Source organism: Pseudophryne corroboree, chromosome 11 (assembly GCF_028390025.1).
Source record: "Pseudophryne corroboree isolate aPseCor3 chromosome 11, aPseCor3.hap2, whole genome shotgun sequence".
Lineage (NCBI taxonomy): Eukaryota > Metazoa > Chordata > Amphibia > Anura > Myobatrachidae > Pseudophryne > Pseudophryne corroboree.
Window position 1 is genome coordinate 291,084,381 of NC_086454.1, and position 121,393 is coordinate 291,205,773.

General features: G+C 46.4%; 1 protein-coding gene across 3 annotated transcripts; it reads right to left on the reverse strand.

The window, feature by feature from the left end:
* Positions 1–9,037: 9,037 nt before the first annotated feature.
* Positions 9,038–97,926, reverse strand: TERF2 (telomeric repeat binding factor 2). 3 transcript variants are annotated; one of them, XM_063945447.1, is made up of 10 exons: positions 97,701–97,926; positions 94,371–94,466; positions 66,791–66,921; positions 42,813–42,899; positions 40,899–41,045; positions 21,551–21,729; positions 19,089–19,538; positions 17,737–17,822; positions 17,311–17,375; positions 9,038–9,880 (listed from the first exon to the last, which is right to left on the reverse strand). In XM_063945447.1, exons 1-10 carry the CDS (start codon positions 97,846–97,848, stop codon positions 9,722–9,724), a joined length of 1,548 nt encoding a protein of 515 aa, XP_063801517.1. In that variant the 5' UTR covers positions 97,849–97,926; the 3' UTR covers positions 9,038–9,721. The 3 variants fall into 3 exon arrangements, with proteins under 3 accessions (XP_063801517.1, XP_063801518.1, XP_063801519.1); XM_063945448.1 differs by lacking the exon at positions 97,701–97,926 and adding an exon at positions 96,104–97,672; XM_063945449.1 differs by lacking the exon at positions 19,089–19,538.
* Positions 97,927–121,393: the final 23,467 nt, after the last annotated feature.

Here is a 121,393-nt window from a genome sequence, read left to right on the forward strand (position 1 = left end):
ATCTCAGGGATTCGTTTTGGGATGGTAACTAAAGTTTAAAGCAGACATTGGGGCACTTTTAAAATTTTCATTTTTAACCAAAATCGATGGGTCCGTGGCTTAGGGAATTTCTCATGCCACAAAACCGTTGAAGCTCCTGTTCAAAAATCATGCTCCGAAATCAGCTGTTTTTATCTCAGGGATTCATTTTGGGATGGTAACTAAAGTTTAAAGCAGAAATTGAGGCACTTTCAAAATTTTCATTTTTAACCAAAATCAATGGGTCCGTGGCTTAGGGAATTTCTCATATGCCACAAAACCGTTGAAGCTCCTGTTCAAAATCATGCTCCGAAATCAACTTTTTTAATCTCAGGGATTCATTTTGGGATGGTAACTAAAGTTTAAAACAGAAATAGTGGCACTTTTAAAAATTTCATTTTTGACCAAAATCGATGGGTACGGGGCTTAGGGAATTTCTCATATGCCACAAAACCGTTGAAGCTCCTGTTCAAAAATCATGCTCCGAAATCAGCTGTTTTCATCTCGGATTCATTTTGGGATGGTAACTAAAGTTAAATGCAGACATTGGGGCACTTTTAAAATTTTCATTTTTGACTATTATCGATGGGTCCGGGGCTTAGGGAATTTCTCATATGCCCCAAAACCGTTAAAGCTCCTGTTAAAAAATCATGCTCAGAAATCAACTTTTTTCATCTCAGGGATTCATTTTGGGATGGTAACTAAAGTTTAAAGCAGAAATAAGGGCACTTTTAAAATTTTCATTTTTGACCAAAATCGATGGGTCCGGGGCTTAGGGAATTTCTCATATGCCCCAAAACCGTTAAAGCTCCTGTTAAAAAATCATGCTCCGAAATCAACTTTTTTCATCTCAGGGATTCATTTTGGGATGGTAACTAAAGTTTAAAGCAGAAATATGGGCACTTTTAAAATTTTCATTTTTGACCAAAATCGATGGGTCCGGGGCTTAGGGAATTTCTCATATGCCACAAAACCGTTGAAGCTCCTGTTCAAAAATCATGCTCCGAAATCAACTTTTTTCATCTGAGGGATTCATTTTGGGATGGTAACTAAAGTTTAAAGCAGAAATAGGGGCACTTTTAAAATTTTAATTTTTGACCAAAATCGATGGGTCCGGGGCTTAGGGAATTTCTCATATGCCACAAAACTGTTGAAGCTCCTGTTCAAAAATCGTGCTCCGAAATCAACTTTTTTCATCTCAGGGATTCATTTTGGGATGGTAACTAAAGTTTAAAGCAGAAATAGGGGCACTTTTAAAATTTTCATTTTTGACCAAAATCAATGGGTCCGGGGCTTAGGGAATTTCTCATATGCCACAAAACCGTTGAAGCTCCTGTTCAAAAATCATGCTCGGAAATAAACTTTTTTCATCTCAGGGATTCATTTTGGGATAGTAACTAAAGTTAAAACCGAAATAGTGGCACTTTAAAAATTTTCATTTTTAACCAAAATCGATGGGTCCGTGGCTTAGGGAATTTCTCATGCCACAAAACCGTTGAAGCTCCTGTTCAAAAATCATGCTCCGAAATCAGCTGTTTTCATCTCGGATTCATTTTGGGATGGTAACTAAAGTTAAATGCAGACATTGGGGCACTTTTAAAATTTTCATTTTTGACCAAAACCGATCGGTCCGGGGCTTAGGGAATTTCTCATATGCCACAAAACCGTTGAAGCTCCTGTTCAAAAATCATGCTCCGAAATCAACTTTTTTCATCTCAGGGATTCATTTTGGGATGGTAACTAAAGTTTAAAGCAGAAATAGGGGCACTTTTAAAATTTTCATTTTTGACCAAAATCGATGGGTCCGGGGCTTAGGGAATTTCTCATATGCCCCAAAACCGTTGAAGCTTCTGTTCAAAAATCATGCTCCGAAATCAACTTTTTTCATCTCAGGGATTCATTTTGGGATGGTAACTAAAGTTTAAAGCAGAAATAGGGGCACTTTTAAAATTTTAATTTTTGACCAAAATCGATGGGTCCGGGGCTTAGGGAATTTCTCATATGCCACAAAACCGTTGAAGCTCCTGTTCAAAAATCATGCTCAGAAATCAACTTTTTTTATCTCAGGGATTCATTTTGGGATGGTAACTAAAGTTTAAAGCAGAAATAGGGGCACTTTTAAAATTTTCATTTTTGACCAAAATCGATGGGTCTGGGGCTCAGGGAATTTCTCATATGCCACAAAACCGTTGAAGCTCCTGTTCAAAAATCATGCTCGGAAATAAACTTTTTTCATCTCAGGGATTCATTTTGGGATGGTAACTAAAGTTAAAACAGAAATAGTGGCACTTTAAAAATTTTCATTTTTAACCAAAATCGATGGGTCCGTGGCTTAGGGAATTTCTCATGCCACAAAACCGTTGAAGCTCTTGTTCAAAAATCATGCTCCGAAATCAGCTGTTTTCATCTCGGATTCATTTTGGGATGGTAACTAAAGTTAAATGCAGACATTGGGGCACTTTTAAAATTTTCATTTTTGACCAAAACCGATCGGTCCGGGGCTTAGGGAATTTCTCATATGCCACAAAACCGTTGAAGCTCCTGTTCAAAAATCATGCTCCGAAATCAACTTTTTTCATCTCAGGGATTCATTTTGGGATGGTAACTAAAGTTTAAAGCAGAAATAAGGGTACTTTTAAAATTTTCATTTTTGACCAAAATCGATTGGTCCGGGGCTTAGGGAATTTCTCATATACCCCAAAACCGTTGAAGCTCCTGTTCAAAAATCATGCTCCGAAATAAACTTTTTTCATCTCAGGGATTCATTTTGGGATGGTAACTAAAGTTAAAACAGAAATAGTGGCACTTTAAAAATTTTCATTTTTAACCAAAATCGATGGGTCCGTGGCTTAGGGAATTTCTCATGCCACAAAACCGTTGAAGCTCCTGTTCAAAAATCATGCTCCGAAATCAACTTTTTTCATCTCAGGAATTCATTTTGGGATGGTAACTAAAGTTTAAAGTAGAAATAGGGGCACTTTTAAAATTTTCATTTTTAACCAAAATTGATGGGTCCGTGGCTTAGGGAATTTCTCATGCCACAAAACCGTTGAAGCTCCTGTTCAAAAATCATGCTCCGAAATCAGCTGTTTTCATCTCGGATTCATTTTGGGATGGTAACTAAAGTTAAATGCAGACATTGGGGCACTTTTAAAATTTTCATTTTTGACCAAAATCAATGGGTTCGGGGCTTAGGGAATTTCTCATATGCCACAAAACCGTTGAAGCTCCTGTTCAAAAATCATGCTCCGAAATCAACTTTTTTCATCTCAGGGATTCGTTTTGGGATGGTAACTAAAGTTTAAAGCAGACATTGGGGCACTTTTAAAATTTTCATTTTTAACCAAAATCGATGGGTCCGTGGCTTAGGGAATTTCTCATGCCACAAAACCGTTGAAGCTCCTGTTCAAAAATCATGCTCCGAAATCAGCTGTTTTCATCTCGGATTCATTTTGGGATGGTAACTAAAGTTAAATGCAGACATTGGGGCACTTTTAAAATTTTCATTTTTGACCAAAATCAATGGGTCCGGGGCTTAGGGAATTTCTCATATGCCACAAAACCGTTGAAGCTCCTGTTCAAAATCATGCTCGGAAATCAACTTTTTTCATCTCAGGGATTCATTTTGGGATGGTAACTAAAGTTTAAAACAGAAATAGTGGCACTTTTAAAAATTTCATTTTTGACCAAAATCGATGGGTACGGGGCTTAGGGAATTTCTCATATGCCACAAAACCGTTGAAGCTCCTGTTCAAAAATCATGCTCCGAAATCAGCTGTTTTCATCTCGGATTCATTTTGGGATGGTAACTAAAGTTAAATGCAGACATTGGGGCACTTTTAAAATTTTCATTTTTGACTATTATCGATGGGTCCGGGGCTTAGGGAATTTCTCATATGCCCCAAAACCGTTAAAGCTCCTGTTAAAAAATCATGCTCAGAAATCAACTTTTTTCATCTCAGGGATTCATTTTGGGATGGTAACTAAAGTTTAAAGCAGAAATAGGGGCACTTTTAAAATTTTCATTTTTGACCAAAATCGATGGGTCCGGGGCTCAGGGAATTTCTCATATGCCCCAAAACCGTTGAAGCTCCTGTTCAAAAATCATGCTCCGAAATCAACTTTTTTCATCTCAGGGATTCGTTTTCGGATGGTAACTAAAGTTTAAAGCAGAAATAAGGGTACTTTTAAAATTTTCATTTTTGACCAAAATCGATGGGTCCGGGGCTTAGGGAATTTCTCATATGCCCCAAAATCGTTGAAGTTCCTGTTCAAAAATCGTGCTCTGAAATCAACTTTTTTCATCTCAGGGATTCATTTTGGGATGGTAACTAAAGTTTAAAGCAGAAATAGGGGCACTTTTAAAATTTTCATTTTAGACCAAAATCGATGGGTCCTGGGCTTAGGGAATTTCTCATATGCCACAAAACCGTTGAAGCTCCTGTTCAAAATCATGCTCCGAAATCAACTTTTTTCATCTCAGGGATTCATTTTGGGATGGTAACTAAAGTTAAAAAAGAAATAGTGGCACTTTAAACATTTTCATTTTTAACCAAAATCGATGGGTCCGTGGCTTAGGGAATTTCTCATGCCACAAAACCGTTGAAGCTCCTGTTCAAAAATCATGCTCCAAAATCAACCTTTTTCATCTCAGGGATTCATTTTGGGATGGTAACTAAAGTTAAAAAAGAAATAGTGGCACTTTAAACATTTTCATTTTTGACCAAAATCGATGGGTCCGGCCGGGGCTTAGGGAATTTCTCATATGCCCCAAAACCGTTGAAGCTCCTGTTCAAAAATCGTGCTCCGAAATCAACCTTTTTCATCTCAGGGATTCATTTTGGGATGGTAACTAAAGTTTAAAGCAGAAATTGAGGCACTTTCAAAATTTTCATTTTTAACCAAAAATCAATGGGTCCGTGGCTTAGGGAATTTCTCATGCCACAAAACCGTTGAAGCTCCTGTTCAAAAATCATGCTCCAAAATCAGCTGTTTTCATCTCAGGGATTCATTTTGGGATGGGAACTAAAGTTTAAAGCAGAAATTGAGGCACTTTCAAAATTTTCATTTTTAACCAAAATCAATGGGTCCGTGGCTTAGGGAATTTCTCATGCCACAAAACCGTTGAAGCTCCTGTTCAAAAATCATGCTCCGAAATCAGCTGTTTTCATCTCGGATTCATTTTGGGATGGTAACTAAAGTTAAATGCAGACATTGGGGCACTTTTAAAATTTTCATTTTTGACCAAAATCGATGGGTCCGGGGCTTAGGGAATTTCTCATATGCCACAAAACCGTTGAAGCTCCTGTTCAAAAATCATGCTCCGAAATCAACCTTTTTCCTCTCAGGGATTCATTTTGGGATGGTAACTAAAGTTTAAAGCAGAAATAGGGGCACTTTTAAAATTTTCATTTTAGACCAAAATCGATGGGTCCGGGGCTTAGGGAATTTCTCATATGCCCCAAAACCGTTGAAGCTCCTGTTCAAAAATCATGCTCCGAAATCAATTTTTTTCATCTCAGGGATTCATTTTGGGATGGTAACTAAAGTTAAAACAGAAATAGTGGCACTTTAAAAATTTTCATTTTTAACCAAAATCGATGGGTCCGTGGCTTAGGGAATTTCTCATGCCACAAAACCGTTGAAGCTCCTGTTCAAAAATCATGCTCCGAAATCAACTTTTTTCATCTCAGGGATTCATTTTGGGATGGTAACTAAAGTTTAAAGCAGACATTGGGGCACTTTTAAAATTTTCATTTTTAACCAAAATCGATGGGTCCGTGGCTTAGGGAATTTCTCATGCCACAAAACCGTTGAAGCTCCTGTTCAAAAATCATGCTCCGAAATCAGCTGTTTTCATCTCAGATTCATTTTGGGATGGTAACTAAAGTTAAATGCAGACATTGGGGCACTTTTAAAATTTTCATTTTTGACTATTATCGATGGGTCCGGGGCTTATGGAATTTCTCATGTGCCACAAAACCGTTGAAGCTCCTGTTCAAAATCATGCTCCGAAATCAACTTTTGTCATCTCATATATATATACATTCCTTTACTTCATACTTAATAATTTTTTGGGTGCAAAAACAAGTGGGTTCAATTAGCATTATCAACCTAAGGCAGATGAGTTATGTCATTTTTTTGTTTAAATTTAACCTTAAAGTATATATAAAAGGATATCAAAGAAAAATAATAGGAATTTGTATATCTGTAGGAGTATTTTAATGTTTAATTATAATTCGCTCGTTAAAACCGAAAAAAATTATCATTAGGTATAAATTTTGCCCGCCAGGGGAGTATTTTCATTTGTATATTTCTTTGTATATGTGCAAACTTCTAATTACACATAGGGGAATATTCAGTTAGCTGCGATAACCTGTTTTTTTGCGCAAACAAATTCAATTTTACTGCAAATTGTAAGAGACCCCTATTCAATTAGCCGCAATAATTTGTCTATAAGTTTACTGTACATTTCACTTCATTTACTCCGGGCAGTGCAAAGTTGGGGAAAAGCTCTATTTTACGGTAAAAATGCCAGGATTTGGTTCAGAATGCCCTGGGACAGCTACACGTTCACAGCAAGAAATTTCACACAAATCCTGTTTTCACAAATTTTTTAATTCGCACCTATTCAATTCCAAAATCCTAAAAACAGAATTATTACCGTGAAAAGGGTAGGTAAAAATGGGGAAATCAGCCTATACCCCCAAAAATGGCAAACTAACACAGAATAACAGTATAGTGGTGTATTAGAGGTCATATTAAATAGATCTGGGGTACTTAAATTGAGCCAAAGGGCTTTTACAGTATACGCATTTTAAAAAAAAAAAATAGAAAAGCCGTTTTTTCCCCAGCAAAATAAGTGCTCTCATTAAATTTAGGGTACATAGAAATGGGTATAAACATATTTGGCTCATTTTAGGAAACAAAAAAAAAAGAAAAAAAGTGGAAAAAGACTGACTACTCCCACCTGCAAGCCAAAAAACATTTGTCCCACTCATAAACCACCCCAATATACATGTCCCATTCCTTGAATCCCGAATTCGGTCACTTTGCATTCCCCTTCCCCCTGTTATTTTTTGTGATCCTGCCGTATCTATAACAACTATTTTACTGCTGATTTTTCTAAGTCTCCCGCATTGGGTTAAGATAAATACTGTGTTATTAGGATAAGAACATGTGCTTTAAAAAAAAAAAGTAAAAAATAAAAGCCACTACACTACGTTACAAATGCAGAACATTTTATATATGAGAAACACAGGAAACAACCACCACTGTGACATGCGCTAAGGACTGTAGCTATGGCAACACATGAATAGTGATGTATTGTTACCGTAGTAAAATTATATAACCTTGTTAAAAGAGTATACAGTATCCAATTGGATGCAAAAATGTACACACTGTAATGAAGAAAAATATATGGCTTTTATTGGCTAACTACTCTTGAAATAAACAAAATATTTTATGCCAACTGTCGTACCCTTACTAGAATGTATCCATTCAGAAACCCAAAAAACATAATTTTAGTAATTTACCGCATCAAACCGTTCAGAATTTAAACAAAAAACCGTGGAGTCCTCTGAAGAGCCCAGCTTGGTAAGGTATGTTGACGAGGTAGGCTTGGTATATTAAAGGTTAATGGTAGTTTTCATTTTTAATGAGAGAATTATAATTAAACGTTAAAATACTCATACAGGCACTCAAGATCCCATTATTTTTCTTATTACATAGCCTTTTAAAGTATACTTTAAGGTTCAATTTAATAAAAAAAGGCACAAAATAACTCAATAATAATTATTAAGTATGAAGTAAAGGAAAGTATAATGAACTCTCGGAGTCAGGCAAGATTGATAACACATTTTTTACTGGAATCTCCATATTTTGATTGGCAATGGGTCAAAATTAAAAAGTGATACATGGTTTAGGCACTGAGATGAGAATTTTTTTTCAGATACACCTCAGAATAAACAGCATCAGGAGCGGCATTTCCTAGCAATTTTTCAAAACTTTGACCCCCTATATCTCAAAACTGTGAGGTCTAGAGAAGAAAAGATTGGCATGGGTTAATAGCTACATGGTAATATCAAGTGTACAAAGTATCATGAAAATCTGGGTCTGTGGGTATTATGCCTGGGTGAACTGACATGTAATGACCCTGAGGGATTTCGTGCATGCACTGTATATTATATATCTAAAGTCACCTCTATTCATGCCCCCTTGCACTTTAACTGAAAAATCCCATCACTAATGTTCCTAAATCCTCAAATTCATCTGCAGCAAATACTCAAATAGCTAAGGATTTAATGAAACCCTGGACCTAATTCAGATCTGATCGCAGCAGCAAATTTGTTAGCTAATGAGCATGTGCACTGCAGGTGGGGCAGATATAACATTTGCAGAGAGAGCTAGATTTGGGTGGGTTACTTTGTTTCTGTGCAGGGTAAATACTGGCTGCTTTATTTTTACACTGCAATTTAGATTTCAGTTTAAACACACCCCACCCAAATCTAACTCTCTCTGCACATGTTACATCTGCCCCCCCTGCAGTGCATATGGTTTTGCCCATTAGCTAACAAATTTGCTGCTGCGATCTGATCTGAATTAGGCCCATAGTGTAGTCTTTCTGCAAGGTCTGGAAACACCCGGCACTTATATCACAACTCCTCTGTGTACCTGGCTCTTCAGATTTTTTTTTTATTATTAAATTGTTACTTTTTCACCTCCTTGGGATCAGATTCTTGCGCTGGATGGACAGTCCCTCCCATTCCCTTTTCCCCCCATGACATATGTCACCCTTACCTTCCTTTGCCTCCCTTGTTGTCGTGTAACACTCCAACACAATAAAATAAACTAAAACACTGCAGTTATGTGACACTTCTCCAACTCTGGTTCTTCTCTTCCTACATGATGTAACGCAAGTCTTTTTTGTTTTATGTTTGCCAACTTTGTTCATTAGCCTCTGTTATACTATCTGCATTCAAAATTAAAGCACCAATACAAGCACATTCCAAAACAGTGATTTCTGAACAATAAACAAAGTTTATTGGAGAATGCAGAACCATTTCAGCATTTTCTATAAAATGTACATAACTATAATGTTTTGATTAACAGTCATCATGTACACGCAAATAAACAAAAAAAGCTTGATGTATCTATACATTACATATATATTCCTCCTGCCTCTGGATAATAACTTTCAATAGTTTCCCCATAGGACCCAGTACAGTTTTGGCAGTTGCACAGGGGACTGCTCCAAGGCACAAGGTCACATGCCAGTGTGCTGAAAGCTAAAGAGCTGCCTTTAAAAGTGACCTCCCTGGCCATAGATCCAAGGTGAATTGCTGGAACACTAGTAGACAACATTTCAGATGTGGCGCTCAAGGACAGTGCTTGGAAAAACTGGCTTACTGTATTGAACAGTACTCCCGGACAGGGCACAAAATAATCCAGGACGCCAAGAACAGATCATTGGACGTGTTACCAACATCCGACTCCCAGAGCTGGTTACGTGTGGAATAAAAATACTTTGACACTCCATTGGGTGTTGGCCATGTGAGATGTAGAGGATACAGATGTTATACAGAAGAATATTAACGTGTGTCCATCGCATAGTCCCCTAGAGGAGGTGTGACAAGTCCCATAAAAGGTGCGAATGGCAGCCATAGCACTAGACAAGCACGTCTATTGGGCTTAGGTAGACTCGTCAAACCAGGGAAAGCTTTTTCATAGTCCTCCACCTGTCCTTTATCATGACGGATGTACGGTTTCGAAAAGCATAATTACGAAGAATTTTGGACCAGTTGCCTTCACCATATTTCTTAACACCACACCTAATCCATTCTGTTTCTTCAACTGTCCATTTCTGAAAGTAAAAACAGCAATTGCCACCTTAACCATATTTATTTTTTTACAAGCAGAGGTAATGCAAATACTTTACAATCCCAGGAAATGCTGTTTAAAACCGCACTAAAGTAAAAAAATGGAAATATATATATATAAAACTTTTCAAGGCCAGCACTCCAATACAAACATTGCTTACCCCGGTGCAAGTCTAAGATCCACGGCAAGATCCCACTATATACTCCACGACGACGGCACACAGGGGCTAAATAATTGTCCACTCCAAAAGCAGTTTTGCCAACGTTTCAAAGTTTATACTTTTTCGTCAGGGCTACTAGCGTCTACTCCGTCGTTGTGGAGTATATATATATATATATATATATATATACACATACATACACACACACACACACACACACATACATACAGAGGAAAAACCACAGCACTCACCGCATCAGAAGCAGGGCACAGCTATGCACTTACCACTCACAGGGTGGGGTGCATGTAACACTGCACTCTCCACCACAGAAGCGGGGTACACAGCTGTACTTACCACTCACAGGGCGGGGTGCATAGCTGTGCCCCGCTTCTGGTGCGGTGAGTGCTGTGGTTTTTCCTCTGTATGTATATGAAGGGGTTAATCTATGGTTAGCTCTTATTAACCGTGGCCACTAGCTTTCTCATGCACCGCTGTGTGGACTTTATTATCCTGAACCTGTCTCAGCTGTTTTTTAGCAATCATCTTTGAGCCAGTGCAATAGGTGACTAGTGTGCCTTTAAAAGCCATAAAGTCTGTGGCAGGTACACATTACATCTAGCAGGCAGATGATGCAGCAGTGTGGTAGTCAGGTTTTAAGACTCTGTGATAGTGTAGGACCTGCATGAAGGTGGGGTACCTTGAAAATCGGTATGCGGGCTTCCGTGCATTGGCCAATCCACCAACTAAACCCCCATCATTTATTTATTGAATTGTTGAGGATAAGTGAGTTTACTTTGGTGAGTGCTGGGTTCTCTGTTTGTATATATATATATATATATATATATATATATATATATATATTGTGACAAGAACACTGGGATAGTGTTTGAGGGCAGGTATATTTGTCCCAGGTTCTTGTCTTACATGTTTTAGAAAATGTTAACTTCTAGGAAAAATGCTTTTTGTTTTGTCTGAACCTTTTCAGTTTGCTGTAAAAGCTGGGTAAAGGCTCTGAGAGAGAGATAAGGCGAGTTCTAGACATTGGGCCCAGTTCGGGTCTTTGGCCTCACAGAGGGCTAATCAGGGTTTCAGCTGTGTAAGAGTGTTATAGTGCTTCTAACCTGATTAGTATGGGCAGACTGCCTGGGAAGGCTGCAGGATCTGTGTGTGAGAGACACGCTTTCTGATGCAAGTGAGCTGTACAGTATGTACTGAAGAACTCTGTTTTGTTTAGTGACAGTTAGGAATATCTTATGTTTAGTTAGTGCCGGACAGGCAAGGTATTTTTATTTTGGGGTTTGTTTTATTTTCTGTTTCATTAAAACTGGCCGGGGTCAGTTGTACCAGAAACTGGACTTGTGTTGTTCCTCAGCTGCTGCATGCTGCCATATTCCCCAGGAAAAGGCGCCTTGCACCCCTACAGTGTTACAACTTGGTGGAGAATGCGAGCACACCGTTCTGCGCATAAGTGAAAGCAGCAGCTTGGTGAGGCCTGCAGAAAACGGTGGTTTATGCAGATACAGCCCAGTGTGAAGTTACTGAGACTCACCCCTGAGGGTTTGATATATGTCCTGGGTGAAAGCAGCTGCAAAGCCGCCTGAAAAATCTGTCGACATGGAGGATCTGCTTAAAGCCTTGCTGCAAGCTACAGCGGCTCAGCAGGAGGCCAACCGACAGCAGCAGGTGGCAATGGAGGAAAATTGGAGACTACAGCAGGAGGCCAACAGACAGCAGCAGGTGGCAATGGAGGAAAATATAAGACAGCAGCAGGTGGCAATGGAGGAAAATAAGAGACAACAGCAGGCAGTTGTTGATGAACTTTACAGGCAACAGCGTCAGGATAGAGAGGCCTTAGCAGAAGTGGTGCAGAGACTTGCAGCTCGGGTTGGAGATGTGGCCGTCAGTGCTCCAACCAGCTCTAGTTCTATACGGGCCAGTCACTTCCTGCAGAAAATGACAGAGGCTGATGATGTGGAGGCCTATCTGACCACGTTTGAAAGGACTGCCGAGCGTGAGAACTGGCCGAAAGCACAGTGGGCCAGTCTGCTGGCACCTTTCCTGTCAGGTGAGCCCCAAAAAGCTTACTTTGATTTAAGCCCTGCTGAGGCTCGGGACTATGATAAACTAAAGACTGAGATCCTGACCCGCCTGGGAGTCACGCTGTCAGTACGAGCACAACGGGTGCACCGTTGGCTGTACGCCATGGAGAAGCCTCCGCGCTCCCAGATGCACGACCTTATTCAGCTAACAAAAAAATGGCTACAGCCAGAGACATTAACTGGTCCCCAGATGGTGGAAAGAGTCGTCATGGACCGCTACTTGAGATCTTTGCCCATGGTCCTGCGCAAGTGGGTGAGCCATGGAAACCCGGGTACTGCTGACCAATTAGTGGACATGGTAGAGAGGTATTTGGCAGCAGAGGAACTACTGATGACCACCCAGCAACCCATAGATCCTCGACAGCGCCCTTCAGTAAAGACTGGTAAGACTGTTCCGTGGGAAAACGTTGCTGGGCGGTTAAGAGAACGCAAGGCTGGAGAGACTGTAAACACTGGCCCTGGAAACAGGCCAATGGGGCTAGAACGGTCTATGCTGCCCAAATGGGTTGATAATCGTGTGGTTAAATGTTTTAGGTGTGGTATGCCAGGTCATGTTATTGCCAATTGCCCAGTCACGCAAGAACCCATGCAATGTGATGCTGCCTTTGAATGTCGCAGAATGTCTTTCTTTGCTAGGTTAGCCTGTACTGTGGTACCTTCACCTGAGCTGGAAAAACAAATGTGCGATGTGTTCTTAGAGGGTAACCGGGTAGAGGCCTTGCTAGATTCAGGAAGTTTAGTTACCCTTGTGAAAGCTGGGTTAGTGAACCCCTTAAAGGTCCAGCAAATACCTATTGGGGTAACTTGCATACATGGGGATACCCAACATTATGCCACTGCTGAGGTGAATATAGAAACTTGTTGTGGGTCAGCAATGGTTAAAGTGGGACTGGTCCCTACCTTGGTGCATGAGGCCATAATAGGGAGGGATTTTCCTCATTTTTGGAAACTGTGGGAATCACGGTTATCAACAGATGTGAGAAGTAAAAACCCAGTTGATAATACCGGTGATTTTATGGATGTACGTGGGTCTTCGGAACTTTCTGTCCCTTTGCCTTTTGCTAGTTTGGCTGGGGAAGTGACAGATGGGGAGTCCAGTGAGGACCCTCTTGCCGGGAACAGAGACATAGTAGTTAGAACTGAAAGCGTGCCTGACCTGGAGGTAAAGAAGGATCTGTTTGCGTCTGAACAGTTAAAGGATCCTACCTTAATAAAGGCTAGAGAGAATGTTAAGATTGTTAATGGGGAACCTGTGGTACCAGGTGACAGGGTTACGTATCCCCACATGGCCATCTGTAATGAGCTCTTGTACCACATTGTCAAAAGGGGTGAGGATGTGGTGGAACAGCTGGTAGTTCCCCAGCCTTATCGGAGAACGGTACTAGATTTAGCTCATAGTCACGTTACCGCAGGACATTTAGGGGCAGAAAAAACCACTGAAAGAGTTTTACAAAGGTTCTTTTGGCCAGGGGTTTATAAAGAAGTGTCTGAATATTGTTCTTCCTGTCCTGAATGCCAGTATCATGCCCCTAGACCCCATTTCAGGAGCCCACTAGTTCCCATGCCTATTATAGAGGTCCCGTTTGACAGAATAGCCATGGATCTCGTGGGGCCCTTGTTAAAGTCTGCTCGGGGCCATCAGTATATCCTGGTAATTATGGACTATGCCACTCGATATCCTGAGGCTGTCCCATTACGCACTATCACAACCAAGGCGATAGCTAGGGAGCTGGTGCAGGTATTTAGTAGAGTGGGAATACCAAAAGAAATTTTGACTGACCAAGGTACTCCATTTATGTCAAGGATCATGAAAGAATTGTGCAAGTTATTTAAGGTCACTCACCTCAGGACGTCCATCTACCATCCCCAAACTGACGGGTTGGTGGAAAGGTTTAATAAAACATTAAAAAGTATGTTAAAAAAGGTTGTTGAGAGAGATGGGAAAAACTGGGATTGTTTGTTGCCCTACTTGTTAATGGCCATCAGAGAAGTCCCTCAGTCCTCTACGGGGTTTTCTCCATTTGATTTGTTGTATGGTAGACACCCCAGAGGGCTGTTGGATATTGCCAAAGAGACGTGGGAAGGACAGCCCACTCCTTATAGAAGCGTTATTGAGCATGTAACACAAATGCAGGATAGGATTGCAGCCGTGGTACCTGTTGTCAGAGAGCACATGGAACAGGCCCAAAGTGCTCAACAGAGGGTCTATAACCGGAGTGCCAAGATACGGGAATTTGCTCCTGGAGATAGAGTTCTTGTTTTGGTACCCACTGTGGAAAGCAAATTCCTAGCTAAATGGCAGGGTCCATTTGAGATTAGGGAAAAAGTGAATGAGGTTAATTACAAAGTATACCAGCCGGGAAAGAGAAAACCCGAACAGATCTACCATGTTAACTTAATCAAACCCTGGAAAGATAGGTTGTCTCTGTCAGCGGAGCCTTGCCCTTCGGTGTCTTCACCCCGGTTGCTTCCCGCAGTGAAGGTGTCAGAGACATTATCAGCTGATCAGAACAATCAGGTTAAAGAATTTCTCATCCAAAATAGGGAGGTATTTTCAGAGCTGCCTGGCCGAACGACCATAATAAAACATGACATTGTCACAGAACCAGGGGTCAGGGTTCATTTAAAGCCATATAGGATTCCTGAAGCTCAGCGAGAAGCTATTTCTAAGGAAGTTAAAACCATGTTAGAACTTGGAGTCATAGAGGAGTCTAACAGTGAGTGGTCCAGTCCCATAGTGCTCATCCCGAAGCCCGACGGTAGCATACGCTTCTGTAATGACTTTCGTAAGTTAAATGAGGTGTCCAAGTTTGACGCATACCCCATGCCCCGTGTGGATGAGCTTGTAGAAAGGCTGGGAGCAGCCAGGTTTCTCACCACATTGGACCTGACCAAAGGTTACTGGCAAATACCTTTATCTGATAGCGCCAAAGAAAAAACAGCCTTTTCGGTTCCGGAGGGGCTGTACCAGTATAAGATGTTACCCTTTGGGTTGCATGGGGCTCCAGCAACCTTTCAACGGGCGATGGATAAAATTTTGAGGCCCCATAGAAAATATGCAGCTGCCTATTTGGATGATGTGGTAATTCACAGTACAGACTGGGGGTCCCATTTGGTTAAAGTACAAGCAGTAATGGACTCAATCAGAGAGGCAGGGTTAACTGCTAACCCAAAGAAGTGCTGCCTCGCAATGGAGGAGGTCAAATACTTGGGCTTCACCATAGGCAGAGGTCTGATTAGGCCCCAATTGAATAAAGTTGATGCTATTCAAAACTGGCCTCGTCCAGTGAATAAAAAACAGGTAAGGGCTTTTTTGGGAATTACTGGGTACTATAGACGGTTTATTCCTAATTTTGCGACCACAGCGGTGCCGTTGTCAGACCTTACCAAAGGGAAGCAGTCAAATGTGGTGAAATGGAACCCTGATGCAGAAAAGGCGTTCCAAGCGTTAAAAGTGGCTGTGTGTTCACAACCGGTGTTGATAACACCAGATTTTTCAAAAGAATTTGTGGTACAGACAGATGCCTCAGAGGTAGGGATAGGTGCTGTGCTGTCCCAAACCAGAGATGGGGACGAACACCCTATCATTTATTTGAGTAGGAAACTCAATGAGCATGAAAAAAGGTATGCCATTGTGGAAAAGGAGGCTTTGGCCATTAAGTGGGCACTAGATACCTTGAGATATTACCTCTTGGGCAGACAATTCAGACTAGTGACAGACCATGCCCCTTTAAAATGGATGTATGTAAATAGAGGCAAGAATGCTCGTGTAACTAGATGGTTTCTAGCGTTGCAGGACTTTAAGTTTACTGTCGAACATAGACCGGGAACACAATTGGCCAACGCAGATGCATTGTCTCGCATCTTCTGTTTGGGGGCTACAAGTGTTCCGGCCCCTAGGTCGAAACAGGGGAGGGGGATATGTGACAAGAACACTGGGATAGTGTTTGAGGGCAGGTATATTTGTCCCAGGTTCTTGTCTTACATGTTTTAGAAAATGTTAACTTCTAGGAAAAATGCTTTTTGTTTTGTCTGAACCTTTTCAGTTTGCTGTAAAAGCTGGGTAAAGGCTCTGAGAGAGAGATAAGGCGAGTTCTAGACATTGGGCCCAGTTCGGGTCTTTGGCCTCACAGAGGGCTAATCAGGGTTTCAGCTGTGTAAGAGTGTTATAGTGCTTCTAACCTGATTAGTATGGGCAGACTGCCTGGGAAGGCTGCAGGATCTGTGTGTGAGAGACACGCTTTCTGATGCATGTGAGCTGTACAGTATGTACTGAAGAACTCTGTGTTTTGTTTAGTGACAGTTAGGAATATCTTATGTTTAGTTAGTGCCGGACAGGCAAGGTATTTTTATTTTGGGGTTTGTTTTATTTTCTGTTTCATTAAAACTGGCCGGGGTCAGTTGTACCAGAAACTGGACTTGTGTTGTTCCTCAGCTGCTGCATGCTGCCATATTCCCCAGGAAAAGGCGCCTTGCACCCCTACAGTGTTACAATATATATATATATATATATATATATAGATATAGGGACCATTTAGAAAACTATTAGTACTTTTATACTTCTTCATGAGGGGATTGCAGATTATAGGTTTATCGGCATGAACCGAACAAAGAGTAGTGTGAATAAAGCGGTTTCCATGACAACAATGAGGGTAAGTCAGGTCCGGTCACTGCTCCGTTCTGTGCCACATAGTACAACTTTGCGAATGCACAGGACCAGGATGCAGGGACAGCATCAGACTGTCCATGATTGACAGACTGATGCAGTTTGGGGGCGGCGACGGATTCAGTTTTTGAAAAGGGGAGCATCTCGCCGCCATTTATGGGAAGGAAATAGGCCAAGGATCTACGTCGTTGCAGAGATTTCCTGTGCTCCGCAACGGGTGGCTTGCGCATGCCATGGGTGCTACAAGCCACCCAATGGTGAGTGGTTGATATGATGCTGCATCCTAGGATGCAGTTTGGCTCACTACTGCAGCAGGAAGTGTCTGCTTGTAACAGACGCCTCCTGCTGCATTTGTATACAGAGCTATTGCTGCAGCAGCAGTGATAGCAACTCCAACCACAACTGAATCAGGCTCAATATGTGGCAGGGGTAGACCACAGGAACTAATAATAATAATAATAATAATAATAATAATATAGCTGTCTCACCTGTTTCCTTACAACAGGGCTGGATGTGTTGTTGGTCGCTTTCGAAGCTCCTCTTTCTACAGAAACTATTCAGAAACAAAAAGGTTTCACTCATTGGTGAGAAATGAAAACAAAGTGAGAACTTTTACTTATACATAGATAAATTCACTGCTGTCTCTACTTTTCTCAGTGAATGATTACTGACAGCACCTTCAATGTAAACCTAGGACACCATTTTCACAATACCCTATATTGGGTATAGAGTGTGACCCTGTGCGGACAAACACCTCCATTATCTCCCTGTGCTTGACCATGAGAGCCCACCAAGGTGTATGTATGCCCATTCCTCTAATTCTTTCAATTACAGGATACATAACATTGTTAACAGGCAATTTATGATTGGCCATTAACACAGGGAGGCATGCAGATGGACGTGGCTGAACTTACTCTCTGGCCGGAAAAGGGCATCCTCATCGCTCCAGGTGTCTTGCTCTGAAACATTCGACGATTTGTTTACTATGCAATCTTTGGAACTGTGGAGAAAACACATACACTATGTTTTATGGCATAGCGGAAGTTTCATTCCAGCATTTTACTAATAGAAAAGTTAAAACACCTGCAGCACACTATGGGCCTGATGCAGAGTTGTACGACACCGCACAGTTACAAGGAAGTGGTTGTGCAATACCGTAAAACTAATATGCTAATGCAGCAGGAGACGTCTGGTGTAAATAGATGCCTCCTGCCTGCTTCTGTGAGCCGCTGGTGTGTCTCAAGACGCACCCATCGTATCATTCTGCATGACGCTTAAAAAGGTGCTTTGCTATTTTAAAAATGAAAATAAATATGCCTTCTATGTGGGATTGCTTCAAAACGGTAAATGTGTCACAAGGGTGACAATGACAACTAAAGTGCAATTCAGGAGCCCCTCCTCATAGTAGAGCCGTGAGCCAGTTTATGCCTAGGAATAATTGCAGGGATGATCAGAGGTGATGAATGACAAAGCTAGTGCCTAAACCAGGGGTGGGGAACCTCCGGCCCTCCAGCTGTTGTTGAACTACACATACCAGCATGCCTTGCTACAGTTTTGCTATTTGGTCATGCTAAAACTGTTGCTGGGCATGCTGGGATGTGTAGTTCAACAACAGCTGGAGGGCCAAAGGTTCCCCATGCCTGGCCTAAACATTCACACAATGAAAATAGTCAGTACATTTACCAGGCTCTAGAAGTGCTAACCACGGCTATGCAAGGCCACAAAATGCATTCAATGATACATAAACATAGCAGGCTAAGGTAAAGGCCGCCGGTAGAACGAAATTTTTTGACGCGTCTGAAGAGACGCAAAAAAAAATACACGATAAATAGGGGATTAACAGGTGCTGGACCCTGTTAACAGAAATCTGTTGACTTTATGGATTTTGTGTGTCAACTTTTTAGTAAGTCAACAAGTTTTAAAAAGGGGTTCGGGTGAAAGAGAGGCTGGAATTTAATAGCCTTAGACAATAAAGCCCGAGGCTACCGCCCTTTTTCACCCCTCCCCACCACTAACCTAAAGAAGATAAATATCCCCCCCCCCCACCCACACAAAATACATTACACAATATACTCCATCAATGTGTACTCATGTCCCAACTCACAACTAAGCTGCAACTTTATTAATTCTCCGCTAAAATTCTTAACTACAGTATTAGAGGTAAACATGGGGCAGATCGCCAATTCTCCTCAATATAAGCAACAAATGTGCCCTTTTCCCTAGATCTTATTACTCTAGATTGGAAGAGGGGAGTTTAATTGCTTACATCAGCCTCCTCTTAGGTGTCACGGGTGAGCTGAACAATCTCCGAGCAGATGAACTGGCATGGTTTTGCGGTGTCCGATTAAGCAGACTTGCACTCTCCTCTTCGCTGTCACTTTCCTGCTGACTGTCCTGTTCCATCACCAGCTGGTGCAGAGTCACTGAACATCTCCGTTTTCCAATCACATTTGAGTTCAAGGAACCCTCTTTAGGAGGAGAAGAATGGGGCTTGGTCACATCTGACTCCAAGGAACCCTCCTTAGGGGAGGAAGAATGGGGCTCGTTACCGTTAGGAATTTTGGTAGAGGGTGTTTGGAAAGGGGTGGTTTGTCTACACAAATCTGTCTCACATAGTGTTTGGAATTTGACATCTGGATTCTCATCTTGATAGAGTAATGTGAATTTAGATCTTAGAGAAGAGAGGCTATAGGCTGGGCCACAGTCTGTTTGTGACCTGGAGGGAGGAGAAGGACACACAGCTCAGAATTGTTTGTTGCAAAGATCACAAATACAGTATCTAGATGAGAGGACAACTACATCTCAAAGCAAATTTGCCATGCTGGTCAACACTATGGGGGTAATTCAAAGTTGATCGCAGCAGGAAATTTTTTAGCAGTTGGGCAAAACCATGTGCACTGCAGGAGGGGCAGATATAACATGTGCAGAGAGAGTTAGATTTGGGTGGGGTGTGTTCAAACTGAAATCTAAATTGCAGTGTAAAAATAAAGCAGTCAGTATTTACCCTGCACAGAAACAAAAATAACCCACCCAAATCTAACGCTCTCTGCAAATGTTATATCTGCCCCCCCTGCAGTGCACATGGTTTTGCCCAATTGCTAACAAAATTGCTGCTGCGATCAACTCAGAATTACCCCCTATATGAGGAATTCAATTAGCTGCAGGGAGGGCAAGTTGCTGTTGCAACTGAGTGGAAAAATTGGCAACAGCACCGGACATTACCTCCCTCGCAGTCTGATCTCGCATTTTTTATTCTTTTATGCAGCCCTATGGGGATGCGAAAAAAAAGTGGCATGACAGGACTGATGGCTAATTGAATTCCCTCCTATAAATCAAGGCAACAGGTGTACAAGTAAACCCACTAATGACTTTCTTCTCCGTACAGATACAGACATCAGCATCTGCATAACCACCTATATCATCCTGACGTAGGCCTGCTGTATTTAGGACCATTGAATGAGTTTGGTGGCCCTGCCTAACCTGGTTTCTGCACCTCTGGAGCCTGATTCATTATACAGTGAAAATGAATGATGAAGTGTTTGTTAAAACCCCAGCTTTGTCTCACCTCATTTCTAATCACTACTTCACGGCAGACCATTATTCTTCTGCTTATAGTTGTAGAGTATAAGCAGTAGGGATCGCCCAAAAGGATAAGTAACTGCCTCTGAAAACTTTGTGATAACTGGAAATAACTTGGAGACCATGACCCCATGTACCTATTACAAATGTTACAAGAGGTCAGTACCCGTATAAAAAGGCTAGGCACCGCAGGTTACATCTACAGCAAGAGATCTGTTCACAGAGACCCTAGTGCTAAATAGCATTAATTCAGTTATCACTGTTCATGGATTATAGATGGGATAGTACTGTATATATCTACTGTACTGAGAAGTCACATATGTGTCCATGTGTAATGGCATGAGTCTGCAATCCAAATGCATTTATAGCAGGCATAGATCTGTAACAACTTATCATATCCATTAAAGTCTACGGCAGTGCTTCTCAAATCTAGTCCTCAGGACACGTTTTCCATATCTCCTTGCTGGTGCACTGGTGTATTCATTACAGATTACACATTTAACGGAAAAATCCACTGGTCACGCTATTTATTTAACTTTTGATTCTGTGAGGAAACCTGGAAAACATGCACTTTTAGTGTCCTGAGGACTGGTCTAAGGAATGGGAGCATTTCATACATAGAGATAAGAAGCCTGTATAGTGTGGATGGTGATTCCATGCAGAAGATAAGGTGAGATATTAAAAGTGATACAATGGTAAAAAGATAATAGTTGTTTTTTTTCTAGTGCGGATTAGAAAATGAAAACACACACATAGGCGGGATGTAATGCCACCCGAGTTCAGCGGCCTTGCAGGATGCTGTCCGAACTCAGGCTTTTTTTAAAGGGGCAATCACTTACAAGGCATGGTTTTGCCTTGTAAGTGATTGCTCCTTTAAAAAAACTTCCAAGTTCATCCTGCATCCCACACGGCCGCCGAACTCAGGCGACATTACATCCCACCAATGACTGGATACTAGCGTGATAGCTTCTTCCATTACTGCAAACTTGGTGCCAGCTTTCACAAATATCTTCTAGTTGCTCCAATTTTGTTTTATAGCGGTATTCACAACAGTCTTATATTACAGTCCTATATGATTCCAAATCGATTATAACGTAAACATAGTATAAAGTAAATGCTGGTACAACCAATCACATGAGATGTACTCACACAACTCCCTTTGGTGTATTAGTTGAATCTTTGTGATGGGACTTTGGGGTTTTGAGTTTTGATGTACTCGGGGACTCATTCTGAACTTGCTCATTTTCCATTCTCTGCTTGGGTTGTAATTTTGGGGTCTGGGGCCCCTTGGACTCCGCATTTAAGTCAGCATGACCCTTCTGGGCAACCTAAAAACAATACTAGGTTAATAAAAAGCCATTTGGATATAGTGATGGGCGCTGCCACAGAAACCTTAGACGGATTTCTCTTGAGCGAAAAGCGGTCAGCTAAAATTAATTTAAAAAACGTAAAAAAAAAAAAACAAACACACACACCACAAGCAGAAGTATAAACTACTTAAGTTTCATTTAAATGCTCTAGTTCTCCACAGAAGTACTCAGAGTGCATTACTGTGTGGTAACTTAATGAAGTTTTTGTTTTTTGAAAAAACAAATTAATGTTTAAAGAATTAAAACGCCATCTTTGAGACCCAAGTTCTGATTAGATTTATTTCCACTCAATGTTATCTAAAATTGGATTTTAATTACCTACCGGTAAAGCCTTTTCTCGTAGTCCGTAGAGGATACTGGGGTTCCATTTAGTGCCATGGGGTATAGACGGGTACACTAGGAGCCATGGGCACTTTAAGAATTTGATAGTGTGGGCTGGCTCCTCCCTCTATACCTCTCCTACCAGACTCAGTCTAGGAAACTGTGGCCGAGGAGACAGACATACTTTGTGAGGAGAGAAAGATATAGTGGTGAGATTCCGAACCATCACACACAAACAGAGGAAAGCTATGCTAATCCAACTTTAAACAGGAACAGCAACAGCTGAACCAATACTTATCCAAGTAACAGTGCAGGAAGAACGAAGCACCGGGCGGGCGTCCAGTAACCTCTACGAACTACAAGAACAGGATTTATTGGTAGATAATTAAAATCCTATTTTCTCTCGCGTCCTAGAGGATACTGGGGTTCCATTTAGTACCATGGGGATGTACCAAAGCTCCCAAACTGGGTGTGAGAGTGCGGAGGTTCCTGCAGAACTGACTGACCAAACTGAAGGTCCTCAGGGGCCAAAGTATCGAACTTGTAGAACTTCGCAAACGTGTTCAAACCAGACCAAGTCGCCACTCGGCAAAGCTGTAAAGCCGAGACACCCCGGGCAGCTGCCCAGAAAGGATCCACCGACCTAGTAGAGTGGGCCTGTACAGATTTTGGAACCGGCAAACCTGCCGTGGAATAAGCATGCTGGATAGTGAGCCTGATCCAGCGTGCAATTGTCTGCTTTGGAGCAGGACACACAATTTTATTGGTATCATAGAGAATGAACAGCGAGTCAGATTTTCTGCGATGAGCTGTCCTCTTTATATATACCTTCAAAGCCCTCACAACATCCAAAGACTCTGAAGCAGCAGAAGTGTCGGTGATAACCGACACCACAATAGGTTGGTTGATATGAAACGCAAACACCACTTTCGGAAGAAATTGCTGACGAGTTCTGAGTTCAGCTCTGTCCTCATGGAAAATTAAATAGGGACTTCTGCGAGACAAAGCCCCCAGCTCTGACACACATCTTGCTGAAGCCAAGGCCAACAGTGTGACAGTCTTCCATAAAAGATATTTTACGTCCACCTCCTGTAAAGGTTCAAACCAGTCCGACTGGAGGAACTGCAGCACCAAATTGAGATCCCAAGGTGCCGTGGGAGGCACAAAGGAGGTTGGATGCGCAGAACACCTTACAAAAACGTCTGGACCTCAGGGAGAGAAGACCATTGTTTTTGAAAGAAAATGGACAAAGCCAAAATATGGACTTTTACGGAGTACAGACGTAGGCCCACATCCACACCTGCCTGCAGAAAAAGCAGGAAACGTCCCTGGTGAAATTCCGCCGAAGAATAAGTTCTGCTCTCACACCAAGAGACGTATTTCTTCCAAATACGGTGGTAACGTTTTGACGTTACCCCCTTCCAGGCTTGGATCAGTCGGGATAACTTTGTTAGGGATCCCTCTACTGGCTAGAATCAGCCGTTCAACTTCCATGCAGTAAACGTAGACGTTTCCTTGACAAAGACGCCAGGAGCGTCGAAACGCGTCGACGGTGGTGATAAACAGGACATAGCACATCAGCCTTGTCAGCACATTTCTGGTCTAACATCACCAGGAGGGTGAGATTATCCCGGGATTCCACTCTCCAAGAATTGGTGACTATGTATACAATCTGACCGTTTGAAGCTGATTAGAAAAAGATGACAACGTTCCTGCATTTTTTTTATTTTTTCTGTTTTATTGTTAAAATAAATGTCAATATTTTTAATTATTAGGCATTCGGATGCATACTTATACAGTGTAATCCAATAAAGACATCAGAGGAGATTAAAAGGGAAAAGATACCTTTATGCGCTTTCACCAAGTTAGCTTACAAGTAAGCTTCATGTAAGCATGTATTGGTGGTACACGTGGTGTCTTTCCTGTTGCTTGAAGGGGAGCAACAATTGGTGGAAGAAAATTGGATTTTAATACCTACCGATAAATCCTTTTCTCTTAGTCCGTAGAGGATGCTGGGGACTCCAAAAGGACCATGGGGTATAGACGGGATCCGCAGGAGACATGGGCACTTTAAGACTTTAAATGGGTGTGAACTGGCTCCTCCCTCTATGCCCCTCCTCCAGACCTCAGTTATAGGAACTGTGCCCAGGGAGAAGGACATTTAGAGGAAAAGGATTTTTGTTATCCAAGGGTGAGACACATACCAGCTCACACCACAACACACCGTACAACATAGCATTTAACTAAGCCAGTTAACAGCATGAACCAAAAAATCAGCAACAGGCTGATTGAAACCAAAACACAACCTTTGTGTAACAAAAGCAATAACTATGAACAAGTACTGCAGATACAGTACGCACTGGGACGGGCGCCCAGCATCCTCTACGGACTAAGAGAAATCCTATTTTCTCCTTCGTCCTAGAGGATGTTGGGGACTCCAAAAGGACCATGGGGTTTATACCAAAGCTTCAGACCGGGCGGGAGAGTGCGGATGACTCTGCAGCACCGAATGAGCAAACATGAGGTACTCATCAGCCAGGGTATCAAACTTGTAGAATTTAGCAAAAAAGTGTTTGAACCCGACCAAGTAGCTGTTCGGCAAAGTTGCAGCGCCGAGACTCCCCGGGCAGCCGCCCAAGATGATCCCACCTTCCTGGTAGAATGGGCCTTCACTGATTTCGGTAACGGCAATCCAGCCATAGAATGAGCATGCCAAATCACACTACAGATCCAGCGTGCAATAGTCTGCTTAGAAGCAGGAGCCCCAATCTTGTTGGAAGCGTACAGGACAAACAGAGCCTCCATTTTCCTAATACGAGCCGTTCTGGCAACATAATTTTTCAAAGCTCTGCCCACATCGAGAGACTTTGAATCAGCCAAGGCTTCAGTAGCCACAGGTACCACAATAGGTTGGTTCAGGTGAAACGAAGAAACCACCTTTGGTAAAAATTGTTGACGAGTTCTCAACTCCGCTCTATCCTCGTGGAAAATTAAATAGGGGCTTTTGTGAGACAAAGCCGCCAACTCCGACACCCGCCTTGCGGACGCCAAGGCCAATTGCATGACCACTTTCCAAGTGAGAAATTTCAACTAAACCGTTTGTAAAGGTTCAAACCAATGTGACATAAGGAACTGTAACACCACGTTAAGGTCCCATGGTGCCACTGGGGGCATATATGGAGGTTGGATGTGCAGCACGCCTTTCACAAAAGTCTGTATTTCTGGAAGCGAGGCCAATTCCTTTTGAAAGAAAATGGATAAGGCCGAAATCTGCACTTTAATGGAGCCTCACTTCAGGCCCGCATCCACACCTGCTTGTAAAAAATGGAGAAATCTACCCAGCTGAAATTCTTCCGTAGGAGCCTTCTTGGATTCACACCAAGGCACATATTTTCTCCAAATACGGTGGTAATGCTTTGCCGTTACCTCCTTCCTAGCTTTCAGTAGAGTAGGGATGACCTCACCGGGAATACCCTTATGCGCTAGGATTGTGCGTTCAACCGCCACGCCGTCAAACGCAACCGCTGTAAGTCTTGGAACACCCACGGCCTCTGCTGTAACAGATCCTCTCTTAGAGGAAGAGGCCAGGGATTTTCTATGAGTAATTCCTGAAGATCCGGATACCAGGCCCTTCGTGGCCAATCTGGAACAACGAGTATCACCTAAACCCTTGTTCTTCTTATGATCCGTATCACCTTTGGGATGAGTGGAAGAGGGGGGAACACATAGACCGACTGATACACCCACGGTGTCACCAGGGCGTCCACTGCTACTGCTTGAGGGTCCCTCGACCTGGAACAATATGTCTGAAGTTTCTTGTTGAGGCGAGACGACATGTCTATTTGAGGAATTCCCCAACGACTTGTCACTTCTGCAAAGACCTCTTGATGAAGACCCCACTCTCCTGGATGGAGATCGTGTCTGCTGAGGAAGTTGCTTCCCAGTTGTCCACGCCTGGAATGAAGACTGCAGACAGAGCGCTTGCCTGTTTTTCTGCCCAGCGAAGTACTTTTGTGGCCTCCACCATCGCCGCTCTGCTCTTTGTTCCGCCCTGGCGGTTTATGTGCGCCACCACTGTTATGTTGTCCGACTGAATCAGGACGGGCAGGCCGTGAAGATGTTCTGCTTGTAGAAGGCCGTTGTAGATGACCCTTAATTCCAGAATGTTTATGTGCAGACAAGCCTCATGGCTTGCCCATTTTCCCTGGAAATTTTGTCCCTGTGTGACTGCTCCCCAACTTCGGAGACTTGCAGCCGTGGTTACTAGGATCCAATCTTGGATCTCGAACCTGCGTCCCTCTAGAAGGTGAGAACTTTGGAGCCACCACAGGAGAGAAATCCTGGCCCTGGGAGACAGGCTTATCTTCCGGTGCATGTGTAGGTGAGACCCGGACCACTTGTCCAACAGGTCCCACTGAAAAACCCTGGCATGGAACCTGCCAAACGGGATGGCCTCGTAGGCCGCCACCATCTTTCCCAGCACCCGAGTGCATTGATGAATCGACACCCTTGCTGGTTTCAGAATCCCCTTGACCATGTTCTGTATTTCCAGAGCTTTTTCCACCTGGACAAAAATTCTCTGCAGTTCCGTGTCCAGAATCATGCCCAAGAACGATAGCCGTGTTGTCGGAATCAACTGTGACTTTGGCAAATTTAGGAGCCAACCATGTTGCTGCAGAACTGTCAGGGAGAGCGCAACGTTTTTTAGTAACTGCTCCTTTGATCTCGCCTTTATCAGGAGATCGTCCAAGTACGGGATAATTGTGACACCCTGCTTGCGCAGGAGCACCATCATTTCCGCCATTACTTTGGTGAAAATCCTCGGGGCCGTGGAAAGACCAAACGGCAACGTCTGAAATTGGTAATGACAATCCTGAACTGCAAACCTCAGGAAAGCCTGATGTGGAGGATATATGGGGACATGTAGGTAAGCATCCTTTATGTCGACTGACACCATAAAATCCCCCCCTTCCAGACTGGAAATCACTGCTCGGAGAGATTCCATCTTGAATTTGAATCTTTTCAAATATAGATTGAGGGATTTTAAATTCAGAATCGGTCTGACCAAGCCATCCGGCTTCGGGACCACGAACAGGCTTGAACAAAACCCTTCTCCCCGATGTGACGGGGGTACCGTGACAATGACTTGCTGTTGACACAGCTTTTGTATTGCAGCGCACACCACTTCCCTTTCCGGAAGAGAAGCTGGCAAGGCCGATTTGAAAAATCGGTGGGGGGGCACGTCTTGAAACTCCAGTTTGTATCCTTGGGCCACAATTTCCAGCACCCAAGGATCCAGGCCTGAGTGAGCCCAGACCCGACTGAAGAGTTGAAGACGCCGGTGCGGACTCCCGCAGCGGAGCCCCAGCGTCATGCGGTGGACTTGGCAGAAGCCGGGGAGGACTTCTGCTCCTGGGAGCTTGCCACAGCCAGTGATCTTTTTCCCCTTCCCTTACCTCTAGTAGCAAGGAAGGAGGACCCTCGTCCTTTTTTGAATTTACTAGACCGAAAGGACTGCATCTGATACTGAGGCGTTTTCTTTTGCTGTGGAGGGACAAAAGGTAGAAAAGACGACTTACCCGCGGCAGCTGTAGATACCAGGTCCACGAGGCCCTCACCAAACAAAACACCACCTTTATATGGCAGCGCCTCCCATACCCCTCTTAGAGTCAGCATCAGCATTCCATTGATGAGTCCATAATGCTCTCCTAGCCGAGATTGCCATGGCATTGGCCCTTGATCCCAATAGGCCAATATCTCTCGCAGCCTCCCTTAGATAGACTGCAGCGTCCCTGATATGACCCAGGATCAAAAGAACGCTATCCCTATCCAGGGTGTCCAAGTCAGATGATAAGTTATCTGCCCACTTCTCAATTGCACTACTCACCCATGCTGATGCCACTGCAGGTCTGAGCAGTGTACCCGTAGTGACATAAATAGATTTCAAAGTAGTTTCCTGCTTACGATCCGCAGGATCTATTAGGGCCGCCGTGTCAGGGGACGGAAGCGCCACCTTCTTGGAGAGCCGTGCTAGAGCCTTGTCCACGTTGGGGGTCGACTCCCACTTTTTCCTATCCTTAGAGAGAAACGGATATGCCATAATAATTCTCTTGGGAATCAGCAACTTTTTGTCAGGAACTTCCCAAGCCTTTTCAAAAAGAGTGTTCAGTTCATGAGAGGGAGGAAACGTTACCGGAGATTTCTTTCCTTTAAACATACAGACCCTTGTCTCAGGAACAGCAGGGTCTTCCGTGATATGTAACACTTCTTTTATTGCCACAATCATGTACTGAATGCTCTTAGCCAGTTTAGGACTCAACCTGGCATCACCATAGTCGACACTGGAATCCGAATCCGTGTCGGTATCAGTGTCTGCTATTTGGGTGAACGGCTGTTTTTGTGACCCTGAGGGAGTCAGCGTTTGGGATAAAGCATCTTCCATGGATTGTCTCCATGTTTGGTTCTGAGCCTCAGATTTATCCAATCTCTTATTTAATGGGGACAGACCCACAATAAGGTCTATTAGAGAGACACAGAGGGAGTTTGCCAGCTCACACCCAGCGCCTATGCCAGTCTGAAAGCACATATTATATATATATATATATATATATATATATATATATATATATATAACCATGTAAAGAAGGCGGCACTCAGAGACTTGAAGGTGCAAAAAAAACTCTTTAGTAAACAAGCTGCAGAATTACATCAACGTTTCGGGGCACGTAGCCCCTTCATCAGGATAACCCCCATTGCAAACAAACCAACATTTATAGGTGCACTCACCCCTCAAGACTGTCCCCCACTGGTTGCCGCTACCGCCGTGTCCCGGGCCCGTCTCCACGAGCAGGGCACTTCCGCCGGAAGTGACGTTGCGGGTCCAGACCACGTTGCCGCGGCAACCCTAAACAACAAACCACACATATAGAGGAACGGACCTGCAGGGCACCAAGCATGGTACACTGAAACTGAGCTATGCTAAATATCTCTTATGTGGAAAAATAGATAAAGTGCAAAGTGCAAACACAAAGAGTTATGGGAAATATTTAAAAACTCATATAACATGGCAAAACTGCTGACAGTGGAAAAACACCACCATAGGTGAATAATTAATGAATCGCCATGACACATCCTCCATTAAATAATGCATCAAAGTACACAACATAAAGTGATAAAAACAACACACCACTTCATAATACTGTAGTGTTAAAATAACCTTCATCAAAAAACTCAAACCGGTGCAATTGGACCCATTAAGGACATACTGTTATATATAAAAAAAATATAATAACCTAGCTCATTTTAAGCAATTCCATACGTGAACCTTATTACAGGCCACTCCCTCATCAAACATCATACCCAGCAGCATTACTTAACATATCATCAAATTTAAAATACATAAATATATGTGGACACATAACATATACATAAACATGTAGTAAAACAGAATACATGTAAACTCCACACAGTTGTAAGCAGCATCCTAAAGGTTAACACCCACAAGTATTCATGGACCCTTTATCAATGATAGTCCTTAACCACTGACCATGCGACAACCTAACTTGGATTGGCACCCCTCTATCACACAGATCAGGACCCTTTATTAAACCACACCATCAAGCTAGCTCAGAGAGAATTCTTTACAAAAAATTACTCAGGCCCAAAGATTAATTAAGACCTCTAGGTCTAATGGTGTCGAGTCTAAAAATACATCGGGTCTCCAACTGGAGCAATTTGCTCTGTTGCCCCCCCTGATGGATTCGGGCACATGGTCAATAATGCGATACATACACATACATACACTATACATACATACATACATACATACATAATACATACATAATGACCCGACCTGGCAGCGCTTTTAATGGTAATAATCAACACCAATTTTGGTGTGCCCCCCCCCCCCGTTTAGCACCCTGTTATATGTCATCGAAGTGTAGGAGGTCAGGACCAGCGTCTCATGCAGCTCACTGTGGAGATAAAATGGCGCTGATTAGAGCTGGGTGGACCAAGCCCCGCCACCGTAACGGCGCGCTTATGTCCCACAATTTTTTTATACTGGCGGGGGTTAGTATACAGTGCCTATGCACTGTATGTACGGTTGCCAGGCTGATTTGAAGTCTTATTGCTGCCCAGGGCGCCCCCCCCTGTGCCCTGCACCCAAGTAATGCCGTTGGTGTGTGGGAGCAACGGCGCGCAGCGCGACCGCTGCGCAGTACCTCCGAGACTGATGTCTTCTGCCGCCTTCACTGAAGTCTTCTTTGCTTCGGTTACTCACCCGGCTTCTCTCTTCTGGCTCTGTGAGGGGAACGGCGGCGCGGCTCCGGGAACGAGCAGCTAGGCTATACCAAGTGATCAGACCCTCTGGAGCTAATAGTGTCCAGTAGCCTAAGAAGCAGAGCCTTTAACTCACAGAAGTAGGTCTGCTTCTCTCCCCTCAGTCCCACGAAGCAGGGAGCCTGTTGCCAGCAGTGCACCCTGAAAATAATAAACTTAACAGAAAGTCTTTTCTAGAGAAACTCTGTAGAGCTCCCCTAGTGTGTGTCCAGTCTCTCTGGGCACAGAATCTAACTGAGGTCTGGAGGAGAGGCATAGAGGGAGGAGCCAGTTCACACCCATTTAAAGTGCCCATGTCTCCTGTGGATCTAGTCTATTCCCCATGGTCCTTTTGGAGTCCCCAGGATCCTCTAGGACGAAGGAGAAAAACCTATTGGAGACGGGTCCACGTTCATTTCCTGCTTTATACACCAAGTGGCTATATCTCTGGACATTTGTTATCAGAAATACTACACTATATTATTCTTTATTGTTGTGTTTATTTTTCATATGTCTGGAGCAATATGATGATCGATGGATGGTGGATATATGGCATAATAAGAATAACAGTGTGCTAAGTATTTTTGTGTTGTTATGTTTCTAAGCGCAAATACATATGGTAGCTTTTTTTCCAAGGACCTGTTGCAGAAGATCCACGCAAAGAGGTAGAGGCCACGGATCTTCGAGGAGCATCTCCAGGAGGTCCGCGTACCAGGCCCTTCTTGGCCAGTCCGGATCAATGAGTATTGCTTGAACCTTTTCCCTTTTTAGAATTCTTGGGATCAGAGGAAGTGGAGGAAACACGTACACCATCTGATAGATCCATGGAGTCGTCAGAGCGTCCACCGCCACTGCCTGTGGGTCTCTCGACCCAGAACAATACAGCTTGAGCTTCTTGCTGAGACGAGAGGCCATCATGTCGATGTGTGGATTATCCCCACCGACGTGTCAAGCAACTGAACACCTCCGATGAAGGCCCCACTCCCCCGGGTGCAGGTCGTGTCTGCTGAGGAAGTCTGCATCCCAAGTTGTCTACTCCCAGAATGAAGACCCCCGACAACGCCACAGCGGTTTTTTCTGCCCAGGGGAGAATTCTTGACACCTCTGACATTGCTGCTCCACTTTTCATTACGACCTGTTGATTTATGTACGTCACTGCCGTCACTTTGTCCAACTGGACCTGAATGGCCCGATCGTGAAGAAGATAAGAGGCCTGCAGAAAGGCGTTGTATATGGCCCCGAGTTCCAGAATGTTGATTGGAAGGATGACTTCCTGATTTGACCATCTTCCTTGAAACTGCACCCCCTGAGTGACAGCTCCCCAACCTCTGAGGCTTGCGTCTGTGGTTAACAGGATCCAGTCCTGAATTCCGAACCTCCGAACCTCGATGAGGTGAGAAATCTGTAACCGCCACAGAAGGGAGATCCTGGCTTTTGGCGACAGACAGATCCTCCGGTGCATGTGAAAATGCAATCCGAACCATTTGTTCAACAGATCGAACTGGAAGGGTCTTGCGTGAAACCTTCCGTATTGAAGTGCCTCGTAAGAGGCCACCATTTTCCCCAGAGGGTGGATGCATAGCTGCACCGATATCCGGGTTGGCTTCAGGACATCCCGAACCATCGACTGGATTACCAATGCCTTTTCCAACGGAAGGAATACTTTCTGCGACTCCGTGTCCAGTATCATTCCCAGGAATCATTCCCCGTGTTGGCTCTAGGTGAGATTTCAGAAGGTTCCCAATCCACCCGTGATTCTTAAGAAGTTTGGTTGAGAGGCCAATGCTGTCCAGCAACCTCTCCCTGGACGACGCCTTTATCAGAAGATCGTCCAGGTGCGGACCTATGTTCACTCCCTGCTTCCGGAGTATAAACATCATCTCTGCCATCACTTTGGTGAACACCCTCAGTGCATTGGAGACCAAATGGCAGGGCCTGGAACTGGTAGCGACAGTCCTGTAGTGCAACCCGTAGATAAGCCTGATGAGGCGGCCAGATCGGAATGTGAAGGTACGCATCCTTGATATCCAGAAACACTAGGAATTCCCCTTCCTCCAGACCACAGCTCTCAGAGACTCCATCTTGAACTTGAACACTCTTAAGAACGGGTTCAAGGACTTGAGGTTCAGAACTGGTCGTACCGAACCGTCCGGTTTTGGTACTACAAACAAGTTGGAATAGTACCCCTTGTTGTGCAGATGAGGTGGAACTGGAACAATGACCTGAGTCTGTACCAGTTTTTGGATGGCCTGCTGTAAAGTTATACTTGCCTCTTGTGAAGCTGGTAAGCCTGATTTGAAGAATCTGTGAGGTGGGTCTCTTGGAACTCTAGTCTGTAGCCCTGGGAAATAAGATGTATGACCCAGGGATCCCGGCAGATGTGACTGAAGAATTTTAGTCGGGCTCCCACCTGACAGTCCTCCAGGCATCGCGGTCCACCATCATGCTGAGCTCTGTTCCTGAGCACCTGCAGTTGCTGGTTTACGTGGTTTACCTCTTGCGCCTCTAGAGGCACCTCTGGATTTACCCTTGGCTGTCCGAAAGGACTGTAAATTTGAAGCTTACCCACAGTAGCTTTGGAGATCCATTTGTCTAGATCATCTCCAAACAAGGCCTCTCTCCTGTGAATGGTAGGCCTTCCACGCCTTTCCTGGAGTCCGCATCAGCAGTCCACTGGCGTAGCCACAAGCCCCTGCGTGCCGACACTGCCACAGCGGTGGTGCGTGCATTAAGCAAACCAATCTCTTTTACGGCTTCCACCATAAAGTTCGCAGAGTCCTGTATATGCTGCAGGAGTAAAACAAATTCCCCCTAGACAAAGGAATCTAACCCCTCAGTTAGGTTACCTGACCATTTAGTAATGGCTTTTGTTATCCATGCACATGCAATAGTGGGTCTCTGGGCCACCCCAGCAGCTGTATACAATGATTTGAGTGTAGTCTCAATTTTACGATCAGCTGTATCTTTTAGGGAGGCTGCACCAGGGACAGGCAATACAATTTTTCGTGACAGTCTAGAGACTGATGCCTCCACTATCAGGGGATTTTCCCATTTTTTCCTATCCTCCAGAGGAAAGGGAAAAGACGAGAGCAACCTTTTAGGGATTTGAAATTTCTTATCAGGATTAACCCACGGTTCTTCAAACAGGGTATCCAATTCCTTTGATGCAGGAAAAGTGACTGAGGACTTCTTTTTTACATTAAAATAAGATAGCTCACACTCCTCTGACACCTTATCAGGAATTTGCAGAACATCTCCGATAGCCTCTATAAGAGCCTCTATCCCTGTGACAGAGTAGCATAACCCCCCTCCAAATCAAACTCACCCTCCTCCATGCCTCACCCGTCTGAGTCAGACTGCAGGATATGGGCCAGAGATCGTTTTTGCGGACAAATGGGAGGGGATTGAGACGCTGGTTTGGGGACGGAGTCTCTATTCATAAAAACTCATCCACAGTCTGTCTTAAGTATTGCGTCTCTTTCTCATTGCGGGATAGTTTTGTAGAAATATTTGAGATCATTCCCTTAATGGAATTAACAAACTCCGGTTCAGCCTCACTATTCTGGGAAGGTGCACTGCACTGAGAACCCAGCAGTGAGCTCCCTGGTGAAGAGTAACACTCCGCTGTACAAGAACCACACTCTTTGCCTGACATAATGTAAATGTGACAGCGCGCGCGCACAAACACACACACACACACACACACACACACACACACAAGAAAAGGTTAAGCACAATTAACCCACAAAGAGCCCTTCAAGGAGACAGTTATTTGGAGCCAGCCCCCACCCCACCCTTAACGCTAATGCCAAGCTTAGCCGGGTTGCAGACTAAGTACCCCGATAGGGAACTTAGTACACTAATAAATCGCTCCCCCCCTGCTATGACCCCCTGGTACCGCTGAGGTAATATGGAGTCTCACCGGAGGAGCTACGCCTCCCTGTTAGTCTGCGTCTGTGTCCACTGCAGAGGGAAAATGGCAGTGGTGAACTGCTTGATCCGCTCATAGTGAAGGCCCCGTCCCTTCAAAAGCGCGCAATCTGCCCCCTTTTTTTTTATACTGGCTAAGGTAATCTGGTGCTTAAAATGGAGAGAAAATAGGATTTTAATTACCTACCAGTAAATCCGTAGTCCGTAGAGGATGCTGGGGTCCACATTAGTACCATGGGGTATAGACAGGTCCACTAGGAGCCACTGGCACTTTAATAGTTTGAGAGTGTGGGCTGGCTACTCCCTCTATGCCCCTCCTACCAGACTCAGTCTAGAAACTGTGCCCGAGGAGACGGACAACTTTGAGAGAAGGATATTACACAGATAGCGGCGAGAGTCACACCAGCTCACACATACAAGGCAAACCAAGCTAACCAGCTTGAAAAATCAGCAACGGCTGAACAATATTACTTAACCAAGTAACAAAACAGTACTTAACCAAGAACTAAGCAGTACTGCACTAAGTAACCACTGCAGGATCATGAAGAGCTGGGCGGGCGCCCAGCATCCTCTACGGACTACGAGAAAAGGATTTACCGGTAGGTAACTAAAATCCTATTTTCTCTTACGTCCTAGAGGATGCTGGGGTGCACATTAGTACCATGGGGATGTACCAAAGCTCCCAGAACGGGAGGGAGAGCGCGGAGGCTCCTGCAGAACTGATTGGCCTCTGAGGACCTGAAGTTTGGTCAAAGTATCGAACTTGTAGATCTTTGCAAATGTGTTCGACCCAGACCAAGTAGCCGCTCGGCAAAGTTGTAAAGCGGAGACACCCCTGGCTGCCGCCCAGGAAGAACCCACCTTACGAGTAGAGTGGGCCTTAACAGACGTAGGACACTGCAAGCCTGCCGTAGAATACGCATGCTGGATAGTGAACCTGATCCAGCAAGAGATAGTCTGCTTAGAAGCAGGACACCAAAGTTTCTTGGTATTACACAGGACAAACAGAGAGTCCGATTTCTTGTGACGAGCAGTTCTCTTCACATTTTCAGAGCCTTTACAACATCCAAGGACTTTGATGAAATTGAGGAGTCAGTAGCCACTGGCACCACAATAGGTTGGTTGATATGAAATGCCGACACAACCTTCGGAAGGAACTGCTGATGTGTCCGGAGCTCAGCTCTATCTTCATGGAAGATCAAGTAGGGGCTCTTACAAGACAAAGCCCCCAACTCCGACACACGTCTAGCAGAAGCTAAGGCCAACAAAGTGACCGCCTTCCACGTGAGAAACTTGACCTCAACCTCCGGTAGAGGTTCGAACCAAATCGGATTGGAGGAACTGTAACACCACGTTAAGATCCCAGGGCGCCGTAGGCGGCACAAAGGGAGGCTGGATGTGCAGAACCCCTTTCAAGAAAGTCTGAACCTCAGGGAGGGAAGCAAATTGTTTCTGGAAGAAATAGATAGGGCCGAAATCTGGACCTTTACGGATCCCAACCTCAGGCCCATATCCACACCTGCTTGCAGGAAGAGGAGAAACCATCCCAGTTGAAACACCACCGTAGGAAACTTCTTGGACTCACACCAAGATACATATTTTTTCAAAATTCGATGGTAATGTTTAGACGTAACTCCTTTCCTAGCCTGTTTCAGGGTAGGAATAACCTTGTTAGGAATGCCCTTCCGAGCTAATATCTGGCGTTCAACCTCCATGCCGTCAAACGTAGCCGCGGTAAGTCTTGATAAGCAAACGGCTGCAGCAGGTCCTCCCGAAGAGGAAGAGGCCTCGGCTCTTCCAGCCGTAGATCCAGGAGATCCGCATACCAAGCCCTTCTTGGCCAGTCTGGAGCAATGGAGGATTGCCTGAACTCTTGTTCTCCTTATGAGTTTTAGAACTCTTGGAATGAGTGGAAGTGGAGGAAACACGTACACCGAATGGAACACCCACGGAGTCACTAGGACGTCCACCGCTATGGCTTGTGGGTCCCTTGACCTGGAACAATACCTCCAAAGCTTGTTGTTGAGACTATAGGCCATCATGTCTATTTGAGGTACACCCCAAAGATCTGTTACCGCCGTGAACACCTCCGGATGGAGTCCCTACTCTCCTGGATGGAGATCGTGTCTGCTGAGGAAGTCCGCTTCCCAGTTGTCTACTCCCGGAATGAAGATTGCTGACAGCACCAACGCGTGTTTTTCTGCCCAGAGGATGATTCTTGTTGCCTTTGACATTGAAGCTCTGCTCTTCGTTCCGCCCTGTCGGTTTATGTAGGCCACCGTCGTTGCATTGTCCGACTGCACTTGAATGGCTCGATCTCGCAGAAGATGGGCCGCTTGGAGAAGAACGTTGTAGATGGCTCTTAGTTCCAGAATGTTTATTGGAAGGTTGGATTCCAGGCTTGACCACCTTCCTTGGAAGGTTTCCCCCTGATTGACTGCGCCACAGCCCCGGAGACTTGCATCCATGGTTAGAAGGATCCAGTCCTAAATCCCGAACCTGCGGCCCTCCAGAAGGTGAGGTAGTTGCAGCCACCACAGGAGTGAAATCCTGGCTTTCGGCGACAGACGTATTCTCTGGTGCATGTGTAGATGAGATCCCGAACACTTGTCCAGGAGATCCACTTGGAAGGACAGAGCATGAAACCTTCCGTACTGTAGAGCCTCGTAAGAGGCCACCATCTTCCCCAGAAGGCGAATGCACTGATGAACCGATACCCGGGCTGGCTTCAGGACGTCCCGAACCATCGTTTGATTCACCAACACTTTCTCCTCTGGCAGAAATACCCTCTGCACTTCAGTGTGGAGGATCATTCCCAGAAAAGAAACTTCTTGGCGGCTCCAAACATGATTTTGGAAGATTCAGGATCCAACCGTGTTACCCGAGCAGATGAGTTGTGAGAACAATGGACTGCAACGTCTCCCTGGACGATGCCTTTATCAGCAGATTGTCCAGATATGGGATTATGTTCACCCGCTGTCTGCAGAGGAGATCCATCATCTCTGCCATCACCTTGGTGAACACCCTCGGTGCTGTGGAGAGGCCGAATGGCAGTGCCTGAAATTGATAGTGACTGTCTAACAGTGCAAATCTGAGATAAGCCTGGAGCGGCAGCCAAATCGGAATGTGGAGGTACGCATCCTTGATATCCAAAACTCTCGCTCCTCCAGAACGAAAATCACTGCTCTGGGAGACTCCATTTTGAATTTGAACACCTTCAGGTACGGGTTCAACGATTTCAAGTCCAAAATTGGTCTGACCAAACCATCCGGTTTCGGTACCACGAAAAGGTTTGAATAATAACCCTTGTTTTGCATATGAGGTGGAACTAGGACAATGACCTGTGACTTTTTCAATTTTAAGATGGCTTCCTGTAGGATAGCCCTGTCTGTCAGCAAAGCTGGCAAGCCTAATTTGAAGAATCGGTGAGGCGGGAGTTCTTGAAACTCCAGTCTGTACCCCTAGAACACAATATCCTGTACCCGGGGATCCAGGCCGGACGACACCAAGACGTGTCTGAAACGTCCGAGTCTCGCACCCACCAGCCCGTCCTCCAGGCTTTGCGGACCACCGTCATGCTGAGGAATTTGAGGAACCAGAAGCAGGTCTCTGGTCCTGGGAGCCTGCGGGTGCAGGCATTTTGGATTTTGCACGACCACCTCTAAAGAAAGTGGTAGGAGGCTTGGACTTTTTTACCTTAGCGGTCCGGAAGGACTGCGGCACAGCTGAAGAAAATGGTTTCTTCGTAGAAGGTGTAGCAGAGGGAAGGAAAGATGACTTACCCACGGTTGCCATGGAAATCCACGCATCCAACACTTCCCCAAATAGAGCCTAACCTGTGTAGGGTAGGTTCTCCACACTTCTCCTGGATTCCGCGTCTGCAGACCATTGGCGTAGCCAGAGTCCCCTGCGGGCTGAGACAGACATGGAAGATATCCGTGCAGTCAGCATACCCAGGTCCTTCATGGATTCCACCATGAACCCCGCAGAATCCTGTATATTACGTAAAAACAGTTCAATGTCACTTCTATCCAATGTATCTAAGCCTTCTAATAACGTGCCTGACCACTTTACTATAGCTTTTGAGATCCATGCACAGGCAATAGTAGGCCTTAACGCCACCCCTGAAGCAGTGTATATGGATTTGAGCGTAGTGTCAATCTTACAATCAGCCGGTTATTTTAACGCGGTAGATCCAGGTACAGGTAAAGTCATCTGGAGACAGATGCTTCAACTATGGCTGGGTTTTCCCATCTTTTTCGATCCTCCTCAGGGAAGGGAAAAGCAATCAGAACCCTCTTGGGGATCTGGAAATTTTTCTCCAGGTTTTCTCAGGATTTTGCAAATATAGCTTTTAATTCTTTAGACGCAGGGAATGTTAGCGAGGCTTTCTTAAGGTCAGTGAAGTAAGCCTCCTCAACCTGCTCAGGTGGCGTGTTATTAATGTTTAACACATCTCTAATGGCCTCAATCATGAGCTGCACGCCCTTAGGAAGGGATGCCGCCCCCCCTCATCAAATCCCCATCACTGTCTGCAGTATTAGAATCGGTATCCATGTCATCTTGCATAATTTGGGCAAAAGCACGTTCGTGTGGGAACATGCTAGGGGATTTTGCAGGAATAGAAACAGAGCATGACCAAACTGCCATAGACTTCTTCAACACCTGAGTTTCAGTCTCAGTATTAGCTACCCTAGTAGAGATCTGAGAGATCATTCCTTTGATAGAAGTTAACCACTCAGGCTCAACAATAGGGATCTGAGACAAAGCATTACAATCCTGTGTACATGGAATGGATCCCTCCTGAGAGGAAACATCTTCTGCAGCATATGACACAGACTCCCTAAACATGGCTATGGGAGATATTAACACACACACACACACACAGGGAAATGTCAGACAGTTCCCCCCCAAGTATGCCACAGAAAGACACAGAGATTGGAGACAACCCACACACAGCGCTTTCTGAGGTAGAACTAATAAAACTACCAGCACTATCTGTGTGACTTAATAGACTACACAGACTTTACACAGCCTCTCCCCCCTTCTACAACCCCCTGGTACCGCACAGGATAGCTGGAGTTGCTTGGAGGGACAGCTCTCCCTGTCAGTGTCTGTTGTACAGGAACTGCAGGCAGGAAAATGGCGCTGAACGCTGCTGGGTCCGCTCTGAGGAGAAACTCCGCCCCCCGAATATGGCGCTGCTTCCCGCTCTTCATTTTATTATACTGGCCTGAGGATGTCTGCTGGCAGTGATCCGGGGACCCTGACAGGCTTGCTGGCCAGTGTAGGGTATAAGCGCTGACTCAGGGCGCCCCTCACAGCACCGCACTATGTACCGCTGAGCCACGGAGCGCAGTTAGTACTGCACTCCCTACCCTGTTGCCCCCCTCTTCACAACGGCTCCCCGCTTGCCAGGGGGGGCGGTGACTCACTCTCCACCAAAGTCTTCTGGCTCTGTAAGGGGGTGGCGGCATGCTGCGGGAGTGAGCGGTTGCCTGAAGCGGCTAACGATCAGCACCCTCAGGAGCTCAGTGTCCTGTCAGTGGAGATAGTGGCTCAGACCCCTCAGGGCGGACACTACTCCCCCCCCCCCCCCCCCCCTTAGTCCCACAAAGCAGGGAGGCTGATGCCAACAGCCTCCCTGTGCCTAAACTAACTTTTAGGAAAAATAAAACTAAAGATGCTCTAGGAGCTCCCCTAGCTGTGACCGTCTCCTCCGGGCACATTTTCTAAACTGCGTCTGCTAGGAGGGGCATAGAGGGAGGAGCCAGCCCACACTCTCAAACTCTTAAAGTGCCAGTGGGTCCTAGTGGACCCAGCTATACCCCATGGTACTAATGTGGACCCCAGCATCCTCTAGGACGTAAGAGAAAACCGTTTTAAGGCTGTTTTTGGCAGTGTGAGTACTGTGTACAGTGCACTGAGATGCAGCTGTGTACTGTGTCTGGAGACACATTCCGCCCCGGTTAGAAGCCGTACGTCTCAGTGCCTTCATGCCGCCATAATGGCCGGCGGCCCGCTTGCCGGGACGCCGGCTTAGTACTTACCACTCTTCATTCTTATGGCTCTGTTAGGGGTGGCGGCGTGCTGTGGGAATGTACGCTAGCCGTGGTGGGGCTTGCGAATAGTTCCCTCAGGAGCTCAGTGTCCTATCAGCGGAGAACGGGACCATTAACCCTTCAAGAGGTTGGGCCGTTCTGCCATAAGAGTGACCGGCTTCTCCGGGCACATTTTCTAAAATGAGTCTGATAGGAGGGGCATAGAGGGAGGAGCCAGACCACACTATCAAATTTTTAAAGTGCCCATGGCCCCTAGTGGACCCGTCTATACCCCATGGTACTAAATGGAACCCCAGTATCCTCTAAGACATAAGAGAAATAGATTTTATATATACCCCTTTAAAAGAAGAGGGTTGGGCATCATCTGAACCATTTCTACTGAATGCATCACTGGTATTTTAGACAGGTCTTCTGAACTATAATATCTCCTGGGATTTTCAACATGGTAACAGCTGATGTGACTACTAAATGCAGCTCCAGCCAGCACATACTTACAGTCAGCAGGAAGGACGGAGTGTTGTTAATCTGCTTCTCAAACATCTCATACATCTTCTGCTTGATAGCAGACAAGGAAAAATTTGCAACCAACGGATGGTTAAGGCTCTTCGACTGGATTATGCGTAGAAGATCTTTCCGCAGCTCCTGAAAAAAGTCCCACATCAATTACAAACAACCAGTACAGGTAGCTCATTTATTACCAGCTGCAGCCAATCAGGGCGCTTTTAAAAAGGAATAAAACAAAAACAAAAAAAGCTTTGAGGTCAGTGTAGGTAGCCTTATGAAACATAATGGGAAGAATTTGATTTGTACATATAGTGGCTGCAGTTGTGGGCTGCCACAGACACATGTGTACTAAACAATGCTAATACGTGCATCCATTCAACTATTGTGGAGGGGTCACGCGTGTGCATACGGAAACACGTGCTGACCATTGATGTTACGCCAACTGCCATCATTATTAGACTGCATTTGCATCAGCACCACGCTGGGTACAGGAGATCCATCTGAAACAGGATTCGTTTGCTGTACGCACAACTCAGAATCGCATGGAGATTTTATTTTATTTATAATTCTTTATTTTAGTGAGCTCAGAGAAACAGACAATTTAAAAAAAAAAATGAAAGTACAGGAAGTAACGCAGGTGAGCCATTTTTCAAAGGTAGAATAAATACAACCATAAACTCTGTACATCAATCAAATAAGGGAGATCACATAGGAAAAGGGGATGAAGGAAGGAATACAAGGGTAGCAGGACTACAGAGAATGGAGCGGTAACAAGAAGAAGAATATATGGTGGACAGAAAATCCCAGAGAGAAAAGGGATGCCACGTGTGGTAAAGGAAAGGTAAAGATAAGTAGCAGGAAAATGAAGTCAGACAAGAGAAAGTAAAAGCAAGTGCAGCAAATCACCCCATCGCACATGGATCAGACAGGGATGGCGAACGAAGAAAACTAGGGTGAGCGAGCTCCTTCATAAGAAAGCTATGGGGCCCATACTTTAGTAAACGGGTGGCCTCTGTCATGGAGATAGTAGATGATACTTTCCATTAATGCTATGTGTTAAATTTGTGATTTTAGGACAGAAAGATGGCGGGGGTTATTCCTGTTACGGGCTATGAGTAGGCTTACCATACTATCCCTTTAAACTGGGACACTCATGAATTACACAGGTTCTGTGGCTGCTGACTTCAAGCCTGCATTTCACTTGGTTTTAATCAACCACAGAAACTGTGTAATTCATGAGTGTACCAGTTTAAAAGAGACAGTATGGTAAGCCTAGCTATGAAGCTTTAAGCAGCAACTAGAACGTGGGACAGCAGTTTGATGGAAGGGGTACACTGAGGAGAAAGAGCCACGGATCTCACATGAAGTTTTGGATAGACTCCCACAAGTCAGGGTCGTTACATGTGACCGCATTGTCACCGACCAATTACCTCTCCGAAATGCCCTATTTTACAGAAAGGCTGACCTGACCAAGTTGAGGACAGACCTAGGCAAGGATGTGTAGACTCATACCTGCGCAAGAGCTGTATGAAAACACTCGCCATTTGCGGCCATTAAGGGACCGGTGTGAATCAGCCCAATTATATAATAAACTATGTTTGGAAGTGCATGCACACAATGTACCTGCTATTGTCACAATGATTCACCACAAGCCCAAAGATACTTTGTTTTTAATTATATACTCTATTGTATCTTGAGTTCACTGCAAAACATTCTACTGCCCTTAGGACAGTTCTCTAGATCATCTGTAATGAGCCAAGCGACCTAAAAAGAACTAAGCATCACCTCAGTTCTGGATATTGTTATTAACGTTTACAGGTTTCCAAGTCTGGCTTAAACAGATAATTACACCGTAAATTGAGCCGCAAGGAGCAGGGTGGTCAGAATTTAAGTCTTGTAACTCACCTTTGTCACACTGTGATTAGGAATGTACTTTTTCAGGATCTTGCTGGCTTTTCCAAATTGCTGCTTTTTTATACAAGCGACCACTGCCTGAAATAAACATGGCATTGTGCTGTTGAGAAACCTACAAAATGCAGCACAGCTACAACTATAAATTGTGCTATGATCATATTGGAAGCTCTCAGGCAGGCAAAACAGGAGAGGGGCCATTGTACCGAACCTTGCGCTCAGCAGGTGACCCACTCACAGTAACTGGCTGAGGATATTTAAAGAATATACACATTCTTGTAGGTATCTGTTCACATCTGTTGATGTCAGCATGATGGTTTAAAAAAATAAAAATAAAATCACTGTCATATGGTGTCTACTATATATTACGTTTTTGCAGTTATAAATCTGTATCCCTGTCTATCTTTTCAGCATTATTGCTAAATGCTTTAGGTAATACACTGAGCGTCTTATTGGCAGCAATAAAACAACTTAGTGGCAAAACTACTTAGCTGGACTGTACTGATCAGTTTGATGAGCCGTATTTGTACAACTGCCTGCCAAGGAGAGTGAATCTGTCTACTAAGTGATTATTCTCTTGCTAAGTTCAGTTATACTTCATCTGTGAGTCTGTACAGGTGTAAAACCAATTTCTTTGCGGATAAAGTTGGAGCCCGGTGTCTCTAGAACAGACTGAGTGGTGTCGTACTACAGCTGCGATGCGAATAAGAAGTAAAATGTAAAGAAAAAGTCAATATGCTAGAACACTGTGCGACTGGGCATCTTCCGACATACTAAGGCTAAGGGTTATATTTACTAAAGATCAATGAAAATAGATCTCTCTCGATGTTGTGTTTTCAGGGCTATAACACACCTTTACTAATAGATGATTTGTTATATACATTTTTAAATGTTAGTAAATGTGGGTTATAGTGGGTTATATGGAAACACAATATTAAGATCGATTTGGAATCGGTAAGTCGACCTTTAGTAAATATACCACTTTGAGTATCAAGACACATCTGTATGTAAATTAGCTGTTGATGTGACCTGTCCTATTGGCTGAAGATTACTGTAATACAGGTATGTTTCTGCACCAAAGAAAACTGCACAAAGAAATAGCAACAATTATTAGAAACCAACGTACTGTAGTTCAAAATTTGCTGTATTGCCTAATTGACAACTGGTTGGCGGTGCACCTAGGCTTCAGTAGAACACTACTGGTTAGTCGAATTTACAGAAGACAAGAAAGATTGCCACCCCTAATGCCCAATTTTACTTGTTCTAAACTAATGCATTTCATATCCTTTGTTGAGCTTTGATGGTGCCTGTGGAAGTGACTGGCGACCGAAGTGAGTTTAAGCATTTTGCCCATAACTGTGGTTACATTGCGAATATTGCCAGCACGTTCAAACGGGCTCTCAAAACGAGAATTCTTGAGAATTCTCAGGGGAGAAGAGATCCCGGTACACAGCAGTCAAGAAGCGACCAAGCCTGCTAGACTGGCGAAATGCGTTTTCCGACGGTACCCTGCAGCAGGATCAAGCAGCGCCCTCTGAACCAGCTCCTAGCAGCGCTTCTCTTCACCCGTCTGGCCAGCCGCCCACACCCTTTGTGGACTACAGCACCTGCTTCAGGAGTGGTATCTGTCAAAGTCGAAAAATATTGTAATGCATATACCATGTACTAACCCCATACACATGCCCGCTGCGCGTGCACTTATTCCGCCGTGCGTGCACATATCCGCAATTTGCGTAGGATCGTTCCTGCGTTCATGCGCGTGGTATGGGTATTTACGGCGGAGTTTGTGAGCGCATACAGGGTTATCAGAACATTACATATTTAACCCAAATAGTGCACATTGTACACATAGCCCCCTGCACCACATCAGAAAGAAATAGCTGTTTAAAATGGTAACAGAACAAAGGGATTCACCTTTACAGGATAGGAGGGGACAGAACAAGGTTACAAGGTGGTGTTTGGTAACCAGCTGTAGGGTATTTTAAGGGAAACATTCTGGTGTTGGTTTGAGGAAGATTGCATGTTCCTGAGGATAGTTAGATGCAGAAGCAGAATATAGGTTTAAACTGTATTTACTGTATATTATGTATGCGGGGGGAATCCAGAGGAGACCACCCACAAGAGCAGTTGAGAAAGACATAGCCCACCTTTTCAAATCAACCTATGACCTCTCCTGTAAGGTAAAGATACATCTCTGTGTCCAATAGACAAAGGGATTACAGTGACCATTGTATTGTATATGGAAGTAGTGTATAAAAAAGCCTGTTGCTGCCTGGCTGGTCACAAGACTCTGAACGCTTTCTACCTGATAAGCGGAGGACCGTCCGGGTTGCGCAAGCGAACATTCTCACGTATGTACATTGACTGTAGCGATTATTCTGTTGTAAGTTTATCTTGTTAGCCTGTAGTGTATAATTTGTACTGTTTTACCTTTTGAAATAATCCACGGTGGCCTTAGAACCCTGTGGTTTCAACTACAAACCGGTGTTGTGTCCTCACTTTCCTGCAAGGGTTTAAAGCGTATTTAACTGTATAAGGTTTATAAGTATTGATAAGGTGTACGCACTGCGGGTACTTTATACCATCAGCGCTACTTAAGGTTTAAGGTGTAACATCATTGCAGAGCTTTGCTGCATAAGGTTTAAAGTGTAATCATATCATTGCATTGTATAACTCTATAAGGTTTTAAGGTGTATTAATTGGGTGCGAACGCACTGCGTGTACTTTGTACCCGCAGTGCGGTGTTTGTACGCTAAGTGCGTACACGGTACGGGACTCTGCGCAAATAGCGTACGAAGTACGTAGCGTGAGCTAGCGACCGCAGCAGCTCCATGGTAAAGGGGTGTTTAAAGGTATAGCTTTGTGTTGAAAGGTAATATTGACATTATCATATCGTAGCACACTTATCCTCCTTGTATCAATGTATTGATCTCTTGGATTTTTAGAGTGATACAACCGCAATTACCTTTGTATTTTTGAAGCAGCAAATAATTAATTATGTTCATGAGCACCCATTTACCTTCTATTACAATATTTAGGTGATTTTTCTTTACTGTGCTTAATAATATTGAGACTGCATATTATTTCAAACAATAAACACAGCACAGCAGTGCGGAATTTCTTATTTGCTACCTAACCCATATCTCTTATATAGCTAACATAAGGCTGAGTAGACCCACTGCCCGAATGCCGTTGGTTCCTAACAAAGTTTAGTACTAGGTAATTTCAGGACTCTACCTGTTAATTTCTAACCTATTATTCTTATACCAGAACAGCATTAGTCACTCAATTTCTGATTTTCCATACTTTCTACATTCTAGGACTCTCATTGGTGATTCAGTTAGCCCCTGTTGCAGTTTTCCAACTGACAGGTTTCTCACTGTCTAAAGGGCCCCATACACTAGGACGATAATGCCAGATTTCATCCAATTTCGGGCATTCAGTCCGATATATCGGATGAAAATCTGGCATTTTGGAGATGTTTTCGATCTGATCCGCGTTCCTGTGAGCATTGGATCGGATCCTCCAGATTGAATGTGCTGCACATTCAATCATGTCCGACCCCGCAGGCATGGCTGGGATCGCCCAAAATACATTGTATGCTGTCCTTTTGCATACAATGTATCTTGGGCGATCCTGCCCCCCGGGAGACTGCCGAGGTGATCGCCTGTGACACGTCAGACGGACATGTCACGTAAGTGTATGGGGCCCTTTATGCCAACAGCAGATCTATCTTTTTACTATACCCTCTCTCTCTTCCAATAGAACTCCTACCTATATTTTCCATATTCATGAACTCTCATCAACGATTCCGGTAGAGATGCATTCTAATTTACTACCAAACCACACTTAAATTGCGCAATCTAATCCGATCTTGGAAGCGATAAAGTGTTGGGCCGGATCAGTACCTGGAAGGGGACCCCCAGAGAATATCTGGTGTAGTAGGTTTTTTGGTAAATAACAATCCAGTCTAACGTTGACAGCAGATTCATACATTTGCTTCTATTCCTACTTGACATCTATGTCACACCACTAGGAATCGTCTCTGGAAATTACCCTACCCAGACAGATGAACATCAGATGAATATTATAGGTAGACAGGAAAAACTGAACAAGATATTATTTCTCAGTATTGTTCCAGATGGCAGGGTGCAAGAATGTATTTACCAGAGGGCGCTGTCATCCAGCCCCTATTTTTGGGCTACCAATTGTATCCTGTTGCATTTTTGGCAATTGGCCTCAGTTACTCCAATCCCAGATAAGGATTTTTTTTTATTTTTTTGTACTATTTTGTAAATTTAGTGACCAGTGTGCACATTATTGTGTGTACAGTGTACAGTAGAGATCACTATCTATTTTAACATAAATTTCATTAAAAGTTAAGTCTTAAACTTTAGCCAGATTTACTCTAAAAAGGAGTGCGCCAGAAAAGGGTCTCTTTCTTGTCTTCTGTAAATTTGACGATTGTCTGAGGTGCTAATCCCATATGATCATTTAGAGACAATCAGGATTTAAGTCTACACACTCACTAAATCTTCATAGGCTGTTTCTTGGTAAAACAGTAAGCATGATGCGGCCTGTAAGTATAAATGGTCACACTTAATATTGATCAATACTGACTGCGGCTACTTTCATCCTAGTAAGTAAAAATAAGTATTTCTTACTCACCGTAAAATCCCTTTCTCAGAGTCCATCTGGGGGAAGCTGCGCATTTACTTGTGGGTTAGAGTGTGTGGAGTTTGGCACAGAATCTATTAAAAACTAACTCTTCACCCCTCTCTAACCCCTCCCACACACACTCTCCACAGACCTCACCTCAGTTAACGTTTAACAAACCCGAGAGAGAACAGAACAAAAAGGGAGGGATCGCAGCGTCCCCCAGATGGACTCGGAGAAAGATTTTACGGTGAGTAAGAAAGAAATACTTATTTCTCCATCATCCATCTGGGGGACGCTGAGCACTTCTCCCAAAGCAAGCTATCCCACAAGTAACAAGAGGAGGGAGGTGCAGACGGTAAAGCAGTCTTCAAAAATTTGCCGTCCAACAGAGGCAGTCTCCAAACCAAAGGTATGGAAACTGTAAAATTTGGTGCAGGTACGCACGGACGACCAGGTCGCCGCTCTGCACAGCTGCTCTACAGAAGCACCCCCACAAAACAGCCCAAGAGGCACCAACAGCCCTAATCAACGTTGTTCACACCAAGCAATGTAAATACGACAGACCCTATGGTAAATTCGGGATGTGACTGGCATCAAAGCCTGATGCATAGTTGCCACAACCGAACGAGACAAACCCTTAGCTCCTAAAATGCGGGTTTCAAAAACCAAGCCATAAAAGGCAGACAAGGTAAATCGTGGTGGCAACAGGGTCCTTGAAGAAGAAGGTCTGGGCGCAGTGGTAGCCGGTAGGGCTCCTCTTTCACCATACTGCGAAAAAAAGTGTAAGACTGTCAGTGAGGCCGATCCGGCGCAATCAGAATTACTGGAAGGCCTTCTCACGAATCCTTTGGAGTATCCGAGGAATGAGAAGAAACGGCGTAAAACGCATATCCTAGACGAAACCTCTAAGGTGGTGTCATGGCATCTACTAGAACTGCTTGAGGAACCTGGGATCGTGACCCGTACCGAGGTAGTTTTCTGTTTAGATGAGACGCCATGAGGTTGATGTCTGGATTCCCCCACTGAGACACGAGTGTGAGAAACACTTCTTGATGAAGTTCCCACTATCCCGGATGAAGTGTGTCGGGTCAGGAAATCCACTTCCCAGTTGACCACCCATGGGATGTGAACTACGGAGATGGCCAGAATCCAAGTTTCTGCCCACTGAAGGATATGAGACACTTCCTTCATGGCTCTCCAACTCAGTGTTCCACCCTGTTTGTTGATACATGCCACTGCGGTGGTGTTGTCCAACTGAATGCGAACAGGATGGCCCTGAACAAGGAGCTGCATCTGAACCAGTGCATATCAGATTACTCGTAATTTGAGGATATTTAGCTGAAGAGACGACTCTCGACTGCTCCAGAGACCATGGAAATGATGAGATTGGAACACCGCTCCCCAACCCGTGAGTCTGGCATCCGTGGTAACCACCATCCAGGACCAAATTGTGAAGGGAGCACCCCTGGATAGATTGGGGCTGTGAAGTCACCAAAGAAGGGACTGTCGGGCCTGGATTGACAGACGAAGGATTTGTACCTCCAAAATCGGTTCCGCTCTTGACCAACATCTGAGAATCTGAGCCTGAAGAGGACAAGCGTTGAATCTGGCGTATGGGTCTGCCTCAAATGCCGACACCATCTTGCCTAATACCTGCATGCATCCGAGGTCTGAGACCAGAGGTAACTGTAACACGGGTCGTATCCTGCATTGGAGATCCTGAACCTTGTCTCGGGGTAGGTAAACCCTTTATGTTTCGGTATTGAACTGGAGACCCAGGAAAATCATTCTCTAAGAAAGGAGAAGAGACAATTTGGGAAGATTCACGATCCATCCACAGGAATGAAGAGTATCTACCGTGAGTTGTAAGTGCTTTTGAAGAAGCAACCGAGACGGAGCCATCAGTAACAGGTCATCCAAGTATGGAGTGGTATTTACTCCTTGACATCTCAGACTCAAAACCATGTAAGCCATGATGTGAACACTCAGAGCGCCATGGAGAGGCAGAATGGAAGAGCCCGAAATTGGAAATGCCAAGGACCTACTGCAAACCGCAGCAGGTGTTGGTGACCTTTCCAAATAGGAACATGGAGGTATGCATCCTTTATGTCGATAGATGCTAAGAAATCCCCCTGTTACATGGATGTATGATTGAGCGAATTTATTCCATTTTGAACTTCTCCACTCAAAAGGTATGGATTTAAACACTTTAGATTGAGGATTGGACGAAACGAACCGTCCGGTTTGGTTACGAGAAAAAGACTGGAGTAAAACCCCTGTCCCTCTTGGTGTCTGGGAACTGGGATAACTACCCCATTTCCCAAAAGCGAGGAAATGGACTGAAGTAGGGCCTGTCACCTGGAAGAATCGGAAGGAAGGGACATTACAAAGAACCGGTTGGGTGGATGTTCCTCCAGATCCAGAATATAACCCCAGTCACCCAGCGATCTGTATTCAACTGAAAACAAATGTTCTTGAATTGAAGTATCCGGGCCCCAACCACCAGTGATCCCTCTGCGAGCCCTGAACAGTCATGCGGTAGGCTTATCGGTAGGTTTGGCGGCAGGTCTACAGGTTCCCGGAGTTCCTCTACCTCGGGAGTTTCCTCTAAGTGGAAATTGTGAGAAGCTCCGAAAGGACTAAAAACGTCCTCTGCCCTGGGTACGAAAGATCGAAACAGAGTTGGTTTCAATTTTTGAGTGGCAACTGGAAGAAATGGACTCTTGCCCACTGTTGTAGTTGAAATAATCTTGGTTAGTTCCGTACCAAATAAAAATTCCCCCTCAAAGAGAACTGCTGTCAAGGTATGTTTGGAGACAGCGTCAGCATTCCAAATGTGAAGCCAAAGGGTTCTCCTTGCTGTAACTGCAAGCGCAGAGACACGCGATTGCAAGGAGGCAGAATCTAGTAAGGCCTCCTCAACATATGAGAGTGCTTCTGAGATCTGTTCTGCTAGTTGAATTGCTTCTGATGGGTCATTAGACTGCATACCGGACAGCACCCCTGCTAACCAGTCATCAACTGTCTTAAGGACCCAAGCACTGGCTTGTATAGGTCTAAGTGAAATTTCTGAAAAAGTAAATATGGATTTAAGAACCGCTTTGGTTTTTCTATACGTAGCATCCTTCAAAGAAACCGACTGTACAGACAGAATGACCATTGCCTTGCCAAATGTGTAACTGAGGCATCTACCCTAGGAGGGTTTTCCCAAGACTTTTGCGTCATCTTCAGCAAACGGATATAAATATCTTAACTTTTTAGGAGCCTGAAATCTAGAATCCAGTTTAAGCCAGGCCTCCTTTAAAATATCCCCAAAATGTGAGTATGAAGGAAATAGAGCGACCCGTTTTTTCTGTCATTTAAAGAATGAGGTCGAACTCTGTGCCACCGTTGCATCCTGAAGGTTAAGTGTCTGGTGTATGGCGTTAATTAATAGTCTGACCCCTGAGCCTGTAGCGGACTCGTCTTCTTCCCAAACAGACGTATCCTCCCATTCATTATCCACTTCACATTCCTCTTAAGAAATATCAGTGGAAACCTCTTACTCACCTGGGAACATAATAGCGAATGGTGACTGCAACCGCTTAGCAAGTTTAGGACCGGTAGAAGTAACAATTTTATTCAAAGACTGAGCCAAGTCTGAGAGACATCTGCCCATGTTTCTGGCCAGGGCGGCTCTTCTGACTACCCTGAGACAGATCCTTATTGGGATTGAAGTAAGTCAGCTATGGCATCTGCCATGTTTCTGGCCCACAGAGGTACAACTGATCTGTGGATCCCCCAGGCTGCTCCGTAGGGGGCGTCCTGGAGCATACTGCACAGAGGGTACCTGGATCCATGCTACCTTTGGGAAGTTTTGCACCACATTGTGAGCAAGCAAAATAAACAGCTGAGCCTGTTTTCCCTTTAGCAGCTTTGTCTGGTTTACTTGCCATAGTGTAAACAAGGTCTATAAACCGCAATACAGATAAACAAGCCTGTCTCTGTAAATAGATATATCTCTCTCTCTCTATAATATATATATATATATATATATATATATATATATATATCCACAAATGGAGTCGCAACACACTTCCAGGTCAATAGGTAGGTGCCAGGTCAGATAAATAGCATAGCATTTGTCCATACACTAGGAAGCCCAGCTCAGGATAAACCAGCACACTGTTTGAACAGATGAATATCTTTCTGTGTTTTAATAAAGTGCAAAAGTTCAAATGTAAACATGCAAACATGCAGCACAGGTGGTTTAGCAGCAAGGTAACATATGCAATGATATACTCAACATCCCAACAGCTGTTTCGTCTGCCTTCATCAGGGGAATAATAGATTCAGCATATTTGTAAAGTCACTGCTCATCCTGCAGTGTAAAGTGCCAAGTGCCCAAACACTGCAGTTTACATGCAGCCTATTTAAACCCAGTGTCTAAATTACCTCATGTACACCTGCTGCCGCCGGCCCCACGTGTGGATCAGTCCGACACCATCCGGACGCGCCGTCATGAGCCGCGCTCCGATGATGACGTCAGAGGCCTGGCGTGCCCTCACCTCTCTGCATTCAAGATGCAGAGAAGTGTCTCACATCCATTCCCCCCGGAAGGAACAAGCCTGCCGAGTCCTACCCTGGATGAAACCGCCCCATCGGCACGTCAAATGACGTCCAAGGGGCGGCGTCAGTGTCCAGTTAGGCTGGTTGTCACCGGCAACCCGTGACACCCAGCCCATCACCCTGAGGCCGGGCATAAGGTAGTGCATGGGAACAGTAATTCTAATCAATAACATATACTTATCTATAGCTGCAACATCCCAGTTAGTGAATTATGTGCCCACATTTTAGTGCATATACCATATATCGTTAATTCTTAGTTATGTCACATAGGTAAATATGCCCCATTGATATCAATTCACCAATATGGAATGTGCAGCAAAAAACAATTAATATCAAAAATAAACATTAAAAAATAATAATAATACATCCCTGTCAGATGATGAATCTAGACGCAATCCAGAGGTCTAGACCCACGTGTATCGTACTCAGACCAAAAAGAACAAAAACAAAAATATATGAAGCGTTATCACAAGAATGGGGTAAAAGAGAAATCTTCATTTAATCCTGTCGGAGTCAACGTGTCAAGTCGACGAATCCATCGGCATTCCTGCTGTAACAACAGTTTATGTCTGTCTCCACCTAATTTTAGTGGCGGCACATGATCAATTGGCATGAACAATAGGTCTTTGATATTATGTCCATGTAGGACAAAGTGTTTGTCAACCGGTGGTTTAGCGCCATCCATTTTGATGAAAGCTTTCTTGATGGACGAACGATGTAAAGCAATGCGTTCTTTTAGCATCCTCATCGTCTTGCCTACATAAAGCTTGTTGCAGGGGCAGACAATCATATAAGTAACGTATCGTGTTTCACATGTCATACGATGACGTAGATGATAGATCTTTTTTGTCATAGGTTGAGAAAAGCTGCTCCCTGTGCGCATATGTTTGCAGTTGACACAAGTGTGGGTCGTGTGTCTGATGATTGTCTGCCCCTGCAACAAGCTTTATGTAGGCAAGACGATGAGGATGCTAAAAGAACGCATTGCTTTACATCGTTCGTCCATCAAGAAAGCTTTCATCAAAATAGATGGCGCTACACCACCGGTTGCCAAACACTTTGTCCTACATGGACATAATATCAAAGACCTATTGTTCATGCCAATTGATCATGTGCCGCCACTAAAATTAGGTGGAGACAGACAAACTGTTGTTACAGCAGGAATGCCGATGGATTCGTCGACTTGACACGTTGACTCCGACAGGATTAAATGAAGATTTCTCTTTTACCCCATTCTTGTGATGACGCTTTATATATTTTTGTTTTTGTTCTTTTTGGTCTGAGTACGATACACGTGGGTCTAGACCTCTGGATTGCGTCTAGATTCATCATCTGACAGGGATGTATTATTATTATTTTTTAATGTTTATTTTTGATATTAATTGTTTTTTGCTGCACATTCCATATTGGTGAATTGATATCAATGGGGCATATTTACCTATGTGACATAACTAAGAATTAACGATATATGGTATATGCACTAAAATGTGGGCACATAATTCACTAAATGGGATGTTGCAGCTATAGATAAGTATATGTTATTGATTAGAATTACTGTTCCCATGCACTACCTTATGCCCGGCCTCAGGGTGATGGGCTGGGTGTCACGGGTTGCCGGTGACAACCAGCCTAACTGGACACTGACGCCGCCCCTTGGACGTCATTTGACGTGCCGATGGGGCGGTTTCATCCAGGGTAGGACTCGGCAGGCTTGTTCCTTCCGGGGGGAATGGATGTGTGACACTTCTCTGCATCTTGAATGCAGAGAGGTGAGGGCACGCCAGGCCTCTGACGTCATCATCGGAGCGCGGCTCATGACGGCGCGTCCGGATGGCGTCGGACTGATCCACACGTGGGGCCGGCGGCAGCAGGTGTACATGAGGTAATTTAGACACTGGGTTTAAATAGGCTGCATGTAAACTGCAGTGTTTGGGCACTTGGCACTTTACACTGCAGGATGAGCAGTGACTTTACAAATATGCTGAATCTATTATTCCCCTGATGAAGGCAGACGAAACAGCTGTTGGGATGTTGAGTATATCATTGCATATGTTACCTTGCTGCTAAACCACCTGTGCTGCATGTTTACATTTGAACTTTTGCACTTTATTAAAACACAGAAAGATATTCATCTGTTCAAACAGTGTGCTGGTTTATCCTGAGCTGGGCTTCCTAGTGTATGGACAAATTATATATATATATATATATATATATATATATATATATATTATATATATATATATATATATATATATATATATATATATATATATATATATATATATATATATATATATAATAAGAATTTACTTACCGATAATTCTATTTCTCGTAGTCCGTAGTGGATGCTGGGGACTCCGTCAGGACCATGGGGATAGCGGCTCCGCAGGAGTCAGGGCACAAAAGTAAAAGCTTTAGGATCAGGTGGTGTGCACTGGCTCCTCCCCCTATGACCCTCCTCCAAGCCTCAGTTAGGATACTGTGCCCGGACGAGCGTACACAATAAGGAAGGATTTTGAATCCCGGGTAAGACTCATACCAGCCACACCAATCACACTGTACAACCTGTGATCTGAACCCAGTTAACAGCATGATAACAGCGGAGCCTCTGAAAAGATGGCTCACAACAATAATAACCCGATTTTTGTAACAATAACTATGTACAAATATTGCAGACAATCCGCACTTGGGATGGGCGCCCAGCATCCACTACGGACTACGAGAAATAGAATTATCGGTAAGTAAATTCTTATTTTCTCTAACGTCCTAAGTGGATGCTGGGGACTCCGTCAGGACCATGGGGATTATACCAAAGCTCCCAAACGGGCGGGAGAGTGCGGATGACTCTGCAGCACCGAATGAGAGAACTCCAGGTCCTCCTCAGTCAGGGTGTGCCCCTGACCAAGTATCAGCTCGGCAAAGTTGTAAAGCCGAGACCCCTCGGGCAGCCGCCCAAGATGAGCCCACCTTCCTTGTGGAATGGGCATTTACATATTTTGGCTGTGGCAGGCCTGCCACAGAATGTGCAAGCTGAATTGTACTACACATCCAACTAGCAATCGTCTGCTTAGAAGCAAGAGCACCCAGTTTGTTGGGTGCATACAGGATAACAGCAAGTCAGTTTTCCTGACTCCAGCCGTCCTGGAAACTATATTTTCAGGGCCCTGACAACATCTAGCAACTTGGAGTCCTCCAAGTCCCTAGTAGCCGCAGGTACCACAATAAGCTGGTTCAGGTGAAACACTGACACCACCTTAGGGAGAAACTGGGGATGAGTCCGCAGCTCTGCCCTGTCCGAATGGACAATCAGATATGGGCTTTTTTTGAGACAAACGCCGCCAATTCTGACACTCGCCTGGCCGAGGCCAGGGCCAACAGCATGGTCACTTTCCCTGTGAGATATTTCAAATCCACAGATTTGAGCGGTTTAAACCAATGTGATTTTAGGAATCCCAGAACTACGTTGAGATCCCACAGTGCCACTGGAGGCACAAAAGGGGGTTGTATATGCAGTACTCCCTTGACAAACTTCTGGACTTCAGGAACTGAAGCCAATTCTTTCTGGAAGAAAATCGACAGGGCCGAAATTTGAACCTTAATGGACCCCAATTTGAGGCCCATAGACACTCCTGTTTGCAGGAAATGCAGGAAACGACCGAGTTGAAATTTCTTCATGGGGCCTTCCTGGCCTCACACCACGCAACATATTTTCGCCACATGTGGTGATAATGTTGTGCGGTCACCTCCTTCCTGGCTTTGACCAGGGTAGGAATGACCTCTTCCGGAATGCCTTTTTCCCTTAGGATCCGGCGTTCAACCGCCATGCCGTCAAACGCAGCCGCGCTAAGTCTTGGAACAGACATGGTACTTGCTGAAGCAAGTCCCTTCTTAGCGGCAGAGGCCATGAGTCCTCTGTGAGCATCTCTTGAAGTTCCGGGTACCAAGTCCTTCTTGGCCAATCCGGAGCCACGAGTATAGTTCTTACTCCTCTACGTCTTATAATTCTCAATACCTTGGGTATGAGAAGCAGAGGAGGGAACACATACACCGACTGGTACACCCACGGTGTTACCAGAAACGTCCACAGCTATTGCCCGAGGGTCTTTTGACCTGGCGCAATACTTGTCCAGTTTTTTGTTCAGGCGGGACGCCATCATGTCCACCTTTGGTCTTTTCCAACGGTTCACAATCATGTGGAAGACTTCCCGATGAAGTCCCCACTCTCCCGGGTGGAGGTTGTGCCTGCTGAGGAAGTCTGCTTCCCAGTTGTCCACTCCCGGAATGAACACTGTTGACAGTGCTATCACATGATTTTCCGCCCAGCGAAAAATCCTTGCAGTTTCTGCCATTGCCCTCCTGCTTCTTGTGCCACCCTGTCTGTTTACGTGGGCGACTGCCGTGATGTTGTCCCACTGGATCAATACCGGCTGACCTTGAAGCAGAGGTCTTGCTAAGCTTAGAGCATTGTAAATTGCCCTTAGCTCCAGTATATTTATGTGGAGAAAAATCTCCAGACTTGATCACACTCCCTGGAAATTTTTTCCCTGTGTGACTGCTCCCCAGCCTCTCAGGCTGGCCTCCGTGGTCACCAGCATCCAATCCTGAATGCCGAATCTGCGGCCCTCTAGAAGATGAGCACTCTGTAACCACCACAGGAGAGACACCCTTGTCCTTGGAGATAGGGTTATCCGCTGATGCATCTGAAAATGCGATCCGGACCATTTGTCCAGCAGATCCCACTGAAAAGTTCTTGCGTGGAATCTGCCGAATGGAATCGCTTCGTAATAAGCCACCATTTTTCCCAGGACTCTTGTGCAATGATGCACTGACACTTCCTGGTTTTAGGAGGTTCCTGACTAGCTCGGATAACTCCCTGGCTTTCTCCTCCGGGAGAAACACCTTTTTCTGGACTGTGTCCAGAACCATCCCTAGGAACAGCAGACGTGTCGTCGGAAACGGCTGTGATTTTGGATATTTAGAATCCACCCGTGCTGTCGTAGAACTACTTGAGATAGTGCTACTCCGACTTCCAACTGTTCTCTGGACCTTGCCCTTATCAGGAGATCGTCCAAGTAAGGGATAATTAAGACGCCTTTTCTTTGAAGAAGAATCATCATTTTGGCCATTACTTTGGTAAAGACCCGGGGTGCCGTGGACAATCCAAACGGCAGCGTCTGAAACTGATAGTGACAGTTCCGTACCACGAACCTGAGGTACCCTTGGTGAGAAGGGCAATTTGGGACATGGAGGTAAGCATCCTTGATGTCCAGGGACACCATATAGTCCCCTTCTTCCTGGTTCGCTATCACTGCTCTGAGTGACTCCATCTTGATTTGAACCTTTGTATGTAAGTGTTCAAAGATTTCCCATTTAGAATAGGTCTCACCGAGCCGTCTGGCTTCAGTACCACAATATAGTGTGGAATAATACCCCTTTCCTTGTTGTAGGAGGTGTACTTTGATTATCACCTGCTGGGAATACAGCTTGTGAATTGTTTCCAATACTGCCTCCCTGTCGGAGGAAGACGTTGGTAAAGCAGACATCAGGAGCCTGCGAGGGGGAGACGTCTCGAATTTCCAGTCTGTACCCCTGGGATACTACTTGTAGGATCCAGGGGTCCACTTGCGAGTGAGCCCACTACGCGCTGAAACTCTTGAGACGACCCCCCACCGCACTTGAGTTCGCTTGTACGGCCCCAGCGTCATGCTGAGGACTTGGCAGAAGCTGTGGATGGCTTCTGTTCCTGGGAATGGGCTGCCTGCTGCAGTCTTCTTCCCTTTCCTCTATCCCTGGGCAGATATGACTGGCCTTTTGCCCGCTTGCCCTTATGGGGACGAAAGGACTGAGGCTGAAAAGACGGTGTCTTTTTCTGCTGAGATGTGATTTTGGGTAAAAAAGGTGGATTTTCCAGCTGTTGCCGAGGCCACCAGGTCCGATGGACCGACCCCAAATAACTCCTCCCCTTTATACGGCAATACTTCCATGTGCCGTTTGGAATCTGCATCACCTGACCACTGTCGTGTCCATAAACATCTTCTGGCAGATATGGACATCGCACTTACTCTTGATGCCAGAGTGCAAATATCCCTCTGTGCATCTCGCATATATAGAAATGCATCCTTTAAATGCTCTATAGTCAATAAAATACTGTCCCTGTCAAGGGTATCAATATTTTCAGTCAGGGAATCCGACCAAGCCACCCCAGCGCTGCACATCCAGGCTGAGGCGATCGCTGGTCGCAGTATAACACCAGTATGTGTGTATATACCTTTTTAGGATATTTTCCAGCCTCTCAGCTGGCTCCTTGAGGGCGGCCCTATCTGGAGACGGTACCGCCACTTGTTTTGATAAGCGTGTGAGCGCCTTATCCACCCTAAAGGGTGTTTCCCAACGCGCCCTAACTTCTGGCGGGAAAGGGTATACCGCCAATAATTTTCTATCGGGGGAAACCCACGCATCATCACACACTTCATTTAATTTATCTGATTCAGGAAAAACTACAGGTAGTTTTTTCACACCCCACATAATACCCTTCTTGTGGTACTTGTAGTATCAGAAATATGTAACACCTCCTTCATTGCCCTTAACATGTAACGTGTGGCCCTAAAGGAAAATACGTTTGTTTCTTCACCGTCGACACTGGAGTCAGTGTCCGTGTCTGTGTCTGTGTCGACCGACTGAGGTAAATGTTTACAGCCCCTGACGGTGTTTGAGACGCCTGGACAGGTACTGATTTGTTTGCCGGCCGTCTCATGTCGTCAACCGACCTTGCAGCGTGTTGACATTATCACGTAATTCCTTAAATAAGCCATCCATTCCGGTGTCGACTCCCTAGAGAGTGACATCACCATTTCAGGCAATTGCTCCGCCTCCTCACCAACATCGTCCTCATACATGTCGACACACACGTACCGACACACAGCACACACACAGGGAATGCTCTGATAGAGGACAGGACCCCACTAGCCCTTTGGGGAGACAGAGGGAGAGTTTGCCAGCACACACCAAAAACGCTATAATTATACAGGGACAACCTTTATATAAGTGTTTTTCCCTTATAGCATTTTAAATAAGAATTTACTTACCGATAATTCTATTTCTCGGAGTCCGTAGTGGATGCTGGGGTTCCTGAAAGGACCATGGGGAACAGCGGCTCCGCAGGAGACAGGGCACAAAAAAGTAAAGCTTTACTAGGTCAGGTGGTGTGCACTGGCCCCTCCCCCTATGACCCTCCTCCAGACTCCAGTTAGGTACTGTGCCCGGACGAGCATACACAATAAGGGAGGCATTTTGAATCCCGGGTAAGACTCATACCAGCCACACCAATCACACCGTACAACTTGTGATCTAAACCCAGTTAACAGTATGACAACAGAAAGGGCCTCTTAAAGATGGCTCCTTAACAATAACCCGAATTAGTTAACAATAACTATGTACAAGTATTGCAGATAATCCGCACTTGGGATGGGCGCCCAGCATCCACTACGGACTCCGAGAAATAGAATTATCGGTAAGTAAATTCTTATTTTCTCTATCGTCCTAAGTGGATGCTGGGGTTCCTGAAAGGACCATGGGGATTATACCAAAGCTCCCAAACGGGCGGGAGAGTGCGGATGACTCTGCAGCACCGAATGAGAGAACTCCAGGTCCTCCTTTGCCAGGGTATCAAATTTGTAAAATTTTACAAACGTGTTCTCCCCCGACCACGTAGCTGCTCGGCAGAGTTGTAATGCCGAGACCCCTCGGGCAGCCGCCCAAGATGAGCCCACCTTCCTTGTGGAGTGGGCTTTTACAGTTTTAGGCTGTGGCAGGCCTGCCACAGAATGTGCAAGTTGAATTGTGTTACAAATCCAACGAGCAATCGACTGCTTAGAAGCAGGTGCGCCCAACTTGTTGGGTGCATACAATATAAACAGCGAGTCAGATTTTCTGACTCCAGCCGTCCTTGCAATGTATATTTTTAAGGCTCTGACAACGTCCAACACTTTGGAGTCCTCCAAGTCGCTAGTGGCCGCAGGCACCACAATAGGTTGGTTCAGATGAAATGCTGATACCACTTTAGGGAGAAAATGCGGACGAGTCCGCAGTTCTGCCCTATCCGAATGGAAGATTAGATAAGGACTTTTATAAGATAAAGCCGCCAATTCAGATACTCTCCTGGCAGAGGCCAGGGCTAGTAACATAGTCACTTTCAATGTGAGATATTTCAAATCCACCTTTTTCAATGGTTCAAACCAATGGGATTTGAGGAAATCTAAAACTACATTTAGATCCCACGGTGCCACCGGAGGCACCACAGGAGGCTGTATATGCAGTACTCCCTTGACAAAAGTCTGGACCTCAGGGACAGAGGCCAATTCTTTTTGGAAGAATATTGACAGGGCCGAAATTTGAACCTTAATGGATCCCAATTTGAGACCCATAGATAATCCTGATTGCAGGAAATGTAGGAAACGACCCAGTTGGAATTCCTCCGTCGGAACCTCCGATCCTCGCACCACGCTACATATTTTCGCCAAATGCGGTGATAATGTTTCACGGTGACTTCCTTCCGTGCCTTAATCAAGGTAGGAATGACTTCTTCTGGAATGCCTTTCCCTTTTAGGATCTGGCGTTCAACCGCCATGCCGTCAAACGCAGCCGCGGTAAGTCTTGAAAAAGACAGGGACCCTGCTGTAGCAGGTCCCTTCTCAGAGGTAGAGGCCACGGTTCGTCCGTGAGCATCTCTTGAAGTTCCGGATACCAAGTCCTTCTCGGCCAATCCGGAACCACTAGTATTGTTCTTACTCTTCTTTGCCGTATGATCTTCAATACCTTTGGTATGAGCGGCAGAGGAGGAAACACATACACTGACTGGTACACCCAAGGAGTTACCAGTGCGTCCACAGCTATTGCCTGTGGATCTCTTGACCTGGCGCAATATTTGTCCAGTTTCTTGTTGAGGCGAGACGCCATCATGTCTACAATTGGTCTTTCCCAACGGTCTATTAACATGTTGAAGACTTCTGGATGTAGACCCCACTCTCCCGGATGAAGATCGTGTCTGCTGAGGAAGTCTGCTTCCCAGTTGTCCACGCCCGGGATGAACACTGCTGACAGTGCTATCACGTGATTCTCCGCCCAGCGAAGAATCTTGGCAGCTTCTGCCATTGCACTCCTGCTTCTTGTGCCGCCCTGCCTGTTTACATGGGCGACCGCCGTGATGTTGTCCGACTGAATCAACACCGGCTTTCCTTGCAGGAGAAGTTCCGCCTGGCTTAGAGCATTGTAGATTGCTCTTAGTACCAGAATGTTTATGTGAAGAGACTTTTCCAGGCTCGACCACACTCCCTGGAAGTTTCTTCCTTGTGTGACTGCTCCCCAGCCTCTCAGGCTGGCGTCCGTGGTCACCAGGATCCAATCCTGAATGCCGAATCTGCGGCCTTCTAATAGGTGAGCCTTCTGCAACCACCACAGAAGTGACACCCTTGTCTTTGGTGACAGGGTTATTCGCAGGTGCATCTGCAGATGCGACCCTGACCATTTGTCCAACAGATCCCTTTGGAATATTCTTGCATGGAATCTGCCGAATGGAATTGCTTCGTAAGAAGCCACCATTTTTCCCAGGACTCTTGTGCATTGATGTACTGACACTTTTCCTGGTTTTAGGAGGTTCCTGACCAGATCGGATAACTCCTTGGCTTTTTCCTCTGGAAGGAAAACCTTTTTCTGAACCGTGTCCAGAATCATTCCTAGGAACAGCAGACGAGTTGTCGGGATTAAATGGGATTTTGGAATATTCAGAATCCACCCGTGTTGTCTTAGCACCTCTTGAGATAGTGCTAAAGCTGTCTCCAGCTGTTCTCTGGACCTTGCCCTTATTAGGAGATCGTCCAAGTATGGGATAACTAATACGCCTTTTCTTCGAAGAAGAATCATCATCTCGGCCATTACCTTGGTAAAGACCCGAGGCGCCGTGGACAATCCGAACGGCAGCGTCTGAAACTGATAGTGACAGTTTTGAACAATGAACCTGAGGTACCCCTGGTGTGCGGGGTAAATCGGAACGTGTAGATACGCATCCTTGATGTCCAAGGATACCATAAAGTCCCCTTCTTCCAGGTTCGCTATCACTGCTCTGAGTGACTCCATCTTGAACTTGAACTTTTTTATGTAGAGGTTCAAGGACTTCAGATTTAGAATAGGCCTTACCGAGCCATCCGGCTTCGGTACCACAAATAGAGTGGAATAATACCCCTTTCCTTGTTGTAATAGGGGTACTTTGACTATCACCTGCTGAGCGTACAGCTTGTGAATGGCTTCCAACACCCTCTCCCTTTCGGAAGAGACGGTTGGTAAGGCAGACTTCAGGAAACGATGAGGAGGATCCGTCTCTAATTCCAACCTGTACCCCTGAGATATTATCTGCAGGATCCAGGGGTCTACCTGCGAGTGAGCCCACTGCGCGCTGTAATTTTTGAGACGGCCCCCCACTGTCCCCGAGTCCGCTTGAGAGGCCCCAGCGTCATGCTGAGGTTTTTGCAGGAGCCGGGGAGGGCTTCTGTTCCTGGGAAGGAGCTGCCTGTTGGTGTCTCTTCCCTCTTCCTCTGCCTCGTGGCAGGTACGACAAGCCCTTTGCTCTCTTATTTTTGTAGGAGCGAAAAGGCTGCGGTTGAAAGGTCGGTGCCTTTCTCTGTTGGGGAGTGACTTGAGGTAAAAAAGTGGATTTCCCGGCAGTAGCCGTGGCCACCAAGTCTGATAGACCAACTCCAAATAACTCCTCCCCTTTATACGGCAAAACCTCCATGTGACGTTTTGAATCCGCATCGCCTGTCCACTGTCGTGTCCATAAGGCTCTTCTGGCTGAAATGGACATAGCACTCACCCGAGATGCCAGTGTGCAAATATCCCTCTGTGCATCACGCATATAGATAAATGCATCCTTTATTTGTTCTAACGACAGTAAAACATTGTCCCTATCTAGGGTATCAATATTTTCAATCAGGGATTCTGACCAAACTACTCCAGCACTGCACATCCAGGCAGTTGCTATAGCTGGTCGTAGTATAACACCTGCATGTGTGTATATATTCTTTTGAATAACTTCCATCTTTCTATCTGATGGATCCTTAAGTGCGGCCGTCTCAGGAGAGGGTAACGCCACTTGTTTGGATAAGCGTGTGAGCGCCTTGTCCACCTTAGGGGGTGTTTCCCAGCGCGCCCTAACCTCTGGCGGGAAAGGGTATAATGCCAATAACTTTTTTGAAATTATCAACTTTTTATCAGGAGCAACCCACGCTTCATCACACACGTCATTTAATTCTTCTGATTCAGGAAAAACTGTTTGTAGTTTTTTCACACCATACATAATACCCTGTTTTACGGTATCTGTAGTATCAGCTAAATGTAACGTCTCCTTCATTGCCAAAATCATATAACGTGTGGCCCTACTGGAAAATACGTTTGAATTTCTACCGTCGTCACTGGAATCAGTGCCCGTGTCTGGGTCTGTGTCGACCGACTGAGGCAAAGGGCGTTTTACAGCCCCTGACGGTGTTTGAGGCGCCTGGACAGGCATTAATTGATTGTCCGGCCGCCTCATGTCCTCAACTGACTGTTTAAGGGAAGATAAACCATCACGTAATTCCACAAATAAAGGCATCCATTCTGGTGTCGACCCCCTGGGGGGTGACATCTGCATATTTGGCAATTGCTCCGCCTCCACACCAATATCGTCCTCATACATGTCGACACCACGTACCGACACACACCGCAAACTCACAGGGAATGCTCTAATGAAGACAGGACCCACTAGCCCTTTTGGGGAGACAGAGGGAGAGTCTGCCAGCACACACCACAAAGCGCTATATATACAAGGGATATCCTTATATTAAGTGCTCCCTTATAGCTGCTTTAATATATATATATATATAGCCATTAATGTGCCCCCCCTCTCTGTTTTACCCTGTTTCTGTAGTGCAGTGCAGGGGAGAGACCTGGGAGCCGTTCTGACCAGCGGAGCTGTGACAGAAAATGGCGCCGTGTGCTGAGGAGATAGGCCCCGCCCCTTTTTCGGCGGGTTCTTCTCCCGCTATTTTTCCAGTCAGGCAGGGGTTAAATATCTCCATATAGCCCCTATGGGCTATATGTGAGGTATTTTTAGCCTTGTATAAGGTTTATATTTGCCTCTCAGAGCGCCCCCCCCCAGCGCTCTGCACCCTCAGTGACTGCCCAGTGAAGTGTGCTGAGAGGAAAATGGCGCACAGCTGCAGTGCTGTGCGCTACCTTATGAAGACTGAGGAGTCTTCAGCCGCCGGTTTCCGGACCTCTTCACGCTTCAGCATCTGCAAGGGGGTCGGCGGCGCGGCTCCGGGACCGGACTCCACGGCTGGGCCTGTGTTCGATCCCTCTGGAGCTAATGGTGTCCAGTAGCCAAGCAGCAAATCCACTCTGCATGCAGGTGAGTTTACTACTTTCCCCCTAAGTCCCACGTTGCAGTGATCCTGTTGCCAGCAGGACTCACTGTAAAGAAAAAAACCTAAACTAAACTTTCTCTAAGCAGCTCTTTAGGAGAGCCACCTAGATTGCACCCTTCTCGTTCGGGCACAAAATCTAACTGGAGTCTGGAGGAGGGTCATAGGGGGAGGGGCCAGTGCACACCACCTGACCTAGTAAAGCTTTACTTTTTTGTGCCCTGTCTCCTGCGGAGCCGCTGTTCCCCATGGTCCTTTCAGGAACCCCAGCATCCACTTAGGACGATAGAGAAATATATATATACATATCGCCAAATAAGTGCCCCCCCTCTCTGTTTTAACCCTGTTTCTGTAGTGCAGTGCAGAGGAGAGCCTGGGAGCCTTCCCACCAGCATTTCTGTGAGGGAAAATGGCGCTGTGTGCTGAGGAGAATAGGCCCCGCCCCCTTTTCGGCGGGCTTCTTCTCCCGTTTTTCTGAGACCTGGCAGGGGTTAAATACATCCATATAGCCCCCAGGGGCTATATGTGATGTATTTTTAGCCAGAATAAGGTACTATCATTGCTGCCCAGGGCGCCCCCCCCCCAGCGCCCTGCACCCTCAGTGACCGCTGCTATGAAGTGTGCTGACAACAATGGCGCACAGCTGCAGTGCTGTGCGCTACCTTATGAAGACTGAAGAGTCTTCTGCCGCCGTTTCTGGACCTCTTCACTTTTCGGCATCTGCAAGGGGGTCGGCGGCGCGGCTCCGGGACGAACCCCAGGGTGAGACCTGTGTTCCGACTCCCTCTGGAGCTAATGGTGTCCAGTAGCCTAAGAAGCCAATCCATCCTGCACGCAGGTGAGTTCACTTCTCTCCCCTAAGTCCCTCGTAGCAGTGAGCCTGTTGCCAGCAGGACTCACTGAAAATAAAAAACCTAACAAACTTTTACTCTAAGCAGCTCTTTAGGAGAGCCACCTAGATTGCACCCTTCTCGGCCGGGCACAAAAATCTAACGGAGGCTTGGAGGAGGGTCATAGGGGGAGGAGCCAGTGCACACCACCTGATCCTAAAGCTTTTACTTTTGTGCCCTGTCTCCTGCGGAGCCGCTATCCCCATGGTCCTGACGGAGTCCCCAGCATCCACTTAGGACGTTAGAGAAATATATATATATATATATATATATATATATATATATATATATATATATATATATATATATATCTTAGTCAAAGCAATTATATGGATGTGAACTCCGCCTGTATAGTGAACAGGGTGAGTGTCAATAACAGTTGTGAATCTTAATTACAGCGGTGCAATAAAAAGGCTGACGCAGATATTCTGATCTAGCCTCCCACTGTGTAAGAAGTATCTGAACCCGGCCTGTATACTTATCAGGGTGAGTCAGAACCCAAACTGCTCCTTTGTTCCTCAGCTAGCTGCGCAGCATCCTCCAGTAGCGCTGGAAGCAGAGGGAAGATGGTGCTTGTTCTACAAATCTGTCCCCTGGGTGGAACGAGCGCTGCTGCTGTCCCTGTAAGAGCAGGAAGCAGGAGACCGCCCCGCCTGAACTTCCCCTTCAGTGGAGGAGCGGTCGCGGCAGCCATCCCCTTCAGTAGCAGGCCCGCCCCTGCAAAACACCGAGCAGCCGCGATGCCATTACCGGCGGCTCCTGATGAGCGAGTCACAATGCACCCGCTCACCCTGCAGCCGCCAGCCTACTGAGGAACCAGATATAAAAAAGTAGAATAAAAAAAAATCCTGCATAAAGAAAAAAAGTTAAAATAGAGAAAGACAGTCCAATACTGCAGTGCAGCTTGTGACTGTTTTACCTGTTATAATGCCCCCTCGGTGGTGTGTCCGGTGAGATAGAAAGCCCCAGCTGTCCAAGACATTCCAGGGGCGATTTGAGTGAGAAACAGGCGCCCAGCCGCCTCTAAAATACCTAACCCCACTCAGACTAAGCATAGATTAAAACCAGTCAGGAAACTAAAACCCAACTAAAATCTAAGAGAAAAGAAAACTGTGCCTGTCCTCCAAGGCACAAAAACCTAAACTGAGGTAATGTATGTAGAGAGACAGTGTATGGGAGGGGTTAGAGGGGGGGTAGAGTTAGTTTTTAATAGATTCTGTGCCAAACTCCACGCCAATACACTATAACCCACAAGTAAGTGCGCAGCTTTCCCCAGACGGATGATGGAGGAAAGGACATTTACGGCTTTCACCTAGACAATGTAAAGAGACGTTTGGGTGTCTGACATGCAGCAAGAACTTACCGCCTCTTTCAGCATTTGTTTGTTGGCTTTTATCACCTCTTTATCCAATGACATCTCACTATTTATCAAGTCAAGGATTCCAACAGCAGATTCAAGAGGAGTTTCACTATTTTCCTCATCAAACGTGCAATCTAAAGTCAAAATAATAATATTAATCGCTGGAGTGACATATTGCATACTGGGAATAGCACTTATCAGAAGCACAGAACAGGGACACAGCTGAAAGGCAAATTTCACACTTTTCTGATTTAGGACAGGTATCATGCTAACCATACCCTTCCAAGTTCTTATACTGTCTTCTCCATAGTACATTACCAATGGCACTCTATAAAAATGAAAGTGAAAAGAGTATTCCATACAGGAGAAGTACAAAAGATAGCTCATGCCAATTTAGGTATCAGGAGAGGAATAAAATGGACATTTAAGATTAAACTCCACTTTTATTTCTGTTCACAATTTTTAATACCATACTGGTAAATTAGCTCATCACAATACCTCTACATCATCATGTGACAGAGTGCAGCCCTTAATAAATTCCTTTCTAGCCAATTATGGCCAAATTATTATGAACACCGAGCGATTTTATGTAAAACGCTATTCCGCAGTTAATGCTGATGTAGGAGGTCACATTTTTCAAGTACACAATGCAGGTATGCTGAGAATATGGAGACAACAGCACTAAAGAATGGATCCTTCTTGCATGGTCAAAACAATCCAGGCCGGCGGAAGCAACCTAATGGAGATGCAGTTTATTACACTTGGGTTAATATTCCCCAAGAAAGATACCTATAGGGGCTAATTCAGACTTGATCGCTGCTGGTGTGTGTTTTCGCAAAGCGGGCGATCAGGTCTGAACTGCGTCATGCACAGGTGCTGCAGTGTGCCGGCGCATACTAGAGATGCGATCGGAATCTCAGCCTAGCGATCACCTCTGCCTGATTGACAGACAGAGGCGTTCGCTGGGCAGGAGGGGGCGGGCTGTTGGACCGCCGTTTTGGGGGCGCGGTCCAGGCAACACAGGCGTGCCCGGACCATGCTGGCGGCGGCAGCTGCGTGACGTCACATACAGCCGCTGAGACCCAGAGAGCGACGGGTAGCTCCCTGCCAGCGTGCAGGATCTGCGCTGCTAGGGAGCTACTCTTCAGGTACAAAAGCATCGCCGCCGTGCAATGCTTTTGTACCTGTGCGGATGGGGCAGAGCCAGACATGCGGGGCGAACTAGCCCTGTGCTGTGCCCCGCAAATTTAGCCCATCTATGATCAAGTCTGAATTATCCCCAGTTAGTAGATTCTGGGGTAGCTGTATTATATTCCGTTACTAGGTATAGTGGTATCTGCAGACATTATATGCTGCAAATACCGCATCCCTGTATGCAAGATGCCCACAATTTTGCTGTCATTATCGGTGCTTTATCTTTGAGATAGCGCACCGATGTGTGGGGCAAAGTATGAACGGTCAGTGGAACTGACCCAACACCTGCAGCTATCATTGTCCCATTCACAGCCACTGTAGTGACTGCGGCAGCTGACAGCTCTGGGCTACACAGGAGATCTCGCACGTGCCCAGTGAACCAGCTGAGAGGAGAGAAACAGCACAACACCAGGCTGATGGACTGTGGTGCTCTAGCAGGGATCACCGGAAGGAGGACTCCGAGAAACTAAATGTTAATACATCTCGTCGGTACAGCTTCCTGCTTCGCCTCGGTAAAGGGGAGATGCAGGAAGCACCATAGCGGCACGATATGTGCGCCAAAATACGTTTCCACCCCTATGCCTAGAAGAATTCAAGCTGTATTAATGGCAATGTATCGTTTCAAACATCTGAAAATAATAATCTGTTAGTGAGCATCATCTATGTTCTACAATCTGAAAATTTGTTGCAAAAAGAATTTGTTGCAAAAAGTGATTGCACTGCGCAGTACTCTAGAAGACAGCTTTATAAAAAATGAATTGGCATAAATTAAATGAAATACCAACATAGCACATAATATTAAAGCAAACTTGACATGTATGAGAGACTTTAACGATTATGGTAGTGTGTAGTAGGGAAGTCCTTAACAATACCTAACAAAACCATTCTGATATTAAAAGACAATCAACACTGCTGCGGAAAAAAGAAAAGAAAAAAAAACACAAGAGAGCAATAAGGAGATTTACAGTATAGTAGACTTACCATTGTTAAATCTTTCTGCGAGGTACACTGGGTCCCACAGGGAATACATCGGGGTGTAGAGATGGATCTTGATCCAGGCACCAACAGGTTAAAGCTTTAGCTGTCCCAGGATGCATTGCACCGCCTCCTCTATAACACCGCCTCCAGGCACTGTGAGCTCAGTTTCATTAACCAGTCCAATGCATGAGCAGGTAAAAGAGAAGGCAGATGTTAGTCACATAGAACCACATTCTCACAACAGGAGAAGGGACCAGTGGCTAATGCCATACAAACCCATAGAAGCCAAGTGCGTCAAGGTGGGTGCCCTGTGGAACCAAGCGTACCTCGCAGAAAGAGATTTAACAATGGTAAGTCTACCATAATTCTCTTTTCTGCAGCATGGTACACGGTGTTCCACAGGGATTACATCGGGGATGTCCTAAAGCAGTTCCTCAAGGGAGGGGACGCACCTTAGCGGGTATGAGAACCCGGCATCCAAAAGGAAGCATCCTGGGAAGCGGAAGTATCAAAGGCATAAAACCTAATGAACGCGTTCACCAAGGACCACGTAGCCGCCTTGCACAATTGTTCTGGAGACGCGACACGGCGGGCCGCCCATGATGGTCCAACAGACCGAGTAGAATGGGCTTTAATAGCAGCAGAAGCTGGAAGACCAGCCTGCACATAAGCTTTCTCAATCACCATTCTAATCCATCTGGCCAAGGTTTGCTTATTCGCAGGCCAGCCACGTTTGTGGAAACCAAACAGTGCAAAAAGGGTATCTGACCTCCTAATAGAGGCAGTTGTCTCCACATATATGCGGAGAGCCCGTACCACATACAAACACCGTTCTTTGGAGGACAATTCAGAAGAGATGAAGGCCGGAACCACAATCTCTTGATTAAGGTGAAAAGATGACACCACCTTAAGCAAATAACCAGGGCGAGTTCGCAGAACTGCTCGGTCATGATGAAATATCAGAAAGGGTGGACGACGGGACAAAGCGCCTAGGTCCGTCACCCTTCTGGCAGAGGCAATAGCCAGTAAGAACAGGACCTTAGCCGTAAGTCATTTAAGGTCAACTGACTCAAGAGGTTCAAATGGAGACTCTTGCAGGGCATTCAGGACAACAGACAAATCCCATGGAGCCACAGGAGGGACATAGGGAGGTCGAATCCACAATACGCCCTGAGTGAATACATGAACGTCATGTATAGGTGCAATTTTTCTCTGAAACCACACTGACAAGGCAGATATATGAACCTTGAGGGAGGCCAGACGAAGGCCTAAGTCCAGGCCTTGTTGCAGGAAAGCCAGGATTTTTGATGTCTTGAATCTGTGAACATCATAGTTCTTATCAGCACACCAAGTGAAATAAGAATTACAGACTCTGTAATAGATCCGGGCAGATGCCGGTTTTGCGGCCCTTCAACATAGTTTGGATGACCACCTCAGAAAATCCTTTTGCCCTTAGGAGTCCTGTCCTGCTTTCCCATGAGGCCGAAAGAAACGAAAAGTGGTACCTTTTGCCCTCTGTGCAGAGGGAGTAGGATTTTGGAGAAATGCAGTTTTAGCAACCGCTAAATCAGACACAATTTTATTTTGGTCTTCCCCAAACAAGAGGTCTCCCTTAAAAAGGAGGCTGCAAAGGTGGGTTACAGCACCCCTTAGGGAGTAAATAGATTTCAGGCATCCCTCCACGCGTTTACTGTCGCCTCACTAAAGGAACCGACAGATAGTGACGGGTGACATGGGAATCCACCGGCGGTGGGTTTTGCCACTTGTTACATAACTCTGCAGGGAGAGGGTATCGAGCCAAGGCCCATTTAGGCAAGGGGAATTTCTTCCCTGGCTCAGACCAGGGTTCACAGCGTATGTCCACTAAATTGTCAGAATGTGGTAATAGAGTTTTAGCTACCTTCTGACGTTTAAACTTGTCAGGTTTCTTAGACACCGTAGTGGAATCCTCATTATCATCAGAGATTTGGAGGATCTGTCTAATAGCAACCATCAAGTCAGGGACATCAACGTGTAAAGAAGATTCCTCATCAGAAGCATCTGATTCAGTGTCAGACAGGACAGTTAGTTCCCCATCCTCATCAGATGAAACTTCTGAGAGATGCGTGGATTGTGAGGAGGTAGCAGCCCACTTAGATAACCCAGGGACACGAGTGTGACCAATAGCAGATTTACGTCTATCCAAAGATTGGTTTAATTGCTGCAACTGATTAGACAAATTATCCACCCAAGGTGGATTAACCATAGGGACAATTTGTGGCTGTAGTGGCACAGGTGATCGCGTAGTAGGCGTAAGACAGTCCACCAGAGTACCCAACAGGGTTGAGAACTTAGCCCAAGGTGGCTCCTGGTTGCAGCGGACTGACTGGGAGAGGTATGGCACACATTACACAAACTATCATACAACACTTACCCCCTCAAGTAAATCCTTGGTGCATCCCCGGATTTACTGCCCTTTTTGTTAAACATTTCAGTAAATGCAACAATAGAGCGTACGAGTACGATAAAGCCAGACAGAGTACAATACCTGCGAATAAATCCGGTATTAGGAGACTGAGTACATAGTATAATACGTATAAATCGGTAAATACTGTGACGCACTATATAATTGACCCTGACGCACCAAGTCAAGTCCCCTAGGGTACAGAATATAGTGATAGATATATCTGGGAAACACTGAAGTGAAATCCACACAACAGATACAGGCACACACAGTCACAGTGACCTTGCAGATAATTATTAGTTATGGTAATAAATCTGCACTGGACAGTATATCAATAATAAATATTATATATATATATATATATCTCAATAATAAATATTATATATATCAATAATAAAAATATATATATATATATATATATATATATATATACAGCAAGGGAGAAGCGGCGGCACTCAGAGACTTTCACTTTCACGGAAAATAAAGCAAAGGGTGCATTTATTAGGTCAACGTTTCGGGGGACAGACCCCCTTCTTCAGGACACTGCAAACTTTGCTTTATTTTCCGTGAAAGTGAAAGTCTCTGAGTGCCGCCGCTTCTCCCTTGCTGTACATATTGGGGTTGCCATACCCCTAGGAGGGCACCGGAGCATTATCCCGCTGGGGACAACGGAGTGCCGGGCTGCTTCCATGTTCTATATATATATATATATATATATATATATATATATATATATATATATATATATAAAATTTATTTTTACAAACAACGCGGTCCTAGACCAGCAGTATGTATCAGAATACTTGTACAATATATTCTGTAACAGGTACACTTGTTCTTAACTAAAGCTGTCTGTATAAAGACATGTGAAATAGTCAAGTGTTTGTAAAGTCACAGCGCTGTAGACAGACGGCTTTACAAGGGATACCTTGCCCTGCAGGCCAGAAGACCAGCCGCAACTATACCTAAGATGGCGCCCAGCGTCTCAGTCAGGGAGTGAGGGAGAGTGGAAAGCAGCTGCAGGGCGGGAAAATCTGATCAGAGATGGCACACTGGGCCGGGGGAGGGGCTACAGGTCAAGTGTCGGCTCCCCTATGCTGGTCCTCACCGCCTGGTATTACGGAGTCTTATTAAACTGGGTGTTAGTACACTCGACCTGTACTCCTATGCGCTGGTAGACAGTGGGGTCCCTGTGCACAACAGTGTCCACGCCAGCGTCGCAGTCGGTCTCCCTAGACTGCGAACAGAACACAATTTAGTAGCAGGTCCTGCATGGGGGACCCTCTTACCTCCTTCACGTAGCAGACACGTGAACCAGGAGAGCATCTGCGACCGCGTGCCTAGAGCCGGAGCGTCTCCGTCGCAAGTACCCGGGAACTGAGCCGCGGGAGTATGCAACGCCGCTAGGGAGGTAATGGAGCCCCGCAGTGCTGAATGTCACACTGACATAACAGTGCTGCGGCCCTTGAAGTCTTCTTAAAAAGCTTTTTTTCAAGGCTGCCCAGCACAGCCCCCCTGTTGACTAGCCGCCTGCTCTGCAGGCACCAACTCGAAACTGAGCTCACAGTGCCTGGGTGCAGGGTTATAGAGGAGGCCACAATGCATCCTGGGATAGCTAAAGCTTTAACCTGTTGATGCCTGGTTCAAGATCCATCTCTACACCCTGATGTATTCCCAGTGGAACACAGTGTATCATGCTGCAGAAAGGGTTTTGATTTTGTATTTTTCTTTTTGCAGTTACTGTTAACAGCTGGTGCATTGTGTTTAAAGACCCAGTTAGGAAGTGAGCATATGACCATTGGGGGGTGGGGGCACACAGAATGTCAACTCTCGCCTCTAATACCCCTTTCACATCGCAATGCCGGGTCGAACCCGGGAATTGGAAATGGGTCCTTCTCGGGTGCGTCCTGGCATTCGATCCTTACACACTGGCTTCCCAACCCACCAATACACCATCGGGGGCGGAGATCGTGGCGGCTTCGGGGGCAGGTGCAGAGGCAGCGCTGGGAGGCAAGATCATCTCCACGCCGCCTCTGCCTATACTGTGAACGGGTCCCATCGACCCAGCCAGCCGTTTACACTGCACCTGACCCGGGCATAACCCTTCTTTATTTCCGGGTTGAATTACTGGGTCAGATGACCCAGGAATTTGGCAGTGACCCTTCTTACACCGCAGAGCGATCTGCATCGATGCAGCAATATACTGGGTCGATACCGGATTATCTGTACTGTGCGAAAATAGGATTTTTATAACCTACCGGTAAATTATTTTCTCGTAGTCCGTAGAGGATGCTAGGGTCCATTTTAGTACCATGGGGTATAGACTGTTCCGGAGGAGCCTTCGCCACTTTAAGACTTTTTAACAGTGTGAACTGGCTCCTCCCTCTACGCCCCTCCTCCAGACCTGCTAGGGTCTCCTGCTCTGTGCTGCCACGTCGTCATGGCAACCGGGAGACAAGTGCTAGCGGAGTAACCTGAGCGTAGCTGATACTCCGGTTCGGGTCTTTTGCTGTGCAGTGGTTACAGGCTCTGTGCACGGCAGGGGATCCGGTGCTGGTTTTTGTACTCACAGTCTGTGAGGTCTGAGTGGGGCGTGGACAGCACCTGCTATATAAACCCTCTTCTCAGGTTAGGCAGATGCTGCTGAATCTTTGTTGGTTAGTCAGTTCCTGAAAGCTAGCTAGTACTGTATAAACTTTGTATTTGTTTGTTGCTTACTGCAAATAGGCCTTGGGAATTGGTATTACACTCTGCCAATCCAGACCTAGCAGTAAGACTGGAGTCATTCGTTTAACCTGCTGGGGTTCTTTTGCTACTCTGTGAACCTAGCAAGTTTGCGGCTGTATTCTCAGACTTGCCTGCCAAAATCCTTTCTCACTGTGCAAGGTGTTCAGGTGTCAGTTTACTGGCAGTAAGCTGAACCAGTGCAATGCAAGTGAGGACTAGGATTGTGGAGACTCTCCTTGTGTCTATTATTCCATCTCTGACCAAGGAGTTAACTGCCACACCCGTTGGTAACCCTTTAGAGTTTTGCTGTTGCCCATAGCAACAGCATTTCGGGTTCTCTACGTATTAAATCACTACATCTCGCTTCTTTCCATCTGAGCATTCCTAATACTAGGGAGACACCCAGTTTCTTAGCCTTTGGGCTTCTCTGTTCACTTTGTGTTTATTTTGTTACCCTATCACCTTCTGTGTATGTAATGTCATATTCCCCAGTCTGTCTGTGAGTTCATTTGTTTTGCATCCCTCACCGTTCAGACACCAGTACATTCCTGCTGGCACTGGTGTGCATAACATATTCAGCAGCCAAATACTCCTGTTGAAATTTTGTGGGAATATGGAGCATACCCCTCAAAATACTTTGCAACAGGTGGTCGATCAGGTGCAGGTCCTGACTCGACAATTTAATGATTTGTCCATTAAAATGCACACCTCGCAGGCCGATGGCGGAGCTCCCGCAGCAGCAGTACCTTCAGGGGTTAAGGAGCCGAAAGTAAATCTCCCGGATCGTTTTTCTGGAGATCGCTCGCAGTTCTTTTGTTTCAAGGAGAGCTGCAAGCTATATTTCCAGCTTAGGCCTCAGTCTTCTGGGTCGGAGATTCAGCGGGTGGGCATAGTGATTTCCAGGTCTGGGCATATGGGTTGCAGCCTGACTGTCCGTCGCTTAAAAGTGTTGATGCTTTTTTTACGGCACTGGGCATGTTGTATGATGACCCTGACAAGACGGCCTCAGCCGAGGCTCAGATTTCGATCCTTAAGCAAGGGCGAAGGCCAGTTGAGGTTTATTGTACGGAGTTTCGGAGGTTGGCCCATGATACCCAGTGGAATGACCCAGCCCTGAGACACCAGTACCGAAGAGGTCTTTCTAACCAGTTAAAAGATCAACTGGTACAATATCCCTTGCCTGATAGCTTGGTTCAGCTCATGCAGTTATCCATTTGGGTGGATAGACGGCTGAGAGAGCGCAGGCTTGAAAGGGAGACCGAGGTTTCCTTCTTTCCCAAGGGAACCTCAGACTCTGAGGAATTTTCCGAGGAGCCTATGCAGATTGGGGCTACCCGCCTCTCCTCGCGTGAGAAGACGCGGAGGAGACAGCAGGGGTTATGTTTGTACTGTGGGAATAAAGGTCATGTGGTAGTATCATGCCCAGAAAAGCCGGAAAACTTCAGGGCCTGAGGGTGATGGGAAATATCCTGTCAGGCCAGAAGTCAGAATTTCCCAAGAAGACTTTTATCATTCCGGTGACCTTGAAGATCCTCGGTCAAACTGTCAAGACTGAGGCCTTTGTGGACAGTGGGGCCGACGGGGTTTTTATGGACCGCCAATTCGCCCTGAAACACTCTGTTCCCTTAGTACCCTTGGCATCGGAAATTGAGATTTGTGGGTTAAACGGGGAACCATTATCCCAAGGTAAAATTACCTCTTGCACTAGCCAGATTTCTTTGTTTATTGGAGCCACACACTCTGAAAAATTGTCCTTTTATGTGACTGTCTGTACTTTTGCCCCATTGGTGTTGGGGTTACCCTGGTTAAGGGCCCACAATCCTCAATTTGACTGGGTCTCTGGGGAGATTCTTAGTTGGGGTAGTGATTGTTTCAGGAGTTGCTTGAGCCTTCCAGTCAGGCTTTCGCAGCTAAGTTTGCCAGGATTGCCAGGATGTTATGCAGATTTTGCGGACGTGTTCTCCAAAAGAGTTGCAGAGGTACTACCTCCCCATCGCCCCTATGACTGTGCCATTGATTTGTTGCCGAATGCTAAGCTTCCCAAGAGCAGGTTGTACTCCCTGTCACGTCCTGAGACTCAGGCTATGGCAGAGTACATTCAGGAGAACTTGGCTAAGGGATTTATCAGACCTTCACAGTCTCCAGTTGGGTTGGGGTTCTTCTTCGTGGGTAAAAAGGACGGTTCGTTGCGACCCTGCATCGACTTCAGGGAATTGAACCGTATCACGATTAAAAACTCATACCCACTGCCTCTCATTTCGGTCTTGTTTGACCAGCTTCGTACTGCCACCATTTTTTCTAAGATTGACCTACGCGGTGCGTACAATCTAATCCGAATAAGAGAGGGGGATGAATGGAAGACTGCCTTTAATACCCACTCAGGGCATTATGAATATTTGGTGATGCCTTTTGGGCTCTGTAATGCCCCGGCAGTCTTCCAGGACTTCATGAACGATGTGCTCAGGGAATATTTGGATAGATTCTTAGTTGTATACTTAGATGACATCCTAATCTTCTCCCATTCCCTGGAGGAACATCGGAAGCATGTACGCTTAGTCCTCCAGAAACTCAGAGACCACCGGCTTGGGGCGAAGCTGGAGAAGTGCGAATTTGAAGTTCAGCAAATCGCATTTCTAGGATATATTATCTCCCCAGAAGGTTTCCAAATGGAGGGTTCCAAGGTACAGGCAGTCCTGGATTGGGTGCAGCCCAGTAGTTTGAAGGCGCTTCAGCATTTTCTGAGCTTTGCAAATTTTTATAGACGATTTATCGCTGGATTTTCGTCTATAGTGGCGCCCTTGGTGGCACTCACTAAGAAAGGGGCGGATGTTGCTCACTGGTCTTGTGAGGCCAAAGCGGCTTTTGCCCGTCTCAAAAGGGCATTTGTCTCGGCCAAGGTGCTGCGACGCCCAGATCCAGAGCGTCCTTTTGTGGTGGAGGTGGATGCCTCTGAGATGGGTATTGGGGCAGTGCTCTCTCAGATGGGGGTGTCTGATAATCGCCTTCATCCCTGTGCTTACTTTTCCCGTAAATTTTCGCCTGCCGAGATGAATTATGACGTGGGTAACCGGGAATTGTTGGCTATTAAGGATGCACTCGAGGAGTGGAGACACTGGCTTGAGGGGGCTAAGTTTGTGGTCTCAATTCTCACCGACCATAAGAATTTGGCATATTTAGAGTCAGCGAAGCGCCTCAATGCCAGGCAGGCACGATGGGCTTTGTTTTTTGCTCGCTTTAATTTTTTGATAACATATCGCCCTGGGTCAAAAAAATCAAGGCTGATGCGCTCTCACGGAGTTTTGCTCCAATCCAGGAGACCACCGAGGAGCCATTGCCCATTGTGTCCCAATCATGTATTAAAGTGGGCATTACCCAGGACCTCTTGTCATTAGTCCTTAGAGCACAGGAGCAGGCTCCTCCAGACCTTCCGGTAGGTCTTTTGTTTGTGCCTCCTAGGTTAAGACAGCGAGTGTTCCTGGAATTCCATGCCAAGAAGTCGGCAGGTCACCCGGGTATTGCCAGAACTCGGGAGTTGCTATCTAGGGCGGTGTGGTGGCCCTCGGTGGCTAGGGATGTGGATCAGTGGGTTCGGGCATGTGACATCTGTGCCCGAAATAAGACTCCTAGAGGGGTTCCTGTTGGCCCATTACATCCACTCTCTATTCCATCTAAGCCATGGACCCACATTTCAATGGATTTTGTGGTGGACTTGCCCAAATCCTCGGGGATGACAGCCATCTGGGTTGTCGTTGACAGGTTTTCGAAGATGGCGCACTTCGTTCCATTGGTTGGGCTGCCATCGGCCAGACGCCTGTCTGAATTATTTATGCTGCATGTTGTGCGCCTCCACGGGTTGCCACTTGATGTGGTCTCTGACCGCGGATCCCAGTTTGTGGCCAAATTCTGGAGGGCATTTTGTTCCGATCTCCAGATTTCTGTCAGCTTGTCGTCAGGCTACCATCCGCAGTCTAATGGGCAGACTGAAAGGGTGAACCAGTCCTTGGAGCAGTTCCTCAGGTGTTATGTCTCCAAGTGTCAGACTGACTGGGTTGCTCATCTGTCCATGGCGGAGTTTGCCTATAACAACGCGGCTCACTCTGCTACAGGGATCTCTCCCTTCCTTTGTGTGTATGGGCATCATCCTAAGGCCAATTCTTTTGACCCCCTGGACTCCACGCCTGGTGGTTCCTCTGTGGTTTCGGTCCTTAGAGGTATTTGGAGGAAAGTGAAGAAAGCCCTTGTGTCTGTGTCATTAGTGACCAAAAGGGTTTTTGATAAGCGGAAAAGACCCTGCAGCTTCAAATTTGGAGACTTCGTCTGGTTGTCTACCAAGAATTTGAAGTTGAGACAGCCATCTCATAAGTTAGACCCCCGGTTCATCGGTCCTTATAAGATCACTAGGGTTATCAATCCGGTGGCATTTCAGTTAGATCTACCCCGTTCTTTGGGTATCAATAAAACATTTCATTGTTCCCTTTTAAAACGGGCGATTAGTAATCCTTCCAGTGGAAGACCTTCCCCTCTTCTGATACGTGGCCAGAGGGAGTTTGTTGTTGAAAGGATTTTTGACTCCAAGATGGTTCGGGGTCGGCTGTCATTTTTGGTGCACTGGAAGGGGTATGGCCCGGAGGAGCGGTCGTGGGTGCGCAGTTGTGATCTTCATGCCCCCAGACTGTTACGCTCTTTCTTCTCGCAGTTCCCCGATAAACCCGTGGTAGGGGTTCTTTGACCCCTCGTCAGAGGGGGGGTACTGTTAGGGTCTCCTGCTCTGTGCTGCCACGTCGTCATGGCAACCGGGAGACAAGTGCTAGCGGAGTAACCTGAGCGTAGCTGATACTCCGGTTCGGGTCTTTTGCTGTGCAGTGGTTACAGGCTCTGTGCACGGCAGGGGATCCGATGCTGGTTTTTGTGCTCACAGTCTGTGAGGTCTGAGTGGGGCGTGGACAGCACCTGCTATATAAACCCTCTTCTCAGGTTAGGCAGATGCTGCTGAATCTTTGTTGATTAGTCAGTTCCTGAAAGCTAGCTAGTACTGTATAAACTTTGTATTTGTTTGTTGCTTACTGCAAATAGGCCTTGGGAATTGGTATTACACTCTGCCAATCCAGACCTAGCAGTAAGACTGGAGTCAGTCGTTTAACCTGCTGGGGTTCTTTTGCTACCCTGTGAACCTAGCAAGTTTGCGGCTGTATTCTCAGACTTGCCTGCCAAAATCCTCTCTCACTGTGCAAGGTGTTCAGGTGTCAGTTTAGTGGCAGTAAGCTGAACCAGTGCACTGCAAATGAGGACTAGGATTGTGGAGACTCTCCTTGTGTCTATTATTCCATCTCTGACCAAGGAGTTTACTGCCACACCCGTTGGTAACCCTTTAGGGTTTTGCTGTTGCCCTTAGCAACAGCATTTCGGGTTCTCTACGTATTAAATCACTACATCTCGCTTCTTTCCATCTGAGCATTCCTAATACTAGGGAGACACCCAGTTTCTTAGCCTTTGGGCTTCTCTGTTCACTTTGTGTTTATTTTGTTACCCTATCACCTTCTGTGTATGTAATGTCATATTCCCCAGTCTGTCTGTGAGTTCATTTGTTTTGCATCCCTCACCGTTCAGACACCAGTACATTCCTGCTGGCACTGGTGTGCATAACAAGACCTCAGTATAGGAACTGTGCCCGAGGAGAGACAACTTCGAGAGAAGAATTTACATTAAACTAGTGGAGAGATTCACACCAGCTCACACCATACCAAAAACATGTCGCCTAACATGGCCTTTAACATAACCCATGCTAACGTGCATGCATAACGCCACAGCAACTGCTGTGAACATCTTAACACATGAGAACCTGTGTAAAAAAGACAAAACGTAATTTGCGCACAGCATCCTCTACGGACTACGAGAAAAGGATTTACAGGTAGGTTATAAAAATCCTATTTTCTCTTACGTCCTAGAGGATGCTGGGGTCCATTTTAGTACCATGGGGATGTACCAAAGCTCCCAGTACTGGCAGGAAAGTGGTGATGTTTCTGCAGAACTGACTGACCAAATTGAAGGTCGTCAACAGCCACGGTGTCAAACTTGACCAAGTAGCAGCTCGGCAGAATTGCAATGCCGACCCTGGGCAGACACCCAGGACGAACCCACTTTCCTGGTAGAGTGGGCTTTTACGTAACTTGGTAACGGCAATCCTGCCGTGGAATGAGCGTGCTGAATGGTACCTCTGATCCAGCGCGCAATAGACTGCTTAGAAACTGGACCCCAATCTTGTTGGGGTCATAGAGGACAAACAAGGATTCTGTTTTCCTTACCCGAGCCATTCTTGCAACTTAAGTCCTCAACGCACTGACGACATCCAAGGACTTTGAAACGGCTGAGGTGTCAGAAGCCACTGGCACCACCACAGGTTGGTTGATATGGAAATTAGACACAACCTTCGGAAGAAAATGCTGACGCATCCGCAGTTCAGCTCTATCTTCATAAAAAATCAAATAGGGGCTCTGTCACACAAGAGACCTTAATTCACCTTAATTCACCCTGAAGCCGAGGCCAACAGCATGACCACTTTCCAAGTGAGAAACGTCCACTCCTCCTCTTGCAGAGGCTCAAACCAGTCCGATTTAAGGAACTGCAACACCACATTAAGATCCCATGGCGCCGCAGGAGGCACAGAGGGAGGTTGGATGCGCAGAACCCCCTTCAAACGTCTGGACCTCAGGAAGGGAAGCAAACTGTTTCTGAAAGAAAATGGACAAGGCCGATATCTGGACCTTGATAGACCCTAAGCTCAAGCCAGCATCCACACCCGCCTGTAGAAATAGAAGAAGACGTCCTAATGGAAACTCCACCGCAGGAGAATTCTTGGCTTCACACCAAGATACATATTTTCTCCAAATATGATGGTAATGTTTGGACGTTACCCCTTTCCTGGCCAGAATAAGTGTGGGAATGACTTCATTGGGAATACACTTACGGGCTAGGATCTGGCGCTCAACAGCCATGCCATCAAACGTAGCTGCGGTAAGTCTTGATAAACTAACGGCCCCTGCTGAAGCAGGTCCTCGCAAAGAGGAAGAGGCCAAGGATCTTCCAGCAGCAACTCCTGATGATCTGGATACCAAGCCCTCCTTGGCCAGTCTGGAGCAATGAGAATTGCTCGAACCCTTGTTCTTCTGATGATCTTGAGAACTTTCGGTATGAGAGGAAGTGGAGGGAAGACATACACCGACTGAAAACACCCACTGGGTCACCAGTGCATCTACAGCTATTGCTTGTGGGTCTCTCAATCTGGAACAATATTTCTGAAGCTTCTTGTTGACACGTGATGCCATCATATCTACTTGAGGAACGCCCCAACGACTTGCTACCTCTGCAAAGACCTCTGGGTGGGGGCCCCATTCTCCTGGATGGAGATAGTGTCTGCTGAGGAAGTCTGCTTCCCAGTCGTCCACTCCTGGAATGAAAATTGCCGACAGAGTTTTTGCATGTCTTTCTGCCCAGAGGAGAATTTTTGTCACCGCTCTGCTTTCTGTTCCGCCCTGACGGTTTATGTAAGCTACTGTCGTTACATTGTCTGACTGGATCTGTATGGGATGACCTTGAAGAAGGTGTGCCGCTTGATGAAGGCTGTTGTACACAGCTCTCAATTCCAAAATGTTTATGTGAAGGAGTACTTCTTGACTTGACCATCTTCCTTGGAAGCTTTCCCCTTGCGTGACTGCTCACCAACCTTGGAGGCTTGCATCTGGGGTCACCAGGATCCATTTCTGAATCCCGAACCTGCATCTTTCCAGGATGTGAGAACTTTGAAGCCACCACAAGAGTGAAATTCTGGCTTTTGTTGACAGGATTATCCTCCGGTGCATGTGTAGGTGCGATCGCTACCACTTGTCCAGTAGGTCCCATTGGAAGACCCTGGCGAGGAATCGGCCAAATTGTAGAGCCTCGTAGGCCGCTACCATCTTCCCCAGCAGGCGGATGCACTGATGAATCGATACGCATGCTGGTTTCAAAACTTGTTGGACCATTCTCTGGATCTCCAGAGCCTTTTCCACCGGTAGGAATACTTTGTGCTTCCGTGTCCGATATCATTCCCAGAAATGATAACCTCATTGTGGGTTCCAATTGTGATTTTGGAAGGTTTATGATCCAACCGTGCTGTTGAAGCACAGTCAGGAAAAGTGCAATGTTCTGCACTAATTTCTCCCTGGATCTCGCTTTTATGAGGAGATCGTCCAAGTATGGGATGACTGACTCCTATCTTGCGAAGAAGAACCCTCATCTCCGCCATCACCTTGGTGAATATTCTCGGAGCCGTGGAAAGCCTGAAAGGCAATGTTTGGAACTGGTAGTGGCAGTCCTGCACCGCAAACCTCAGGTATGCCTGATGCGGAGGGTAGATGGGAACATGTAAATAAGCATCTTTGATGTCCATTGGCACCAGAAATTCCTTTTCCTCCAAGCTGGAGATCACCGCTCTCAGGGATTCTATCTTGAATTTGAACCTTTTCAAAGAGAGGTTCAGAGTCTTTAGGTTTAAAATCGATCTGACCGAGCCATCCGGTTTCGGCACTACAAACAGGCTTGAATAAAACCCTTTTTCCTGTTTTGAGACAGGAACTAAGGAAATTACGTTGTCTTGACATCATTTCTGTATTGCGTTTAGCACCTTTGTTCTGTCCTGAACAAAAGTTGGTAAGGCTGATTTGAAAAATCGGCATGGGGGAAGGTCTTGAAATTCCAATTTGTACCCTTCGGATACTATCTGCAATACCCAAGGATCCAGATCTGAGTGAACCCAGACCTGGCTGAAAAACAGTAGACGTACCCCCACCCGATCGTACTCCCGCAGGGGAGCCCCAGCGTCATGCTGAGATTTTAGCAGAAGTAGCTGTTGACTTCTGCTCCTGTGAGCCTGATGGGTGTTGTAGATATTTTTACCTCTTCCTCGCCCTCTTCCTGCGAAAAAGGGGGTACCCTTTGTCTTTTTGGACTTGTTGGGCCGAAAGGACTGCATCGTATGAGAATGATATCCTTCCCTAGGTGGAGCAGCTGCGGAAGGCAGAAATGCTGACTTGCCTGATGTAGTTGTTGAAATCATGGCATCCAGCTGGTCTCCAAAGAGGGCTTCTCCATTGTAAGGGAGCGCCTCAAGATTCTTTTTTTATTCCGCATCAGCATTCCATTGGCGGATCCACAGCACCCTGCGGGTTGAAATTGCCATAGAGGAGCATCTTAAACTCAGCAACCCAATATCCTTCATAGCTTCAACTAAGTAACCTGCAGCATCTTCGATATGGCCGAGAGTTAGGACTATTTCATCCCTGTCAACTGTGTCTATGTTAACAAGCAAGTTTTCAGACCATTTTTCCACAGCGTTACCCACCCACTCACAAGCAATGGTGGGCCTGAGCACCGTTCCATTAGCTGTATATATGGATTTCAGGGTTGTTTCTAATTTACGGTCAGCTGGATCTTTTAAAGAGGCTGAACCAGGGGCAGGCAAAACAATTTTCTTAGACAGCCGAGAAACTGAGGTGTCTATCATTGGGGGGAGTCTCCCATTTCTGCCCGTCTTCCTCAGGGAAAGGGTAGGCTACACGTATCCTTCTGGGAAGGGTAAATTTCTTCTCAGGGTTAGCCCAGGATTCTTCAAAGAACGCATTCAAATCCTTTGAAGGAGGAAAAGTCACTTGTTTTTTTATTTCATTTAAATAATCCTTTTCCTCTGGGACCAGTGTTGTTTCAGGAAACTCCAACACTTCCTTTATAGCAACTGTCGAAGTCGAAAAATATTGCAGTACACACGTCACGTACAAACTACACACAGATGGCCTCCGTTCGCGTACTTGTTCTGCCGTGCATGCGCATATTCGCAATTTGCGTATGGTCGCTCCCGCGGTCCTGCGTATTAGCGCGTGGTATGAGTAATTACGGTGGTTTGTAATCGCATGGAAAAGCCATAAAAACATATTACACATTTAATCCAAATTGTGCACAATGTACACATAGTCTCCCTGCACCACACCAGCGAGTTACACTTGTTTAAATGGTATAAGAACAAAGGGATTCACCTTTAAAGGATAGGAGGGGACAGAACTAGGTTATAAGGTGGTGTTTGGTATTCAGCTGTAGGGTATTTTAAGAGCAATATTCCGGTGTTGGTTTGCAGAAGATCGCATGCTCCTGAGAATAGTTATGCGTAGGAACAGAAAATAAATATTAACTGTATTTACTGTACACTTGATATGCTGCAGGAACCCAGAGGAGAACATCTGCAACTGCACCTGGAACAGATATCACCCACCTATTCAAACTGACAGATGACCTCTCCTGTACTGTAAATGACCTTCCCTGTGTCCAACTGACAAAGAGATTACAGTTTCCATTGTGTTAGGTTTTGGACAAATGTATAAATAGCCAGCTGCAGGCCAGGTCACTCTCACTCTGAGGACCGGACCGGGAAGCGCAGGCGAAACCAAACGTATGTACCATTGACTGTAGCGTTTTTCTCTAATTGTATTGTAATATTGTTGTAACCCCCTGCTAGTAAAGATAACCGTTGTGGGTTGGACCTCAACATAGTTTTTGAATTACAATAGGTGTCGTGTCCCATTTCCTTGCTAAGGTTTAAAGTGTATTTACAGCCACTCGGGCTGCTGCATTGTGCTAACAGCGTGTAGGCCTGTGTACGCAAACTGTGTAGTCACTATGCCCTTTCGGCGTACGTACGCAGAGTGCGTACACGGTACGAATATGTGTACGTAAGGTGTGTAACCAATATAAGGGTAAAAGGTTAAATACAGCGGCCGCAGCGGCTCGATTTTAAAGTGTATTAAGTGTGTTTAAAGTATTGCTTTTAGTCCTGTAAGTAAATCAACATTTACACAACTATCATACATTGTATGCTTTTGGCTAATTTGGGGTCTACCCCTCTCAAATCCCCAGTGTCGACGTCAGAGTCGGAATCTGTGTCCCCTTGCATTATCTGGGTCAGAGACCATTTCTGGGAACTGGATGGGACCCGAGTGGATGATATGGAGGGGTCAGTAAAACAGTGCATCCTCTACAGACTGCCTCCAATATTTAATCTGTTGCTCAGACTCAGAATTTCTTTGCAAGCATTGACTTATTATTTTGCAACATTCTCACCCACTCCGGCTCCTTCTGAGAGGGAAGGGCCACCACATTACCCTCTTGTGCATCTAAAATGGGTTCTTCTTTGGAAGAACCCTCCCCAATGTCTGACATGTTACACACTTGTGTACACACACACACACACACACACACACCCCTTTCACACAGGGGATCTATTGGGGACAGACCCACACTAAAGTCTGTCGTCAGAGAGACACAGAGGGATTTGCCAGTCCACACACTGCGCCTTATTGTGAATTGTGGAAATATTACCCACTTACAGCGCATATACCAATAGTAGGCCCACAGACCTAATTATAATGAACACCCTCTGCCCCCTCTATAACACCCTGTACTTGTATCAGCGTTGTCATGAGAAGAAACAGCGTTCAGGAGCTTCACACTGGAGTTTCTGCAGGAGAAAATGGCACCCAGTGAGTGTTCTGGCAAGTCTGAAGAGAAGCCCCGCCCTTCAGCCTCAGCAATGTAACATTTATACTGGATGGGGATGGCACATCAGCGGCTGTACATGTACATATATGTACCCTTTTTGCCAGTGAGAGTAATGTTTTAAAACATGCCTTCAGAGCGCGCGCGCAAATCACGCACTCCCCCCCCCCCCCCCCCCACCCCCACGCTGTCTGCACTCTTGTGCAGAGAAACATGGCGCACAACGTCCCACCGCTGCGCGTGTACCTGAATTCCGCCAATGATGACCGGAGGATCCCCTCTCTGCAGGACTCCGGTAATATACTCACCAGCCTTCTGACATCTGGCTCTGTTAGGGGGTGGCGGCAGTGCTGTGGAAGTGAGCAGCAGCCAGGCTTGGGCTGTGTTCAGTACCCTTCAGGAGCTAATGGTGTACTGTCAGCGGAAGCAGAACCATTAACTAATTGAGAAGTTGGTTCCTACTTCCCCCCCTAAGTCACATGAAGCAGGAAAGCTGTTGCCAGCAGCTTCCCTGTAAAAATAAGATTTTAAACCTACCGGTAAATCTTTTTCTCCTAGTCCGTAGAGGATGCTGGGGACTCCGTAAGGACCATGGGGTATAGACTGGCTCCGCAGGAGACATGGGCACTCTAAGACTTTAGATGGGTGTGAACTGGCTCCTCCCTCTATGCCCCTCCTCCAGACCTCAGTTATAGAACTGTGCCCAGAGGAGACGGACAGTACGAGGAAAGGATTTTTGTTAATCTAAGGGCGAGATACAAACCGGCCCACACCATACACACCGTACAACATGGTATATCTAAACCAGTTAACAGCATGAACAAAACAGTATCAGCTAGAGACTGATCTCAACTGTAACATAACCCTTATGTAAGCAGCAACTATATACAAGCCTTACAGTATTTGTACGCACTAGGACGGGCGCGCAGCATCCTCTACGGACTAGGAGAAAAAGATTTACCGGTAGGTTTAAAATCTTATTTTCTCTTACGTCCTAGAGGATGCTGGGGACTCCGTAAGGACCATAGGGATTATACCAAAGCTCCAGAACGGGCGGGAGAGTGCGGATGACTCTGCAGCACCGATTGAGCAAACATGAGGTCCTCATCAGCCAGGGTATCAAAGTTGTAGAATTTTGCAAAAGTGTTTGAACCCGACCAAGTATCAGCTCGGCAAAGCTGCAATGTCGAGACGCCCTCGGGCAGCCGCCCAAGAAGAGCCCATCTTCCTAGTGAAATGGGCATTCACCAAATTTGGGAACGGCAATCCAGCCGTAGAATGAGCCTGCTGAATAGTGTTACAGATCCAGCGAGCAATAGACTGCTTAGAAGCAGAAGCGCCAACCTTGTTGGCTGCATACAGGACAAACAGTGCCTCTGTTTTCCTAACCCGAGACGTCCTGGCTACATACATTTTTAAGGCCCTGACTACATCAAGGGGCTTGGAATCCTCCAAGTCACCCGTAGCCACAGGCACCACAACAGGTTGGTTCATATGAAACGACTAAACCACTTTAGGCAGAAATTGAGAACGAGTCCACAACTCTGCTCGATCCACATGGAAAATTAGATAGGGGCTCTTGTGAGACAAAGCCGCCAATTCGGACACCCGCCTCGCAGATGCCAAGGCCAACAAAATGACCACCTTCCAAGTGAGAAATTTTAATTCAACTGTTTGAAGAGGTTCAAACCAGTGTGATTTAAGGAACTGTAACACCACGTTAAGGTCCCACAGTGCCACAGGGGCACAAAAGGAGGTTGGATGTGCAGCACTCCTTTTACAAAAGTCTGGACTTCTGGGAGAGAAGCCAATTCCTTCTGAAAGAACATAGATAAGGTCGAAATCTGATCCTTAATGGAGCCTAACTTCAGGCCCATATCCACTCCTTTCTGTAGAAAATGGAGAAAACGACCCAACTGAAAATCTTCCGTAGGAGAATTCTTGGCTTCACACAAAGACACATATTTCCTCCAGATACGGTGATAATGCTTCGCCGTTACCTTCTTCCTAGCTTTGATTAGAGTAGGGATGACTTCTTCCGGAATACCTTTCCTAGTTAGGATTTGGTGTTCAACCGCCATGCCGTCAAACGTAACCGAGGTAAGTCTTGGAACACACATGTGGCCCCTGTTGTAACAGGTCCTCCCTGGGAGGAAGAGGCCACGGATCTTCTGTGATCATTTCCTGAAGATCTGAATACCAGGCCCTTCGAGGCCAATCTGGAACAATGAGTATTGTCTGCACTCTTGTTTGTCTTATGATTCTCAATATTTTTGAGATAAGTGGAAGTGGAGGGGACACATAAACCGACTGAAACATCCACGGTGTCACCAGGGCGTCCAACACCACTGTCTGAGGGTCCCTCGACCTGGAACAATACGTCCAAAGCTTTCTGTTGAGGCGTGACGACATCATGTCTATTTGAGGAAGTCCCCAACGACTTGTTACCTCTGCAAAGAGCACTTGATGAAGTCCCCACTCTCCTGGATGGAGATCGTGTCTGCTGAGGAAGTCTGCGTCCCAGTTGTCTACCCCCGGAATGAAGACCGCTGACAGAGCGCTTACATGATTTTCCACCCAGCAAAGAATCCTGGTGACTTCCGCCATTGCTGCTCTGTTCTTTGTCCCGTCCTGGCGGTTTACATGCGCCACGGCTGTGACGTTGTCTGACTGAATCATAACGGGTAGGTTGCGAAAAAGCTTCTCCTCCTGTTGCCGGCCGTTGTATATGGCCCTTAATTCCAGTACAGTGATGTGTAGACAAGCCTCCTGGCTTGACCATATTCCCTGAAAAAAATTTCTTGTGTGACTGCTCCCCATCCTCGGAGGCTCGCATCCGTGGTCACAAGAACCCAATCTTGAATGTCGAAGCTGCGACCCTCTAGAAGGTGAGCATTCTGGAGCCACCACAGGAGAGAGCCCCTTGCCCTGGGGGACAGGCTTATCTTCCGATGCATTTGTAGATGAGACCCTGACCACTTGTCCAGAAGGTCCCACTGAAAAGTTCTTGCATGGAACCTGCCAAACGGAATGGCCTTGTAGGCCGCCACCATCTTTTCCAATACTCGAGTGCATTGATAAACTGACACTCCTTTTGGTTTCAGTAGGTCCTTGACCATGTTCTGGAGTTCCTGGGCCTTTTCCATTGGGAGAAAAACCCTCTTTTTTTCCGTGTCCAGAACCATGCTCAAAACTGCGACTTTGGTAGATTTAGAATCCAGCCGTATTGTTGTAGTACTCTCAGGGAGAGACACGCTTTTTAGTAACTGATCACTTGACTTTGCCTTTATCAGGAGATCGTCCAAGTATGGGATAATTATGGCCCCCTGCTTGCGCAGGAGCAACATCATTTCTGCCATTACCTTGGTGAAAATTCTCGGGGCCGTGGAAAGTCCAAACGGCAACGTCTGAAACTGGTAATGACAAACCTGTACAGCGAATCTCAGGTACACCTGATGAGGCGGATATATGGGGACATGAAGGTATGTATCCTTTATGTCTAGTGACACCATAAAATCCCCCCCTTTCCAGGCTGGAGATCACTGCCCGGAGAGATTTCATCTTGAATTTGAACCTTTTCAATTACAGCTTTAGGGATTTTAGATTCAGAATTGGTCTGACCGAGCCATCCGGCTTCGGGACCACGAACAGGGTTGAATAAAACCCTTTCCCCTGTTGCACTAGGGAAACCTTGATAATCACCTGCTGTTGACACAGCTTTTGTATGGCAGCTGAAACTGCTTCCCTCTCTGGGGGAGAAGCTGGTAAGGGCGATTTGAAAAATCGGTGTGGAGGCACGTCTTTGAACTCCAGATTGTAGCCTTGGGATACAATTTCGACCACCCAAGGATCCAAATCCGACTAAACCCAGACTTGGCTGAAGAGTCAAAGACGTGCCCCCACCGGTGCGGACTCCCGCAGCGGAGCCCCAGCGTCATGCGGTGGATTGTGTAGAGGACTGGGAGGATTTTTGTTCCTGGGAACTAGCCGTTGCTGGTGTTCTTTTCCCTCTACCTTTACCTCTGTCGAGGAAGGAGGAGCCACGACCCTTTCTGAACTTATGCGACCGAAAGGACTGCCTCTGGTATTGAGGTGTTTTCTTTTGCTGTGGGGAAACGCAAGGCAAAAAAGAAGACTTACCCGCGGTAGCTGTGGAAACCAGGTCTGCGAGGCCCTCCCCAAATAAAACCTCACCTTTGTAAGGCAAAGCCTCCATATGTCTCTTTGAATCAGCATCACCTGTCCATTGATGGGTCCACAGTGACCTTCTAGCAGAAACTGCCATGGCATGGGCTCTTGAACCCAACAGCCCAATATCTCTCGCAGCTTCTCTCATATATAACGCTGCATCCTTGATGTGACCTAAGGTCAACAAAATATTATCTTTATCTAGGGTGTTAATGTCAGATGACAAGTTATCTGCCCACGCTGCAATTGCGCTACCCACCCATGCTGACTCTACTGCAGGTCTGAGCAGGGCTCCCGTAGTCGAATAAATTGATTTTAAGGTAGTGCCACCTTTTTGGACAAGCGCGTCAAGGCCCCGTCCACCGTGGGCGAGGATTCCCACCTTAACCTGTCCTTTGGGGGGAAAGGATACGCCATAATAATACTCTTGGGAACCTGCAGCCTCTTGTCTGGAGTTTCCCAAGCCTTTTCAAATAAAGCGTTCAGCACATGAGATGGGGAAAACGTTACCTCAGGTTTCTTTTCCGTAAACATGCAGACCCTCGTGTCAGGGACAGAGGGGTCCTCTGTGATATGCAAAACATCTTTTATTGCAATAATCATATATTGAATACTCTTGTCCACTCTTGGGTGTAACCTTGCATCATCATAGTCGACACTGGAGTCAGAATCTGTGTCGGTATCAGTGTCTGCTACCTGGGAAAAGGGACGTTTATGGGACCCTGAAGGGTCTTGTGACACAATCAAAGCCATGGATTGACTCCCTGCTTTGTCCTTGGACTCTGCTTTGTCCAATCTCTTATGTAACAAAGTCACATTAGCATTTAACACATTCCACATGTCCACCCAATCAGGTGTCGGCTGTGCAGACGGAGACACCACCACCATCTGCTCTGCATCCTCCCTAGACGAGCCTTCCGCTTCAGACATGTCGACACACACGTACTGACAACCCCACACACACTGGGATATACGAGTATGGGGACAGACCCACAATAAGGCCCTTTGGAGAGACAGAGAGAGAGTATGCCAGCACACACCCAGCGCCACTAGATACTGAAATGAAGTCCCAGCCTGTATAGCGCTTTTATACACAAATTAGCACCAAATAAATGTGCCCCCCCCCCTCGTTTTTTCCCCCCTGTTACTTGTACAGCAGGGGAGAGTCCGGGAGCAGCTTCTCTGTGGAGAAAATGGCGCTGGTTAGTGCTGGAGGATCAAGCACCGCCCCCTCGACGGCGGGCTTCGGTCCCGCTATTTTTCTTTATACTGGCAATGGGAATTTTCATATACTGCCTCCGCAGTATCTATTTATGTGCTAGGCTTATGCGAGGTAAAAATCGCTGCCCAGGGCACGCCCCCCCCTGCGCCCTGCACCCTTGCTGTGCCTGTGTGTGATGTGGGAGCAATGGCGTGCAGCGCAAACGCTGCGCGGAACCTCATGAAGAACCAAAGTCTTCTTGCTTCTTATACTTACCCACCTTCTATCTTCCGACTCTGTGAGGAGGACGGCGGCGCGACTCTGGGACGAACAGCAAGGACGACACCTGTGTTCTGACCCTCTGGAGCTAATGGTGTCCAGTAGCCTAAGAAGCAGAGCCCATCAAGTCCAGGAAAGTGGGTCTGCTTCTCTCCCCTCAGTCCCACGAAGCAGGGAGCCTGTTGCCAGCAGTGCTCCCTGAAAATAAAAAAACCTAACAAAAGTATTTTCAGAGAAACTCAGTAGAGCTCCCCTGTAGTGCATCCAGTCTCCTCTGGGCACAGGATCTGAGGTCTGGAGGAGGGGTATAGAGGGAGGAGCCAGTTCACACCCATCTAAAGTCTTAGAGTGCCCATGTCTCCTGCGGAGCCCGTCTATACCCCATGGTCCTTACGGAGTCCCCAGCATCCTCTAGGACGTAAGAAGAAAAAAAAACCTAAGAAAGTCTTTTTCCAGCAAAGCTCTGTAGAGCTCCAATAGTGTGCATCCAGTCTCCTGGGCACATTTTCTAAACTGAGGTCTGGAGGAGGGACATAGAGGGAGGAGCCAGTTCACACTGTTAAAAAAGTCTTAAAGTGCCGAAGGCTCCTGCAGAACCGTCTATACCCCATGGTACTAAAATGGACATTGAGACACGAGCTTGTACACCATGACAAAGGCCGATACTAGCATTAACATACATCCTCAACCACAGCAAAAGATGCTAAAGCTGGCACAGCAGCGCACGATTCAGAATCACAGAGTTATATAAGGGACTATACGTCAGATACAATGCAGCTTTATAGTAGCAATAACTTTCTGTAAACTGCTGTGCTACACAAAACTCCAATTGTTAGAAACTTTTGCGCTATATTATAAATTTATATGATATGGCTGACGAAAATAACAGACTCCTATTGAATTAAAAATATTTAATAATATATGAATAATCACAAATCATAAAACAAGACCGGTCTTAGTAGTTTAAACATCTAAGATGACGACAAGTATATATACTTTCCAATAAAAGGAGGTGGACTTAAGCATATTCTGTGCACAGAGGTGTAAAAACTAGCTCTATAGCTAAATGACTTGATTTACAAAGTCAAAAAAATAGATCAAGTGTAGCTGCTGGTAGAACCCGTATAATAGATGTTTCCAATAGACAGTCACTTTGTATCAAAGTTCCTTTGAATGTAATAATCCAACATAGGTAAGTAAAATGAATGAGAGCCGTTTTCAACCGGAATCTTACGTGAGGTGTGAGCAAGTAGTATCAGCAGGAGTACATCCCGACGTCCACCACACTGGCTTCTAGCTGCGGGGAAAACGGCACCTGCACTGGCGCCTGCTACAACCTGTCCTGCTCGGTCTGAATGCTCCACAGGTCTCCACCTCTACGTGCCGTTTGCGGGCACCGGTGAGCGGCTCCTCTCCACTCAAGAATAAACAACCAGGGAAGCCCCTGTGGGAGGAGCGAAACGCGTCAGAAGCTGAACTGTTGGACCCCAGCTGGAGTTAGACCCGTAGTACATACCGGCCGCAGCATTCATCTGCTGGTTGTTTATTCTTGAGTGGAGAGGAGCCGCTCACCGGTGCCCGCAAACGGCACGTAGAGGTGGAGACCTGTGGAGCATTCAGACCGAGCAGGACAGGTTGTAGCAGGCGCCAGTGCAGGTGCCGTTTTCCCCGCAGCTAGAAGCCAGTGTGGTGGACGTCGGGATGTACTCCTGCTGATACTACTTGCTCACACCTCACGTAAGATTCCGGTTGAAAACGGCTCTCATTCATTTTACTTACCTATGTTGGATTATTACATTCAAAGGAACTTTGATACAAAGTGACTGTCTATTGGAAACATCTATTATACGGGTTCTACCAGCAGCTACACTTGATCTATTTTTTTGACTTTGTAAATCAAGTCATTTAGCTATAGAGCTAGTTTTTACACCTCTGTGCACAGAATATGCTTAAGTCCACCTCCTTTTATTGGAAAGTATATATACTTGTCGTCATCTTAGATGTTTAAACTACTAAGACCGGTCTTGTTTTATGATTTGTGATTATTCATATATTATTAAATATTTTTAATTCAATAGGAGTCTGTTATTTTCGTCAGCCATATCATATAAATTTATAATATAGCGCAAAAGTTTCTAACAATTGGAGTTTTGTGGTTAATTGCACTTGGGTGGCCCAGTGCAATTTGATTGACCTGCTAACCCCAGGTCATTAACTCTTTGCAGCTGATTGTTATTATATCCAAAAGGGTTTTTTATAGCATTTGATATTAGCGCCTGACAAAAAAAGTTTTTTTCTGCTGTGCTACACAATACACTTATATTTGCAGCAATTGAATTTTCAGTCTATGCCTAAGGGGTCTATTTACTAATGCTTGTAGAGAGATAAAATGGAGAGAGAAAAGTACCAGCTAATCAATCTCTGTCATTTTTCAACACAGCCTGTAACATGGCAGTTAGAAGCTGATTGGCTGCTACTTTTGGGTCTATTTACTTAAGGGCTCTACACACTGGCCGATATGAACAATCTTGTAATCTTGAAATTGTTCATATCTTTCAGTGTGTAGGCACCAACGATGAACAATGTGCACCCCAGCGGTCGTTCGTCGTTGGTGCCGGGTCATTTACACCTGCAAGCCAATATGGACAATATCGTCCATATTAGAATGCAGGGCTATCGGGCCGGGTGACGTCAGGGAGTGAAGAATCCTCAATCCCCCTTTCTCTCACACCCCCCCCCAACCCCACCCCACCGGCCGTATCAGGCCGTAGGGCACCTCAGCGGCAAATCGGCCAGTGTGGATGGAGATAAAGTCCCAGCCAATCAGCTCCTTACTGTGATGTCATAGGCTGTGTTTGAAATATAACCGTTAGTAGCTGGTTAGTTGGGACTTTATCTCCATCCACAGCTTAGTAAATAGACCCCAGAATCTTTAACCAACGCTTAGTACATAGACCCCCCAATTCTTTTCCTGAATGTCTTGACTCTTTACTCACCAGTATCCTCTCCCTCTTCAATGCGAGACAGACACTGCATAACACGCAGAATATCAGTGTTCTTTTCCATACACACAAAAGGACGCTGGATTAAAACTACAAAAGATTTAAAAAAAAAAAAAAAAGAAGTAGAATTAGAAGGATGGAAGGAGAATATTTCTGCAATCGTGCCACAGTCCCTCTTGGCGCGACAGGTCCTGCGAGACACTGCTAGCGTCGGGCGTCTTTTTTGCAGAAATGCATCTTAGTCTCCACGCAATGCGACTGTGCTGATTAATGTGACATGACACTTGTGTGCTACAAGAAAGCAGTCGCAGCTTTTTTTTTTCCAAAACAAATTTTGTTGTGCTCCGTAGACAGACTCAAGGCCCATACACACTTGACGATGCACATATCGTTAACGACCGTCGTTAACGACTTCCCTTGAACTTCCCTTGAACAGCTGAGCAAACGACATGAGCATACACACTACCAACGACCAAAGACCATTAATCGTTGAAGCATCCAAGCTGAACAGTTTATTAAAATAATGAGCTGGGAACAGGGCTGGTGAACAGTGGCTTGGTCGTTGGTCGTTGGTCGTTCACACCATACACATTTAACGACGTCTCTGGTCGGTAACGACCATAGTGGAAATTGAGCATACATGCTCCACAGATAAGCGAGGGTCGTTAACGTCCCGCGGGGCCGCGCATCGGTGGTCGTCGGATGCATACACACTTGACGATATAATGAGCGACGTCGTTGATGAGGGCTGAAATTAACGACGTCGCTCATTTTATCGTCAAGTGTGTATGGGCCTTTAGTCACACACACAACATACAAGTGTGACATATGACATTACTCAGCACAGTCTTCTGGTGCGTCCTAGTTACATCGAGCTGTGACTAAGACAAAAGGACTCCCAACACTGGCAGAGTTGCATGGGACCAGGCGGCTCCCTCGGGTCAGGCATCTCATGCTGCATGGCGTATTGAGGCTAGCTGTGCGAGGACACATCTGTAGTCAGAAATTCATTCCTGCTGCTCTCTCAGGGGAAAGCTAGTCTGGGTGTGGATAGTTAAAACATAGACAGTCTATAGGTAGACAGTCAAAGTCAACAGGGTCAAAAAGCCAACCTTTTTGTTTTTTTGGTGTTATTTTAAACATATTTCACCCAAATTTGTTGAAATGTGACTCCTCCCAGGCTCGCGTCGCTCTCCACGCTTCGAACAAGGTTACTAAAGGTAACAGTTTGCGATGTGGATAGTAAATGCAGCAAAAGTGATAAAAACATGGAAAAAAAACAAATGTGTCGACCTTTTGACCCTATGGTGTTGATCTATTGGCTGTCAAACTTTTAACTTTCTGTCTAACAGCCACCTCCCTCTAGTCTTTTAAATGCTTACAATATAATAACAAACCCTTCAAAAGTTATAAACTATGGAAAAAGCTTGCATTTAAGTAAAAGCAACAGCAATACATTATACACTTATTGAAATCACTTAAATAAGCTATACTGTTATTTCCAGGCACCATATATTCCAATAAGTGTCAGTGATGCTTTGCTGTTGCGAGCAGAACATTCCGTATAAACAGTGAATAACCAAACTTTATCTGACCACTCAGACTGGTCACAGTAGAACAGGGGTGGCTTGGAAGCACTTGGATCCTGTCCATTGCCTCTTATTCCTTAACAACCTGTATCCGGTATGCTCTGATACTGCATTTATGCATGCATCCGACATGCCCACCTGAACACTGTTCTGACCGTCACCACTCAGTCCTGCCACTCGACTCTGTACTTCCACCTGCCAGCTGAACCTCTCCATCTGTACACACAGAAGCCGGACCTTGTGCTGCAGATCAGTAACAATGAGAGGGAGGCTCCACGAGTCATAGTCTGTCTTGTCTCGCTCCACCCAACTCATCTAGTTCGACTTGCAATTCCCCTCACAGGGGATGCGGACAGCATGCCGGCGGCCCACCGAGAATCCGGTCGACAGACAGACCTGTTGCCACTCTCTTGGCGACTCCTACAGGTAGTGGCCGGCCACAAAGTAGCTTCCATTCCTGGATCCATATGGAGAGTGCATAGAGAGACGGGGTCCGTATCCTACTTGTCAATCACAGGTTGCATCGGCTGTGCATGCTGTGTGGTAAATAACAGTCCACTGGTCTCTGTAAGTGGAGGGGTGATGCCCAATTGTGATTAGGAGTAGCAATAATATCAAGTAGTCTTGATCCGATTGTTCTATGCTCACAAATGAAGGTATAAGCTGCTCCACTGTATACAGTAATTGTGCAAAAGTAATTGACCTGGACTGTAAATGCTCATCCTGCACATATCCTGGGGGATTGCAAATCACGACTTGCCAGGCAATTGGGTCCACTCTGTTGTCTCCTATCTTTCCATAAGCGGTATGCTGCCCACAGAAGTAAGTACAAAATATTCAGTACGTGGCCCTAAACACTTTACTCAGCTGAAATAATTGCCCACATTTGTAACAGAACTCAGTGCTCTATAAAGACATAGTGGAAGATGCAGAGTGGGTAGAAACGTGGACATAAATGACTCCAGTGTCATTTTATTGGTTTATGTGGCAGTTTCATCACCACTGGATTCCCCAAAATACCATGTGGTTTACAGAAAAATAATCACTAATATCTCTATACTGTATTAAAATAAAATTGTGCCCCAGTATTGTAAAACTGTAATTATACTGCACCCTTTACAGTAGTAATAGTTATAGGGGTGCCCTATATTGTTTTCTCTCAAGCCATAATGGCAATTCTGCTGAAGCTCTTAGAAGAGACGCAATCTCACGGGTCATTAAAGAAGCCCTGCAGAACCTCTTTGGGGAGAAACCATCTCTCGGGTAATTAAAGGAACTCAGCAGAACCTCTTAGGGGAGACGCCATCTCTCAGGTCATTAGCGGAGCTCTGCAGAACATCATAGGGAGATGCCATCTCTCTGGTCATTAGATGAGCTCTGCAGAACCACTTAGTGAAGACGTCAACTCTAGGGTCAGTAGAGAAGGTCTGCAGAACCTCTTAGAGGAGACAATATCGCTCAGATCATTAGAGCAGACCTGCAGAACGTCTTAGAGGATTACATCTCTCTGGTCATTAGGGCAGATCTGCAGAACCTCATAAAGGAGACATCTCCCAGGTCTTTACTGAAGTGCTGCATAACTTTTTAGAGTAAAAGATATCTCCCTGCTCATTAGTGCAGCGCTACAGAACATATAGCATGCATTTGTTAACCAGGACACACGTATCTCATCGACCCACGCAGAAGGCTCAGATACAGCCTAGCACCATGCCGAGCCTGCTCAAACCTCCTGCACCTGAGATGATGTCTCGGATCTCCGCGAAGTCATCGTGGCGACCTGTCCTAAACGCCTCCATGGCGAGATGGAAGAAGTAATCCAGCACCCATTGGTTAACCACCGATTCGAAACCGGAGATCCCACAACCCTCAGAGCAACCCTCCATGTTGTCCGCGCTGAATTATGATCAATTCGCGCAAGAAGTGACAAATCTCCGATTCCCTAACTGACGTCAGAGGGGCATGGCGGGACCGGGCCGCCATGATAGGAAGGTCAGAAGGAGATGTTAAATAAATGCACAAGAATGGAGTTCTTGAAATTTGCCTTCTGAGTGCGGGGTAGACCACTTGAGGCGCACCGGCTGCTGTGAAACTATACGTACCAGCATGCCTTGCCATAGTTTTGCTGTTGGGGCATGCAAAAACTATGGTAGGGCATGCTGGTATGTGTAGTACCACAGCACCTCGAGTACTCCAAACATTGCCTACCCTGTTCAGGGTAATACTTGTGAGAGCGTTATTTTATGCCCAGGGAAATTAAAGAATAAAATTTAAGGGGGTAATTCAGAGTTGATCGCAGCAGCAAATTTGTTAGCAGTTGGGCAAAACCATGTGCACTGAAGGCAGATATAACATGTGCAGAGAGAGTTAGATTTGTGTGGGGTGTGTTCAAACTAAAGATTAGCGGGTTCGGTTCCCTGAGAACCCATACCCTCCAACAATGGGGGTCATTCCGAGTTGATCGCTAGTGAAAAATTCGCAGCGATTAAGTGAAAAAGCGTCACTTTTGCGTATGCGGCACAGTGCGCACGCGCGACGTACTTTCACAACGGCCGATGTATTTTTACAGAAGGTCTAGCGACGCTTTTCAGGCGCAATGGCAGCAGCAGAGTGATTGACAGGAAAGGGGTGTTTCTGGGTGTCAACTGACCGTTTTCAGGGAGTGTTCGAAAAAACGCAGGTGTGCCAACAAAAACGCAGGCGTGGCTGGCCGAACGCAGGGCGTGTTTGTGACGTCAAATCCGGAACTGAATGGTCTGAAGTGATCGCAAGCGCTGAGTAGGTCTGGAGCTACTCTAAAACTGCACTTTTTTTTTTTGTAGCCGCTCTGCGATCCTTTCGCATACCTCCTAACATGACCCTCTCCAGGAGGGACACAATGCTCTGCTTCTGGACTTTTCTCTAATTTGTGATTTCTAGCACCTGTGTTGAACAGATTACTGGATAAGAAAGGTGTTTCAGCACAGGTTATGGCAAGTGTAAATTAAGAGAAAAGTCCAGAAGCAGAGCATTGTGTCCCTCCTGGAGAGGGTCATGTTGGGAGGTATGCTTTCGTTCGCACTTCTGCTAAGCTAAAATACACTCCCAGAGAGCGGCGGCTTAGCGTTTGTATGACTGCTAAAAACGGCTAGCGAGCTATCAACTCGGAATGACCCCCAATGTACACATAAAAATCGGTACAAATTTGAAAAGGGAGAGTGGCCACAGGCTTTTCCTATACTTTCAATGGAAGTTTGGAGAGCCAAAAATCTGTACAGACCACGAAAAAAAAGGTACTGTACCTGCCAAAAAGGTATAGTTGGAGGGCATGGAGAACCGAACCCACCCGAACTTCACTACCCGAGCCAGGATCGGAGTTCGGCTCGGGTTTTCCCGCCTGACTCGGAAACCAGAACGAGGCAAAACGTCATCATCCCGCTGTCGGATTTTCGCTGGTTTTGGATTCCATATAAGGAGTTGCGCGTCGCCACCATTTTCACTCCAGTCCCGTAGAGTGTAACGAGAGGATGTGTCTCCGTCCTCAGTGTCTGTGTGGGAGGGAAAGTGGGGTGGCGATTCCAGTGCTGTCTAGTGCTGCTCAGTCCAGTGTAGTGTCTTATGCTGCATCAGTCCAATCACAGTGGTGGTGTCGTCTGCTGCCATATGTCCAGTGTAGCTGTATAAGTCCAGTGCAGTGGTGCTGTGTTGTGCTGCATTAGTCCAGTGGTGGTGTCTTGTGCTGCATCAGTCCAGTCACATTGGTGGTGTCCTCTGCTGCCATATGTCCAGTGTAGCTGTATAAGTCCAGTCCATTGCAGTGGTGCTGTGTCCAGTCCAGTGGTGGTGACCCAGTGCTGCTGTATAAGTCCAGTGGTACTGCCGTATATGTCCAGTGATCATGCTGTATAAGTCCAGTGACACTGCTGTATAAATCCAGTCCAGTGGTACTGCCGTATAAGTCCAGTGATACTGCCGTATATGTCCAGTGATACTGCCGTATATGTCCAGTGATACTGCCGTATATGTCCAGTGATACTGCCGTATATGTCCAGTGGTACTGCCGTATATGTCCAGTGGTACTGCCGTATAAATCCAGTGATACTGCCGTATATGTCAAGTGGTACTGCCGTATAAATCCAGTGGTACTGGCGTATAAATCCAGTCCAGTGATACTGCCGTATATGTCCAGTGATACTGCCGTATAAATCTAGTCCAGTGATACTGCCGTATAAGTCCAGTGATACTGCCGTATAATTCCAGTGGTACTGCCGTATATGTCCAGCGGTACTGTAGTATAATTCCAGTGATACTGCCGTATAAATCCAGTCCAGTGGTACTACCGTATAAATCAAGTGGTACTGCCGAATAATTCCAGTAATACTGCCATATAATTCCAGTGATTCTGCCGTATAAATCCAGTCCAGTGGTACTGCCGTATAAATCCAGTGGTTCTGATGTATAATTCCAGTGATATTGCCGTATAATTCCAGTGGTACTGCCGTATAAATCCAGTGGTACTGCCATGTAATTCCAGTGATACTGCCGTATAATTCCAGTGATACTGCCATATAATTCCAGAGGTACTGGCGTATAATTCCAGTGATACTGCCATATAAATCCAGTCCAGTGGTACTGCCATATAAGTCCAGTGGTACTGCCATATAATTCCAGTGGTACTGCCATATAATTCCAGTGATACTGCCATATAATTCCAGAGGTACTGGCATATAAATCCAGTGATACTGCCATATAAATCCAGTGGTGTTGCCATATAATTCCAGTGATACTGCCATATAATTCCAGTGGTACTGGCGTTTAAGTTCAGTGATACTGCAATATAAATCCAGTCCAGTGGTACTGCCGCATAATTCCAGTGATACTGCCGTATAATTCCAGTGGTACTGCCATATCAATCCAGTGGTACTGTCCTGTGTTGTATATTATTTACTCCATTTAAAGGGGTTATTAATATTGAATCCAAATAATTTTAACAGGGTTTGCCCTGTGTGGTGTAGGGATACGCTGTCCTGTGCCACATATTGGTGGTCATTCCGAGTTGTTCGCTCGCTGACGATTTTTCGCAATGCAGCGATTAAGTAAAAAATGGCAAAAATGCGCATGCGCATGGTGCGCATGCGCTAAGTACTTTCACACAAAACTTTGTAGATTTACACAAGGTCGAGCTAAGTTTTTTCATCGCTCAAGTGATCGTAGTGTGATTGACAGGAAATGGGTGTTTCTGGGCGGAAACTGCCCGTTTTCAGGGAGTGTGCTAAAAAACGCAGGCGTGCCAGGTAAAAATGCAGGAGTAGCTGGAGAAACGGGGCATGTTTGTGACGTCAAACCAGGAACTAAACGGACTGAGGTGATCGTAGTCTAGGAGTAGGTCTGGAGCTACTCAGAAACTGCAGGGAATTATTTAGTAGCAGTTCTGCTAATCTTTCATTCGCTATTCTGCTAAGCTAAGATACACTCCCAGAGGGCGGCGGTCTAGCGTTTGCAATGCTGCTAAAAGCAGCTAGCGAGCGAACAACTCGGAATGAGGGCCCTTGTGTCATATAACTCCAGAAAAATAATGGAGAATAAAAATTTGGAGGATAAAATAGGGAAAGATCAAGAACCACTTCCTCTTAGTGCTGAAGCTGCTGCCACTAGTCATGACATAGATGATGAAATGCCATCAACGTCGTCTGCCAAGGCCGATGACAATGTGATAGTAGAGTGCATGTAAATTCCAAAAAGCCAAAGTTCAGTAAAAAGACCCCCAAAATTTTATTTAAATGGTCTGAGAAACGTAAACTTGCCAATATGCCATTTACGACACGGAGTGGCAAGTAACGGCTAAGGACCTGGCCTACGTTCATGACTAGTGGTTTAGCTTCACATGACGATGAAAGCGCTCATCCTCCCGCTAGATAAATGATAAGAGTTAAGCTGGAAAAAGCACAGAAAGAACTGTGCGTTCTAAGATGGTATCATAAATCCCCAAGGAGAGTCCAAGTGTGTCAGCAGTTGCGATGCCTGACCTTCCTAACACTGGACGGGAAGAGGTGGCTCCTTCCACCATTTGCACGCCCTCTGCAAAAGCTGGAAGTAGCACCCACAGTTCAGTTTCTGAAATTCAAATTGAAGATTACACTGTTGAAGTACACCAGGATGAGGATATGGGTGTTGCTGGCGCTGAGGAGGAAGTTGACAATGAGAATTCTGATGGTGATGTGGTTTGTTTAAATCAGGCATCGGGGGAGACAGTTGTTGTCCGTGGGATGAATAAGCCCATTGTGATGCCTGGGCAAAATAACAAAAAAGACACCTCTTCGGTGTGGAATTATTTCTCCGCAAATCCAGACAAATGCCCCTGTAGTTACACCCCCAGTAGTAATGCCCCTGTAGTTATGCCCCCAGTAGTAATGCCCTCCTGTAGTTTGCCCCCAGTAGTTTGCCCCCTTGTAGTTTTGCCCCCAGTAGTTTGCCCCCTTGTAGTTTGCCCCAGTAGCTTGCCCTCTTGTAGTATGCCCCCAGTAATAATACCCCCTAGTAATTTTCCCAAAGTAGTAATGTCCCCCAGTAGATGCCCCCAAGTAGTAATGTCCCCCAGTAGTTTGCCCCCAGTAGATGCCCCCCAGTAGTAATGCCCCCCAGTAGTTTGCCCCCAGTAGATGCCCCTCAGTAGTAATGCCCCCTAGTAGTAATGCCCCCCAGTAGTTTACCCCCAGTAGATGCCCCTTAGTAGTAATGCCCCCCAGTAGATGCGCCGCTACAAAGGAAAAAAACAGACAAAACACACCATACTCCCAAGCCCCGCTCCGTGTCCTCTGCAGTCCTCTGGGCGCCCACTCCTTGGCACTATGGGAGAGACGTTATGATGTCTCTCCAATAGCGCACAGTGACAGCGCCAGAAGCCAGAGCTCACTAGTGAGCTCATGCCTCCAGCTGCCGCTGCTGAGAGGGAGATGGGCGCCCACTGGTAACACAATCTCAGCGGGCGCCCGGCATCTCCCTACGGCGCCAGCACACTTCAGGTGAGGTGAGCCGGACGAGGCAGAACTGCGTTCCGTCTCCAAGTGGAACTGACGAAACGCAGTTCCGCCCCGTTCTGCCTCACTTTAACCCCTGCCTTTACCTGTTCAAAACAGGTGTCGGCAATCATAAATGAAAAGTGCAGAAGCAGAGCATTATGGGGGTAATTCTGAGTTGATCGCAGCAGCAAGTTTGTTAGCAGTTGGGCAAAACCATGTGCACTGCAGGGGTGGCAGATATAACATTTGCAGAGAGAGTTAGATTTGGGTGGGTTATTTTGTTTCTGTGTAGGGTAAATACTGGCTGCTTTATTTTTACACTGCAATTTAGATTGCAGATTGAACACACCACACCCAAATCTAACTCTCTCTGCACATGTTATGTCTGTCCCCCCCTGCAGGGCACATGGTTTTGCCCAACTGCTAACAAATTTGCTGCTGCGATCAACTCAGAATAAGGCCCTATGTCCCTCCTGGAGGGTGTGGTATGCAAGATCGACAGTAACTAGGTCGTCCACTATTGGTCGACAGTAACTAGGTCGACACAGTCTCTAGGTCGACATGGTGTAGATCGACAGGTCAAAAAGTCGACATGAGTTTTAATGTTTTTTTGGTATCGTTTACTCCGTACAGTGACCGGGAACCCCAATTAGTGCACCATGTCCCCTCGGATTCGGGCAGGGTGCCTCGCTCCACTACCACTGCGCTCGGCACAGGTTACTATTCCCAATCGTAGTCCGCGTGGATCGTTAAGTATGAAAAAGGTCAAAAAAAGAAAATAATTGTGAAAAACTCATGTCGACCTTTTGACCTGTCGACCTAGAACAAGTCGACCTAGATACCCTGTCGACCTAGTTACTGTCAACCAATAGTGGTCGACCTAGTTATTGTCGACCTAGAGACCGGATCCCCTCCTGGAGAGGGTCATGTTGGAAGGTATGCTAAAGTGTAAATATATTATTTTTCAGTATTTGCACGTTGAAAACTCTGTTTCTGCAACTTTATCACTTTCATGTCCCTAAAACAGGACTGTGCTTCAAAAATGGCGACTTGTGTTAGCAAAGCAATTTGATAAACAGGCCGCTGCCTGTTCCACCCCTTATTCCGGACACTACAGTCCACTCTGGTGGCTAGCATACAGGGGGTAATTCAGAGTTGATCGCAGCAGCAAATTTGTTAGCAGTTGGGCAAAACCATGGGGTCATTCCGAGTTGATCGTAGCTGTGCTAAATTTAGCACAGCTACGATCATCTTCCCAGACATGCGGGGGGACGCCCAGCACAGGGCTAGTCCGCCCCGCATGTCTTTCCGATGCATGCGATGCTTTTGTACTTGAAGAGTAACTCCTGGCCAGCACAGCTCCTGCAGCTGGCCGGGAGTTACTTGCCACTGCCCCGGGTCACGCAGCCGCTGCAGCCCGCCCCCCGCACGGCCCGGCCACGCCTGCATTGGCATGACAGCGCCCTGAAAACGGCGGGCAAACGCCGCCGTGCCGCTCCCTTCCGCCCAGCGGCCGCCTCTGCCTGTCAATCAGGCAGAGGCGATCGCTAGGTAACGACGGCCTTTGGCCGTCTGGCATGCGCAGTTCCGACCCGATCGCTGCGATGCGAACAACTGCAGTGTGCAATCGGGTCAGAATGACCTCCCATGTGCAATGCAGGTGGGGCAGATATAGCATTTGCAGAGAGAGTTAGATTTGGGTGGGTTATTTTGTTTCTGTGCAGGGTAAATAACGTCTGCTTTATTTTTACACTGCAATATAGATTTAAGTTTGAACACACACCACCCAAATATAACTCTCTCTGCACATGTTATATCTGCCCCCCTGCAGTGCACATGGGCCCTCATTCCGAGTTGATCGCTCGCTAGCTGCTTTTAGCAGCAGTGCAAACGCTAAGCCGCCGCCCTCTGGGAGTGTATCTTAGCTTAGCAGAAGTGCGAACGAAAGGATCGCTGTGCTACTAAAAAAAAATTGTGCAGTTTCAGAGTAGCTGCAGACCTACTCCTAAATTGCGATCACTTCAGACTATTCAGTTCCTGTTTTGACGTCACAAACACGCCCTGCGTTCGGCCAGCCACTCCCCCGTTTCCCCAGCCACTCCTGCGTTTTTATCTGGCACGCCTGCATTTTTACACACACTCCCCGAAAACGGTCAGTTACCACCCAGAAACACCCTCTTCCTGTCAATCACTCAACGATCAGCAGTGCGACTGAAAAGCGTCGCTAGAGCTTGTGTAAAACTACATCAGCTTTTGTGAAAGTACGACGCGCGTGCGCAGTGCGCTCCCTACGCATGCGCAGAATTGCAGATTTTTGGCCTAATCGCTGCGCTGCGAACAACGGCAGCTAGCGATCGGAATGACCCCCATGGTTTTGCCCAACTGCTAACAAATTTGCTGCTGCAATCAACTCTGAATTAGGCCCTTAATGCATAGCCTATTAGGTGGCAGGTTTATAGGGGAGACCTATAATCTGGGCCCATATGTGTTGCAGGAATGCTTAACCACCCCTCATCCACATAAAGCCATACTCTCCCCCATACTTTGCAGACGTGCCCATTGAGAGTGGTTGAGATCCATGCTACCACCTTACTTGCGTCATGCAGCACACTCTAGTTACACATCATGGTGCCCTTTACCTCGCCCAATTCTCCTGACATCCAGGAGAATTGGAGACTTACAAGGGAGTTCAGAAGTCCTAGAGCCTTGTGGGTATTCCAGGAGAGCTGGCATATATGTTTTTTCACTTATAAAGTACAAAGCAGCAGGCCAGGGGCCTGGCGTAACAAACTTTGAGAGGTCCCTCCACTACTCTCATCTTTTACAGGGCAGGTTGGACCTACCTCTATGCCAGGATAGGTTAGACTCAACTCTATGCATGATTATCCTGACCTTGGACATTGTGGGCTGGATTCAGAGTTGTACGCAAGATGACTGCAGATGCATTCCATACATAGAAATAAACGTGGCCACATCTTCGCGGCTGCACGGCCCCATCCATCTGCTTGTGACAGGAGTCGTCATCACATAGACTACATGCTATCAATCAGTTGCCGCCCACCTACATCCATCCAGCCAGAAATGAAGATGCAACAGTGACATCACTATAGAGGTGAGGACTGCACCCGGGTGCCACCCTTGGAGGGGGTGACACCAAAATGCTGGCTCCTCAGCAGTGACAGGAGCCAGATGCTGCAGTGTGACACTCTCCTGCAGCACTTGGCTTCCAGGGCTGTTTCTAGCCAATTTGGCTCCGAGTGCGAGATTTAAAAATGCACCCCCTCCATAGATATAAAAAATAAAAATATGTGCACGCTCCCGACAAGGGGGCGTGACCTCACCGAAATGGGGGTGGTCTCATTAAAAATGGGGGTGCTCTCGTCTGAAAAGACTTCCTTACACCCCAGTTTTTGACCCTGCACGCTACACCAACAGATCATGGCCACCACAGGGGGAAAAAATAAATTCCACCATATTAAGCCCCACACAGTAATGCCCCCTGCACCATATTATACCACACACCACAATGCCCTTGTTACATTATGTCCTACAGTAAAGCTTCTAATTACTTTTAAATTACCTGCTCATTGCCAAGGGTTATATGTGCTGGGTGTCATGCTGGTTGCCAGGAGTTGCATGCTCTGGGATCCTTGCTGGTTGTCAGGGGTTGCATGCTTTGAGATCCATGCTGGTTGCCAGGGGTTGCATGCTATGGAATCCTTGCTGATTGCCAGGAGTTGCATGCTCTGGGATCCAGACTGGTTGCCAGGGGTTGGTTGCATGCTCTGGGATCCATGCTGGTTGCCAAGGGTTTCATGCTCTGGGATCCATGCTGGTTGCCAGGGGTTTCATGCTCTGGGACGGGTGTCATGATCGTTGCCAGGGCTGTGTAATGCCAGTTGCCAGGGCTGTGTAATACTAGTTGCCAGGGCTGTGTAATGCTAGTTGCCAGTGCTGTGTAATACTAGTTGCCAGGGCTGTGTAATACTAGTTGCCAGGGCTGTGTAATACTAGTTGCCAGGGCTGTGTAATACTAGTTGCCAGGGCTGTGTAATACTAGTTGCCAGGGCTGTGTAGTGCTCGTTGTCAAGGGTGTGTACAGCGCCCGCCAGCCCGCCAGCATCTCCCCCTCTTCTCCTCCTCCCTTCCGCCCGCCCGCCAGTCAGGTGCTGCTGCTGCTGTGCCTCATGGTGCTCCCCCTCCTTCCCGTCATTACTATTCCGCTCGGGGGCAGAGTTTCGCGTAATTATGTGTTTGCATCATGACATCACGATCCAAACGCGTCATTACGGGAAACTCCGCCTCTGAGTGGAGTAGTAATGACGGGGAGGTAGGGGAGGACCATGAGACACCTAAAGCGCCGCGGCGGGCACCCCGTGCGACCACACACATCGCCTGCTGCAAGAAACGGCACTGTTGGCTCCTGTCACAGAGTAGGAGCAGGCAGTGACGATCGAGTCTCCAGGGGCAGCCAAGCATCTCCGGGAATGCTGGGCATGCGCCCGGAGTGATGCAATCGGTATTTTCCCATGAGGACATCACCTCTTTTTAGATGAGGGGAATATGAAGTGTGCACTGGGTGTCACCAAACCCAGTGACACCTCTGACTGAGATGGGTATGACTCTGAGGGGTAAATGTATGAAGCAGTGATAAGAGTGGAGAAGTGAGTCAGTGGAGAAATTGTCCATGGCAACCAATAAGCATTGAAGTAACATTTATAATTTGCATACTATAAAATTATCCAGAGCAGCTGATTGGTTGCCATGGGCAACTTCTCCACTCTTTTCACTGCTTCATACATTTACCCCTGAATCACCAGTAATTGCTCATAGTTACCTATGCTTGGCTTGGACGCATGCTGAGTGTGAAAAATTGCAAAAGACCCTTCTTCAAAACACAGATGTGTGCAGCTCTGAACTAGGCTCTACGTGTGCTGTTAGTTGGGTAAGGGATACTGGGAGTCAGGATGACGACGGTCAGAATCTCAACTGCTTGGAATTCCGACAGGGGTGCAGTAGGCTGCTACCACTAATTGTAACACTCCCGCTAACCCTAATCATCCTTCCCCGCAGCCTAACCCTAACACTGGCTGCAGCCTAACCCTAACCTCCACTCCCCGAAGCCTAAACCTAACCCTCCCTTCCCGCAGCCTAACCTAAACCCTCTGCCCCGCACCCTAACCCTTCCCAGCATACTTACGTTCGGGATTCCGGCAGTCGGGATGCCTGCATCGGCATCCTGATTGCCGGGATCCCAACTATATCCCGTGTGCCGTTGTTTTCATAAAAAATTATTGCTTTTATGCCAGGATTACACTATTTAATTTTTTTTATAGAATTAAAATGTAACATTTTCTTCAAGGATAAGTTCTGAAAACATTATTTATGCGCATGGTTCTCACTATTATAAGGTGATTACCATCCTATCTGAAAAATATAAATTTAGGCCCATATTTCTCAAGCCTTGGAGAGTGATAAATTGCATGTGATAAAGTAGCAACCAACCAGCTCCCAACTGCCATGTTACAGGCTGTGTTTGAAAAATGACAGGAGCTGATGGTACTCATACTTTGTCATTCCCCACAAGGATTGATAAATCTGAACCTTAATCTATTGCAGAATTCACAATATGGACCCAATTCTCACTATGTAGACAAAACTAATTTGAGACCCATGAATCCGTGTTCAGAGCCGGCCCTAACCAATATGATGCCCTAGGCAAGATTTTGTCTGGTGCCCCCTAGCACCGCCGCTAGTTCTGCAGGAGATGCCTGGCATGAGTCAGCTGGCAGCTCTGCTAACGTCGGGCGCCTTTTGTTTATGAAAATTCATCATATTATTTGCATTACTATGCGGCTAGGATGCACAAGCAGCTTCTGTTGATTAAAATGATATGCAGCATGCCTATATTCTGTGTGGTGTGACTGCGGCTGTACCTGCATACGAAATGCTACATTACAGTGATTTCCAGGAATACACAGCAACGTAGCATTTCGTATGCAGATACAGCCGCAGTCACACACAGAATATAGGCATGCCGCATATCATTTCTCTAACGTCCTAAGTGGATGCTGGGGACTCCGTAAGGACCATGGGGAATAGCGGCTCCGCAGGAGACTGGGCATATCTAAAGAAAGCTTTAGGACTACCTGGTGTGCACTGGCTCCTCCCCCTATGACCCTCCTCCAAGCCTCAGTTAGATCTCTGTGCCCGAACGAGAAGGGTGCACACTAGGGGCTCTCCTGAGCTTCTTAGTGAAAGTTTTAGTTTAGGTTTTTTATTTTCAGTGAGACCTGCTGGCAACAGGCTCACTGCATCGAGGGACTAAGGGGAGAAGAAGCGAACTCACCTGCGTGCAGAGTGGATTGGGCTTCTTAGGCTACTGGACATTAGCTCCAGAGGGACGATCACAGGCCCAGCTTGGATGGGTCCCAGAGCCGCGCCGCCGGCCCCCTTACAGAGCCAGAAGGCAGAAGAGGTCCGGAAAATCGGCGGCAGAAGACGTCCTGTCTTCACCAAGGTAGCGCACAGCACTGCAGCTGTGCGCCATTGCTCCTCAGCACACTTCACACTCCGGTCACTGAGGGTGCAGGGCGCTGGGGGGGGGCGCCCTGAGACGCAATAAAAACACCTTGGATGGCAAAAAAAATGCATCACATATAGCTCCTGGGCTATATGGATGCATTTAACCCCTGCCAGAATACATAGAAAAACGGGAGATAAGGCCGCCGATAAGGGGGCGGAGCCTATCTCCTCAGCACACTGGCGCCATTTTCCCTCACAGCTCCGTTGGAGGGAAGCTCCCTGTCTCTCCCCTGCAGTCACTACACTACAGAAAGGGTTAAAAAAGAGAGGGGGGCACTAATTAGGCGCAGTATTAACTATACAGCAGCTATAAGGGGAAAAACACTTATATAAGGTTATCCCTGTATATATATAGCGCTCTGGTGTGTGCTGGCAAACTCTCCCTCTGTCTCCCCAAAGGGCTAGTGGGGTCCTGTCCTCTATCAGAGCATTCCCTGTGTGTGTGCTGTATGTCGGTACTTTTGTGTCGACATGTATGAGGAGAAAAATGATGTGGAGACGGAGCAGATTGCCTGTAATAGTGATGTCACTCCCTAGGGGGTCGACACCTGAGTGGATGAACTGTTGGAAGAAATTACGTGACAGTGTCAGCTCTGTATAAAAGACAGTGGTTGACATGAGACAGCCGGCTACTCAGCTTGTGCCTGTCCAGACGTCTCATAGGCCGTCAGGGGCTCTAAAGCGCCCGTTACCTCAGATGGCAGATATAGACGCCGACACGGATACTGACTCCAGTGTCGACGGTGAAGAGACAAATGTGACTTCCAGTAGGGCCACACGTTACATGATTGAGGCAATGAAAAATGTTTTACACATTTCTGATAATACGAGTACCACCAAAAAGGGGTATTATGTTCGGTGAGGAAAAACTACCTGTAGTTTTCCTGAATCTGAGAAATTAAATGAGGTGTGTGATGATGCGTGGGAAACCCCGATAACAACTGATAATTTCTAAAATGTTATTGGCATTATATCCTTTCCCGCCAGAGGTTAGGGTGCGTTGGGAAACACCCCCTAGGGTGGATAAAGCGCTCACACGCTTGTAAGGGCTCTACCCTCTCCTGAGATGGCCGCCCTTAAGGATCCTGCTGATAGAAAGCAGGAGGGTATCCTAAAATGTATTTACACACATACTGGTGTTATACTGCGACCAGCAATCGCCTCAGCCTGGATGTGCAGTGCTGGGTTGGCGTGGTCGGATTCCCTGACTGAAAATATTGATACCCTAGATAGGGACAGTATATTTTTGCCTATAGAGCATTTAAAAGATGCATTTCTATATATGCGTGATGCACAGCGGAATATTTGCCGACTGGCATCAAGTCTAAGTGCGTTGTCCATTTCTACCAGTAGAGGGTTATGGACACGTCAGTGGTCAGGTGATGCGTATTCCAAACGGCATTTGGAAGTATTGCCTTATTAAGGGGAGGAGTTATTTGGGGTCGGTCTTTCAGACCTGGTGGCCACGGCAACAGCTGGGAAATCCACGTTTGTACCCCAGGTCGCCTCTCAACATGAGAAGACGCCGTATTATCAGGCGCAGTCTTTTCGTGGACAAGCGGGCAAAAGGTTCCTCATTTCTGCCCCGTGACAGAGGGAGAGGAAAAAGGCTGCAGAAATCAGCCAGTTCCCAGGAACAGAAACCCTCTCCCGCCTCTGCCAAGCCCTCAGTATACGCTGGGGCTTTACAAGCAGAATCAGGCACGGTGGGGGGCCCGTCTCAATGAATTTCAGCGCGCAGTGGGCTCACTCGCAAGTAGACCCCTGGATCCTTCAGGTGATATCTCAGGGGTACAAATTAGAATTCGAGACGTCTCCCCCTCGCCGTTTCCTAAAGTCGGCTTTACCGATGTCTCCTTCTGACAGGGAGACAGTTTTGGAAGCCATTCACAAGCTGTATTCCCAGCAGGTGATAATCAAGATACCCCTCCTGCAACAGGGAACGGGGTATTATTCCACACTGTTGTGGTACCGAAGCCGGACGGCTCGGTGAGACCGATTCTAAATCTAAAATCTTTGAACACTTACATACAGAGGTTCAAATTCAAGATTGAGTCACTCAGAGCAGTGATTGCGAACCTGGAAGAAGGGGACTACATGATGTCTCGGGACATCAAGGATGCTTACCTTCATGTCAAAATTTACCCTTCCCACCAAGGGTACCTCAGGTTTATGGTACAGAACTGTCACTATCAGTTCAGACGCTGCCGTATGGATGGTCCACGGCACCCCGGGTCTTTACCAAGGTAATGGCCGAAATGATGATATTCCTTCGAAGGAAGGGAATTTTAGTTATCCCTCACTTGGACAATTCCCTGATAAGGGTAAGATCCAGGGAACAGTTGGAGGTCGGTGTAGCACTATCTCAGGTAGTGTTGCGGCAGCACGATTGGATTCTCAATATTCCAAAATCGCAGCTGGTTCCGACGACTTGTCTTCTGTTCCTAGGGATGATCCTGGACACAGTCCAGAAAAAGGTGTTTCTCCCGGAGGAGAAAGCCAGGGAGTTATCCGAGCTAGTCAGGAACCTCCTAAAACCGAGCCAAGTCTCAGTGCATCAATGCACAAGGGTTCTGGGTAAAATGGTGGCTTCCTACGAAGCAATCCCATTCGGCAGATTCCACGCAAGAACTTTCCAGTGGGACCTGCTGGACAAATGGTCCGGGTCGCATCTTCAGATGCATCAGCGGATAACCCTGTCACCAAGGACAAGGGTGTCCCTCCTGTGGTGGTTGCAGAGTGCTCATCTTCTAGAGGGCCGCAGATTCGGCATTCAGGACTGGGTCCTGGTGACCACGGATGCCAGCCTGCGAGGCTGGGGAGCAGTCACACAGGGAAGGAATATCCAGGGCTTATGGTCAAGCCTGGAGACATCACTTCACATAAATATCCTGAAGCTAAGGGACATTTACAATGCTCTAAGCTTAGCAAGACCTCTGCTTCAAGGTCAGCCGGTGTTGATCCAGTCGGACAACATCACGGCAGTCACCCACGTAAACAGACAGGGTGGCACAAGAAGCAGGAGGGCAATGGCAGAAGCTGCAAGGATTCTTCGCTGGGCGGAAAATCATGTGATAGCACTGTCGGCAGTATTCATTCCGGGAGTGGACAACTGGGAAGCAGACTTCCTCAGCACGACCTCCACCCGGGAGAGTGGGGACTTCACCCAGAAGTCTTCCACATGATTATAAACCGTTGGGAAAAACTCGACAGGTATTGCGCCAGGTCCAGGGACCCTCAGGCAATAGCTGTAGACGCTCTGGTAACACCGTGGGTGTACCAGTCAGGGTATGTGTTCCCTCCTCTGCCTCTCATACCCAAGGTACTGAGATTGATAAGATGGAGAGGAGTAAGCACTATATTCGTGGCTCCGGATTGGCCAAGAAGGACTTGGTAACCGGAACTTCAAGAGATGCTCACGGAGGATCCGTGGCCTCTACCTCTAAGAAGGGACCTGCTCCAGCAAGGACCCTGTCTGTTCCAAGACTTACCGCGGCTGCGTTTGACGGCATGGCGGTTGAACGCCGGATCCTGAAGGAAAAAAGGCATTCCGGATGAAGTCATCCCTATCCTGATCAAAGCCAGGAAGGATGTAACCGCAAAAACATTATCACCGCAATTGGCGAAAATATGTTGCATGGTGCGAGGCCAGTAAGGCCCGACGGAGGAAATTCAACTGGGTCGATTCCTACATTTCCTGCAAACAGGAGTGTCTATGGGCCTGAAATTGGGGTCCATTAAGGTTCAAATTTCGGCCCTGTCAATTTTCTTCCAAAAAGAACTAGCTTCAGTCCCTGAAGTTGACGTTTGTAAAAGGGGTACTGCATATACAGCCTCCTTTTGTGCCTCCAGTGGCACTTTGGGATCTCAATGTAGTTTTGGGTTCCAAAAGTCACATTGGTTTGAACCACTTAAATCTGTGGAGTTAAAATATCTCACATGGAAAGTGGTCATGCTGTTGGCCCTGGCCTGGGCCAGGCGCGTGTCAGAATTGGCGGCTTTATCCTGAAAAAGCCCTTATCTGATTTTCCATTCGGACAGGGCGGAATTGAGGACTCGTCCTCAGTTTCTCCCTAAGGTGGTTTCAGCGTTTCACCTGAACCAACCTATTTGTGGTGCCTGCGGCTACTAGGGACTTGGAGGACTCCAAGTTGCTAGACGTTGTCAGGGCCCTGAAAATATATGTTTCCAGGACGGCTGGAGTCAGGAAATCTGACTCGCTGTTTATCCTGTATGCACCCAACAAGCTGGGTGCTCCTGCTTCTAAGCAGACTATTGCTCGTTGGATTTGTAGTACAATTCAGCTTGCACATTCTGTGGCAGGCCTGCCACAGCCAAAAATCTGTAAATGCCCACTCCACAAGGAAGGTGGGCTCATCTTGGGCGGCTGCCCGAGGGGTCTCGGCTTTACAACTTTGCCGAGCAGCTACTTGGTCAGGAGCAAATACGTTTGTAAAATTCTACAAAATTGATATCCTGGCTGAGGAGGACCTGGAGTTCTCTCATTTGGTGCTGCAGAGTCATCCGCACTCTCCCGCCCGTTTGGGAGCTTTGGTATAATCCCCATGGTCCTTACGGAGTCCCCAGCATCCACTTAGGACGTTAGAGAAAATAAGAATTTACTTACCGATAATTCTATTTCTCATAGTCCGTAGTGGATGCTGGGCGCCCATCCCAAGTGCGGATTGTCTGCAATACTGGTACATAGTTATTGTTACCAAAAAATCGGGTTATTGCTGTAGTGAGCCATCTTTTCTAGAGGCTCCTCTGTTATCATGCTGTTAACTGGGTTTAGATCACGAGTTATACGGTGTGATTGGTGTGGCTGGTATGAGTCTTACCCGGGATTCAAAATCCTTCCTTATTGTGTACGCTCGTCCGGGCACAGTATCCTAACTGAGGCTTGGAGGAGGGTCATAGGGGGAGGAGCCAGTGCACACCAGATAGTCCTAAAGCTTTCTTTAGATGTGCCCAGTCTCCTGCGGAGCCGCTATTCCCCATGGTCCTTACGGAGTCCCCAGCATCCACTACGGACCATGAGAAATAGAATTATCGGTAAGTAAATTCTTATTTTTAATCAGCAGAAGCTGCTGGTGCCCCTACGCATACCAAATGCCCTAGGCATTTGCCTAGTTTGCCTATGCCTAAGGCCGGCTCTGTCCGTGTTCATGAAAGTATAAAACGGGCAGAGGGGCACTGATTAGTTCTTTTGCTAATGATTCGGCTTGCCGGAAGGAGCTAACCAAGTTTGAAAATGGAATCACCGTAAGAGGCACAAATGTCAAGTTTCCAGGGCGACGCTGGACTAGTATACAGAAAATCTGGTCCGTACTGCCCATGTCCCCTTTATGTGCAGCCTTGCCCTCTTTTTGCCGCGAGCGCACCTCTGGCCTAAGGGAAACCTAGGGTGTGCACCGGGTGTCACCCCCCAGTAACGCTTCTGTGGGGAGGACAGGCTGAAAGACACAGAATTAAAGGGGGCAGGCTGACAGACACAGTGAATGGGGGGGGGGGGTGTCAAGCTGAGAGATGCTGAGTGAATGGGGGGCAGGCTGAGAGACAGATTTAAAGGAGGCAGGATGAGAGATGCAGTGGGAAGATGTTGGTGTTTCTAAGAGTAGCAGGAGGGAGATGACGGTGTGGCTGAGAGATGCTGGGGGGAGATGACATTGTGGCTGAGAATAGCAGGGGGGAGAAGATGGTGTGGCTAAGAGATCAAGGGCCGAAGATAATTGTGTGGCTGAGAGACACAGGGGCAAAGATATTGGTGTAGCTGAGAGATGCAGGGGGTAGAAGTTGACACAGGTGGCATGAATCTGGTTGAATCTCTGTTGTATGATGTTGATGATGACTTTGGTTATATTCCTGCACAAACAAGCTGTCAGTAACGGGGAGCGGCAGCTGCCGCGCTTACCCCTTCGGTTGCGCTGGGTCTCCGGATCCCGATGTTCGGTGAGCGATGCGTTCAGCGGTTCCCTGGTCCGTGGGCGCCGCCATTATGCTCAGTGTTTCCGTGGGTGCAGTGTGCCGGTGACGCCATCAGCTCTCTCCGCCAATGACAGGAGAGCGGGAAGTTCAAAAGCAGACGCCGGGCAAACCCCCGATGCCTGAGTATTGTCGCAGCACAAGCTGCCCCCAGGCTCACGCACCCAGCTCTCTGTGCTCCAGTGCTTCCAGCTACAGTGTGTCTCCCAGCTCTCTGTGCTCCAGTGCTTCCAGTTACAGTGTGTCTCCCAGCTCTCTGTGCTTCAGTGCTTCCAGCTACAGTGTTCTTCAGCATCGTTCACAAGTCATCAATCATTTCTTCAGTGTCCTTCAGCATCGTTCACCAGTCATTACTCATTTCTTCAGTGTCCTTCAGCATCGTTCACCAGTCATCACTCATTTCTTCATTCAGTGTTCTTCAGCATCATTCACCAGTCATCACTAATTTCTTCATTCAGTGTTCTTCAGCATCGTTCATCAGTCACCACTCATGTCTTCATTAAGAGTTCTTCAGCATTGTTCACCAGTCATCACTCATTTCTTAATTCTGTGTTCCTCAGCATCATTTACCAGTCATCACTCATTTCTTCATTCAGTGTCCTTCAGCATCATTCCCAGCTACGGTTCCTCTTCCTGACCATCGGAAGAATCCCAGAGTTCCCAACTCCCTCATCCTAGGTCTGTGACAGTATACTCAGGCCAGATGGACTCGGAGGATCGGAATGCGGAGGCAAGCGCCATACAGAGTTTGGCTTCCCGTGTACAGGGTCAGGAGGCAACATGTGGTCAGGTGATGCAGTATCTCCAAGAGTTGTCTGGTCGTCTGTATCAAATACAAGCATTCCTGGCTTCAGTGGTTCCGGGTCCCGCTCCAGTTTCCGCTCCAGTAGTAGTTTCCAGTAGTGCTCAGCCTTCGCCAGCGGTTAGGTCACGTCTCCAGCTACCTACTCCTTCCCGCTATAATAGAGATTCAAAACTTTGCCGTGGGTTCTTAAACCAGTGCGAGGTGCACTTTGAACTGCTCTCACATAACTTCCGTACGGATCGATCCAAAGTGGCGTACATCATTTCCCTGCTCGAGGGTTCTGCGTTGGATTGGGTATCTCCGTTGTGGGAACGTTCTGACCCACTAGTCTCCGATTACACCGACTTCATAGCTTCTTTCCGAAGAATTTTTGATGAGCCCGGCAGGTCCACCGCAGCTTCTACCGAATTGCTCCGTGTTCGTCAAGGCTCCCGTTCCGTAGGGCAGTACGTAGTCCAATTTCAGACCATTGCTTCGGAATTGCGCTGGAATAACGAAGCTCTCAGGGCCGCCTTCTGGAATGGGCTCTCAGATCGTCTTAAGGATGAGCTTGTCACCAGGGCTCTGCCTGATCAACTTGAAGAGTTAATGTCGCCTTGCGTCAAGGTGGATCTCCGCATGCGGGAGCGTGGCCATGAGCATAGCCAGACGGATCAGCCTAGGTTCTGGCCTCTTCCTCCCAGACAGGCAGCATCACCAAGTCCGGATGAACCTATGCAGATCAATCGGTCCTGGTTGTCTCCGGAAGAATGCCAGCGTCGTCGTGAAGGGAAACTCTGCCTCTACTAGCCGCGGATCACTTTATTAAGTTTTGCAAGTCACGTCCGGGAAACGGGCACACCTAGCTTGTTCCGGAGGAGTCAAGTTGGGTGCCACGTACAAATCTTCTCCAGCAGTGGATTGTTTACTCTCTGTATTGTTGTCTTCCGAATCAGCCACTAACCCATTCTACGCTTTGCTGGACTCCGGGGCTGCTGGGAATTTTATCTCTGCCTGTTGCGCCCAGGAAATGGGCCTAAAGCTATAGTCCATCGTCCGAACTATTATGCTGACTGCTATTAATGGTACCCAAATCTCCAATGGACTAATTTCTAGTCGCACGGAGCCAACTAAGCTGCAGGTCGGTGCTTTACATCTTGAACATCTAGAGTTTCTAGTGATCTCGGAGATGCCTCATGACCTTGTCCTTGGTTTACCCTGGCTCAAGACCCACAACCCCCCATCTAATTCGGAGTCCCCGCAAATCTTATCCTGGCGCTCCTACTGTCGTTCAAGTTGCTTCACACCCGTTTACCCGCTTTGAGTGTCCTCCAAGTTGGACAAAGGACTTCTTCTGGAAGTCTATCAGGAATATGTAGACGTGTTTTTCGAGCAAGCAGCCGATCAGCTACCGCCCCATAGACCTTGGGATTATCAAATCAATCTGATCCAAGGGAAGATGCCGCCCCGAGGTCACACGTATCCCCTGCCCTTACCGGAGACCCAACCTATAACAGATTATATCAAGTCTCCAAAAAGGATTCATTCGTCCCTCTACCTCCCCAGCTGGTGCTGGTTTCTTTTTCGTAAAGAAAAAGGATGGGGGGGGGGGGAAGGGTTAAGACCACGTATTGACTATCGTGGGTTGAATGATATCACCAACAAGAATAGATGCCCTTTGCCATTGATCACGGAGCTATTTGACAAGGTTCGCGGAGCCAACGTTTTCATGAAGCTTGACTTGAGGGGAGCTTATAGCCTCATACGCATCAGACAGAGGGACGAGTGGAAGACCGCTTTTAATACTAGGGACGGGCATTATGAGTATTTGGTAATGCCGTTTGGCCTCAGTAATGCTCCTGCCATCTTTCATGGATTCGTGAACGAGATATTCCGAGACATGCTATACCAGAGTGTAGTGGTCTACTTGGACGACATACTGATCTTCTCCAGAAACCTCACGGAGCATAGGATTCAGGTCAAAGAAGTACTTCACAGTCTGTGTAAGAACCATCTGTATGGCAAAATCTCTAAATGCACCTTTGAAGTATCGTCAATTGCTTTTCTCGGTTATATCATCACGGGCACAGAGCTTCGCATGGATCCGGAAAAGCTTAGAGCCATCTGGGACTGGACTCAACCACTGTCCTTGAAAGCGGTGCAAAGATTCTTGGGATTCGTAAACTACCATAGGAAATTCATAAAGGGGTTCTCCACCATTGTAGCACCCATTATCGCTCTGACCAAGGAAGGCTCTAATCCAAGCCTGTGGTCTCCCAAAGCCATGGAAGCGTTTTCTCAGTTGAAATCGGACTTTATGTCAGCTCCGGTGCTTCAGCAGCCAAATCTTGAGAAGCCTTTTTTCTTGGAAGTCGATGCATTCTCAGTGGGTGTCGGAGCTGTTCTTTCGCAGTACTCCCCTGATGGGAAAGTTTTTGCCTTCTGGACGGAACTATTCCATAGGAGACCAGGAGCTTTTGGCAATAAAATTTGCTTTGGAGGAGTGGAGATATTTATTGGAGGATGCTAAACATCTTATTACCATCTTTACCAATCACAAGAACTTGCTCTACATCAAGACCGCTCAATGGCCCTCATTCAGAGTTGATCGCTCGCTAGCTGCTTTTAGCTTAGCAGAAGTGTGAACGAAAGGATCGCAGCGCTGCTACAAAAAAAGATTGTGCAGTTTCAGAGTAGCTCGAGACTTACTCCTAGCTAGCGATCACTTCAGTCTGTTTAGTTCCTGTTTTGACGTCACAAACACGCCCTGCGTTCGGCCAGCCACGCCTACGTTTCCCCAGCCACTCCTGCGTTTTTATCTGGCACGCCTGCGTTTTTACACACACTCCCCGAAAACGGTCAGTTACCACCCAGAAACACCCACTTCCTGTCAATCACTCTGCGGTCAGCAGTGCAACTGAAAAGCGTCACTAGACCTTGTGTGAAACTGCATCGGCTTTTGTGAAAGTACGACGCGCGTGCACAGTGCGCACCATACGCATACACAGAATTGCCGGGTTTTTTGCGCTGCGAACGAAAGCAGCTAGCGATTGACTAGGAATGAGGGCCAATGTTTGAATCCACGCCAAGACAGATGGGTTCTTTTTCACTTGGTTTTCATTTTTATTTGTTATTAAGTTCCGTGCCGGGACTCTCAATGCAAAAGCTGACGCGTTGTCTTGCTCGCTAACCGCCTCCGACGAAGAGAATTCAGTTGAAAATAGTCTAATTCTCAGTCCTGTCTCCATCTCCGCAGCCCCCACCTCCCTAGATCCTCCTCCTGGAAGGTCGTCCGTTCCAGCTGAGCTTCGCCCGAAATTGTTACAGTGGGCTCATATCTCCAAATTTTCTGGTCACCCGGGAGCACCAAAAATTTTTGAATTCTTACAAAGGACTTACAATGGCCCACCATGAGGAACGATATACAGGATTACGTCAGTTTATGCCCTCAATGTACTCAACACAAGATTCTCTGTCTACCTCCTGCCGGGTTGCTTCATCCTTTGTCTATTCCTAGAAGGCCCTGGACCCATCTCTCTGTGGATTTCATCACTGAATTGCCACTGTCCAGGGAATATAACACCATCTGGGTAATCGTTGATCGCTTCTCGAAAATGACACATTTTGTTCCATTGACAGGTCTACCTACAGCTCCCAGACGCTCAATTGTTCATCCAAGAACATTTTCGGTTGCACAGGAGGTGGTCTCCGACCGAGGGGTACAATTCACTGCAAGACTCTGGAGAGCTCTCTGTTCTGCTCTACAAATTAAACTCAAGTTTTCTTCTGCCTATCACCCACAGACCTTTTGACAAGAGATCCTGACTTGAGAGCGTTCGTAACTGAGAAGCCCACTTTCACATACAGACGAGCAAAAAAATCTGAGAAGTTTGTTAGTGAAGAGTGCACTACCAGTAGAGAGGATGACAACAAGAATAACCTCTAAAGGTTTTTACAGATGTGGATTTTGTAACATGTGTAAGATCTGTAAGATGGAGAGTAAAATTACAGAGTATAAATCGAATGTGACCAGTGGCGTAACTAGAAATTTTTCTCCCCCAAGCCAAAAAATTCTTCGGTGCCCCCCCATCCTCCATAATTGGCACTATTAAAGGGATAAATGTGCGCGCGCCGAAGGCGCGCGCTGCAAAATAGGGTGTGTGGCTTCGTTGGGATGGGCGTGGCTTCACATAAAGGGGCGTGGCATTGCAGGAAAAGACTACGTTATACCCCAGTTTTCCAACCTGCACGCCCAGACGTTAGCCGCCACTGGAAAGAAAAATAATCCTGATTCATGCCCCTTACATTATTTGTAATTTTTCCTCCTTATAGTAATGCCCAGTATACATTATGCCACATACTGCAATGGCCCTTAGACATTATGCCACACACAATAATGCACATGACACAATATGCACACACCATAATGCCCCCGACACATTATGCCACACACCGTAATGCCCCCGACACATTATGACAGGAATCGCAATGCCCGTTATACATTATGCTACACACTGCAATGCCCCTGATACATTATACCACATACCACAATGCCCGTGATATAGTATACAACACACCGTAATGCCTGACACATTATGACAGGAATCGCAATGCCCGTTATACATTATGCTACACACTGCAATGCCCCTGATACATTATACCACATACCACAATGCCCGTGATATAGTATACAACACACCGTAATGCCTGACACATACCGCAATGCCCGTTATACCCTATGCTACACACCGCAATGCCCGTTATACATTATGCCACACTGCAATGACCCTGAGACATTATACCACATACCACAATGCCCGTGATACAGTATGCCACACACCGTAATGCCTGTGACACATTATGACACACACCGCAATGTCCGTGATACATTATGCCACACACCGTAATGCCCATTACACATTAAGTCCTACAGTAAGGCTTCTAATTACTTTTAAATTACCTGCTCGTTGCCAGGGGTTTTCATGCTCAGGGTGTCATGCTCGTTGCCAGGGGTTTCATGCACTGGGTGTCATGCTCGTTGCCAGGTGTTTCATGCACTGGGTGTCATGCTCGTTGCCA

Excerpts from the sequence above, each read along its gene's own strand:
- TERF2 (XM_063945447.1), bottom strand. The coding sequence starts at position 97,848 with ATGGAGGGTTGCTCTGAGGGTTGTGGGATCTCCGGTTTCGAATCGGTG. Across the intron at positions 41,046-42,812 it reads CTAATCACAGTGTGACAAAG|GAGCTGCGGAAAGATCTTCT; the intron begins GTGAGTTACAAG and ends GACTTTTTTCAG. Across the intron at positions 9,881-17,310 it reads GCCCTGTTGTAAGGAAACAG|AAATGGACAGTTGAAGAAAC; the intron begins GTGAGACAGCTA and ends TTTTACTTTCAG.